The sequence below is a fragment of the Alnus glutinosa genome, chromosome 11 (genome assembly GCF_958979055.1).
Source record: "Alnus glutinosa chromosome 11, dhAlnGlut1.1, whole genome shotgun sequence".
Classification (NCBI taxonomy): domain Eukaryota; kingdom Viridiplantae; phylum Streptophyta; class Magnoliopsida; order Fagales; family Betulaceae; genus Alnus; species Alnus glutinosa.
In genome coordinates this window covers 6,686,876-6,831,054 of record NC_084896.1, presented here as the reverse complement: position 1 = coordinate 6,831,054, position 144,179 = coordinate 6,686,876, and the positions used below count along the sequence as shown (strand labels likewise).

At 33.8% G+C, this 144,179-nt stretch overlaps 12 protein-coding genes, 1 long non-coding RNA gene and 5 pseudogenes across 13 annotated transcripts in view; 4 read left to right on the top strand and 14 right to left on the bottom strand.

The window, feature by feature from the left end:
• Positions 1–319, top strand: part of LOC133882400 (germin-like protein subfamily 1 member 11) — a gene marked incomplete at its 3' end in the record, with an annotated part of 935 nt that extends 616 nt beyond the window's left edge. The window contains exon 2 of the mRNA XM_062321556.1: positions 1–319. This exon is cut by the window's left edge and continues 214 nt beyond it. Coding sequence (XP_062177540.1) covers positions 1–319 — 319 coding nt within the window.
• LOC133882401 (germin-like protein subfamily 1 member 7) overlaps positions 1–358 on the bottom strand; it is a 6,415-nt gene extending 6,057 nt beyond the window's left edge. Inside the window, exon 1 of the mRNA XM_062321557.1 lies at positions 328–358. Coding sequence (XP_062177541.1) covers positions 328–358 — 31 coding nt within the window. The remainder of the gene's footprint in view (positions 1–327) is intronic.
• A 19,769-nt stretch (positions 359–20,127) lies between these two features.
• On the bottom strand, positions 20,128–25,255 carry LOC133882658 (germin-like protein subfamily 1 member 7; annotated as a pseudogene).
• A 3,578-nt stretch (positions 25,256–28,833) lies between these two features.
• LOC133881053 (germin-like protein subfamily 1 member 7) lies at positions 28,834–29,810 on the top strand. Its single transcript, XM_062320016.1, has 3 exons — positions 28,834–29,084; positions 29,365–29,527; positions 29,631–29,810. Exons 1-3 carry the CDS (start codon positions 28,834–28,836, stop codon positions 29,808–29,810), a joined length of 594 nt encoding a protein of 197 aa, XP_062176000.1.
• A 5,909-nt stretch (positions 29,811–35,719) lies between these two features.
• Positions 35,720–36,806, top strand: LOC133882676 (germin-like protein subfamily 1 member 7; annotated as a pseudogene).
• A 2,146-nt stretch (positions 36,807–38,952) lies between these two features.
• Positions 38,953–40,287, bottom strand: LOC133881494 (clavaminate synthase-like protein At3g21360). Its single transcript, XM_062320432.1, has 3 exons — positions 40,231–40,287; positions 39,476–39,729; positions 38,953–39,298 (listed from the first exon to the last, which is right to left on the bottom strand). The coding sequence occupies exons 1-3, from the start codon at positions 40,285–40,287 to the stop codon at positions 38,953–38,955; spliced, it is 657 nt and encodes a 218-aa protein (XP_062176416.1).
• A 7,644-nt stretch (positions 40,288–47,931) lies between these two features.
• LOC133881051 (germin-like protein subfamily 1 member 11) lies at positions 47,932–51,024 on the bottom strand. The gene is made up of 3 exons (XM_062320015.1): positions 50,870–51,024; positions 48,713–48,732; positions 47,932–48,499 (listed from the first exon to the last, which is right to left on the bottom strand). Exons 1-3 carry the CDS (start codon positions 51,022–51,024, stop codon positions 47,958–47,960), a joined length of 717 nt encoding a protein of 238 aa, XP_062175999.1. The 3' UTR covers positions 47,932–47,957.
• Positions 51,025–52,780: 1,756 nt separating this feature from the next.
• LOC133882266 (germin-like protein subfamily 1 member 7) lies at positions 52,781–53,882 on the bottom strand. Its single transcript, XM_062321395.1, has 2 exons — positions 53,677–53,882; positions 52,781–53,463 (listed from the first exon to the last, which is right to left on the bottom strand). Exons 1-2 carry the CDS (start codon positions 53,801–53,803, stop codon positions 52,928–52,930), a joined length of 663 nt encoding a protein of 220 aa, XP_062177379.1. The 5' UTR covers positions 53,804–53,882; the 3' UTR covers positions 52,781–52,927.
• A 9,949-nt stretch (positions 53,883–63,831) lies between these two features.
• On the bottom strand, positions 63,832–64,597 carry LOC133882495 (germin-like protein subfamily 1 member 11; annotated as a pseudogene).
• A 5,242-nt stretch (positions 64,598–69,839) lies between these two features.
• Positions 69,840–70,935, bottom strand: LOC133882149 (germin-like protein subfamily 1 member 7). The gene is made up of 2 exons (XM_062321256.1): positions 70,736–70,935; positions 69,840–70,522 (listed from the first exon to the last, which is right to left on the bottom strand). The coding sequence occupies exons 1-2, from the start codon at positions 70,860–70,862 to the stop codon at positions 69,987–69,989; spliced, it is 663 nt and encodes a 220-aa protein (XP_062177240.1). The 5' UTR covers positions 70,863–70,935; the 3' UTR covers positions 69,840–69,986.
• A 13,324-nt stretch (positions 70,936–84,259) lies between these two features.
• LOC133881050 (germin-like protein subfamily 1 member 7) lies at positions 84,260–85,162 on the top strand. Its single transcript, XM_062320014.1, has 2 exons — positions 84,260–84,389; positions 84,618–85,162. Exons 1-2 carry the CDS (start codon positions 84,260–84,262, stop codon positions 85,160–85,162), a joined length of 675 nt encoding a protein of 224 aa, XP_062175998.1.
• A 5,750-nt stretch (positions 85,163–90,912) lies between these two features.
• Positions 90,913–91,990, bottom strand: LOC133882216 (germin-like protein subfamily 1 member 7). Its single transcript, XM_062321334.1, has 2 exons — positions 91,809–91,990; positions 90,913–91,595 (listed from the first exon to the last, which is right to left on the bottom strand). Exons 1-2 carry the CDS (start codon positions 91,933–91,935, stop codon positions 91,060–91,062), a joined length of 663 nt encoding a protein of 220 aa, XP_062177318.1. The 5' UTR covers positions 91,936–91,990; the 3' UTR covers positions 90,913–91,059.
• Positions 91,991–100,245: 8,255 nt separating this feature from the next.
• LOC133881459 (uncharacterized) lies at positions 100,246–101,184 on the bottom strand. Its single transcript, XR_009902522.1, has 2 exons — positions 101,153–101,184; positions 100,246–100,521 (listed from the first exon to the last, which is right to left on the bottom strand). It is a non-coding gene; the product is annotated as an uncharacterized LOC133881459 (long non-coding RNA).
• A 3,294-nt stretch (positions 101,185–104,478) lies between these two features.
• Positions 104,479–105,285, bottom strand: LOC133882306 (germin-like protein subfamily 1 member 11; annotated as a pseudogene).
• A 10,525-nt stretch (positions 105,286–115,810) lies between these two features.
• Positions 115,811–116,695, bottom strand: LOC133881049 (germin-like protein subfamily 1 member 16; the record flags this gene model as incomplete). Its single annotated transcript, XM_062320013.1, has 2 exons — positions 115,811–116,442; positions 116,656–116,695. Coding segments are annotated over 2 exons (576 nt in total), but the record flags the coding sequence as incomplete, so codon positions are not given.
• Positions 116,696–117,062: 367 nt separating this feature from the next.
• Positions 117,063–119,387, bottom strand: LOC133881048 (uncharacterized). Its single transcript, XM_062320012.1, has one exon. The coding sequence runs from the start codon at positions 119,385–119,387 to the stop codon at positions 117,063–117,065; it is 2,325 nt and encodes a 774-aa protein (XP_062175996.1).
• Positions 119,388–129,599: 10,212 nt separating this feature from the next.
• LOC133882265 (germin-like protein subfamily 1 member 11) lies at positions 129,600–130,406 on the bottom strand (annotated as a pseudogene).
• Positions 130,407–136,107: 5,701 nt separating this feature from the next.
• LOC133882285 (germin-like protein subfamily 1 member 7) lies at positions 136,108–137,203 on the bottom strand. The gene is made up of 2 exons (XM_062321416.1): positions 137,000–137,203; positions 136,108–136,786 (listed from the first exon to the last, which is right to left on the bottom strand). The coding sequence occupies exons 1-2, from the start codon at positions 137,124–137,126 to the stop codon at positions 136,251–136,253; spliced, it is 663 nt and encodes a 220-aa protein (XP_062177400.1). The 5' UTR covers positions 137,127–137,203; the 3' UTR covers positions 136,108–136,250.
• Between the last annotated feature and the right edge of the window lie 6,976 nt (positions 137,204–144,179).

Below are 144,179 nucleotides of genomic sequence, written 5' to 3'. Positions count from 1 at the left end.
CCCTCATGGCACTAAGATTTTTACAGTCAGAAAGGGTACCCTCTATGTTGGCTTTGTCACATCCAACCCAGATAACCGCCTCTTCACGAAGGCTTTAAATGCGGGAGACGTCTTTGTGTTCCCAATTGGTCTCATTCATTTCCAATTCAATGTAGGAAATACGGATGCCATTGGCTATTCGAGTCTCGACAGCCAAAATCCGGGGCGCATTACTCTTGCGGACACTGTATTTGGATCTAATCCTCTTATCAATCCTGACGTTCTGACCAAAGCCTTACAGTTGAACACGAATGTGGTCAACTATCTTCAGAAACAGTTTTCTTCAAAAAGCACTTAGATAAACAAATGTAATAGCCATGCACCATGAACCATTAGACGGTTCATAGCTGTAACATAATGTTAGTAATAATGAAATGAAGTGACTTCTTATGTACACTTTCTTTTCTTTTTCGTAGCATGTTTTGTTGTGGTTTACTAAAGTTTTGTTCAGCTTTATTCTAGACAGTTTATTGTTTAATTCGGGGTTTGTTTAGCCATGGCTGAAGTGTAATTCTGTTTTGAATTTTGCACGTTTGATATATACAAAGTTACTCATTATTCCAAAAAGAAAGGAAACGGAGGTATTGAAAGCACAGGATTGAATCGAAGTAGATTATTGAAGTAATTCCAAATACCACGACACTTTAAATATTCTTGATATTAAAAAAAAATTCACGAGCAATTGCATGCCCCTTGATTAAAAATCTTAAAAGAGTGGCTTAGCAGTTAGCATGATACGTAGTGATACGCACACATGCAGACAAGTTAGCTATTTCTAGCATAATAAAAAAAGATTAGCTTAGTCGTCACTAAAACCTGCAGTGGTCGCTATTGACAAAGTCGTCACAAATACTCCGTCGTTAAAGACAAAATAGTGATGATGTTCTAATTCATCGCTAATATTGACTGTGGATGATGATATATATTGACTGTGGATGAAGATATATACAAAGTTTGTGTAAATGAACTTATTGATGACGATACAATTAAAAAAGAAAGTTTATTTGATAGAAGAAATTTTTAAAGTTAAGAACCAAGTGGGAATACGAGCAAGAGTGACCGACAATGTTTGAAAAGTCTTCCTATTATTAAAAAAGAGAGGGAGAGAAACCCAAGGATGGCGTGGGTTCGAGGAGAACCACTCGGTCATGGAAGCTTTGCAACCATGATCGGCATGTGATTGTTGGCGAGGTATCGTCGGTTGGGGGGATCTATTCCGTCCAGGTTTGTCTATTCCAATTTGACTCTTTTCTGTTTGCTTGTGCTTTTCTGTTTGGGTTTGGAGGTTGGTTTGGGTATGGCAAGGAAGGCTAGTCGTGGGCGAGGTAAAGGTAGAGGTAGTGGTCGGGGGGGATTGAAGAGGTATTCGGGGGAGGCGTCTTCTTCGGTGATTCTTGATCCTGGTTCTGATGGGAAGAAAGATTCTACTGAAGATTTGGAGGGTTTTATGGATAAGGAGGAGTTTGGTCCTGAAGGGTATGTGGGGGTTGACCTAAATCCTGAGGTTCATATCCCTGAAGGATTTAATCTTGATGGGGTTTCGAATGGGGATTTTGGTGTCACTGATTTTCATGATGATCATAGTGAGGTTTCTGAGACAATTCTTCCTTTGTTTGAGAAGATGGATGATGTTCATAGTGTTGGGTCTGAGAGAAACCCTCCTCTGATTGAAGAGGGGGATGATGTTCGTGCCACTCAACCGGCTTGGCGTGATCTGTTCAAGCAAGAGAAGTTGTTGGGAAAACTTCAGTATTTTTCCCCCCAGAAGTCTGGAGGTCAAACCATTGTTTCCCCCTCTGAAGCTGATGTTGAGGAGGGTATTGCTTTATGGAATTCTTGCTTGGTGGGCCAATTCTTGGACAAAGCTCTACCATTTTTTCTTGTGAAAAAATCGGTTGAGGTTTTATGGAAGAATTTTGGGGAAGTTGAAGTTTTTTCTTTGGAAAATGGGATGTTCCTTTTTCGATTTTCCAATGAATTGGTTTGTGATGAAGTTCTGGAGTCAAAGCTTTGGTATGTGGCTAATAAGCCACTGATCCTGCGCAAATGGTTTCCTGGGATGCAAATCATGAAACTGTCTTTTTCTTCTATACCTATATGGGTTAAGCTGATGCATCTCCCTTTAGAGTGTTAGACTTCAACATGTCTCAGTAAGGTAGCAAGTGGGATTGGCATTCCCCTGTATGCAGATAGGAATACTGAGGAGAGGAAAAGACTTGGATACGCTAGAGTTCTTGTGGAAATTGACATTAATTCAGAATATCCAAAGGAGATTCTTATTCGAAAGCCTAGTGGTTCTACTATTTGCATTGGGGTGGAGTATTCTTGGGTCCCTCCTAAATGTACTAGTTGTGGTGGTTTTGGTCATGCTACCTTTGCATGTGCTTCAACAAAGAAGGAGAAACAGATCTGGGTTCTGAAAAAGGTCTATGCGGCTGCTATTAAAATTTCACAGAAATCTCAATCGCCTAAGAAGTTTGATAAAACTATTCGTAGGCTGGTTTCTTCTAAACATTCTGTGGAAAAATCTATTGAGAATGCGGTGCTTTTTCGGAGGTCTCGTAGTCCTTCTAAACACCCGGATAGATTGAAAGGGGTAAGGCTCTCCAATTCTTTTTCTGCTATAAGCTGTAATGGGATGGAGGAGAAGAAGGTTGCAGGGGTTGGGATGAGAACTCCTGTTAACTTTCTTGATGTTTTTGAACAAGCTCTTTCCTCTAGAGATAAGGGGAAAGGTATATTGGGAGTTCAAGGGGATGGGTTCATTGAGAGAGGGTTCTCCCCTACTGATCAATGAAGATACTTTTCTGGAATGTAAGGGGTCTTAATGATCCCTTCAAGCAAAGAGAAGTGAGAAAGATGTTGAGGGCCTTGAAAATTTCTATCTTTTGTCTCTTGGAGACCCGGATTAAGGAGGATAAAGGCCATAATATTAAGGAGTTTATTGCTCCTAATTGGGGTTGGATTCACAATTATAATAATCATTGGCTGGGTAGAATTTGGGTTTGTTGGAATCTGAATGATGTCTCTGTTCAACTTATCTCTTCTCATGAGCAAGTTCTTTCTTTTAGAGTTTCTCATGATAATAAAAGTTGGCTTATTTCTGCCATTTATGGGTCTACGAAAGGAGTTGAGAGGAGAATGTTATGGAATGAATTAATTGAAGTTAAAGGGCAGATTGGTGAGTGTCCTTGGCTTATTGGAGGTGATTTTACTGTTGTAAAGTCTCATCAGGAAAGGTGGGGCAATTCTGGATTTTCTGGCTATGAACAAGATTTTTTGGATTGTGTTAATCAGTTGGAGGTAGAGGATTTGCCTTTTTCGGGTTTCTTTTATACTTGGTCCAACAAACAGGCTGGAGACTCTTTTGTTTCTAAGAAACTGGATCGGGTTATGGCTAATTTGGGTTGGCTCCCTATATTTGGCAACACTTCAGTTGAATTTCTAGAAGGTGGGATTTCAGATCATTCCCCTGCTATGGTTTCAGTTGAGGAGTTTGTTAGTTTTGGTCCTAAGCCCTTCAAGTTTTTCAACTTTTGGGCTGATCATAAGGATTTCTTGGTCTGGATTAAGGAAGGATGGGATGTTAATTCAGTTGGCTATTCTATGTATCTGCTTTATTCCAAACTTAAGGCTGTTAAACAGATTCTCAAAGCTAAGAATAAGGAGGTTTTCTGTGGTTTGGGGCAGAAGGTTCTTAAAGCTAAACAGGAACTTGCTTTGGCTCAAGCAAGTTTCATTAATTCTCATGGTTCTTTGAGCTGCCAGATTAAAGAGAGAGAGTGTTTGCACTCTTTTCTTTCCATCTCTTCGGCTGAGGAGAATTTTCTGCGGCAAAAATCTAGGGTCCAATGGCTGAATTTGGGGGATAATAACATCAGCTACTTTCATAATATGGTTAAAGTCAGAAATTCTTTTAACTTGATAAAATCTATCAAGGATGATGTTGGGGTTGTTGTTACAGATATGCAGGGAATTAAGAGAGTTGTTACTGATTTCTATTTGAATCTCTTGGGTGAGTCTTCTCATGTTTTTTCTCCCGTCTTGGCTGATCGGGTGTCTAATCTCATTTGTAAAAAGTTCTCTTCTTCTTGTGTTGTTAAGATGGCTGAACCAGTTACCAAAGAAGAGGTTAGGAAAACCTTATTCTCCATGAATCCTAATAAAGCTCCCGGGCCCGATGGTTTTTCAGTGGGATTCTTTCATAAAGCTTGGAGTATTGTTGGAGAGGATGTTATTGAGGCAATTATGGAGTTTTTTATTTCTGGTCGGTTGCTCAAGGAAACTAATGCCACCATTATCACTTTGGTTCCTAAGAGGAAGAATCCTTCTTCAATGGGTGATTATAGACCCATTTCTTGCTGTAATGTAGTCTATAAGTGCATTACCAAGATTTTGGCTAATCGTTTGAGAGGTGGGCTTGATGATATTGTGAGTTCTAATCAGGGTGCTTTCATTCCAGGTCGTAGTATAGCTGAGAACATTATCCTTGCTCAGGAGATTGTTAGTGATTATCACAAGAATAATGGGAAACCGAGATGTGCACTCAAGATAGATCTTATGAAGGCCTATGATTCGGTGAGTTGGGATTTCATTGTTCATTGTTTGAAATGTTTTGGAGCCCCTCAACAGTTTGTCCATTGGATTCGAGTTTGCCTTACTAGTCCCCGGTTTTCCATTGCTCTCAATGGTTCCTTGGTGGGTTATTTTCCGGGCAAGAAGGGTCTAAGACAAAGAGATCCTATTTCTCCTTACCTTTTTCTGTTGGCTATGGAGGTGCTTTCCTTACTTTTGAATGAAGCGGTTAGCCGTTTTCCTCGGTTTGGTTTCCATCCTCGATGCCAAGCTTTAGGCCTTACCCATTTGTGTTTTGCAGACGATCTCCTCATATTTTCAGCTGCAAATTCTGATTCCGTCAAAGTTATCTTGGATGTTTTGAAGGAGTTTGAAGTGCTCTCTGGGTTGAAGGCTAATCCCCTTAAGAGTTCTTTTTTCTGTTCTAGTATCTCGGCTGATTCTAAGTTGGAGCTTCTGAATTTACTGCAGATGTCTGAAGGTAAGTTGCCTGTGAGATACTTGGGTGTCCCGCTAATTACTTCTAGACTTTCTGCTGCTGATTGTGAAAGTTTGGTAGCTAAATTCACATCTAGAATTGATTCTTGGTGCTCCAAACATTTGTCCTTTGCTGGCAGATTACAACTCATTTCTTCAATGTTGTTTAACATTCAAGTTTTTTGGTCTAGTGTTTTCATTCTTCCTAAAGCTGTTATCCTTCTTTTAGAACAGAAATTAAATCGATTTCTGTGGTGTGGTAAGGATGTTAAGGCTAAGGCTAAAGTTTCGTGGGCAAAAGTTTGTGTTCCAAGACGAGAGGGTGGTTTGGGTTTAAAAAGGATAGAAGTTTGGAATAAGGCAGCTATGCTTAGACATATTTGGAATCTTTTCTCTCGGGCCGGTTCTTTGTGGGTGGCATGGGTGAAGGAGAATTGGTTGAGGGGGAGGAGCTTTTGGCAAATCCGAATTCCTCAATCTTGTTCTTGGTGTTGGAAACAACTCCTTAAACTTAGGAATCTTGCTAAGAGGTTTTTAAGTTTTAAGGTGGGAGATGGAAGAAATATTTTTCTTTAGTTGGATGTGTGGCACCCGAATGGATGTCTTTTAGATAGCTATGGTCCTCGGGTCATTTTTTATGCTGGTAGCTCGTTGAATGCTAAGCTTTCTACTATTATCCGTAATGGTGATTGGTTTTGGCCTTTTGCACGATCGGATAAAATTGTTGAGTTGCAAAGTAAGCTTTCTGAGGTAGTTATTGGAGAGGTTGATCAGCCTATTTGGAATTGTAAGCAAGGGTCCTATGTTTGCTCAGCTACTTGGGAAGCAATTAGGCGAAAAGAGTGTGAAGTTCAACGGTGGCAGATTGTTTGGCATTCAGTAGCTATTCCTAAGCAAGCTTTTATGTTGTGGCTTGTTTTTAAAGATGCTATGATTACTAGAAGTAAATTGTGGAAATGGGGCTTTATGGCTGATTGTCTTTGCCCTTTTTGTCGAGGCTGTTTGGAATCTAGAGAGCACTTATTCTTTGAGTGTGGTTTCAGTTTTCGTATTTGGAGGAATCTTTTATCTCTTTGTTTGGTGACTGGGCCAAAAAGATTTTGGGAAGACATTGAAAAATGGTGTATAGTTGAGCTGAAAAATGATAGTTTGTGGAGTAGATTGTGCATTTTAAGTCTGGGTGCTGCTGTATATAATTTGTGGAAATATAGAAATGATATTCTACATGGTAATGCTCTTATCTCTGAAGAGAGAATTTTTACTAAGATCAAGTGGGAGATCCGGGTTCGTGTCATTGCCAAGGGTCCTTATAAACGTTCATCTTTGAATCTTCATCTTGCTGATTTGTGGAATCTTCATGGCATTTTTTTGTAGTTAGCTGCTTGTATTTGATTTCTGCAGGTTTGAGGTTGTATTTGTTGAGTGGTTTGTTTGAGGCCTGATGGTTTTGGGCGTGTTCTTTGTCTGTTGTGTAGTTTGTTAGATTGTGGTAGGGATTATGGGTTGTTTGATCCTTTTGCCCTGTGATTAGCTTGTACCTTTAGGTGTGATTCTTTGGTGTTTGGTTTTATAAAGTTTTTGGGGTAATTACCTTTTTCCCCCATGAACTACCAAAAAATGCGCAATGCCCCCATGAACTACCAACTCGACCGAAATAGAGCATTCAACTACCAAAGACAACCATTTTCCCCCCTTCCGTCAGTCAAAGGGGTTAAAACAAACGGTCAACGGGTCATGTGCCGTTTTATATGGGGGCATGTTGGAAGATGATGGTAGTTTATAGGGGAAAAAGAGGAAGATGGTGATAGTTCATAGGAGGAAAAGAGGAAGAAAATGAGGGTAAAACGGCGTGTGACTGACAGAAGGGGGGAAAATGGTTATCTTTGGTAGTTGAATGCTCTATTTTGGTCGAGTTGGTAGTTCATGGGGGGAAAAGGTAATTACCCATTTTTTTGATTCATCCAAAAAAAAAAAAAAAAAAAGAAATTTTTAAAGTTTATTTGTGGTTTGGCTATTAGTCCCACCAAGCAACAAGATCAATTGGTGTGAATTGGTACTCAGAATAGGAATTTTTTTGGCTAGAAGCGCTTGTAATCTTAAAAAAGAAAGAGATTTGCAAAAAAAAAAAAAGGAGAAAGCTCAAACATAAAAAATCATAGCAACTTGTGGAAAGGGATCTACTAGATCCATATATGGGCCAGGGGTGGTCAAGACGTGTTTAGGGGTTGTAACAATACTCTTACGACAAAAGAAAATGTGAACTAATTAACAAGAATTTATTAAATAGTGCACTAAAAATAATTATATGACCTGCACAATAACCAAAATTTAACATTTTAAATGGTTTTAAGATAGTCAAAATTATTAAATAAACCAAAAATTTCCTGCAGTTTAATACTTAGGTGCATATACGTTCAATATTTATGCAACAATTGCACTAACAATGCTTAATAAAAAGTAGGCTGAAAAAGAACTAAAATTTAATATATAAAATGGTTTTATGTTGGTCCAATCTGCGACAAGTAGCATTTTATGACTACTGTTTTTTAAAGTTTGATGTTGGTTTAATTCGATCCACTCAATTGTCACCATAAGTCAAAAACTATAGTTGTTTGAAGTTCAGCCAACCAATTTAGAGCCAATCTCAATATACTCATGTTCTAAATGATTTTTATTTATGTAGTTTTCCAATTAAATAAAAAATACAATTTAAATTTCTTTTACAAAAAACAAAAATTGCCACATGTATCTTCATACACATGTCTGACAGTCAGACACGTGTACAATAGTACACGTGGCAAGATGGCCACGAGTATTGGAATCACGTGTCTGACTGTTAGACACGTGTATTTAATACACATGGCTGACAGTCAGATACGTGTAATATGATACACGTGTCTAATCTGCCACATGTATTATGATACACGCGGCAAGATGTTCAGTTAGTCACATTTAGATCCAACACGAGTCGCACACGTGGCCATGCATACGTGGCGACCAGTTTGCCACATGTACTGTGTTCGTACACGTGGCAAACTATAAGTGGCAAAATGCAACTATTTTTGTAGTTTTCCAATTCCAAACTGGCCAGTTAGCGTTCATATATCCTGTGGAATTTGGTTGAGAAGTCTGTCAATTATGTTTACGTAATAACGTAACCCTTTCTGCCAGACAATGAAAATTGATTCTCATCCATGGTGAGAGGATCCAACGTATCGTCGTCTTTCATAACAACTTTTAGTCAGTATTCTCTACCTCATTAAGCTGAAACAAGATGTTGGTAGGCATTGTGATGCAGAAGAAAATCAGACACAAGATTTGAAAATTATTTCTTTAATAAGATCAGCCCGAGAATGGAAGGAACCGTACAAAATATTTGAAGAATACAAATATCTACCGAGTTGTCAACATCCATCAAGGGAATGAAGGAAAGAAGAGACTATCGACAAATCCCTTGATTCATCTTTTACAGAATTTTCATATTTATATTTACGCTGTCGTCAAGTAATATTATAGTTATTATATTTTCCCTAATATGGTAATTCTTTGGCACCAAGTATTTTCCATTAATTTGGAGATATTCTTTGGTACCAAGTATTTCCATAATATGCTTATTTGTATTTATTTCAAGTTTTAGGAGATTTTATTAGGGTTTTGCTATTTTTGGTAAAATCCTAAAGGTCGAATTTTCAGCTATATTAGCTCAGCTTGTGGACGTTTTTCCGACAGCTTTGTTGTTTATTGATAATTTTATCGAATTCAGAGTTTGTCTCTGTTTTTGGGGTGAATTTCTTGCTTTCTTCCTTGCAAACTACTTGTTGATTAGCCTGCAGAATAATCGCTATTCTGTTCCTGCGTCAATTGGTATCAGAGCTTCAGCACCTTCCTGAGACGCGTTCTTCATCAGTTTCGATGGCTGGTGGTCGTGGTCGTGGTCGTCGTGGGTAGGTTCTGAATGAGGAAGCTCCGCACCATGATCGTAACGTTCAGGATGTGATGATTGAGGATTTGCAGAGGCAAGTTGCAGAGTTAGCCCAGCGCCTAGCAGCGCAGGAAGTCGGCAATCGTGAGATGAACTCCGATTCCGATTCCACCTTCGACAACCCGTATCACAATCCTGCTCCATACTGGGAACAGCGTGTTCACATTGTTAATTGTCAACATATCCATATAAACTAGTGAAAGAGGTATCAACTTTAACACCTACTTAGTGGTTAGGTTGGTGCTGTGCGCATGTAAGGTACGTTGTTATCACACAATACAAAAGGTTAGTGAAAAACATACACCGCTTCATTCACTCCCGGCTATAACACAACAAAAAATTTTGTTTTTAGTTACTTACAATTAGCCACGTGCAGTTAGCCACGTGGGGCACGTGTAGTGAATTCGGTTGTTGCTAAATGTACATTTAGAGACGTATCCTTTTATATATGTGGCTATTTAGCCATGTGACATTTAGCCATGTGCCACTCACACGTGGCTAAATGCATTTTATTTTTGGAAAAAATAATAGGCATTTTTAGTCACATGGAACTAACACACGTTACTAACACCACATTTTTTAAAAAATAAAAAAAATAAAAACGGAAGAAGAACATAAATTCTTCTTCCTTTTTCTTTTTCTTTTTTTTTTTTTTTTTTTCTCCAGTGCCCTCGACAAAAACATTTTTTGCAATTTTTTTTTTCCCTCGCCGGAAATTTCTGCAAGGCCGGCGAAATCACTACAAAACTTTTTCATGAAATCCGATCTAGAAAATCCTCCAAAAATCCTCCGTCGACCACATTATCAAAAAATACCAACAAAACACCAAAAAAACCTTCAACAAAATACCAAAAAATCACCAACAATCACCTTCATTCCCTCATGAAATCCAATCCAAGAAATCCCCCAAAAATCACCAAAAATCCTCCGTTGACCCGCATTACCAAAAAATCACCAACAAAACACCAAAAATCACCAACAATCACCAAAAATCAACAACAAAAACAAAAAATTACAAACTTTCAGATCAGAGAACTCAAAGAAATAGAAGAAAAAAATAATAATAAATAAACCCCTCAAAAAACGCCGGAAAAACACCCCCTTGGCTTCACTGCCGTTGAGCCATGACCCTCCGGACTCCGGCGCCGTCGTCGACCACGGCTCTCTCTCTAACTCTCTCAGTCTCCCTTTCCACCTCCCTGTCTATGTTAAAAAAAAAATTAAAAATGAAAAAAAAAAAAAAAGAAGAGAAGAAGGAATGGCGTCTGTGCATGGGAAAAAGGGAAAGAAAGAAGATAAAAGAAAAGGAAAATGAAAAGAAAAGTCAAAGGGGGCGTGGGGAAATGAAAAAGAGAGAGGAGAAAATGAAAAGAAAAAGGGGCGGGGAAAATGGAAAAAAAAAAAAAAAAGATTGGGGGGGGATTAGAAATGGATTTGAGGAAATTACTTAGCCACGTGGTTTATGTGCCACGTAGCCAATTGGCCACATGGCACATAAACCACGTGGCTAAAATTTTAACCTCAAAAAAATTCAGGAAAAATTTCAATATTTGAAAAAAAATATGAATAGTTTAGCCACGTGTCTTATTATACACGTGGCTAATTGGCGATGTGGCAATAAACCATGTGGCCAATAAAACACGTGACTAAAATTTTTAATCTTTAACAAAAAGTTTGAAAAAATTTCAGTTCCTGAAAAAATTATAAAAAATATGAATATTTTAGCCATGTGTAATTTGTACACGTGGCCATGTGGCCACGCGTAATTAATACGAGTGACCACATGGCCACGTGGAATATTTGGGTCTTCATTATTGTGTTTTGCGTTTTGGGCAGATCCTTCGGACAAGACGAAGAAACACGTACACCGAAGACAATGACCACTACAGACGAAAGGAAATCGAATGAAAAGGAAGGGAAATTGGTTGACAACGAAGAGACAGTGATTTTCGGAGATGAACCCAGTGATTTTCAGTGCCAGATTTTGTTTGCAAATGAGGGAGATGACTGGACAAAAAAAAAATCATATTCAAACTCACGCATAGATTTTGTTTTTAAAAAAATAATTAATTATTCTGGACGGTTTTCGCCAAAACCATCCAGAATTTTTCTAGACGGTTTGTGTCAAACCGTCTTGAATTGCAGACGGTTTGGCCCAAACTGTCCATAATCCAGATTAGCGATACATTATTCTGGACGATTTGAAACCGCCTAGAAAAAACCGTCTTGAACGTTTTTCAGACGGTTTTTTTCAATTTCTAGAGAATTATTAATTTTTTTGTAGTGTAGGGTCGAATGTCACTCTTTTGAACGTAGACCAAATACTTGGCCTCAACACACTAGACATATCCTTAGCTCGCTTAGACTTTGCACCATATGGTGTAAATCCACCCCACACTCACCCTCGTGCCACCGAAATTAATTCTAGTAGTCGTAGATGGTACTCTGTATGTTGGCTTTGTCACATCCAACCCAGATAACCTTCTCTTCACTAAAACTCTATGTGCAGGAGACGTCTTCGTCTTTCCAATTGGTCTCATTTACTTCCAGTTTAATGTGGGAAAGACTAATGATGTTAATTTTGCCGGCCTTGGCAGTCAAAATCCTTGGCTCATCACCATAGCAAAGGCTGTCTTTGGATCCAATCCTCTCATCAGTCCAAATGTTCTCACCAAGGTCTTCCAAGTGGACAAGAAAGTGATCGACTATCTCGAGAAACGGTTCAATTAGACAACTATATGAAATAGCCATAATGAACTATTAGATAGTGTGAATAAAGTTTGGCATGTTTCCCTTGTTGTAATGTCATGGCAATATATAATTATAATGAAATTAAATGTCTGCTTATATACTCTCTCTTTTTTTTTCGACCTAGCTTGCATGGTAAGTAAGGTAGAGCGAGTGCATGATTAAATTTAATGAAATTTTTAATCCACCGACTGTTTGAGATATCACGTCTAACTTCTTCTTCTTTCTTTTTTTTTTTTTTTTTAATAAACGTCTAACTCCTTTTGATCATAGCCCTTCGTTCCCTCTTTTCTAAAATTGTAAATTAATAAACATTGAAATAAATAAAAGTAAAAATGGAGGGGCCGGATTCAAAAGGTTCCTAGTAGTAGATCACGACCAATCCCCACACTCTGACGATATATACCATGTCGGCACTCTAGTTTATAAAACAAAACAAAAAATAAAATAAAAGATATTGAATCTGTTGATACCTAGATGAGGGAAGCGCAGCCTGACGAGGGCAGAGGGAGGTAGTGCGGTGACGAGAGGCGACTGTAAATGCGACAGAAAGAGAGAGATGAGAGGTTAGAAACTTACGCTGGCGGCGTGCGTGAAAGGAAATGAGAGAATAGAGATGATAGTGTTTTTTCCTTTTATGTTTGTTTTTGCCTTTAGATATGGTTCTCTTTCGTTTTTGGTTTGAAAGAGTGAAGAGAGTGCATATATATTATTAAGGTTGTGACATAAGCAAGCACCGTCTCTAGCTAGCTATAGCTAGCTTTATTTTCTGAAACTGTACTTCAATTTTGGCTGCAATTTCTCCATGCCTTTGGGATGTTGTTGCATAATTAAGATGTTGCTGCAACATCAGGAAGATTAATGTTATAATATCACCTAAAATAATGTTACACCCATGGGCTTCAATCTAAGGGAGCAAGCACCTTCTTCCACCAACTACCTTCTCTTTATCTTTCTTGGAAAAACTCCATATGCTTCCCTCGTACTACCATTCTAATTGACAATTAATGTTCTCCCACACTTTTAATTGTCATAATGTTTCCCCAAACTACCTAAAACTTGTCTAGTCCCCCAAGGCATTATTGACATCTCACAATAAGAAGAGCAAATTAAACCCAAACACACTCCTAAAAAAAAACAACCAAATTGACAAAAAAAATCAAAATTAAAAGAAATATATATATATATATATATAACAATTTGAAATGAGAACTAGAAAAAAACAAAAATCAAAAGCAAAAAAGAAAAGGGAACTACACTTGATGCTCCTGAATGTCCACCACATTTGCAATTATCCCCTAAACTTTAAAACCTCTCTATTTAGTGTCCATCGTTTAAATTTTTTCAATTCTCCCTCAGTTAGGATTTAACAATAAATCCTAACGGAAAGGGAACTGCATTTAATGCTCCTAAATTTCTACCACATTTGCAATTTTCCCCTAAACTTTAAAAACTCTCTATTTAGTATCCATTTTTTAATTTTTCAATTCACCCTCAGTTAGATTTTAACAGTCAAAATTTTCAAAATATATACCTCTTTCTTTGTGGAAAAAACAAAGGAAAAAAATTGTAAGGATTTAGGCATTGGTGAGGACTTAATGAAATTTGCAAAAACAACGACACCTCAATCTTTTATTTTTTTTTTCTTTAAAAAAAAAAGGGGGTTATTTTCATAATTTTTGATTTAATTTAACAGAAAATCGTAACGGATTAGGGAAATTGAAATTAATTAAAAGATGGATTCTTTAAATTGAGAGTTTTTAAAGTTTAGGAGGGTAATTGTAATAGCCGTGACAATTGAGTGGGGGTTAAGTGAAATTAAAAATAAATAAATAAATAAATAAATAAATAAATAAAAAAGGAAGAGAAAGAGAGAAAAAAAAAAGATCACAAATTTTACTTTATAAATGTGATCTACTCGTGACGATTTACACTTTGACCAATCATTTTGAGGTAAATCCTTAAACCCATGTTTTAGAGATTTTCGGTTAAATATTGTAAAATATGAGTTTAATCTTAATTATTCTTTAGGTTTTGTGCTATTTAGAGTTTACAAAAATCTCTCAAACTTCGGGTATTGTTTGGGTGAATTTTTTGGTAAGTTTCTTCAAACCCTAATTTACGGGTATTTAGTTTAAATGGTATTTTGTGAATTTAATCCTAAGATTTTCTTATGGGTTAATGTTATTATGATTATGTTAGTGTTCTATGTTAATGGATTAATGTTTATTGTGATTAAGTTAGTAAATATAATTTATGAATTAGTGCTTATTATTATGGGTATTTGTTTAGGTTGTGATTTTTAATGTCTAACCCTGAGCAAATATTTTGGGTTAGTATTATTTGGGTTTAGTTAGTGTTTAAGGTTTATGGGTATGTGTTTGGAACCCTAGAAAATTCAATGGATTTTCCAATGGGTTAGTTCTTTGGTAATTTAAGAGCTAAAATATTAGTTAGTGTTAGAAAAATGTCTAATAATTGCAATGTGTTATTTTTACAGTGGCACATTGCGAGAAGTTGTCTAGGAAGTTTATTTGAGTTTGTTATCCGTGTAGCCACAGTGAGTATTCTATTCACTAAGAAAATGATATTATTTTTATGCTTTTTATAGAAATGCAAATAATATGTTATTTTCATACCAGACTGACATTATGTTTAATATGTGTTTTTGGATGTTTTGAATAGTTTCAATTATGATAAGATATATCAATGATCTTTATGAGGACTTAAGATTGATTGGGAAATATGATTTGAATATTGTTTTAATGCGTTCTATTGCCTGCTATTGTTGGGATTTAAATTATGCGAATTATGATTTAGCAAAATAACATATTGATTGGTTATTGCTTTATAAAAAAAAAAAAAAAAGCATGTATTAAAGACATAGTTCTTGAAAAGCAAAGGTATATGGTTTCGAGCATAAAACATTGGGTTGGAAAAGACCTTAGGGCCGGTATCCCCTTTGGCATAGTGTGTGAAAGACCAATGAGCTTATATCCTCTATGGCTAGGTTAAAGACCAAAGGGATTGTATCCTCTATGGCATAAGATTAAAGACCAATGGGCTTGTATCCCCTATGGCATAATATTAAAGACCAATGGGCTAGTACCCCTAATAGTTAAGTTAAAGACCAATGGGCTTGTATCCTCAATGACATAGGATTAAAGACCAATGGGTTTGTATCCTCAATGACATATGATTAAAGACCAATGGGCTTGCATCCCCTATGGCATAGGATTAAAGACTAACGGGCTAGCATCCCCTATGACACGAGATTAAAGACCAATGGTTTTGCATCCCCTATGGCACTAGATTAAAGAAGACTAATGGGTTTGCATCCCCTATGGCATAGGATTAAAGACTAATGGGCTTGTATCCCCTATGGCTAGGTTAAAGACTAATGGGCTTGCATTCCCTATAGCACAGCTTTAAAGACTAATGGGCTAGTATCCCCTACGGTTAGGTTAAAGACCAATGGGCTTGTATCCCCTATGGCATAGGATTAAAGACCAATGAGCTAGTATCCCCTATGGTTAGGTTAAAGACTAATGGGCTTATATCCTTTACGTCATAGAATTAAAGACCAATGGGCTTGCATCCCCTATGTCATAGGATTAAAGACCAATGGGCTAGCATCCCCTATGGCACGAGATTAAAGACCAATGGGCTTGCATCCCTTATGGCACCAGGTTAAAGAAGACAATGGGCTTGCATCCCCTATGGCATAGGATTAAAGACCAATGGGCTTGCATCCCCTATGGCATAGGATTAAAGACTAATGAGTATGTGTCCCCTATGGCTAGGTTAAAGATTAATGGGCTTGCATCCCCTATAGCACAGCTTTAAAGACTAATGGGCTTGTATCCTCTATGGCATAGGATTAAAGACCTTAGTGCCGGTATCCCCTTTGGAACTAAATTGTTTTGTTTTGGATTGGGTTGGTAATTGAGCATGCATAATGTTGTTTACGATATGTCGATATAGTATGAATTGTCAATTGAGATATAGTTAAGAATTGATGATTGAGATATAGTATGAATTTGTATATGAGGATGTTGGAATAAGAACAATATTGTTATGTTGTATTTGTGTTTACTCTATCTACTATAATGTCGTTTTAAGAGACAGGTTTTCATAACCAAAACAATAACTATTATTGTAAACAAGAGATTAAGTACAATGTCATTTTACGCGGAAACTTAGTGAATCTTATACCATTGAGACTTCAGTAATTTATTACTGAGGTAGTGAACTCAAACTTTCCCATTTACGGATGTGATTAACCCCACAACCCTGCAGATACTGATGTTTTGGCTGTAGGATCAGTGGATCTAGAGGATGACCTCGTAGTACTACTTGGGGTACTGCGACTGAGGCATATCGCTAGTTTTGAAGCTGTGTGGACTTGGGTGTCCCATTTTTAGTCTTTTGTTGTTGGTTTGTGTCCAACGTGACACTTGTATTTTGTAGAGCCAGTCTTTTGGTATGTAATTAATGTTAAGTTTAAGCCTTAAACATATAGACGTATATATGGCTCTTTATGATTAACAGTTATGTTATAAAAGTGTTTTTCCGCTATTTTGATTAGGTATAATTGAATGTTTCGCTACTTAGATGTAACTCTGAATATCTAGTATATATTATGGGATCGGATGTGTACCGTATGTTGGTTGAGCGACAAGTAGTCGTGTCATTGTGATTATCCATTTATGTATATTTTAAAAAAAAAAGAAAAAAAAAAAAGGTCGTCACATTACCGTTTTGTTATGGTTTTTTTGTTGCAATATTCTTGGCATCATAGAAATATTCATTTTAAAAGCTTGCACTCATAACCATTTTATTTCATTACATTTATATATTGTTATGACATTACAACATGTGAGCTAAATTAAACAGGGAGAACTTTATTCAAACCACATCTAACGATTCATTGTGGCAATTACATATAGTTCTCTAACTCGCGAATTTTTTCTGAAGAGAGTCAACCAGATTCTTGTCCAATTGGAAGGCCTTGGTGAGAACATCCGGATTGATAGGTGGATTGGCTCCAAAGATATTCTCTGCTATGTCGGTGCGCCCAGGATTCTAGCTACCAAGACTACCATGTTGCGTGCCATTTAAAATATTAAGCTGCGAAATAAGGATATTGTAGATGTTCAATCAACAATAATTACAACCGGTTGACCCTAACCTAACGAGCACTTATTTTTTATTTTTTTTAAATTTTTTTTATATATATTGGAGCGAAAATCGAACTAGTTATTTTTGCTTTATGAGGCGTGGTTTCCAGCCAATTGATTGAATTGAGCTACTCTCGGAAGACTTTGTAATTTTTTTTTAAAAAAAAAATAATAGAAAGAAATTGTGTACAAAATGTTTACAACAAGCATTACTCGTTATTAAAAATTTAAAGATGACTTGATCAACAAAAAGTCTCATATGGATTACGTGTGCAAATATAAATGATGTTTCGTGCTGTGAAATTGTTTAATGACTTGATGCATTCAAGGAAAATGCAGATGTTCAAACAGCGTGAAATGTGGAAATCAAATGATTTGATCCTATCTAATTAAGATTATCTTCTAAATGCATGCATTTAATATGGTATATTCTTGTCAACTCATTTAATTGGAATATTTGAAAGTTGCTCCACATCCAAACAAAAGCATAACGATTCTTCGTGTCAGTCTTCGATGGGTAAATTTGTTTGTTGGGTAGTTTTCGGTAGGTCAGCATGTGAACATCAATAGTGATGGACGGATCAGAAGGCTAGGGGTGACGACCGCTGACCTTGCAATTTGGAGTTTTTAACAGAAGATAATTAATTGCGGTAGATTTGGAAGAGAAGTCTCGAAAGATGGCGAAGAGGATGGCCTTGTAATATATATTTGCACACGTAATCCATATGAGACTTTTTGTTGAACAAGTCGTCTTCAAATTGTTAACGAGTAATGCTTGTTGGAAACATTTTGTACACAATTTCTTTCTATTATTATTTTAAAAAAAAAATTACAAATTCTTCCGAGAGTAGCTCAATTCAGTAAATTGGCTGGAGACCACGCCTCATAAAGCAAAAGTGACTAGTTCAAATTTCGCTCCCAATATATATATATATAAAAAAAAATAAATAAAAAAATTACTCAATTGTTAACTGTTCGGACTCATGATTAGTTTGAATCATTAAGATAAGTGGAAATCTAGTAATTGAAATACAGTAGGAGTAGTGACAATAATGCGGTGAGACAGGATAAATACAAGAGAAAAGAATTTATCAACCTTTTAATTGTTGCGAGTAATTTAATAAGAAGAATATATGATTAGACACTTCCCATTAAAGAGTTAAGAGTACTTACTTATATATGGTTTGTAGGTATTTGGGAGAAATAAATTCATGCAATTTAATGTTTCTGGTGCATTTCTTTTACAACAAAAGATCTAACTCCAATATGCTTCTGTTTTATAATTCATTAAAAGGAAAGCTGCAGCTAAGATATAAAGAATAGACTTGATCATGTAGAACATTTTAGAAGAAATTGCTCGTTCTCTCAAAGAGGGAAACTGCAAAGGAAGAAAATTAAGAGGTTATGGGGTTTCGTTGAGGCTGGATCCGCTGAGACTACTCCGATGCTCACATGAGTTGGTGTATATGAAGAGGGAATTTTAGCATAGTCTTGTTAAGGCAAAGTGCACATACCTGTGTCAATAGTACCCTTTCTTTCTTTATATCGGCCATTAGCTCTGCCCTTCCTTTTCAAGGTTCAAGGGATTCTTAGAAATAAGTTGTTACTCAATTTGAGATTCACTCCCTAAATCTTTTGGAAATGGGCACATGGTGTGGACAGGCAATTAGTTGAGCTCGTAGACTGAGGAATCAGTTGTTGGGTGTTGCATCTTGCTAGGGGTGCATTCAGATCCTTGATGGTTATTTGGGTTGTGGGGCAGTTGTAGTAGCCTGAGAAATTAATTAATTGGTAATTAATTTTACGGTTCACCTCCCAATCCCACTCCATAAGGAATAAGACTCAGGTATCGCTAGTACTCCTCAAAAACAAAATACTATGCAGCGAAAACATATAATATTCTAACAACAATAATTACAAATAGAGCATCTACTAAGAATAATCACATTAACAGAAATCATACTAAACATATCATTAGTATAAAAGATTCAAACTAAACCTTAATAGATAATTGAGCCTCAAATGCTAAACGTACGTACAACATCACCAAAAAGCACTAATTATCATGAGCGGTCTTCAATATCCTGCAATAAGTCTTCAACCATTAAACATATCGATATCACTAAGCTAATCAGCCGCATTTGCCTGGAGGTTCAACTCAAATCCGACATCTAAAGGTAGTCCCAACTATGAAACAACACATATTTCATAGGTGGAAAAGATACAAGTGTAAGTCTACGACTTAGTAAGTAATAATACACATGGTGCACAATGTTATAATTTGGTGAACTGAAATGTTTAAAATATAAATCACATGCACCAATGTAAATTTATAGTTCCTTATTTGATAAAAAGATCATGAATGCAATATAGATAAAGTATATGCAATAATAAAAGAATCATGTCATAGTTAAACTCCATATAGTCTACTCGAGATATTAACCCATTTCCGCAAAGTTGGCGCTATCCCAAGGGACCTGTAATACAATACTAGTTCCTCGTATATTGTACGCTAGCATCCATCAATTGTAGCTCGAAAGAGTCCGACCTCGGATGTCCCACGCCGCTAGTGACGTACGTCTAAAGTGACCACTAATTAAACACTGGGATGTACGTCAAGGCCAAACATTCAAAAAAAAAAAAAACCTTTGACCATAATGTTAACCTGTACAGTAAGCCCATGATTGTTATCCCGCACGTCTCAGTGTACCCTGTCATACGATGCAATCATTTTTCACTGTCTTTTGTATGCATGTATTTACAAAGTACATCATTTTCATTTTTCTATTAATTAATTATTAATTTTCACAAAGTAGAGTTCACAATTGTCTAAAAGGTATTTCATGTGAGTTGTAAACATGCAAAAGAGAATATATGAAGGGCATGTTTCGAGAGAAGTTAAAAGTGATGTCTCAAACATTGTGGATTCAAAATGTAATTAACTTTAATCGTGCACTTGTTCTACCTCAATTATCACTTCGTGACAAAAAAAGAAAAAGGAGAAACAGCATATAAGAAAGAATTTTGATTCATTAAAGTTATTGATATGGTGTTACAAGAAGGGAATAATGGCAAGCTCTATCTGAACCATCTAATGATTCATTATTGGCAATTACAAATGTCATTCTAATTATTTTCCCACTAGAACATTTTCTGAAGATAATTAATCATGTTTCTGTCTAGTTGGAAGGCCTTGGCGAGAACATCAAGATTGATTGGAGGATTAGATCCTAAGACTGCATTTGCTATGGTGATGATCCCAGGATTTTGGCTGCTGAGACCGGCAATGGCTACGGCATTGGTATGCCCAGTATAAAATTGGAAGTGAATGAGACCAATTGGGAAGACAAAGACGTCTCCAGCGTTAAGAACTTTGGTGAAGAGACGGTTATTTGTGTTGGATGTGACAAAGCCAACTAATAGAGCACCCTCTAGGACTACAAGGATCTCGGTTCCACGAGGGTGAATGTGGGGAGGATTTAGGCAGTTTGGTGCAAAGTTAATGTGAGCCAAGGATATGCCTAAAGTGTTGAGGCCTAGTATTTTGTCCATATTGAGGAGAGTGACCGTCGATCCAAGTGGATTTGACGTGTCTCTGGGAATGTTTAGTACGGAGAAGAAGAAATCATTGGCAGAGACAAGCTTGGAGTCCTTGCAGAACTTTCCATTCACAAATTCATGGAGAAGGAAAAGCAGGTTATATAAAAAGAATCGAGCAAAAATACAATATTATGGACAAATGCTTCAAATGACTTCATACCTCCAGAAGCAGAATCGTTGGTTGAAACTCAGAAATCTTTCAGAGGACTGGGGTCATATGCAGAGGCAAGAGAGCATGCCAAAGCCAAGACGAGCACGGTTATAGGTAGTTAGGAACGGCTTTCATCATTTTTGAGGTTATCTCCAGCTTTGAGTATGCTAGCTGTGTATTCTTGCTTATTGGGTGAAGGGTGAGAAATGTTGCATTGGAAGATGACTATTTATGGAGGCGAGTCACTGAACGGGTCTATGTTTTAACTTCCGTGGAGAAGATCATAAGGGTTGCTAAGTCTTCAAATATCGTTTTATTTAATGAGTGAACCATTCTTTAACAAGTAATAAATTAACATGCAACCAAATTTGACGAGTTTGTTTAATGGAACAGTGCAGTTCGATCTACTGTAGGTTTTTGCCAATTCCCGAATGAACGCGCGTACGGAACATTGATAGATATATGTTTGAAGCTGAAATGGCCGAAGCGTTCTGGCAGTACTCTTATATGTCTCTCATCAGACCAAATCAACATCGATCCCTTAATTCCGTGTGTTTTGAATATGTGTCTTTACACTGGCGAGCATGGCCTGCATGTATATACTTGTTTACTTTTTTGTTTATATTATATAGGAATGGATACGCGAGAAGATATTAATCCCCCCCTATCTACTATTCTTAATTATGTAAACGCAGATTACAATTTTAGGGTATGTGGATGCGATTAATACCCTTTATATATAATATTTATTTTATATGTTATATTTAATAAATTCACCAAACCGACGTCGTTTTGGTATTTAATACTAAAATGATGCAATGTTTTGGATTATGTATAAATTATCCAAACTGATGTTTTGGGAGGTAATATTATTATTTATGGTATATTATTTTATTTTTTATTTTTAAATCAATCTTAACTTTAAACTTTAAAATTTAAAATTTTTTAAAACTTTCAAATTCTTTTGAAATCAATCTTGACTCTCAACTTTTTTTTTAAATCTTCTAATTCTCACTCTTTTTTTCAATGACTACATTAGAATTCAATTTCAAAAATATTTTTGAGAAAATTTATTACTAAGTAATAATAATGTAAAAGAAAAAGAAAAGAAATGTTATTGTGGAAATCATTAAATTTAAATAATGGTTAATTTTTCTCGGCATAAACAGAAATGCCGAGAAACTTTTTATCATTCTCGTCTTTTTTTAAGAGCATTTCTTATAGACGCAAATTGCAGTTTTAGGGTATGTGGATGTGGTTATCAATTGTATCCGCATACCTTTTATATATAATATATATTTTATATATTATATTTAATAAATTCACCAACCTGACGTCGCTTTGCTGTTTAATACCAAAATGATGTTGTTTTGGATTAGGTATAAGTTATATTTACATTAATACAGTTGGTTGTATTACTTTCTCATGAAATACTTGAGCAAAAAGGAGAAAATGATTTGAAATCAATATATTTCAAAATAATAGTACTTATAATAAATTATAAAACAAGTCAGGACACTAAAAATTGACCGAAATTATTTTCAAATTATTCATTTTTTTTTTTTAAATATGCTTTAATATTAGAGACCCATAGAAGGCCCAAAAGACCAATTATGTAATATGCGAACAACGGATAATAAACGTAATAATCACACGGATGCGGTTTGTAAGAATATGGTACAGATGCAGTTATAATACTGAAATTATACAACATCTGCATCCGCATGTACACCCCTAGTTATATATCTAGAAAGAAATTTAGCTTAAATTATCATCTTTTTGAATGTTTAGCTTATAAATCCACGCATTACGGACAAAACACTAAGCTCTAACCCATTCTATGCACAGGTTTCTCATTGTATTTTAAATTTAGGTCTGAAGCTGTTGAGTTTGAAGCTAATATTGAAAGAAGAAGGGTTTATAGAAAAAGGTTCAACCTCGTGCAAAAGAAAAAAATTCTTAAGTCATTGGAATAAATTAATAAGTAAAGTCAAAATAGAAATGCTCTGTTTTGATTTTGTTGATAAGTTTTACATTGTTGAAAATATAGTAAAAACCAAAACTAAAGAAAAATGGGTAAAAGAAGATAATATTGTTGTCTCTTCAAGACTGTACGTCAACAGTTAAAGCCTCATAAAAGTTCTTCACTGTTATTGTTTTATTTTATTCATTCATGTGTTAAACTCTTACTTATGTACTCGCGATACCACCTGAACAGTAAATCCCAGGCCGAATGATAAGTCCCAGGAAGAAATGAGCCGTGAGTATGAAAGGGTATCTATATATGTCATAGGCAAAATAGGAGTGATACATAATAGATTTTAACGAAGGAAAGATTATCACCAAGGCCAGACCAATCCAAATTAGCCAAGAGACTATGGAATTCCGCTCAAAACGAAATAAATGATTTATTAATCAAATGCATAATTTGTAAAAGCAAGTCCTCTTGGTCATATTCAGCCTATATATATATATATATATATATATATATATATATATATATAGAGAGAGAGAGAGAGAGAGAGAGAGAGAGAGAGAGAGAGAGAGAGAGAGAGAGAGAGAGAGAGAGGGGAAAAACTTCACTTACCACCTTGATCTTTCATCACTTTTGTAATCATACTTATAAACTTTAAAAATTGTCAATTTAGTGTATCCATTTTACACTTTTTATTTTTTATTTTTTTAACTTCCCCCCTCTATTAGAATTTTCCATTAAATCATAACGTAAATGTGTCAAAATTTTTAAAATATCTATATTTTTTTTTAGGAAAAAGAAGAAACAAAAATTGCAAGGATTTAGCCGTTGGTCAAGATTTAACAGAATTTGCAAAAACACACACTCCTAAATAATTAATTTTTTATTTTTTATTTTATTAAAAAAAATGTATTTTGGTAATTTTAACAGGATTTAACGGAAAATCCTAACGGACGAGTAAAATTGAAAAAAATTAAAAGATATATATACTAAATTAATAATTTTAAAAATTTAAGGATATGATTGTACATAAAAGTGATGAAATATCAAGGATGGTCAGTGAAGCTTTCTCTATATATTAAGTACCTTGTTGCTCCAATTTTACTTTTCTAATGATTCAGTCTATCGTGAGGTTGGAGTTAGAAGGTATTTCCAACCGAGTAAAACTACGCTTGCCCCAAAGGATGGAACTTATCATTTTTATTGAGAGAGCATAAGCGTAAATAAAAAATATATTAAAATCAAAGTTTTGGCGATGATGCATCGTCCAGTATTGGCTTCTAAACTTTGTTCATTTTTTCTTTTGAAAAAGTTAATTGTTGTACTTAATTGGATTTTCTGCAATTTATAAATAAATTGAAATGGTCATATTAGGGTTTTCAGGTAGACAGATTCACGTACATGAGGAACAATAAAATATAATACAATTTTAGGATGATTATCAGGAAGATGCTGATCGAACGCGTTATTGATGCGGCATCAATTCTTAAGTTGGTCCTGAATATGTAGGTCAATTATATGTTTAAATAGAAATCATTTAACTATGAACTTTTAAATTTTAGGAACAAAATCTTACGTAATCGAAACATCGTGAATTGACTGATCGAGTATTGCGTGCATAGTAATATATTAACAAGCATCGGCCAGCAGGCAGCAAGAGTAATATACTTATAACAGAACACATTTATCTATAAAAATAAAAAATAAATAATAAATAATAACCAAACACATTGACAATATAAGAAAAATGACTATTTTGTTAAGAAAAATAAATAATTTTTATTATAAATAGAAGAAGGTGAAATATAATATTTTAGGTTACGTACGTTCGACACTTGGAATGACTATTCTATTAAGAAATAGAAGAATATAAAATGAAATAGTCATGCATTATCATGATCCATTAATTATATATCTAAGTGCCTTGTGATATTAACAAATTTTTCTTTGTGCAGTATTTGGGAATGGAAAGTTCTGCAAGGACCCAAAGCTTGCCAATGCCAACGATTTCTTCTTCCAGGGCCTAAACATTCCTAGAAGCACTGCAAATCAACTCGGGTCGATCAAACGTCACGCTTTTGAATGTGGACAAAATAATAGGCCTTAATACATTAGGTGTATCTTTGGCTCGCATTGACTTTGCACCATATGGCCTAAATCCTCCCCACATTCACCCTCATGCCACTGAGATTTTACAATCATAAAGGGTACCCTCTATGTTGGCTTTGTCACATCCAACCCAGATAACCGCCTATTCACGAAGGCTTTAAATGCGGAAGACGTCTTTGTGTTCCCAATTGGTCTCATTCATTTCCAATTCAATGTAGGAAGTACCGATGCCCTTGCCTTTTCGATCTCGGCAGCCAGAATCCGGGCGCATTACTATTGCAGACACTGTATTTGGATCTAATCCTCTTATCAATCCTGACGTTCTGACCAAAGCCTTCCAGTTGAACAAGAATGTGGTTAACTATCTTCAGAAACAGTTTTCTTCAAAAAGCACTTAGATAAACATATGTAATAGCCATGCACCATGAACCATTAGACGGTTCATAGCTGTAACATAATGTTAGTAATAATGAAATGAAGTGACTTCTTATGTACACTTTCTTTTCTTTTTCGTAGCATGTTTTGTTGTGGTTTACTAAAGTTTTGTTCAGCTTTATTCTAGACAATTTATTGTTTAATTCGGGGTTTGTTTAGCCATGGCTGAAGTGTAATTCTGTTTTGAATTTTGCTCGTTTGATATATACAAAGTTACTCATTATTCAAAAAAGAAAGGAAACGGAGGTATTGAAAGCACAGGATTGAATCGAAGTAGATTATTGAAGTAATTCCAAATACCACGACACTTTAAATATTCTTGATATTAAAAAAAAATTCACGAGCAATTGCATGCCCCTTGATTAAAAATCTTAAAAGAGTGGCTTAGCAGTTAGCATGATACGTAGTAATTAATACGCACACATGCAGACGAGTTAGCTATTTCTAGCATAATAAAAAAAGATTAGCTTAGTCGTTACTAAAACCTGCAGTGGTCGGTATTGACAAAGTCGTCACAAATACTCTGTCGTTAAAGACAAAATAGTGATGATGTTGTAATTCATCGCTAATATTGACTGTGGATGAAGATATATACAAAGTTTGTGTAAATGAACTTATTGATGACGATACAATTGACCATGGAAAGTTTATTTGATAGAAGAAATTTTTAAAGTTTATTTGTCGTTTGGCTATTAGTCCCACCAAGCAACAAGATCAATTGGTGTGAATTGGTACTCAGAATAGGAATTCTTTTGGTTAGAAGCGCTTGTAATCTTAAAAAAGAAAGAGATTTGAAAAAAAAAAAAAAAAAAAAAAGGAGAAAGCTCAAATATAAAAAAGCATAGCAACTTGTGGAAAGGGATCTACAAGATCCATATATGGGCCAGGGGTGGTCAAGACGTGTTTATGGAGGGGTTGTAACAATACTCTTACGACAAAAGAAAATGTGAACTAATTAACAAGAATTTATTAAATAGTGCACTAAAAATAGTTATATGACCTGCACAATAACCAAAATTTAACATTTTAAATGGTTTTAAGATGGTCAAAATTATTAAATAAACCAAAAATTTCCAACAGTTTCATACTTTAGTGCATATACGTTCAATATTTGTGTAACAATTGCACTAACAATGCTTAATAAAAAGTAGGCTGAAAAAGAACTAAAATTTAATATATAAAATGGTTTTATGTTGGTCCAATCTGCGACAAGTAGCATTTTATGACTAATGTTTTTTAAAGTTTGATGTTGATTTAATTCGATCCACTCAATTGTCACCATAAGTCAAAAACTAATAGTTGTTTGAAGTTCAGCCAACCTATTTAGAGCCAATCTCAATATACTGAAGTCCTAAATGATTTTTATTTATGTAGTTTTTCAATTAAATAAAAAATACAATTTAATTTTTTTTTACAAAAAACAAAAATTGCCACGTGTATCTTCATACACGTGTCTGACAGTCATAGTACACATGGCCAGATGGCCACGAGTATTGGAATACACGTGTATTTAATACACATGGCTGACAGTCAGACACGTGTAATATGATATATACAAGTGTCTAATCTGCCACGTGTATTATAATACACGCGGCAAGATGTTCAGTTAGTCACATTCAGATCCAGCATGAGTCGCACACGTGGCCATGCATACATGGCGACCAATTTGCCACGTGTATTGTGTCTGTACACGTGGCAAACTATAAGTGGCAAAATGCAACTATTTTTGTAGTTTTCCAATTCCAAACTGGCCAGTTAGCGTTCATATATCCTGTGGAATTTGGTTGAGAAGTCTGTCAATTATGTTTACGTAATAACGTAACCCTTTCTGCCAGACAATGAAAATTGATTCTCATCCATGGTGAGAGGATCCAACGTATCGTCGTCTTTCATAACAACTTTTAGTCAGTATTCTCCACCTCATTAAGCTGAAACAAAATGTTGGTAGGCATTGTTTATTGTCAACATATCCATATAAATTAGTGAAAGAGCTATCAACTTTAACACCTACTTAGTGGTTAGGTTGGTGCTGTGCGCATGTAAGGTACGTACGTTGTTATCACACAGTACAAAAGGTTAGTGAAAAACATACATCGCTTCATTCACTCCCGGCTATACACAACAAAAAACTTTGTTTTTAGTCACTTACAATTAGCCACGTGCAGTTAGCCACGTGGGGTACGTATAATGAATTCGATTGTTGCTAAATGTATATTTAGAAACGTGTCATTTTATATATGTGGCTATTTAGCCATGTGCCAATCACACGTGGCTAAATGCATTTTATTTTTGGAAAAAATAATAGGCACTTTTAGTCACGTGGAACTAACACACGTTACTAACACCATATTTTTTTTAAAAAAAAAAAAAGAAGAAGAAGAACAGAAATTCTTCTTCCTTTTTCTTTTTTATTTTTCATTTTTTTTTTCGCCAGTGCCCTCGCTAGAAACTTTTTTTGCGATTTTTTTTTTCCCTCGCCGGAAATTTCTGCAAGGCCGGCGAAATCACTACAAAACTTTCCCATGAAATCCGATCTAGAAAATCCCCCAAAAATCCTCCGTCGACCACATTACCAAAAAATACCAACAAAACACCAGAAAAATCTCCAACAAAATACCAAAAAATCACCAACAATCACCAAAAATCACCTTCATTCCCCATGAAATCCAATCCAGGAAATCCCCCAAAAAATCACCAAAAATCCTCCATGAAGTTGACCCGCATTACCAAAAAATCACCAACAATCACCAAAAATCAATAACAAAAACCAAAAATTACAAACTTTCAGATCAGAGAACTCAAAGAAACAGAAGAAAAGAAAAAAAAAACCCCTCAAAAAACGCCGGAAAAACACCCCCTTGGCTTCACTGCCGTCGAGCCATGACCCTCCGGACTCTGGCACCGTCGTCAACCAGGGCTCTCTCTCCAACTCTCTCAGTCTCCCTTTCCATCTCCCTGTTTGTGTGAAAAAAAAAAAAAAAAAAAAAAAAAAAAAAAAAAAGAGAGAGAGAAGAAGGAATGGTGTCTATGCAAGGGAAAAAGGGGAAGAAGGAAGAAAAAAGAAAAGGAAAATGAAAATAAAAGTCAAAGGGGGCGTGGGGAAATGAAAATGAGAGAGGAGAAAATGAAAAGAAAAATGGCCAGGGGAAATGAAAAAAAAAAAAAAAAAAAAAGAGCTGGGGGGGGGGGGGGGGGGGAAATGAAAAGTGGATTTGAGGAAATTGCTTACCCTCGTGGTTTATGTACCACGTGGCCAATTGGCCACATGGCACATAAACCATGTGGCTAAAATTTTAACCTCAAAAAAATTCAGAAAAAATTTCAATTTTTGAAAAAAATATGAATATTTTAGCCACGTGTCTTATTATGCACATGGCTAATTGGCGATGTGGCAATAAGCCACATGGCCAATAAAACACGTGACTAAAATTTTAAATCTTAAAAAAAAAAATTTTAAAAAATGCAATTCCTGAAAAAATTATAAAAAAAAAAGGAATATTTTAGCCACGTGTAATTTGTACACGTGGCCATGTGGCCACGCGTAATTAATACGCGTGACCACATGGCCACGTGGAATATTTGGGTCTTCATTGTTGCGTTTTGCATTTTGGGCAGATCCTTCGGACGAGACGAAGAAAAACGTGCACCAAAGACATTGACCGCTACAGACAAAAGGAAATCGAATGAAAAGGAAGGGAAATCGGTTGACAATGAAGAGACAGTGATTTTTGGAGATGAACCCAGTGATTTTTGGTGCCAGGTTTGTTTGCAAATGAGGGAGATATTTAGATCTGCAAATGAGGGAGATGAACGGTGAACCCAGTGATTTCCAGTGGATTTGCAAATGAGCAAGATGTCCGGACAAAAAAAAAAAAATTATATTCAAACTCACGCATAGATTTTGTTTTTAAAATAATAATTAATTATTCTGGACGGTTTTGGCCAAAACCGTCCAGAATTTTTCTAGACGGTTTGGCCCAAACTGTCCATAATCCAGATTAGCGATACATTATTCTGGACGGTTTGAAACCGTCTGGAACGTTTTTCATACCGTTTTTTCCAATTTCTAGAGAATTCTTAATTTTTTTTGTAGTGTAGGGTCGAATGTCACTCTTTTGAATGTAGACCAAATACTTGGCCTCAACACACTAGATATATCCTTAGCTCGCTTAGACTTTGCACCATATGGTGTAAATCCACCCCACACTCACCCTCGTGCCACCGAAATTAATTCTAGTAGTCGTAGATGGTACTCTGTATGTTGGCTTTGTCACATCTAACCCAGATAACCTTCTCTTCACTAAAACTCTATATGCAGGAGACGTCTTCGTCTTTCCAATTAGTCTCATTCACTTCCAGTTTAATGTGGGAAAGACTAATGATGTTAATTTTGCCAGCCTTGGCAGTCAAAATCCTTGGCTCATCACCATAGCAAAGGCTGTCTTTGGATCCAATCCTCTCATCAGTCCAAATGTTCTCACCAAGGTCTTCCAAGTGGACAACAAAGTGATCGACTATCTCGAGAAACGGTTCAATTAGACAACTATATGAAATAGCCATAATGAACTATTAGATAGTGTGAATAAAGTTTTGCATGTTTCCCTTGTTGTAATGTCATAGCAATATATAATTATAATGAAATAAAATGTTTGCTTATATACTCTCTTTTTTTTTTTACACAGCCTGCATGGTAAGGTAGAGCGAGTGCACGATTAAATTTAATGAAATTTTTAATCCACCGACTGTTTGAGATACCTAGATGAGGGATGTGCAGCCTGACGAGGGCTGAGGGAGGCAGTGCGGTGACGAGAGTCGACTGTAAATGCGACAGAAAGAGAGAGATGAGAGGTTAGAAACTTACGCTGGCGGCGTGCGTGAGAGGAAATGAGAGAATAGAGATGATAGTGTTTTTTCCTTTTACGTTTTGTTTTTGCCTTTAGATATGGTTCTCTTTCGTTTTTGGTTTGAAAGAGTGAAGAGAGTGCATATATATTATTGAGGTTGTAACATAAGCAAGCACCGTCTCTAGCTAGCTATAGCTAGCTTTATTTTCTGAAACTGTGCTTCAATTTTGGCTGCAATTGCTCCATGCCTTTGGGATGTAGCTGCATAATTAAGATGCTGCTGCAACTTCAGCAATATTGATGTTATAATATCACCTAAAATAATGTTACACCTTCTTCCACCAACTACCTTCTCTTTATCTTTCTTGGAAAAACTCCATATGCTTCCCTCGTACTACCATTCTAATTGACAATTAATGTTCTCCCACACTTTTAATTGTCATAATGTTTCCCCAAACTACCTAAAACTTGTCTAGTCCCCCAAGGCATGATTGACATCTCACAATAAGAAGAGCAAATTAAACCCAAACACACTCCTAAAAAAAACAACCAAATTGACAAAAAAAACAAAATTAAAAGAAATATCTATATATATATCTATATCTATATATATATATATATATATATATATATATATATATATATATATATATATATATATATATATATATATATATATATATATATATATACAATTTGAAATGAGAACTAGAAAAAAACAAAAAGCAAAAGCGAAAAAGAAAAGGGAACTACACTTGATGCTCCTGAAGTTCCACCACATTTGCAATTATTCCCTAAACTTTAAAACCTCTCTATTTAGTGCCCATCGTTTAATTTTTTCAATTCACCCTCAGTTAGGATTTAACAATAAATCCTAACGGAAAGGGAACTGCATTTAATGCTCCTGAATTTCTACCACATTTGCAATTATCCCCTAAACTTTAAAAACTCTCTATTTAGTATCCATCTTTTAATATTTTCAATTCACCCTCAGTTAGGATTTAATAGTAAATTCTAATGGAGGGGGAGTCAAAATTTTCAAAATATATACCTCTTTCTTTGTGGAAAAAACAAAGGAAAAAAATTGTAAGGATTTAGGCATTGGTGAGGATTTAATGAAATTTGCAAAAAAAACGACACCTCAATCTTTGATTTTTTTTTTTTTCTTTAAAAAAAAAAAGGGGGGTTATTTTCATAATTTTGATTTAATTTAACAGAAAATCGTAACGAATTAGGGAAATTGACATTAATTAAAAGATGGATTCTTTAAATTGAGAGCTTTTAAAGTTTAGGAGGGTAATTGTAATAGCCGTGACAATCGAGCGGGGGTTAGGAGGGTAATTGTAATATGTTATTTTCATGCCAAACTGACATTATGTTTAATATGTGTTTTTGGATGTTTTGAGTAGTTTCAATTATGATAAGATATATCAATGATCTTTATGTGGACTTTAGATTGATTGTGAAATATGATTTGAATATTGTTTTAATGTGTTCTATTGCTTGCTATTGTTGGGATTTCAATTATGCGAATTATGATTTAGCAAAATAACATGTTGATTGGTTATTGTTTTATAAAAAAAGCATGTATTAAAGACATAGTTCTTGAAAAGCAAAGGTATATGGTTTTGAGCATAAAGCAATGGGTTGGAAAAGACCTTAGGGCCGGTATCCCCTTTGGCATAGTGTGTGAAAGACCAATGGGCTAGTATCCCCAATAGTTAGGTTAAAGACCAATGGGCTTGTATCCTCAATGACATAGGATTAAAGACCAATAGGCTTGTATCCTCAATGACATAGGATTAAAGACCAATGGGCTTGCATCCCCTATGGCATAGGATTAATGACTAACGGGCTAGCATCCCCTATGGCACGAGATTAAAGACCAATGGTTTGCATCCCCTATGGCACCAGATTAAAGAAGAACAAAGGGCTTGCATCCCCTATGGCATAGGATTAAAGACTAATGGGCTTGTATCACCTATGGCTAGGTGAAAGACTAATGGTCTTGCATTCCCTATAGCACAGCTTTAAAGACTAATGTGCTAGTATCCCCTATGGTTAGGTTAAAGACCAATGGGCTTGTATCCCCTATGGCATAGGATTAAAAACCAATGAGCTAGTATCCCCTATGGTTAGGTTAAAGAGTAATGGGCTTGTATCCTTTACGTCATAGAATTAAAATCCAATGGGCTTGCATCCCCTATGGCATAGGATTAAAGACCAATGGGCTTGCATCCCTTATGGCACCGGATTAAAGAAGACAATGGACTTGCATTCCCTATGGCATAGGATTAAAGACCAATGGGCTTGCATCCCCTATGGCATAGGATTAAAGACTAATGAGCCTGTGTCCCCTATGGCTAGGTATAAGTTATATTTACATTAATACTGTTGGTTGTATTACTTTCTCATGAAATACTTGGGCAAAAAGGAGAAAATAATTTGAAATCAATATATTTCAAAATAATAGGACTTATAAAAAATTATAAAACAAGTCAGGACACTAAAAATTGACCGAAATTATTTTCAAATTATTTAATTTTTTTTAAAAAATATGCTTTAATATTAGAGACCCATAGAAGGCCCAAAAGACCAATTATGTAATATGCGAATAGCTGATAATAAACGTAATAATCACACAAATGCGGTTTGTAAGAATATGGTACAAATGCAGTTATAATTACTGCAAATAAACAAAATCTGCATCCGCATGTACGCCCCTAGTTATATATCTAGAAAGAAATTTAGCTTAAATTATCATCTTTTTTCATGTTTAGCTTATAAATCCACGCATTACGGACAAAACTTTAATCTCTAACCCATGCTATGCACAGGTTTCTCATTGTATTTTAAATTTAGGTCTGAAGCTATTGAGTCTGAAGCTAATATTGAAAGAAGAAGGGTTTATCGAAAAAGGTTCAACCTCGAACAAAAGAAAAAATTCTTAAGTCATTGGAATAAATTAATAAGTAAAGTCGAAATAGAAATGCTCTGTTTTGATTTTGTTGATAAGTTTTACCTTGTTGAAAATATAGTAAAAACCAAAACTAAAGAAAAATGGGTAAAAGAAGATAATATTGTTGTCTCTTCAAGACTGTACGTCAACAGTTAAAGCCTCCTATAAGTTCTTCACTGTTATTGTTTTATTTTATTCATTCATGTGTTAAACTCTTACTTCTGTACTCGCGATACCACCTGAACAGTAAATCCCAGTCCGAATGATAAGTCCCAGGAAGAAATGAGCCGTGAGTATGAAAGGGTATCTATATATGTCATAGGCAAAATAGGAGTGATACATAGTAGATTTTAACGAAGGAAAGACTATCACCAAGGCCAGATCAATCCAAATTAGCCAAGAGACTATGGAAATCTGCTCAAAACGAAAATAAATGATTTGTTAATCAAATGCATAATTTGTAAAAGTAAGTCCTCTTGGTCATGTTCAGCCTATAGATAGATAGATAGATAGATAGAGAGAGAGAGAGAGAGTGGGGAAAAACTTCACTTACCACCTTGATCTTTCATCACTTTTGTAATCATACTCAGAAACTTTAAAAATTGTCAATTTAGAGTATCCATTTTACACTCTTTTTTCTTTTTCTTTTTTAACTTCCCACCTCTATTAGAATTTTCCATTAAATCATAACGGAAATGTGTCAAAATTTTTAAAATATCCCTTTTTTTTTTTAGGAAAAAGAAGAAACGAAAATTGCAAGGATTTAGCCGTTGGTCAAGTTTTAATAGAATTTGCAAAAATACACATTCCTAAATAATTAATTTTTTGTTTTTTTTTTTTTTAAAAAAAAAAAAAGAAAGTATTTTGGTAATTTCAACAGGATTTAACGAAAAATCCTAACGGACGAGTAAAATTGAAAAAAAATTGAAAGATATATATACTAAATTAATACTTATAAAAATTTAAGGATATGATTGTACATAAAAGTGATGAAATATCAAGGATGGTCAGTGAAGCTTTCTCTATATATTAAGTACGTTGTTGCTCCAATTTTGCTTTTCTAATGATTCAGTCTATCGTGAGGTTGGAGTTAGAAGGTATTTCCAACCGAGTAAGACTAAGCCTGCCCCAAAGGATGGAACTGATCATTTTTATTGAGAGAGCAAAAGCGTAAATAAAAATATATTAAAATCAAAGTTTTGGCGATGATGCATCGTCCCGTATTGGCTTCTAAACTTTGTTCATTTTTCTTTTGAAAAAGTTAACTGTTGTACTTAATTGAATTTTCCGCAATTTATAAATAAATTGAAATGGTCATATTAGGGTTTTCAGGTAGACAGATTCACGTAAACGAGGAACAATAAAATATAATACAATTTTAGGATTATTATCAGGAAGATGCTGATCGAACGCGTCATTGATGCGGCATCAATTCTTAAGTTGGTCCTGAATAGGTCAATTGTATTTTTAAATAGAAATCATTTAACTATGAACTTTTAAATTTTAGGAACAAAATCTTACGTAATTGAAACATCGTGAATTGACTGATCGAGTATTGCGTGCATAGTAATATATTAACATGCACCGGCCAGCAGGCAGCAAGAGTAATATACTTATAACAGAACACATTTATCTATAAAAATAAAAAATAAAAAATAACCGAACACATTGACAATATAAGAAAAATGACTATTTTGTTAAGAAAAATAAATAACTTTTATTATAAATAGAAGAAGGTGAAATATAATATTTTAGGTTACGTACGTTCGACACTTGGAATGACTATTCTATTAAGAAATAAAAGAATATAAAATGAAATAGTCATTATCATGATTCATGAGGGAATTGTTATTCCTGAAATTGAGGAATAGCTATTCGACTCACATTTGAGAGGAAAAGTTATTCCTCAATTTAAGAAATAGTCATTTTCGATGGGTGATAAGAATCTTTATTCCAAATGTTAGATCATTATCATATATTTTATTTCCTAATAAAAGCAACTGCGTACCAAACATAATTTTAGTGTTAAAGTATATATGTGATAAGGGATAGAATGTTTATTATATACTTTAAAACTTAGAATGACTATTCTGATGAAAATGATGGGCCGTGAGAATGGCTACTTTTTTTCTTCACAGAACAGGCCAACAGGGTATATGCCTCCTCGTCATTCATCAAACAAAAATTCAACCTAAAGTCCAAAGGACATTCAGCGTATGAAACATCGTGGCAGAATATTGTAAATTATATTTCTGTCCCAAACATGGTGGTTGAAGGAGTACTTTATCAAATTGCATGTTATTAATTGGAAGATCGACTCCCTTGGAATTTACCAAAACGACAAGCATTCGTGGTTGTTATATTCTAGTTTAAGCCATGATTTTTTTTTATAATAGGAGAAAGCAGCATTAGAACTGCACTATTATATTCCATTAATTAATTGAAGTGGTCGGATTTGGCTGCATTTCTAATATCTGCAAACTAAATGCATATGGCTAAATAACAGCCGGTTCACCCGCTTAATAAAAATTCGATAGCTTTCCAAGTCTTAGAGGCTCCATCTAGTGAAAAACATAGACCGGTTCATTGACTCGCGGCTATAAATAGATATGCTCCCACCCAACATCTCTCACCCCTCACAAAACCAAGAACTCACCGTATACAGAAGCAAGAGATCATAACCACAAATAAGCATGAAAGGGGTTCTTAATTACCTTGTTATAGCTTTGGCACTCGTGGCTTTGGCATGCCCCGTTGCCTCTGCCTTTGATCCTGCTCCTCTGCAAGACTTTTGTGTTTTGTTAACACTTCCACTGATGCTGGTATGAACACATTCTTCTTCTTCTTCTTCTTCTTGTTATTATTATTATGTTCTTTTGAAGTCATTTGAAGAATCTGGATTTTTTTTTTCTCATCCATGGGATCTACATATCAATGTAGTTATGATAGCTAGGAGGGATTACTTAAATGGGCCTTTTTAATTTCTGCATTACACGTTATAAACCATTATTAATTATATATCTAAGTGCCTTGTGATATTAACAAATTTTTTTTGTGCAGTATTTGTGAATGGAAAGTTCTGCAAGGACCCAAAGCTTGCCAATGCCAACGATTTCTTCTTCCAGGGCCTAAACATTCCTCGAAGCACTGCAAATCAACTCGGGTCGATCGTCACGCTTTTGAATGTGGACAAAATAATAGGCCTTAATACATTAGGCGTATCTTTGGTTCGCGTTGACTTTGCACCATATGGCCTAAATCCTCCCCACATTCACCCTCATGGCATTGAGATTTTTACAGTCATAAAGGGTACCCTCTATGTTGGCTTTGTCACATCCAACCCAGATAACCGCCTCTTCACGAAGGCTTTAAATGCGGGAGACGTCTTTGTGTTCCCAATTGGTCTCATTCATTTCCAATTCAATGTAGGAAGTACCGATGCCCTTGCCTTTTCGATCTCGGCAGCCAGAATCCGGGGCGCATTACTATTGCAGACACTGTATTTGGATCTAATCCTCTTATCAATCCTGACGTTCTGACCAAAGCCTTCCAGTTGAACAAGAATGTGGTTAACTATCTTCAGAAACAGTTTTCTTCAAAAAGCACTTAGATAAACATATGTAATAGCCATGCACCATGAACCATTAGACGGTTCATAGCTGTAACATAATGTTAGTAATAATGAAATGAAGTGACTTCTTATGTACACTTTCTTTTCTTTTTCGTAGCATGTTTTGTTGTGGTTTACTAAAGTTTTGTTCAGCTTTATTCTAGACAATTTATTGTTTAATTCGGGGTTTGTTTAGCCATGGCTGAAGTGTAATTCTGTTTTGAATTTTGCTCGTTTGATATATACAAAGTTACTCATTATTCAAAAAAGAAAGGAAACGGAGGTATTGAAAGCACAGGATTGAATCGAAGTAGATTATTGAAGTAATTCCAAATACCACGACACTTTAAATATTCTTGATATTAAAAAAAAATTCACGAGCAATTGCATGCCCCTTGATTAAAAATCTTAAAAGAGTGGCTTAGCAGTTAGCATGATACGTAGTAATTAATACGCACACATGCAGACGAGTTAGCTATTTCTAGCATAATAAAAAAAGATTAGCTTAGTCGTTACTAAAACCTGCAGTGGTCGGTATTGACAAAGTCGTCACAAATACTCCGTCATTAAAGACAAAATAGTGATGATGTTGTAATTCATCGCTAATATTGACTGTGGATGAAGATATATACAAAGTTTGTGTAAATGAACTTATTGATGACAATACAATTAAAAAAGAAAGTTTATTTGATAGAAGAAATTTTTAAAGTTTATTTGTGGTTTGGCTATTAGTCCCATCAAGCAACAAGATCAATTGGTGTGAATTGGTACTCGGAATAGGAATTTTTTTTGGTTAGAAGCGCTTGTAATCTTAAAAAAGAAAGAGATTTGCAAAAAAAAAAAAAAGGAGAAAGCTCAAATATAAAAAATCATAAGTCAAAAACTAATAGTAGCTGTTTGAAGTTCAGCCAACCTATTTAGAGCCAATCTCAATATACCGAAGTTCTAAATGATTTTTATGTATGTAGTTTTTCAATTAAATAAAAAATACAATTTAAAATTTTTTTACAAAAAACAAAAATTGCCACGTGTATCTTCATACACGTGTCTAACAGTCAGACACGTGTACAATAGTACACGTGGCCAGATGGCCACGAGTATTCAAATACACGTGTGGAATTTGGTTGAGAAGTCTGTCAATTATGTTTACGTAATAACGTAACCCTTTCTGCCAGACAATGAAAATTGATTCTCATCCATGGTGAGAGGACCCAACGTATCGTCGTCTTTCATAACAACTTTTAGTCAGTATTCTCTACCTCATTAAGCTGAAACAAGATGTTGGTAGGCATTGTTTATTGTCAACATATCCATATAAATTAGTGAAAGAGCTATCAACTTTAACACCTACTTAGTGGTTAGGTTGGTGCTGTGCGCATGTAAGGTACGTTGTTATCACACAATACAAAAGGTTAGTGAAAAACATACACCGCTTCATTCACTCCTGGCTATAAAACAACAAAAAACTTTGTTTTTAGTCACTTGCAATTAGCCATGTGAGTTACGTGTAGTGAATTCGGTTATAGTAGCTAGGTAAAAATGAAGCCCGTGTGCTCCCAACAACAAACAGGTTCAGGGTTGTGCTTATTGAAATATGATATTCTGTCATCTCAAGACATACTTCTTGACCACTTTACCCATGTGATAAAGTAGTCATCTAACTACTTTAGGGTTTTTTTTTTTCAAAACAAAAAAAGAAAAGAAAAGAAAAAGAAAAATAAAAGTAAAAGTTGTTACGTTACAAAGGTGATTAAGAGTTGTGTCTTGGAGTGACAATGTATCATATTTTGTGCTTTTTATTATAGTTTTTTTTTTTTAATTGTCTAGCGAAAAAGAGAGAGTAGGATATGCATTTTGATTTCAAATTTAATCTGCTTCCACATTTAACTGTCCTTTATTGGAGGTAATGAAATAAACATTCTGTTTGTGCAAGAAATACTTGTGCCATTTAATGTTTGTCATTTTTTTGAACGTAATCCCATGCAAACATGATATTTTTCATATTTTGTTTAAAAAATGTGCATTTGGTGTGCGAAATCACGAGGCAAAATGCACTCTATATATTAGAGTACTATTTTGAGACTTTCTTGGATATGGCTTGTATTTGAAGAAACAATAAACACCAAAAGAACAAGGATGCGAAGACCACATGTTCAATCCTTAAAATCAAAACTAGTAGCAGTAACCAAGAAGTTCCATGCGTCTCACAAATGAAAGACACACATTATTGATTGATTGATTGATAGATAGATTGATCCAGAAATTAAACTACTTGCATGTGGCAACCAGGATTCTTCTTGGAGGAATGGCGGGCCTTCTTCCATGAAGCAAAGCCATGTTATCAAAGAAGAGAACATCACCCTTCCCCCACTTGAATTGGATGCTCTCTTCTTCAATGATTTCTTCACATCTTTTGACTACTTTTGTTGGGATTTCTGTCCCGTCTGCCATCGTGGCTGAGCTGTGCTCCTTCCCATGCATGCCCACTAATGTGTTAAACCACATTCTCCTTCCTTTTCTTCCATCAAACACCTTTGTTAGAGATCGCGGGCCTAATATGGTCTTCGCCGAGCCATTTGGCAGCCACTCCATGTCCATCCCTAGTGCTTTAGCCCTGGCATAAAACTTCCATATGAGATTTAAATTCTAAATTCTCTAGCACTAATCAGTAATCATAATATAAAGCTAATAAATATGGGTTATGTATGTTAGAATATGAATTAAATTCATTATTTTCTATTAGCCAAAAATTTTGGGACAACTGGATGTATTGTAAATGCATGGTTCATACCTTCTCTCAGCTTCTACGCAATCCGATGTCCCAAATGCATCCTCCCAACCTCTACCCCTCATGGATGATGTATCATTCCTGCTAAGAGCCGTGAATGTGTATTTTAACCCCTTTTCCTCCATATCTTCCACAGCTTCCGGCATCTCCTCTATCATCTTTTCTGTTACACGAAAACTTAGAACGGAAGGCATCTGTCCACCTTTAGGGGGTGGTATCTCACAAAAAAGAACTATTTTTTTTGGACTTTCCTTTAGCTGATCAATTAGACATGATAAAGCTTGTTAAAAGATTATCAACAGATGCATGTTGTTATTTGGTCAAAAAGTACTGCTAGAAACTTCGGGCTCGTTTTCTAATACTTTATAATGTTTTTTTTGTTTTGTTTTGTAGTTGTGATGTGACATAAAAGTAAAAGTAATTTTAAATGTTTTGTAAGTGTTTTCTTTGTTGATCTGTTTGTTAATGCTTTTTTATTTTTTTTTTGGCTAAAAGGTAAAAGGCAATTCTAAAATGCTAGCATTAGCAAACAAGCCCGTATATACATTTTTATCCCAAAGTATATTTGAAAAGTAATGTCATATACCATACCAATATCTCATAATTATTAGTTTCTCTTAATTATTTCACTACTTATAAATTGTCAGTTTGTAAATAACTTTGTAATAAAAGTTGTTATACCCCCAAACATTTTTCATTAATAAAATAATATCACTAGAAATAAAGTTTGAGAATTCTGGTAACGATATATAAATTACCAAAACCATTTCGTGGTGGTAGTATATGAACTCGGAGAGGGGTCCCTCGTTAGCCATCCATGTGACATTTAGCCATGTGCCACTCACACGTGGCTAAATGCATTTTATTTTTGGAAAAAATAATAGGCACTTTTAGTCACGTGGAACTAACACACGTTACTAACACCACATTTTTTTAAAAAGAAAAAAAAGAAAAAAAAAAAGAAGAAGAACAGAAATTCTTCTTCCTTTTTCTTTTTATTTTTTTATTTTCGCCAGTGCCCTCGCCAAAAACTTTTTTTGCAATTTTTTTTTTTTCCCTCGACAAAAATTTTTGCAAGGCCGGTGAAATCACTACAAAACTTTCCCATGAAATTCGATCTTGAAAATCCCCCAAAAATCCTCCGTCGACCACATTACCAAAAAATACCAACAAAACACCAAAAAAATCTCCATCAAAATACCAAAAAATCACCAACAATCACCAAAAATCACCTTCATTCCCCCATGAAATCCAATCCAAGAAATCCCCCAAAAATCCTCCGTCGACCCGCATTACCAAAAAATCACCAACAAAACACCAAAAATCACCAACAATCACCAAAAATCAACAACAAAAACGAAATTACAAACTTTCAGATCAGAGAACTCAAAGAAAAAGGAGAGAAAAAAAAAAAAAAAAAAAAAAACAAAAACAAAAAAAAACAAAAAAACAAAAAAACAAAAAAAAACCCTAAAAAAAGCCGGAAAAACACCCCCTTGGCTTCACTGCCGTCGAGCCATGACCCTCCGGACTCCGGCGCCGTCGTCGACCACGGCTCTCTCTCCAACTCTCTCAGTCTCCCTTTCCATCTCCCTGTCTGTGTGAAAAAAAAAAAAAAAAAAAAAAAAAAAAAAAAAAAAGAGAAGAAGGAATGGCGTCTGTGCAAGGGAAAAAGGGAAAGAAAGAAGATAAAAGAAAAGGAAAATGTGAAAGAAAAAGGGGCAGGGGAAATGGAAAAAAAAAATAAAAAAATAAAAAAAGGAGGGGGGGGGGGAATTAGAAATGAATTTGAGAAAATTACTTAGTCACGTGGTTTATGTGCCATGTGGCCAATTGGCCACATGGCACATAAACCACGTGGCTAAAATTTTAACCTCAAAAAAATTCAGGAAAAATTTCAATTTTTGAAAAAAATATGAATATTTTAACCACGTGTTTTATTATACACGTCGCTATTTGGCGATGTGGCAATAAGCCACGTGGCCAACAAAACACGTGACTAAAATTTTTAATCTTTAAAAAAAAATTTGAAAAAATTTCAATTCCTGAAAAAATTATAAAAAATATGAATATTTTAGCCACGTGTAATTTATACACGTGGCCATGTGGCCACACGTAATTAATACACGTGACCACATGGCCACGTGGAATATTTGGGTCTTCATTGTTGTGTTTTGCGTTTTGGGCAGATCCTTCGGACGAGTCGAAGAAAAACGTACACTGAAGACAATGACCGCTACAAACGAAAGGAAATAGAATGAAAAGGAAGGGAAATCGGTTGACAACGAAGAGACAGTGATTTTCGGAGATGAACCCTGTGATTTTCGGTGCCAGGTTTTGTTTGCAAATGAGGGAGATATTTAGATCTGCAAATGAGGGAGATGAACGGTGAACCCAGTGATTTCCGGTGGATTTGCAAATGAGGGAGATGACCAGACCAAAAAAAAAATCATATTGAAACTCACACATAGATTTTGTTTTTAAAAAAATAATTAATTATTCTGGACGGTTTTGGCCAAAACTGTCCAGAATTTTTCTAGACGGTTTGTGCCAAACCGTCTGGAATTGCAGACGGTTTAGACCAAACTGTCCGTAATCCAGATTAGCGATACATTATTCTGGACGGTTTGAAACCGTCTGGAACGTTTTTCAGGCGGTTTTTTTCCAATTTCTAGAGAATTCTTAATTTTTTTGTAGTGTAGGGTCGAATGTCACTCTTTTGAATGTAGACCAAATACTTGGCCTCAACACACTAGACATATCCTTAGCTCGCTTAGACTTTGCACCATATGGTGTAAATCCACCCCACACTCACCCTCGTGCCACCCAAATTAATTCTAGTAGTCGTAGATGGTACTCTGTATGTTGGCTTTGTCACATCCAACCCAGATAACCTTCTCTTCACTAAAATTCTATATGCAGGAGACGTCTTCGTCTTTCCAATTGGTCTCATTCACTTCCAGTTTAATGTGGGAAAGACTAACGATGTTAATTTTGCCGGCCTTGGTAGTCAAAATCCTTGGCTCATCACCATAGCAAAGACTATCTTTGGATCCAATCCTCTCATCAGTCCAAATGTTCTCACCAAGGTCTTCCAAGTGGACAACAAAGTGATCGACTATCTCGAGAAACGGTTCAATTAGACAACTATATGAAATAGCCATAATGAACTATTAGATAGTGTGAATAAAGTTTGGCATGTTTCCCTTGTTGTAATGTCATAGCAATATATAATTATAATGAAATAAAATGTCTGCTTATATACTCTCTCTTTTTTTTCGACCCAGCCTGCATGGTAAGTAAGGTAGAGCGAGTGCATGATTAAATTTAATGAAATTTTTAATCCACCGACTGTTTGAGATATCACGTCTAACTTTTTTTTTTCTTTTTTTCTTCTTTTTTTTTTCTTTTGAATAAACGTCTAACTTCTTTTGATCATAGCCCTTCGCTCCCTCTTTTCTAAAATTTTAAATTAATAAACATTGAAATAAATAAAAATAAAAATGGAGGGGCCGGATTCAAAAGGTTCCTAGTAGTAGATCATGACCAATTCCCACACTCTGACGATATATACCATATCGGCACTCTAGTTTATAAAACAAAACAGAAAATAAAATAAAAGATATTGAATCAGTTGATACATAGATGAGGGATGCGCAGCCTGACGAGGGCAGAGGGAGGCAGTGCGGTGATCCGAGGCGACTGTAAATGCGACAGAAAGAGAGAGATGAGAGGTTAGAAACTTACGCTGGCGGCGTGCGTGAGAGGAAATGAGAGAATAGAGATGATAGTGTTTTTTCCTTTTATGTTTTGTTTTTGCCTTTAGATATGGTTCTCTTTCGTTTTTGGTTTGAAAGAGTGAAGAGAGTGCATATATATTATTGAGGTTGTAACATAAGCAAGCACCGTCTCTAGCTAGCTATAGCTAGCTTTATTTTCTGAAACCGTACTTCAATTTTGGCTGCAATTTCTCCATGCCTTTGGGATGTTGTTGCATAATTAAGATGTTGCTGCAACGTCAGCAAGATTGATGTTATAATATCACCTAAAATAATGTTACACCCATGGGCTTCAATCTAAGGGAGCAAGCACCTTCTTCCACCAACTACCTTCTCTTTATCTTTTTTGGAAAAACTCCATATGCTTCCCTCGTCCTACCATTCTAATTGACAATGTTCTCCTACACTTTTAATTGTGATAATGTTTCCCCAAACTACCTAAAACTTGTCTAGTCCCCGAAGGCATTATTGACATCTCACAATAAGAAGAGCAAATTAAACCCAAACACACTCCTAAAAAAAACAACCAAATTGAAAAAAAAAACAAAATTAAAAGAAATATATATATATAACAATTTGAAATGAGAACTAGAAAAAAACAAAAACAAAAGCAAAAAAGAAAAGGGAACTGCACTTGATGCTCCTGAACTTCCACCACATTTGCAATTATCCCCTAAACTTTAAAACCTCTCTATTTAGTGTCCATCTTTTAATTTTTTCAATTTACCCTCAATTAGGATTTAACAATAAATCCTAACGGAAAGGAAACTGCATTTAATGCTCCTGAACTTCTACCACATTTGCAATTATCCCCTAAACTTTAAAAACTCTCTATTTAGTGTCCATCTTTTTATTTTTTCAATTCACCCTCAGTTAGGATTTAACAGTAAATCCTAATGGAGGGGAGTCAAAATTTTCAAAATATATACCTCTTTCTTTGTGGAAAAAACAAAGGAAAAAAATTGTAAGGATTTAAGCATTGGTAATGATTTAATGAAATTTGCAAAAACAACGACACCTAAATCTTTGATTTTTTTTTTTTCTTTAAAAAAAAAAAGGGGGGGCTATTTTCATAATTTTGATTTACTTTTAACAGAAAATCGTAACGGATTAGGGAAATTGAAATTAATTAAAAGATGGATTCTTTAAATTGAGAGCTTTTAAAGTTTAGGAGGGTAATTGTAATAGCCGTGACAATTGAGCAGGGGTTAAGTGAAATTAAAAAAATAAATAAATAAATAAAAAAAACGGAAGAGAGAGAGAGAGAGAAAAAAAAAAAAAAAAAAAAAAAAAAAAAAAAAAAAGATCACAATTTTTACTTTATAAACGTGATCTACTCGTGAGGATTTACATTTTGACCGATCATTTTTAGGTAAATCCTTAAACCAATGTTTTAGAGATTTTCTGTTAAATATTGTAAAATATGAGTTTAATCTTAATTATTCTTTAGGTTTTGTGCTATTTGGAGCTTACAAAAATCTCTCAAACTTCGGGTATTGTTTGGGTGAATTTTTTGGTAAGTTTCTTCAAACCCTAATTTACGGGTATTTAGTTTAAATGGTATTTTGTGAATTTAATCCTAAGATTTTCTTATGGGTTAATGTTATTATGATTATGTTAGTGTCCTATGTTAATGGATTAATGTTTATTGTGATTAAGTTAGTAAATATAATTTATAAATTAGTGCTTATTATTATGGGTATTTGTTTTGGTTGTAATTTTTAATGTCTAGCCCTAAGCAAATATTTTGGGTTAGTATTATTTGGGTTTAGTTAGTGTTTAAGGTTTATGGGTATGTGTTTGGAACCCTAGAAAATTCAATAGGTTTTCCAATGGGTTAGTTCTTTGGTAATTTAAGAGCTAAAATATTAGTTAGTGTTAGAAAAATGTCTAATAATTGCAATGTGTTATTTTTACAGTGGCACATTGCGAGAAGTTGTCTAGGAAGTTTATTTGAGTTTGTTATCCGTGTAGCCACAGTGAGTATTCTATTCACTGAGAAAATGATATTATTTTTATGCTTTTTATAGAAATGCAAATAATATGTTATTTTCATACCAAACTGACATTATGTTTAATATGTGTTTTTGGATGTTTTGAGTAGTTTCAATTATGATAAGATATATCAATGATCTTTATGAGGACTTAAGATTGATTGTGAAATATGATTTGAATATTGTTTTAATGTGTTCTATTGCCTGCTATTGTTGGGATTTAAATTATGGGAATTATGATTTAGCAAAATAACATGTTGATTGGTTATTGTTTTATAAAAAAAGCATGTATTAAAGACATAGTTCTTGAAAAGAAAAGGTATATGGTTTTGAGCATAAAGCATTAGGTTGGAAAAGACCTTAGGGCCGGTATCTCCTTTGGCATAGTGTGTGAAAGACCAATGGACTTATATCCTCTATGGCTAGGTTAAAGACCAATGGGATTGTATCCTCTATGGCATAAGATTAAAGACCAATGGGCTTGTATCCCCTATGGCATAGGATTAAAGACCAATGGGCTAGTATCCCCAATAGTTAGGTTAAAGACCAATGGACTTGTATCCTCAATGACATATGATTAAAGACCAATGGGCTTGCATCCCCTATGGCATAGGATTAAAGACTAACGGGCTAGCATCCCCTATGACACGAGATTAAAGACCAATGGGTTTGCGTCCCCTATGGCACCAGATTAAAGAAGACCAATGGGCTTGCATCCCCTATGGCATAGGATTAAAGACTAATGGGTTTGTATCCCCTATGGCTAGGTTAAAGACTAAAGGGCTTGCATTCCCTATAGCACAGATTTAAAGACTAATGGGCTAGTATTCCCTACGGTTTGGTTAAAGACCAATGAGCTTGTATCCCCTATGGCATAGGATTAAAGACCAATGAGCTAGTATCCCCTATGGTTAGGTTAAAGACTAATGGGCTTGTATCCTTTACGTCATAGAATTAAAGACCAATGGGCTTGCATCCCCTATGGCATAGGATTAAAGACTAACGGGCTAGCATCCCCTATGACACGAGATTAAAGACCAATGGGTTTGCGTCCCCTATGGCATCAGATTAAAGAAGACCAATGGGCTTGCATCCCCTATGGCATAGGATTAAAGACTAATGGGTTTGTATCCCCTATGGCTAGGTTAAAGACTAAAGGGCTTGCATTCCCTATAGCACAGATTTAAAGACTAATGGGCTAGTATCCCCTACGGTTTGGTTAAAGACCAATGGGCTTGTATCCCCTATGGCATAGGATTAAAGACCAATGAGCTAGTATCCCCTATGGTTAGGTTAAAGACTAATGGGCTTGTATCCTTTACGTCATAGAATTAAAGACCAATGGGCTTGCATCCCCTATGGCATAGGATTAAAAACCAATGGGCTAGCATCCCCTATGGCACGAGATTAAAGACCAATGGGCTTACATCCCTTATGGCACCGGATTAAAGAAGACAATGGACTTGCATCCCCTATGGCATAGGATTAAAGACCAATGGGCTTGCATTCCTTATGTCATAGGATTAAAGACTAATGAGCTTGTGTCCCCTATGGCTAGGTTAAAGACTAATGGGCTTGCATCCCCTATAGCACAGCTTTAAAGACTAATGGGCTTGTATCCTCTATGGCATAGGATTAAAGACCTTAGGGCCGGTATCCCCTTTGGAACTACATTGTTTTGTATTGGATTGGGTTGGTAATTGAGCATGCATAATGTTGTTTATGATATGTCGATATAGTATGAATTGTCAATTGAGATATATATAGTTAAGAATTGATGATTGAGATATAGTATGAATTTGTATATGAGCATGTTGGAATAAGAACAATATTGTTCTGTTGTGTTTGTGTTTACTCTATCTACTATAATGTGGTTTTAAGAGACAGGTTTTCATAACCAAAACAATAACTATTATTGTAAACAAGAGATTAAGTACAATGTCATTTTACGCGAAAACTTAGTGAGTTTTATACCATTGAAACTTCAATAATTTATTACTGAGGTGGTGAACTCATACTTTCCCATTTACGGATGTGATTAACCCCACAACCCTGCAGATACTGATGTTTTGGCTGTAGGATCAGCGGATCTAGAGGATGACCTCGTAGCACTACTTGGGGTACTACGACTGAAGCATATCGCTAGTTTCGAAGCTGTGTGGACTTGGGTGTCCCATTTTGGTAGTCTTTTGTTGTTGGTTTGTGTCCAACGTGACACTTGTATTTTGTAGAGCCAGTTTTTTGGTATGTAATTAATGTTAAGTTTAAGCCTTAAACATATAGACTTATATATGGCTCTTTATGATTAACAGTTATGTTATAAAAGTGTTTTTCCGCTATTTTGATTAGGTATAATTGAATGTTTCGCTACTTAGATGTAACTATGAATATCAGGTATATATTATGTGATCGGATGTGTACCGTATGTTGGTTGAGCGACAAGTAGTCGTGTCATTGTGATGATCCATTTATGTATGTTTAAAAAAAGAAAAAAGAAAAAAGAAGGGTTGTCACATTACCGTTTTGTTATGGTTTTTTTGTTGCAATATTCTTGGCATCATAGAAATATTCATTTTAAAAGTTTGCACTCATAACCATTTTATTTCATTACATTTATATATTGTTATGACATTACAACATGTGAGCTAAATTAAACGAGAACTTTATTCAAACCACATCTAACGATTCATTGTGGCTATTACATATAGTTCTCTAGCTCGCGAATTTTTTCAGAAGAGAGTCAACCACATTCTTGTCCAATTGGAAGGCCTTAGTGAGAACATCTGGATTGATAGGTGGATTGGCTCCAAAGATATTCTCTGCTATGTCGGTGCGCCCAGGATTCTGGCTACCAAGACTGGCAAAAGCAACAGCATGGGTGTTTCTTACATTAAACTGGAAGTGAAGGAGACCAATTGGGAAGACGAAGACGTCTCCCGCGTTTCGAGTCTTGGTGATGAGGCGGTTATCCGGGTTGGATGTGACAAAGCCAACGTACAAAGTACCCTGTAAGACTACTAAAATCTCTGAGGCACGAGGATGCAAATGGGGTTGATTTACGTCGTATGGTGCAAAGTCTAAGCGAGTTATGGATATACCTAGTGTATTGAGGCCAAATATGTTGTCCACAGTCAAAAGAGTGACATTCGACCCAAGTTGATTTGTAGTGTTTCTGGGAATGTTTAGTCCTTCAAAGAAGAAATCACTAGCACTGACAAGCTTTGGGTCCTTGCAAAACTTTCCATTCACAAATACTGCACAAAGAAAACTTTGTTAATGTCACGCAAGACATTGGTTTATAGCCTTTGATGCAAAAATTAAACAGGCCCAGTTAAGTAATCCCTCCTATCATATTTACATTGACATGTAGATCCCAATGATGAGAGAAAATTAAACAATCGAGATGCATCAAATGACTTCAAAAGAACATAATAATAATAACAAGAAGATGAAAAATGTGTACATACCAGCCTGAGTGGAACTGTCACTACAAAAATCACTGCATTTTGACACGTGTCTACAGTACCCGTTACTGTAGACACGCGTCAAATTTGACACGTGTCTCAAAAGACACGTGTCAAATTATACATGCGTCCAAAATAGACACGTGTATTAAAGACACGTGTCCATTTTGACACGTGTATTAAAGACACGTGTCCATTTTGACACGTGTATTTAATACGCGTGTCCATTTGGACACGAGTATAAAATACACGTGTCCATTTGGACACGTGTAATAAGACACGTGTCCATTTGGACACGAGTATAAAATACTCGTGTCTAACTGGACACGTGTAATAATACACGTGTCCAATTGGACACGAGTATTTTATACTCGTGTCCAAATGGACACGTGTCCACTTTGGACACGTGTATTATTACACGTGTCAGATTGTTTTTTTTTTGCCAAAATAAACATTAAAAAAAAAAATCAGTGTTGTATTAATTTTTTAAAATAAAAAAAAAATTAAACTCATTATCTTATTAATCATACAAATCTTTGAAAATACGTTGTACATAACTTATACACATAAAATTAAGTTTGAAAACTATATGCTATATGTAAATTTTATGGTTGAAATTTATACTTTTTAGGTTCTTTATTTTTATATATATAATATACTATATTGTACTATATGCATAATTAACCAAATTTGGTGCTATATATCTAATTAAACCAAATAGTTCAAATTAGGGTTCAGTTTTGTACACCATCTACGTTTAGAAACAAAAATTAAAACATAACAAAGTTAAAAAACCTATAATTAATACTATATATATAGATATGCATGCATGTAAATATATAGTAAATGCAATATATAGTAAATATATACAGTAACCTTTTTAGAGTTCTGCGCTACATAATGAATTAAATACTTATAGTTTAGTCCCTCATATAGTACATACATTTAGGGTTTATGGCTATATATAGTACATACCCTTAGGGTTAGGGTTTATAGCTATATATAGTATATATAGTATATACACTTAGGGTTAGGGTTTATACCTATATATAGTATATATACTTAGGATTATGGTTTATCGATATATATAGTATATACACTTAGGGTTTGGGTTTTAGGGTTTATAGGTATATATAATATATACACTTAGGGCTATGGGTTATAATTTAATTGATTTTACGTTTAATGAATAATAATGTCAATATATTTTTCACGTGTCATTATTGTACACTTTTAAATATATATATATATATTAAATCATGAGCAGTTCAAAATTAATTCATTATTGTACACTTTTAAATATATATATATATATATATTAAATCATAAGCAGTTCAAAATTAAATAAAACCGATATATATAGTATATACACTTAAACTTAGGATTTATAGCTATATATAGTATACATACTTAGGGTTAGGGTTTATCGCTATATATAGTATATACACTTAGAATGACTATTATATACTTTAAAACTTAGAATGACTATTCTCATGAAAATGATGGGCCGTGAGACTGCTACTTTTTTTCTTCACAGAACAGGCCAACAGGGTATATGCCTCCTCGTCATTCATCAAATAAAAATTCAACCTAAAGTCCAAAGGACATTCAGCGTATGAAACATCGTGGCAGAATATTGTAAATTATATATTTCTGTCCCAAACATGGTGGTTGAAGGAGTACTTTATCAAATTGCATGTTATTAATTGGAAGATCGACTCCCTTGGAATTTACCAAAACGACAAGCATTCGTGGTTGTTATATTCTAGTTTAAGCCATGATTTTTTTTTTATAATAAGAGAAAGCAGCATTAGAACTGCACTATTATATTCCATTAATTAATTGAAGTGGTCGGATTTGGCTGCATTTCTAATATCTGCAAACTAAATGCATATGGCTAAATAACAGCCGGTTCACCCGCTAAATAAAAATTCGATAGCTGTCCAAGTCTTAGAGGCTCCATCTAGTGAAAAACATATACCGGTTCATTGACTCACGGCTATAAATAGATATGTTCCCACCCAACATCTCTCACTCCTCACAAAACCAAGAACTCACCGTATACAGAAGCAAGAGATCATAACCACAAATAAGCATGAAAGGGGTTCTTAATTACCTTGTTATAGCTTTGGCACTCGTGGCTTTGGCATGCTCCGTTGCCTCTGCCTTTGATCCTGCTCCTCTGCAAGACTTTTGTGTTGTGTGAACACTTCCACTGATGCTGGAATGAACACATTCTTCTTCTTCTTGTTGTTATTATTATTATGTTCTTTTGAAGTCATTTGAAGAATCTGGATTGTTTTTTTCTCATCCATGGGATCTACATATCAATGTAGTTATGGTAGCTAGGAGGGATTACTTAAATGGGCCTTTTTAATTTCTGCATTACACGTTATAAACCATTATTAATTATCTAAGTGCCTTGTGATATTAACAAATTTTTCTTTGGCCAGTATTTATGAATGGAAAGTTCTGCAAGGACCCAAAGCTTGCCAATGCCAACGATTTCTTCTTCCAGGGCCTAAACATTCCTAGAAGCACTGCATATCAACTCGGGCTTAGCAGTTCGCATGATACGTAGTAATACGCACACAGACGAGTTAGTTATTTCTAGCATAGTAAAAAAAGATTAGCTTAGTCGTCACTAAAACCTGCAGTGGTCGCCATTGACAAAGTCGTCACAAATACTTCGTCGTTAAAGACAAAATAGTGATGATGTTGTAATTCATCGCTAATATTGACTGTGGATGAAGATATATACAAAGTTTGTGTAAATGAACTTATTGATGATGATACAATTAACTATGAAAAGTTTATTTGATAGAAGAAATTTTTAAATTTTATTTGTGGTTTGGCTATTAGTCCCACCAAGCAACAAGATCAATTGGTGTGAATTGGTACTCAGAATAGGAATTTTTTTGGTTAGAAGCGCTTGTAATCTTAAAAAAGAAAGAGATTTGCAAAAAAAAAAAAAAAAAAAAAAAAAAAAAAAAAGAAAAAGGAGAAAGCTCAAATATAAAAAAATCATAGCAACTTGTGGAAAGGGATCTACAAGATCCATATATGGGCCAGGGGAGGTCAAGACGTGTTTATGGAGGGGTTGTAACAATACTCTTACGACAAAAGAAAATGTGAACTAATTAACAAGAATTTATTAAAATTTTGCACTAAAAATAATTATATGACCTGCACAATAACCAAAATTTAACATTTTAAATGGTTTTAGGATGGTTAAATTTGTTAAATAGACCAAAAATTTCCAGCAGTTTCGTACTTAGGTGCATATACGTTCAATATTTGTGCAACAATTGCACTAACAATGGTTAATAAAAAGTAGGCTGAAAAATAACTAAAATTTAATATATACAATGGTTTTATGTTGGTCCAATCTGCGACAAGTAGCATTTTATGACTACTGTTTTTTAAAGTTTGATGTTGATTTAATTCGATCCACTCAATTGTACCATAAGTCAAAAATTAATAGTTGTTTGAAGTTCAGCCAACCTATTTAGAGCCAATCTCAATATACTGAAGTTCTAAATGATTTTTATTTATGTATTTTTCCAATTCCAAACTGGCCAGTTAGCGTTCATATATCCTGTGGAATTGGGTTGAGAAGTCTGTCAATTATGTTTACGTAATAACGTAACCCTTTCTGCCAGACAATGAAAATTGATTCTCATCCATGGTGAGAGGATCCAACGTATCGTCGTCTTTCATAACAACTTTTAGTCAGTATTCTCTACCTCATTAAGCTGAAACAAGATGTTGGTAGGCATTGTTTATTGTCAACATATCCATATAAATTAGTGAAAGAGCTATCAACTTTAACACCTACTTAGTGGTTAGGGTGGTATAATTGAATGTTTTGCTACTTAGATGTAACTCTGAATATGAGGTACATATTATGGGATCTGATGTGTACCGTATGTTGGTTGAGCGACAAGTAGTCGTGTCATTGTGATGATCCATTTATGTATGTTTAAAAAAAAAAAGAAAAAAAAGAAGGGTCGTCACATTACCGTTTTGTTATGGTTTTTTTGTTGCAATATTCTTGGCATCATAGAAATATTCATTTTAAAAGCTTGCACTCATAACCATTTTATTTCATTACATTTATATATTGTTATGACATTACAACATGTGAGCTAAATTAAACAGGGAAAACTTTATTCAAACCAAATCTAACGATTCATTGTGGCTACTACATATAGTTCTCTAACTCGCGAATTTTTTCTGAAGAGAGTCAACCACATTCTTGTCCAATTGGAAGGCCTTGGTGAGAACATCCGGATTGATAGGTGGATTGGCTCCAAAGACATTCTCTGCTATGTTGGTGCGCCCAGGATTCTGGCTACCAAGACTGGCAAAAGCAACAGCATTGGTCGCTCTTACATTAAGCTGGAAGTGAATGAGACCAATTGGGAAGACAAAGAGGTCTCCTGCGTTTAGAGTCTTGGTGATGAGGCGGTTATCCGATGTGACAAAGCCAACATACAAAGTACCCTGTAAGACTACTAAAATCTCTGAGGCACGAGGATGAATATGGGGTTGATTTAGGCCGTACGGTGCAAAGTCTAAGCGAGCTATGGACATGCCTAGTGTATTGAGGCCAAATATGTTGTCCACAGTCAAAAGAGTGACATTCGACCCAAGTTGATTTGTAGTGTTTCTGGGAATGTTTAGTCCTTCAAAGAAGAAATCACTAGCACTGACAAGCTTTGGGTCCTTGCAAAACTTTCCATTCACAAATACTGCACAAAGAAAACTTTGTTAATGTCACGCAAGACATTGGTTTATAGCCTTTGATGCAGAAATTAAACAGGCCCAGTTAAGTAATCCCTCCTATCATATTTACATTGACATGTAGATCCCAATGATGAGAGAAAATTAAACAATCGAGATGCATCAAATGACTTCAAAAGAACATAATAATAATAACAAGAAGATGAAGAATGTGTACATACCAGCCTGAGTGGAACTGTTAACAGCAACACAAAAGTCTTGCAGAGGAGCAGGATCATAGGCAGTGGCAACGGAGCATGCCAAGGCCATCAGTGACAAAGTTACAACGAAATTAGGAACCCCTTTCATCCTTATTTGTTGTTATGATCTCTGGCTTCTGTATTTGCCGAATTCTTGCTTTTGTTAGGAGTGAGATATGTTGTGTGGAAACATGTCTATTTATAGCCGGGAATCAAAGAACCGGTCCATGTTTTTCACGAGATGGAGCCTGTACTTGGTAAGTTATCGATTTTTTATTTAGTGGTTGAACCGGCCGCCACTACTTAATGACATGATTTGCACATATTGGAAATTGAAATGGCAGAAGCATCTCACTAACATGTTGCGTGCCATTTAAAATATTAAGCTGCGAAATAAGGATATTGTAGATGTTCAATCAACAATAATTACAACCGGTTGACCCTGACCTAACGAGCACTTAATTTTTTATTTTTAAGTTTTTTTATATATATATCGGGAGCGAAATTCAAACTATTGACTTTTGCTTTATGATGCGTGGTCTCCAGTCAATTGACTGAATTGAGCTACTCTCGGAAAACTTTGTAATTTTTCTTAAAAAAAAAAATAATAGAAAGAAATTGTGTACAAAATGTTTACAACAAGCATTACGTACTCGTTAACAATTTGAAGACGACTTGTTCAACAAAAAGTCTCATATGGATTACGTGCATGTGCAAATATAAATGATGTTTCGAGTTGTGAAATTGTTTAATGACTTGATGCATTCAAGGAAAATGCAGATGTTCAAACAGCGTGAAATGCTCCAAATCAAATGATTTGCTATGCTACAAAAAGCTTTCCTAGATAACGGCTACGTACCATGCTAAAAGCATGCATTTAATTGGTATATTCTTGTCAACTCATTTAATTGGAATATTTGAAAGTTGCTCCACATCCAAACAAAAGCATAGCGATTCTTCGTGTCAGTCTTCGATGGGTAATTTGTTTGTTGGGTAGTTTTTGGTAGGTCAGCATGTCAACATCAATAGTGATGGACGGATCAGAAGGTTAGGGGTGGCGACCGCTGACCTTGTAATTTGGAGTTTTTAACAGAAGATTTGGAAGAGAAGTCTCGAAAGATGGCGAAGAGGATGGCCTTGTCGTTTATATTCTTTAAAGTATCAAGTTGCAGATACTTTAAAGAATAAATAATATATATAAATATTTTTAATATAATTAACATAATAAAAACATGTAAACGTAAAAACTCAAATACTTTAAAGAATAAATAATATATGGAAGTGAAACAATGTCATCAACGACCTCAATTTGAATGAAAAATTTGTCCTTTTCCACTGTCCACCCTTTTAACAGGAGAAGCCCAAACAGATTTTCTCCGTTGTCTGCACATAAAAGCCCACGATGGCCTCACAAACAAACACATGTTTGACCGTTTGAGGACCTCAAAAGTCAAAAGAGTCAGCTCCTGGATCGCGTGGTTATTACAGACTTTGATCAATACATTGAACGTTTAGGAAAAAGCAAATGCAAGAGTAGTTATTGGGATTGTACTAATTTAGAATTAGCTCGGTATAAAAATTGACTAAAAATTGTTTTTGATAAGATAAAAAAAAGGCAATGAGGTTCTTATTTTCGACTTCCGTCCAACATCTTGACAAATGGAATTTGTTAAAATATCTCATGTCAGACTCAATTATATTATGACTCTTATTACTTATAATATAAAAATATAAATATGGAAAAAACAAAAGAGAAGGATGGTTAAATTACCCTTGAGCCAAACGATCATGATAATTTCAGCCACCTTTTTAACATATTTAGGTGGTGGCAGAACCACCTTCATTTGATCAAAAAGTTGGAGAGTAAAGTTGGCCAATTATAACTGGCCGGTAATCGATAATCAAGTTATAGGCCAATTGATTTAGTACTTGAATGAAAATAATTGGTAACCGGTTACCGATTTTAAAAAATATTGAAACCAATTATAACCGATAATTGTGTGTATATATATATATATACACACACACACACACAGATATATATATATATATAAAAAAAACTAAAAAAATAAAATTTAGTGTTTTACACTTTTATTTTCATTCAACTTAGATCAACATATTGGGTCAAAAAAGGTTGAAATGTTTTTTTTTTTAAATGGCTAAAAAAGTCTAAATTAAGCCCAAAGAGTAGGCCCTATACCCAAATTAGGCACTCAATTTTTTAAAATTTTAGTTACCGGTCCGAATAATCGGATACTAACCGCTAACCGCCGGTTATTAAATAACCGGTTAATCGGCTACCCGGTTGGCGATTTTGACGAATCGGCTACCCTAGTTACGGTTACCGATTTTAACCAATAACCAATAACCATTATTGAGTTTTCACCCAAATCAAAAGTGCCTCAATCACCCATTAAGATAAAGATTTTTTTTTTTTTTAAGATATATAATATTTGTGGGCCCATTTCTATTCTTTAAGAGCCCAGCCCAGTCCACACTTGAAGCTCTGCCCAGCCCACATTAATTTAGTCCTCTCTCACGTTTCAGCAGGTGGTTCCCCTTTAATTGATTTTTTTTACAACTCTCTTATCTTCTTGAAGCTCAAACGTGTTGCTCAAGATGTGTTTAAACCAAACTTGCTGCTCAAGGGTGATTCTCGGCCATGGATCTAAATGTGCTGCTCAAGTATAAAATCCACCCTTTGATTCTTCTTGCTGCCCACGCTTGGATTCACAGCCATTGATCAATTTTGAGGCAAGCAATCTCAACCACCAGTTTCAGTATAAAAGAAGCCCAAAAACTCTCTTCTTTCTCCGCAAGTTACTTCTCCTTCTCCTCTAATTTCCTCTCGGTCCGGTGGCTAGAATAGCAAGAAGAGAGCTATTAAACTCTCTCTTCTTCTTTAGGAAAACAGAAGGATGGTCAATGAAGTTTTCTCTATATATTAAGTACCTTGTTGCTCCAATTTTGCTTTTCTAATGATTCAGTCTATCGTGAGGTTGGAGTTAGAAGGTATTTCCAACCGAGTAAAACTACGCCCGACCCAAAGGATGGAACTGATCATTTTTATTGAGAGAGCAATAGCATAAATAAAAAAATATATTAAAATCAAAGTTTTGGCGATGATGCATCGTCCTGTATTGGCTTCTAAACTTTTTTCATTTTTTCTTTTGAAAAAGTTAACTGTTGTACTTAATTGGATTTTCCGCAATTTATAAATAAATTGAAATGGTCATATTAGGGTTTTCAGGTAGACAGATTCACGTACACGAGGAACAATAAAATATAATACAATTTTAGGATGATTACAGGTTATGATCATTATCAAAGTGGGATAGGTTTTCAAGATCTGTTTACCTAGGTGTTAAGTTGTACAATCTTTTCGAGGAGTAGCAAATGTTTTAGATTGCATCGGTTATAGACCAACTTGTTTTGGATGGATTGGTATCTAGGACCATGTTTTGAGGTATAATTAAGAAGGATATTAAATTGCAGATTGTTGATGCATATTACTTTTGCAGGCTTGTGGTCTATTAATAAGGAATATGGATGTAGGAAATAGAATTTGACTCTTTGTTATCACACTGTGGAAGCAAATTTTTTGAGGTGAATACTAAAGGTTTAATGCGCACTCGATAAATCTTGGGTATTTTGGAGACTTAGTGTATCAAGATTAATTAAATTATTGAAAGTTTCATAGTGCATCAAAATTTCAAAAGAATAATGTTGGGAGTTTAGGCATGTAATGGACCTGAATCTTCTTTCTTATGATGGATACCTATTTTGAGGGTAGATAGTTTCAGTAGTATACCAAAGGGATTGGTAATGACATGGAATGCTAGTTAACCACCAAAATTGAGGCAAATATGGAGATTTAATTAATTTACCCATCGACAATAGTGATATCAAGTGATAATGAGTTTATGTAGACTTTTGAGGACAGTAGGCTTAAAAATCTTAGCATGGATTTTGCTAGAACGATGTTGTAATGCAACTAGCTAGAAATTGTGATTTATTTGTATTGACTCTTATAGGGGGATATTGGAACGAACTTGGTATTTATATATGGTATTAAGAAAACCGATGGTAAAAAGTTATGTTTGGTTTGAGGTCATTCTGAGGATAGAATGGTTATGACACTTGGATGATTAACACTCTAGCTATATATATGGATTTGATGAATTCGGTGATTTTGTTGGAAGATCTTGAGGTAAATGCTATAAGAGTATGAAGGTTTGAGGAAACTAGGTTGATATGAGATGGTTTTAAATATATTACATCTTGCTTTTGCTATGAAGAATTGCGGATGGGTGATTAGTCCTTGATTTGGATGGATGTGTAGTATTTAAATTTTATTTATGATTCTGGAGGCTAATCAATTGGGGTGTGATTATTGACGTTTTGAATTGCTAACTAAGAGCTTGTAGGTATGTGCCTTTGGCTTGGTCTTGATGCTAGTGACTATTATATGTGGGAGTTTGATTTTGTTAAATCTTGGGTTATTAATATTGATTGTGGGGATTTGGAGTTTGATTTTTGTTTGTGTGGAAAGTTTAAAATTTTTAGGACCACTCGAGCATATCGGTAAATCACTCCATAATTGATTAGTTCTGAGTAACTATTGAATTGTATACTTGATGATGAGACTATAGTTGGCGAACATATTTTGTAAAGGTCTGATTCTTGGTATGATATTATATGTTGTATAGGATTTTGGTGGCGTGGGTGTATCTCATCAATGAGTTTTATTAAAGTATTAGCTTAGTTTTTTATTTATTTATTTATTTTTTTATGTCTCTTAATGTAAGATTATCATGGTTCTATGATATATGATGGAATTATCTGAAGAAATGGAATCTGTTTCTTGATGAGTTCTGCAAATACTGCATAAGTATTCATTTATCCTTAAAGAGTTTAAAGGTAGTATGAATGACTTGAGTTAATTAAGGATTATGATCGATTTGATCTACGTGCCTATGCTATAATACAAATTTGTGATCGAGGTAAAGTTTTGGGATACATGCCAATTTGAGGAAACAAAACTACTTAGTGTCATCATTGGAGAATCCTATGGATTAAAATTATATTTTGAGGTCTACATCTTAGCCTTTCGCTAAGTCAATTGAGGTTGATTGAGGTAGGTTCTATCTTGATTTTAAATACTTAATGGAATTATTATGAATGATATAATTTATGTTTTCGAGGTTTGAAGAATTAAAGACTGTCTTAATTGAGGATAGGAATAGTTGGACTCAGAAATAATGTTTAAGGATTTTCTAATAGACAGAAACTTCAACCTCTAAGGATTAATGAAGCATGGTCTTTTTATCGAGACGTTGGACTTTGAATAAGTTTTTTTTTTCCTAGAATTGAGCGTTGGAATTTTAATAACACGAGATGGAAGATTTTTCTTGGGAGGTATCGAATAGCAAGTCAGAGCTATGTATTCTAATGCAGAAGACTTAATCTAAATTAGGTGAGACTTTATCGGTTGAGTGTACTTAATAAGTATGTGACACCCGCTCAAACACGAATATACTCTCTAATTTTCGACGAGGTTAAGGAGGAAGCATACGTAGATTTGCCAGTCCATATTGAATAAATGTTAGTACCCCCGCCTTAGTTAGCAGATTGCCTCATAGAATAGATCATGGTACTATATAAAATATTATTTTCTTACACCCTTTTTGAAAGGATAAGAACAATCGCGTATCATGGTCGAAGTTTTTGTGTATAATAAGTTTCTGAAAAGAAGAAGCGCCCTCGTTTTGGGATATAAGGGGAACGCGAACTTGAACCTAAAAATACATTTACATAAAAAACACCTTTTCAAATATAGACCTTAATCATCTATTTTATTTATATGTACATAAGAGTAGCTCTTTACAAACTATAAATCTCAAAAGGGAAACATACTATACAGTACAAAAGTCATATCATGACACAAAGTCGCCACTAATAATGTCTCATTAGCGGTGACTATGTTTAGTCGCCACGAATATTATACTATTAGCAGCGACATTGTTGTCGTCACTAATAGTTAACGAAAAAAATAATAATTAATTTTAATTTTAATTGGCTTTGAAATATTCCCATATTATCCCTGCCAAATGTCATTTTTCAATTAAAAAAATAAATTTTAAAAAAAAGATTTAAAATAAATAAAAAACTAAAAAAAATGCTTAAATTTGATTTTTTTTTTTTTTAAAATTGAAAATAATCTCAGTTGATTTAAATTTTATTTTATTTTACTTTTTTTTAATCTTTTCTCAAAAATAAAAATATGAACTGATTTTAAAAAATAAATATTAGATTTAATCATTTTAGAAAATTACTCTTTTTGTAATTTTTTTTAAAAAAATTTATTAACAAAATTTTTGTCATATTGCAAAAAAAAAAAAAAAAATAGCTTTTAATTTTTTTAAATTTAATTTTTGTATTCAATTGGAGTCGTTTTGGGATGGTGCGCTGGACACGAAATTCCCCGTCCCGCTTTTTTTTTTTTTTTGTCAAAAACTTTCAGAGTTTTCCCCTTTTTGTTGATCTCTTTCTTTTTGTTTTTTCCTCATTTTCTTTTTCTTTCTTCTTTCCTGTTCCTTCTTTTTTTTTTCTGAGAGGCTGAGAGAGGGAGATTGAGAGATGGGGAGAGGAAGAGGGAGATCAGAGAAGGAGAGGGAGAAGTTTATGGTGGGTCAGCCACCGCTGGGCAGCACGCCGACACCGGCGGGTCACGGCCGATGCCGGCGATGCTAGAGAAGGATTTTTTCGGCATTTTCCCGGAGCCCAAACAGTGAGGATCCGATTTTTGGGTAAGTAACTTCTCAGATTTTGGTTTTGGGTTGATGGGTACCAAATTTTTGGGTAGAAAATCTCTTAGAAAGACGTATGGTATGGGAAAACAATCTGGGTTCTTGAGGGTTTTTGGGTAAAAAAATTTAATGGGGTTGGGTTGGTAGATATTATGAAATTCTCAGATTTTGATTTTTCACTTGATGGATTTGGTTTTCGGTGGAGAAACCGAGTGGGTTTTTGAAAAAATCTGGAGGATTTTTGTTAGCAAACCGAATGGGTTTTGTAAAATATTTTTGGGTCTTTATCTTGTTTATATTTGGGTTGATTGATTGTGAAAATTTATGGGTTTTGTGAAAGATTTTCTGTAGAAGAATAATGGGTGCTATGATTTTTGTCTATTGTTTTCATGGTGGTCAGGTTCCTAATTCATCACCGACAGCTGCTTCTGCAAGTTCTGATATGTATGGATATGCAGTTTTGGATGCATGTTAGCAGATAAAGGCACGTATGGAGCCCATTTCTTCACAAAATAAGTTCAGCTCGTTTGCTGAGGTACCTTCATTTTCATAATTTTGCATAAAAATTACTGCACCTTTATCCTTGGATGAATGGTTAAGTTCCTTTTATAGTGTAAGATCTGTTTCTTTTTATCCTTTTCTTCCAAGAGCAATAAATAAATGGTTAAGGAAATGGAGAACACAGTATTTGATGTGAATGATATCTTGATGTATGATATTCTTCTCCTGTGTTTTATTATAAATATTGAGGTTGAGAAAAAGTAAATTGGAGTTTGTTATGTATAAGAAAATGTTTGTTGGAATCCCTGATATATATATATATATATATATATATATATATATATATATATATATATATATATATATATATATATATATATATATATATATATATATATATATATAAGTAATTTCAATATCATTAAATAAGTAGTTTCAATTTCAATATATATATATATATTTCTCATTTTCATTGCTTATATTAGTTACAGGGTTTCTGGAATCTAATTGCCAAAAATAATGAATTCAGATATTCAATCATATGAATTCATTTTTTGTTGAATATATTCTTTAAAATTATCTTCTTCTTTTTTGCTGAATATATTTTTTAAAAAATAATATTAAAAAATAAAAAATAAATCCCAAAAAACTATAATTAGTTTTTTTTCGGATTTGTTTTTTATTTTATATATATATATATATATATATATATATATTTTAAAAAATTTTTTTTTTTTAATATCATTAGCGGTGACCCGTATGTCGCTGCTAATAATAGAGTATTAGCAGCGACCCCTATGTCGCCGCTAATGATAGAGCATTAGCGGTGACATACAGGTCAAGTTATAAAGTTTTTTAGCATCCACATAAATACTATTAGCGGCAACATTTATTGCCGCTATTTATCTATTATTACCGGCGACTCTTTGAGGTCGCCACTATTGATCATTAGCGTCCGACTTTTAGTGACTACCTCATTAGCGGCCACATGTCGCCGTTATTGATCAATAGCGGCGACAAAGTACTCATTAGCGGCGACAAAATGTCGCAGTTAATGAGCTTATTTTTTGTAGTGTGCAAAGGAAGAAAATTAAGAGGTTATGGGGATTCGTTGAGGCTGGATCCGATGAGACTACTCCGATGCTCACATGAGTTGGTGTATATGAAGAGGGAATTTTAGCATAGTCTTGTTAAGACAAAGTGCACATACTTGTGTGAATAGTACCCTTTCTTTCTTTATATAGGCCATTATCTCTGCCCTTCCTTTTCATGGTTCAAGGGATTCTTAGAAAATAAGTTGTTACTCAATTTGAGATTCCCTCCCTAAATCTTTTGGAAATGGGCACATGGTGTGGACAGGCAATTAGTTGAGCTCGTAGAGTGAGGAATCAGTTGTTGGGTGTTGCATCTTGCTAGGGGTGCATTCAGATCCTTGATGGTTATTTGGGTTGTGGGGCGGTTGTAGTAGCCTGAGAAATTAATTAATTGGTAATTAATTTTACGGTTCGCCTCCCAATCCCACTCCATAAGGAATAAGACTCAGGTATCTCTAGTACTCCTAAAAAACAGAATACTATGCAGCAGAAACATATAATATTCTAATAACAATAATTACAAATAGAGCATCTACTAAGAATAATCACATTAACAGAAATCATACTAAACATATCATCAGTATAAAAGATTCAAACTAAACCTTAATAGATAATTGAGCCTCAAATGCTAAACGTACGTACAACATCACCAAAAAGCACTAATTATCATGAGCGGTCTTCATTATCCTGCAATAAGTCCTCAAGCATTAAACAGATCGATATCACTAAGCTAATCAGCCGCATTTGCCTGGAGGTTCAACTCAAATCCGACATCTAAAGGTAGTCCCAACTACGAAACAACACATATTTCATAGGTGAAAAAGATACAAGTGTAAGTCTACGACTTAGTAAGTAATAATACACATGGTGCACATGTTTTAATTTGGTGAACTGAAATGTTTAAAATTTAAATCACATGCACCAATGTAAATTTATAGTTTCTTATTTGATAAAAAGATCATGAATGCAATATAGATAAAGTATATGCAGTAATAAAAGAATCATGTCATAATTAAACTTCATATAGTCTACTCGAGATATTAACCCCTTCCCGCAAAGTTGGCTCTATCCCAAGGGACCTGTAATACAATACTAGTTCCTTGTATATTGTACGCTAGCATCCATCAATTGTAGCTCGAAAGAGTCCGACCTCGGATGTCCCACGCTGCTAGTGACATACGTCTAAAGTGACCACTAATTAAACACTGGGATGTACGTCAAGGCCAAACATTAAAAAAAAAAAAAAAAAAACCCTTTGACCATAGCGTTAACCTATACAGTAAGCCCATGATCGTTATCCCGCACGTCCCAGTGTACCCTGTCATACGATGCAATCATTTTTCACTGTCTTTTAAATGCTTGTATTTACAAAGTACATCATTTTCATTTTCTTATTAATTAATCACTAATTTTCACAAAGTAGAGTTCACAATTGTCTAAAAGGTATTTCATGTGAGTTGTAAACATGTAAAAGAGAATATATGAAGGGCATGTATCGGGAGAAGTTAAAAGTGATGTCTCAAACATTGTGGATTCATAATGTAATTAACTTTAATTGTGCACTTGTTCTACCTCAATTATCATTTCGTGACAAAAAAAGAAAAAGGAGAAACAGCATATAAGAAAGAATTTTGATTCATTAAAGTTATTGATATGGTGTTACAAGAAGGGAATAATGGCAAGCTCTATCTGAACCATCTAATGATTCATTATTGGTAATTACAAATATCATTCTAGTTATTTTCCTACTAGAACTTTTTCTGAAGATAATTAATCACGTTTCTGTCTAGTTGGAAGGCCCTGGCGAGAACATCAGGATTGATTGGAGGATTAGATCCAAAGACTGCATTTGCTATGGTGATGACCCCAGGATTTTGGTTGCTGAGACCGGCAATGGCTACGACATTGGTATGCCCAGTATTAAACTGGAAGTGAATGAGACCAATTGGGAAGACAAAGACGTCTGCAGCGTTAAGAACTTTGGTGAAGAGACGGTTATCTGTGTTGGATGTGACAAAGCCAACTAATAGAGTACCCTCTAGGACTACAAGGATCTCGGTTCCACGAGGGTGAATGTGGGGAGGATTTAGGCCGTATGGTGCAAAGTCAATGCGAGCCAAGGATATGCCTAAAGTGTTGAGGCCTAGTATTTTGTCCATATTGAGGAGAGTGGCCGTCGATCCAAGTGGATTTGACGTGTCTCTGGGAATGTTTAGTCCGGAGAAGAAGAAATCATTGCCAGAGACAAGCTTGGAGTCCTTGCAGAACTTTCCATTCACAAATACTGCATGGAGACGGAAAAGCAGGTATATAAAAAGAATCGAGCAAAAATACAATATTATGGACAAATGCTTCAAATGACTTCATACCTCCAGAAGCAGAATCGTTGGTTGAAACGCAGAAATCTTGCAGAGGACTGGGGTCATATGCAGAGGCAAGAGAGCATGCCAAAGCCAAGACGAGCACGGTTACCAGGTAGTTAGGAACGCTTTTCATCATTTTTGAGGTTATCTCCAGCTTTGAGTATGCTAGCTTTGTATTCTTGCTTATTGGGTGAGGGGTGAGAAATGTTGCATTGGAAGACGACTATTTATGAAGGCGAGTCACTGAACGGGTCTATGTTTTAACTTCCGTGGAGAAGATCATAAGGCTTGCTAAGTCTTCAAATATGGTTTTATTTAATGAGTGAACCATTCTTTAACAAGTAATAAATTAACATGCAGCCAAATTTGACGAGTTTGTTTAATGGAACAGTGCAGTTCGATCTACTGTAGGTTTTTGCCAATTCCCGAATGAACGCGCGTACGGAACATTGATAGATATATGTTTGAAGCTGAAATGGCCGAAGCGTTCTGGCAGTACTCCTATATGTCTCTCATCGGACCAAATCAACAGAGATCCCTTAATTCCGTGTGTTTTGAATATGTGTCTTTACAATGGCGAGCATGGCCTGCATGTATATACTTGTTTACTTTTTTGTTTATGTTATATAGGAATGGATACGCGGGAAGATATTAATCGCCCATTTCTACTATTCTTAATTATGTAAACGCAGATTGAAGTTTTAGGGTATGTGGATGCGATTAATATCCTTTATATATAATATTTAATAAATTCACCAAACCGAAGTCGTTTTGGTATTTAATTCTAAAATGATGCAATGTTTTGAATTATGTATAAATTATCCAAACTAATGTTTTGGGAGGTAATATTATTATTTATGGTATTTTATTTTATTTTTTATTTTTAAATCAGTCTTAACTTTAAACTTTAAAATTTAAAATTTTTTAAAACTTTCAAATTCTTTTGAAATCAGTTTTGACACTCAACTTTTTTTTAAATCTTCTAATTCTCACTCTTTTTTTCAATGACTAGATTAGAATTCAATTTCAAAAATATTTTTGAGAAAATTTATTACTAAGTAATAATAATGTAAAAGAAAAAGAAAAGAAATGTTATAGTGGAAATCATTAAATTTAAATAATGGTTAATTTTTCTCGGCATAAATAGAAATGCCGAGAAACTTTTTATCATTCTCGGCTTTTTTTAGGAGCATTTCTTATAGACGCAAATTGCAGTTTTAGGGTATGTGGATGTGGTTATCAGTTGTATCTGCATACCTTTTATATATAATATATATTTTATATATTATATTTAATAAATTCACCAAACCGACGTCGTTTTGGTGTTTAATACCAAAATAATGTCGTTTTGGATTAGGTATAAGTTATATTTACATTAATACAGTTGATTGTATTACTTTCTCATGAAATACTTGGGCAAAAAGGAGAAAATGATTTGAAATCAATATATTTCAAAATAATAGGACTTATAAAAAATTATAAAACAAGTCAGGACACTAAAAATTGACCGAAATTATTTTCAAATTATTTAATTTTTTTTTTAAATATGCTTTAATATTAGAGACCCATAGAAGGCTCAAAAGACCAATTATGTAACATGCGAATAGCGGATAATAAACGTTATAATCACACGGATGCGGTTTGTAAGAATATGGTACAGATGCAGTTATAAATACTGCAAATAAACATCTGTATCCGCATGTACACCCCTAGTTATATATCTAGAAAGAAATTTAGCTTAAATTATCATCTTTCTGCATGTATAGCTTATAAATCCACGCATTACGGACAAAACACTAAGCTCTAACCCATGCTATGCACAGGTTTCTCATTGTATTTTAAATTTAGGTATGAAGCTATTGAGTCTGAAGCTAATATTGAAAAAAAAATGGGTTTATCGAAAAAGGTTCAACCTCGAGCAAAAGAAAAAATTCTTAAGTCATTGGAATAAATTAATAAGTAAAGTCGAAATAGAGATGCTCTGTTTTGATTTTGTTGATAAGTTTTACCTTGTTGAAAATATAGTAAAAACCAAAACTAAAGAAAAATGGGTAAAAGAAGATAATATTGTTGTCTCTTCAAGACTGTACGTCAACAGTTAAAGCCTCCTATAAGTTCTTCACTGTTATTGTTTTATTTTATTCATTCATGTGTTAAACTCTTACTTCTGTATTTGAGATACCACCTGAACTGTAAATCCCAGTCCGAATGATAAGTCCCAGGAAGAAATGAGCCGCGAGTATGAAAGGGTATCTATATATGTCATAGGCAAAATAGGAGTGATACATAGTAGATTTTAACGAAGGAAAGATTATCACCAAGGCCAGACCAATCCAAATTAGCCAAGAGACTATGAAATTCTACTCAAAACGAAATAAATGATTTATTAATCAAATGCATAATTTGTAAAAGCAAGTCCTCTTAGTCATGTTCAACCTATATATATATATATAGATAGATAGATAGATAGATAGATAGATAGATAGATAGATAGATAGATAGATAGAGAGAGAGAGGGGAAAAACTTCACTTACCACCTTGATCTTTCATCACTTTTGTAATCATACTCATAAACTTTAAAAATTGTCAATTTAGTGTATCCATTTTACACCTTTTTTTTTTTTTTTTGTTATAACTTCCCCCCTCTATTTGAATTTTCCATTAAATCATAACGGAAATGTGCCAAATTTTTTAAAATATCCCTATATTTTTTTAGGAAAAAGAAGAAACAAAAATTGCAAGGATTTAGCCGTTGGTCAAGATTTAACAGAATTTGCAAAAATACACACTCCTAAATAATTAATTTTTTTTAAAAAAAAAATAAAAATAAAATAAAAAATGTATTTTGGTAATTTTGACAGGATTTAACGGAAAATCCTAACGGACGAGTAAAATTGAAAAAAATTGAAAGATATATATACTAAATTAATACTCTTAAAAATTTAAGGATATAATTGTACATAAAAGTGATGAAATATCAGGGATGGTCAGTGAAGCTTTCTCTATATATTAAGTACCTTGTTGCTCCAATTTTGCTTTTCTAATGATTCATTCTATCGTGAGGTTGGAGTTAGAAGGTATTTCCAACCGAGTAAAACTACGCCTGCCCCAAAGGATGGAACTGATCATTTTTATTGAGAGAGCAAAAGCGTAAATACAAAATATATTAAAATCAAAGTTTTGGCGATGATGCATCGTCCCGTATTGGCTTCTAAACTTTGTTCATTTTTTCTTTTGAAAAAGTTAACTGTTGTCCTTAATTGGATTTTCCACAATTTATAAATAAATTGAAATGGTCATATTAGGGTTTTCAGGTAGACAGATTCACGTACACGAGGAACAATAAAATATAATACAATTTTAGGATGATTATCAGGAAGATGATGATTGAACGCGTCATTGATGCGGCATCAATTCTTAAGTTGGTCCTGAATAGGTCAATTGTATTTTTAAATAGAAATCATTTAACTATGAACTTTTAAATTTTAGGAACAAAATCTTACGTAATCAAAACATCGTGAATTGACCGAGTATTGCGTGCATAGTAATATATTAACATGCACCGGCCAGCAGGCAGCAATAGTAATATACTTATAATAGAACACATTTATCTATAAAAATAAAAAATAAAAAATAAAAAATAACCGAACACATTGACAATATAAGAAAAATGACTATTTTGTTAAGAAAAATAAATAATTTTTATTATAAATAGAAGAAGGTGAAATATAATATTTTAGGTTACGTACGTTCGACACTTAGAATGACTATTCTATTAAGAAATAGAAGAATATAAAATGAAATAGTCATTATCATGATTCATGAGAGAATTATTATTCCTGAAATTGAGGAATAGCTATTCGACTCACATTTGAGAGGAAAAGTTATTCCTCAATTTAAGAAATAGTCATTTTCGATGGGTGACAAGAATCCTTAATCCAAATGTTAGATCATTATCGTATATTTCATTTCCTAATAAAAGCAACTACGTACCAAACATAATTTTAGTGTTAAAGTATATATGTGATAAGGGATAGAATCTTTATTATATAATTTAAATCTTAGAATGACTATTCTCATGAAAATGATGGGCCGTGAGAATGGCTACTTTTTTTCTTCACAGAACAGGCCAACAGGGTATATGCCTCCTCGTCATTCATCAAACAAAAATTCAACCTAAAGTCCAAAGGACATTCAGCGTATGAAACATCGTGGCAGAATATTGTAAATTATATTTCTGTCCCAAACATGGTGGTTGAAGGAGTACTTTATCAAATTGCATGTTATTAATTGGAAGATCGACTCCCTTGGAATTTACCAAAACGACAAGCATTCGTGGTTGTTATATTCTAGTTTAAGCCATGATTTTTTTTTATAATAGGAGAAAGCAGCATTAGAACTGCACTATTATATTCCATTAATTAATTGAAGTGGTCGGATTTGGCTGCATTTCTAATATCTGCAAACTAAATGCATATGGCTAAATAACAGCCGGTTCACCCGCTAAATAAAAATTCGATAGCTTTCCAAGTCTTAGAGGCTCCATCTAGTGAAAAACATAGACCGGTTCATTGACTCGCGGCTATAAATAGATATGTTCCCTGATAGAAAACATAAACAAATGACAAATAAAGATTGTGGAATAATAAAATAGACAAAGGAATTTTACGTGGTTCGGTCTATGACCTACATCCACAGGGTAAAGCCCTAAGGCTACATTATGCTCTTATTGCTTGAATGATTTACAATACAAATCATCCCTATTTATAGGGATATAGAGAGAATACAAAATGGTATGTAAAGAGAACTCATACTTTCACATTTACGGATGTGATTAACCCCACAACCCTGCAAATACTGATGTTTTGGCTGTAGGATCAGCGGATCTAGAGGATGACCTCGTAGCACAGTACTTGGGGTACTGCGACTGAGGCATATCGCTAGTTTCGAAGCTGTGTGGACTTGGGTGTCCCATTTTGCTAGTCTTTTGTTGTTGGTTTGTGTCCAACGTGACACTTGTATTTGATAGAGCCAGTCTTTTGGTATGTAATTAATGTTAAGTTTAAGCCTTAAACATATAGACTTATGTATGGCTCTTTATGATTAACAGTTATGTTATAAAAGTGTTTTTCCGCTATTTTGATTAGGTATAATTGAATGTTTCACTACTTAGATGTAACTTTGAATATCAGGTACATATTATGGGATCTGATGTGTACCGTATGTTGATTGAGCGACAAGTAGTTGTGTCATTGTAATGATCAATTTCTGTTTGTTTTTTTTTTTATAAAAAAAAAAAGAAAAAAAAAAAGAAGGGTCGTCACATTACCTTTTTGTTATGGTTTTTTTGTTGCAATATTCTTGGCATCATAGAAATATTCATTTTAAAAGCTTGCACTCATAACCATTTTATTTCATTACATTTATATATTGTTATGACATTACAACATGTGAGCTAAATTAAACCGGGAGAACTTTATTCAAACCAAATCTAACGATTCATTGTGGCTACTACATATAGTTCTCTAACTCGCGAATTTTTTCTGAAGAGAGTCAACCACATTCTTGTCCAATTGGAAGGCCTTGGTGAGAACATCCGGATTGATAGGTGGATTGGCTCCAAAGACATTCTCTGCTATGTTGGTGCGCCCAGGATTCTGGCTACCAAGACTGGCAAAAGCAACAGCATTGGTCGCTCTTACATTAAGCTGGAAGTGAATGAGACCAATTGGGAAGACGAAGAGGTCTCCTGCGTTTAGAGTCTTGGTGATGAGGCGGTTATCCGATGTGACAAAGCCAACGTACAAAGTACCCTGTAAGACTACTAAAATCTCTGAGGCACGAGGATGAATATGGGGTTGATTTAGGCCGTACGGTGCAAAGTCTAAGCGAGCTATGGACATACCCAGTGTATTGAGGCCAAATATGTCATCCACAGTCAAAAGAGTGACATTCGACCCAAGTTGATTTGTAGTGTTTCTGGGAATGTTTAGTCCTTGAAAGAAGAAATCACTAGCATTGACAAGCTTTGGGTCCTTGCAAAATTTTCCATTCACAAATACTGCACAAATAAAACTTTGTTAATGTCACGCAAGACATTGGTTTATAGCCTTTGATGCAGAAATTAAACAGGCCCAGTTAAGTAATCCCTCCTATCATATTTACATTGACATGTAGATCCCAATGACGAGAGAAAATTAAACAATCGAGATGCATCAAATGACTTCAAAAGAACATGATAATAAGAACAAGAAGATGAAGAATGTGTACATACCAGCCTGAGTGGAACTGTTCACAGCAACACAAAAGTCTTGCAGAGGAGCCGGATCATAGGCAGTGGCAACGGAGCATGCCAAGGCCATCAGTGACAAAGTTACAACGAAATTAGGAACCCCTTTCATCCTTATTTGTTGTTATGATCTCTGGCTTCTGTATTTGCCGAATTCTTGCTTTTGTGAGGAGTGAGATATGTTGTGTGGAAACATGTCTATTTATAGCCGGGAATCAAAGAACCGGTCCACATTTTTCACGAGATGGAGCCAGTACTTGGTAAGTTATCGATTTTTTATTTAGTGGATGAACCGGCCGCCACTTAATGACACGATTTGCACATATTGGAAATTGAAATGGCAGAAGCATCTCACTAACATGTTGCGTGCCATTTAAAATATTAAGCTGCCAAATAAGGATATTGTAGATGTTCAATCAAGAATAATTACAACCGGTTGACCCTGACCTAACGAGCACTTAATTTTTTATTTTTAATTTTTTTTATATATATATCGGGAGCGAAATTCGAACTATTCACTTTTACTTTATGAACTAGCCACTGTCTCCAGTCAATTGACTGAATTGAGCTACTCTCGGAAAACTTTGTAATTTTTCTTAAAAAAAAAAATAATAGAAAGAAATTGTGTACAAAATGTTTACAACAAGCATTACGTACTCGTTAACAATTTGAAGACGACTTGTTCAACAAAAAGTCTCATATGGATTACGTGCATGTGCAAATATAAATGATGTTTCGAGTTGTGAAATTGTTTAATGACTTGATGCATTCAAGGAAAATGCAGATGTTCAAACAGCGTGAAATGCTCCAAATCAAATGATTTGCTATGCTACAAAAAGCTTTCCTAGATAACGGCTACGTACCATGCTAAAAGCATGCATTTAATTGGTATATTCTTGTCAACTCATTTAATTGGAATATTTGAAAGTTGCTCCACATCCAAACAAAAGCATAGCGATTCTTCGTGTCAGTCTTCGATTGGTAATTTGTTTGTTGGGTAGTTTTTGGTAGGTCAGCATGTCAACATCAATAGTGATGGACGGATCAGAAGGTTCGGGGTGGCGACCGCTGACCTTGTAATTTGGAGTTTTTAACAGAAGATTTGGAAGAGAAGTCTCGAAAGATGGCGAAGAGGATGGCCTTGTCGTTTATATTCTTTAAAGTATCAAGTTGCAGATACTTTAAAGAATAAATAATATATATAAATATTTTTAATATAATTAACATAATAAAAACATGTAAACGTAAAAAATCAAATACTTTAAAGAATAAATAATATATGGAAGTGAAACAATGTCATCAACGACCTCAATTTGAATGAAAAATTTGTCCTTTTCCACTGTCCACCCTTTTAACAGGAGAAGCCCAAACAGATTTTCTCCGTTGTCTGCACATAAAAGCCCACGATGGCCTCACAAACAAACACATGTTTGACCGTTTGAGGACCTCAAAAGTCAAAAGAGTCAGCTCCTGGATCGCGTGGTTATTACAGACTTTGATCAATACATTGAACGTTTAGGGAGAAACAAATGCAAGAGTATAGTTATTGGGATTGTACTAATTTAGAATTAGCTCGGTATAAAAATTGACTAAAAATTGTTTTTGATAAGATAAAAAAAAGGCAATGAGGTTCTTATTTTCGACTTCCGTCCAACATCTTGACAAATGGAATTTGTTAAAATATCTCATGTCAGATTCAATTATCTTATGACTTTTATTACTTATAATATAAAACTATAAATATGGAAAAAAACAAAGGATGGTTAAATTATCCTTGAGCCAAACGATCATGATAATTTCAGCCACCTTTTTAACATATTTAGGTGGTGGCAGAACCATCTTCATTTGGTCAAAAAGTTGGAGAGTAAAGTTGGCCAGTTATAACTGGCCGGTAATCGATAATCAAGTAATAGGCCAATTGATTTAGTACTTAATTGAAAATAATTGGTAACCGGTTACTGATTTTAAAAAATATTGAAACCAGTTATAACCGATAATTGTATATACACACACACACACACACACACACACACACACACACACACACACATATATATATATATATAAAACTAAAAAAATAAAATTTAGAGTTTTACACTTTTATTTTCATTCAACTTAGATCAACATATTGGGTCAAAAAAGGTTGAAATGTTTTTTTTTTTTTTAAATGGCTAAAAAAGTGTAAATTAAGCCCAAAGAGTAGGCCCAAAACCCAAATTAGGCACTCAATTTTTTTAAATTTTAGTTACCGGTCCGAATAATCGGATACTAACCGCTAACCGCCGGTTATTAAATAACCGGTTAATCGGCTACCCGGTTGGCGATTTTGACGAATCGGCTACCCTAGTTACGGTTACCGATTTTAACCAATAACCAATAACCGTTATCGAGTTTTCACCCAAATCCAAAGTGCCTCAATCACCCATTAAGATAAAGAATTTTTTTTTTTTTTTTTTTTTTAAGATATATAATATTTGTGGGCTCATTTCTATTCCTTAAGAGCCCAGCCCAGTCCACACGTGAAGCTCAGCCCAGCCCACATTAATTTAGTCCTCTCTCACGTTTCAGCAGGTGGTTCCCCTTTAAATGATTTTTTTTACAACTCTCTTATCTTCTTGAAGCTCAAACGTGTTGCCCAAGATGTGTTTAAACCAAACTTGCTGCTCAAGGGTGATTCTCGGCCTTGGATCTAAACGTGCTGCTCAAGTGTAAAATCCACCCTTTGATTCTTCTTGCTGCCCACGCCTAGATTCACAACCATTGATCAGTTTTGAGGCAAGCAATCTCAACCACCAGTTTCAGTATAAAAGAAGCCCAAAAAGTACTCTCTTCTTTCTCTGCAAGTTACTTCTCCTTCTCCTCTGATTTCCTCTCGGTCCGGTGGCCAGAATAGCAAGAAGAGAGCTATTAAACTCTCACTTAGTTTAAGAGTTAAGTTTCAAATCTCTAAATATTTCTCTAAACTTCTTCTTGCAATTTATTTAGGTAGAAGGTAGCTAAAATATTGCTCAGAAGATATCAGGTAAGGGAAACACTACCTCAAAACCCCGGCAAAGTTTTAATAAAACTTTTTCAAAAGAAAAAGTCGGGGATTTTCTAAACTCTTTCAACTCTTTAATATTACTTGTCTTTTTATATTATCAATATAATAATGCTTTTGTCATATGATGTGATTGAAATCTCATGTGATCATACTTGGTTTATATTTGATACATGTGCTCCATATGAATAAAGTTGGTGAAATCATAGTTCTCAAAGTATGTGCACCATATGAATAAAGTTGATAATATCATAATATATGTGTTACATGTGCAAAGATTGATGATATCATAGTATATGTGTTACATGTGCACCATATGAACAAAGATTGATAATATCATAGTATATATTTAATGTGCACACAGTTTTAACCCCGCGATACCATGTCTTAGACGATCCGTATCATATATGTGTTATGTGCTATGTAGTATGTGGGTAGCATGGCAACCATATGGAAGGACTAAAGTGTGCGCTACCGGCCGGGTGGCCTTCACCTAGGGAAGTTCCTAACCCGGTACTGCTCTCCCCTGTGGCGACAGGATGAGCCATAGTCGTTCTTTGGGACGAGCCAAACGTGCGCCTCTCATGGTTAAAAGTGGAATTGGGCCAAGGGAGGTTAAAACTTACACGCTGCATAAATGATTCATGCACCATTTATTCTACATTTGATCTAATTATATGTCATTTAACTATTTCTTTATTTGCTAAATTATTTGAACTCTACTTAAAATTTTCTGAAAAATATTATACTCTTGTTTGTTGTGCTTTCTTTACTGAGTTGTCAAACTCACCCCTTTCCCCCCAAATCTTTTCAGATGACACAGTAAGACGGAGTCATTTCTTTGTAATGGCGTAAACCTCGCTAAGAGCAATAAAATTGTTGGGGGACTGATATGGCTTTTGTATTGTATAGTATGTTTCCCTTTTGAGATTTATAGTTTGTAAAGAGCTACTCTTATGTACATATAAATAAAATAGATGATTAAGGTCTATATTTGAAGAGGTGTGTTTTATGTAAATGTATTTTTAGGCTCAAGTTCGCGTTCCCTTTGTATCCCAAAAAAGAAAAAACTCAATTGTTAACTGTTCGGACTCATGATTAGTTTGAATCATTAAGATAAGTGGAAATCTACTAATTGAAATACCGTAGGAGTAGTGACAATAAATGCGGTGAGACAGGATAAATACAAGAGAAAAGAATTTATCAACCTTTTAATTGTTGCGAGTAATTTAATAAGAAGAATATGATTAGACACTTAAAATTAAAGAGTTAGAGTACTTACTTATATATGGTTTGTAGGTATTTGGGAGAAATAAATTCATGCAATTTCATGTTTCTGGTGCATTTCGTTTACAACAAAAGATCTAACTCCAATATGCTTCTGTTTTATAATTCATTAAAAAGAAAGCTGCAGCTAAGATATAAAGAATAGACTTGATCATGTAGAACATTTTAGAAGAAATTGCTCGTTCCCTCAAAGAGGAAAACTGCCACTACAAGAATCTGCTTCATTAGCGTTCAACTTTTTAGCAGCGAAACCAAAGTGATCGCTAATAATTAATGGGTCATTAGCAGCGACCTTGAAACGTCGCCGCTAATAATCAACTATTGGTGTGGCCGCTAATAATTGACGCTAATAAAAAAAAAAAACATAAATTGTAGCGTCGACTTTTGAATCGACACTAATATGTCGCCGCTAATAACTTGCTGGGAATATTTTACCATGCGCGGGATATTGTGGGAAAATATTAGCGGCGACACAAAGTCACCGCTAATAATGTCTCATTAGCGGCGACTATGTTTAGTCGCTGCCAATAATGTACTATAAGCAGCGGCATTGTTGTCGTCTCTAATAGTTAACGAAAAAAATAATAATTAATTTCAATTTTAATTGGCTTTGAAATATTCTCATATTATCCCTGCCACATGTCATTTTCAATTAAAAAATTAAATTAAAACAAAATTAAAAAAACATTAAAAATAAGTAAAAAACTAAAAAAATAAAATAAAAAAAGAAACTTAAATTTGATTTTTTTTAAATTGAGAATAATCTCAGTTGATTTAAATTTTATTTTACTTTACTTTTTTTTTAATCTTTTCTCAAAAATAAAAATATGAACTCATTTTAAAAAATAAATATTAGATTTAATCATTTTAGAAAATTACTCTTTTTGTAATTTTTTTAAAAAAAAATTATTAACAAAATTTTTGTCATATAGCCAAAAAAAAAAAAAAAAAAAAAAAAAATTTTGTCAAAAATTTTCAGAGTTTTCTCCTTTTTGTTTATCTCTTTCTTTTTGTTTTTTCCTCATTTTCCTTTTCTTTCTTCTTTGTTCGGTCCTGTTCCTTCTTTTTTTTTCTGAGAGGCTGAGAGAGGGAGATTGAGAGATGGGGAGAGGAAGAGGGAGATCAGAGAAGGAGAGGGAGAAGTTTATGGTGGGTCAGCCACCGCTGGGCAGGACACCGACACCGGCGGGTCACGGCCGACGCCGGCGACGCTAGAGAGGGGTTTTTTGGGCATTTTCCCGGACCCCAAACATTGAGGATCCGATTTTTGGGTAAGTAACTTCTCAGATTTTGATTTTGGGTTGATGGGTACCAAATTTTTGGGTAGAAAATCTCTGAGAAAGACGTATGGGTATGGGAAAATAATCTGGGTTCTTAAGGGTTTTTGGGTAAAAAAATTTAATGGGGTTGGGTTGGTAGATATTATGAAATTTTCAGATTTTGATTTTTCACTTGATGGATTTGGTTTTCGGTGGAGAAACCGAGTGGGTTTTTGAAAAAATCTGGAGGATTTTTGTTGGCAAACCGAATGGGTTTTGTAAAATATTTTTGGGTCTTTATCTTGTTTTGATTTGGGTTGATTGATTGTGAAAATTTCTGGGTTTTGTGAAAGATTTTCTGTAGAAGAATAATGGGTGTTATGATTTTTGTCTATTGTTTTCATGGTGGTCAGGTTCCTAATTCATCACCGACAGCTGCTTCTGCAAGTTCTGATATGTATGGATATGCAGTTTTGGATGCATGTGAGCAGATAAAGGCACGTATGGAGCCCATTTCTTCACAAAATAAGTTCAGCTCGTTTGCTGAGGTACCTTCATTTTCATAATTTTGCATAAAAATTACTGCACCTTTATCCTTGGATGAATTGTTAAGTTCCTTTTATAGTATAAGATCTGTTTCTTTTTATCCTTTTCTTCCAAGAGCAATAAATAAATGGTTAAGGAAATGGAGAACACAGTATTTGATGTGAATGATATCTTGATGTATAATATTCTTCTCCTGTGTTTTATTATAAATATTGAGGTAAGAAAAAGTAAATTGGAGTTTGTTATGAATAAGAAAATGTTTGTTGGAATCCCTGATATATATATATAATTTCAATATCATTAAATAAGTAATTTCAATTTCAATATATATATGTATTTCTCATTTTCATTGCTTATATTAGTTCCAGGATTTCTGGAATCTAATTGCCAAAAATAATGAATTCAAATATTCAATCATATGAATTCATTTTTTGTTGAATATATTCTTTAAAATTATCTTCTTCTTTTTTGCTGAATATATTTTTTAAAAAATAATATTAAAAAATAAAAAATAAATCCCAAAAAACTATAATTAGTTTTTTTTCGGATTTGTTTTTTATTTTATATATATATATATATATTTTAATTTTTTTAATATCATTAGCGGCCACTTTGGTGTCGCCGCTAATAATGTTTTATTTTATTTTTTTTTAATATCATTAGCGGTGACCCGTATGTCGCTGCTAATAATAGAGTATTAGCAGCGACCAATATGTCGCCGCTAATGATAGAGCATTGGCGGCGACATACAGGTCAAGTTTTAAAGTTTTTTAGCATCCACATAAATACTATTAGCGGCAACATTTATTGCCGCTATTTATCTATTATTACCGGAGACTCTTTGAGGTCACCGCTATTGATCATTAGCGTCCCCGACTTTTAGTGACCACCTCATTAGCGGCCACATGTCGCCGCTATTGATCAATAGCGGCGACAAAGTACTCATTAGCGGCAACAAAATGTCGCCGCTAATGAGCTTATTTTTTGTAGTGTGCAAAGGAAGAAAATTAAGAGGTTATGGGGATTCGTTGAGGCTGGATCCGCTGAGACTACTCTGATGCTCACATGAGTTGGTGTATATGAAGAGGGAATTTTAGCATAGTCTTGTTAAGGCAAAGTGCACATACCTGTGTGAATAGTACCCTTTCTTTCTTTATATAGGCCATTATCTCTGCCCTTCCTTTTCAAGGTTCAAGGGATTCTTAGAAATAAGTTGTCACTCAATTTGAGATTCCCTCCCTAAATCTTTTGGAAATGGGCACATGGTGTGGACAGGCAATTAGTTGAGCTCGTAGAGTGAGGAATCAGTTGTTGGGTGTTGCATCTTACTAGGGGTGCATTCAGATCCTTGATGGTTATTTGGGTTGTGGGGCGGTTGTAGTAGCCTGAGAAATTAATTAATTGGTAATTAATTTTACGGTTCGCCTCCCAATCCCACTCCATAAGGAATAAGACTCTGGTATCTCTATTACTCCTCAAAAACAGAATACTATGCAGCGGAAACATATAATATTCTAACAACAATAATTACAAATAGAGCATCTACTGAGAATAATCACATTAACAGAAATCATACTAAACATATCATCAGTATAAAAGATTCAAACTAAACCTTAATAGATAATTGAGCCTCAAATGCTAAACGTACGTACAACATCACCAAAAAGCACTAATTATCATGAGCGGTCTTCAATATCTTGCAATAAGTCCTCAAGCATTAAACAGATCGATATCACTAAGCTAATCAGCCGCATTTGCCTGGAGGTTCAACTCAAATCCGACATCTAAAGGTAGTCCCAACTATGAAACAACACATATTTCACAGGTGGAAAAGATACAAGTGTAAGTCTACGACTTAGTAAGTAATAATACACATGGTGCACATGTTATAATTTGGTGAACTGAAATGTTTAAAATATAAATCACATGCACCAATGTAAATTTATAGTTCCTTATTTGATAAAAAGATCATGAATGCAATATAGATAAAGTATATGTAGTAATAAAAGAATCATGTCATAGTTAAACTCCATATAGTCTACTCGAGATATTAACCCCTTCCCGCAAAGTTGGCGCTATCCCAAGGGACCTGTAATACAATACTAGTTCCTCGTATATTGTACGCTAGCGTCCATCAATTGTAGCTCGAAAGAGTCCGACCTCGGATGTCCCACACTGCTAATGACGTACGTCTAAAGTGACCACTAATTAAACACTGGGATGTACGTCAAGGCCAAACATAAATAAATAAATAAATTAAAAAAAAAAAAAAAAAAAAAGCGCCTTTGACCATAGCGTTAACCTGTACAGTAAGTCCATGATCGTTATCCCGCACGTCCCAGTGTACCCTGTCATACGATGCAATCATTTTTCACTGTCTTTTAAATGCTTGTATTTACAAAGTACATCATTTTCATTTTCTTATTAATTAATCACTAATTTTCACAAAGTAGAGTTCACAATTGTCTAAAAGGTATTTCATGTGAGTTGTAAACATGTAAAAGAGAATATATGAAGGGCATGTATCGGGAGAAGTTAAAAGTGATGTCTCAAACATTGTGGATTCAAAATGTAATTAACTTTAATCGTGCACTTGTTCTACCTCAATTATCACTTCGTGACAAAAAAAGAAAAAGGAGAAACAGCATATAAGAAAGAATTTTGATTCATTAAAGTTATTTTCCTACTAGAACTTTTTCTGAAGAATTTTGATTCATAATATTGTAGCAAAAATACAATATTATGGACAAATGCTTCAAATGACTTCATACCTCCAGAAGCAGAATCATTGGTTGAAATGCAGAAATCTTGCAGAGGACTGGGGTCATATGCAAAGACAAGAGAGCATGCCAAAGCCAAGACGAGCACGGCTACCAGGTAGTTAGGAACGCCTTTCATCATTTTTGAGGTTATCTCCAGCTTTGAGTATGCTACCTATGTATTCTTGCTTATTGGGTGAGGGGTGAGAAATGTTGCATTGGAAGACGACTATTTATGGAGGTGAGTCACTGAACGGGTCTATGTTTTAACTTCCGTGGAGAAGATCATAAGGCTTGCTAAGTCTTCAAATATGGTTTTATTTAATGAGTGAACCATTCTTTAACAAGTAATAAATTAACATGCTGCCAAATTTGACGAGTTTGTTTAATGGAACAGTGCAGTTCGATCTACTGTAGGTTTTTGCCAATTCCCGAATGAACGCACGTACGGAACATTGATAGATATATGTTTGAAGCTGAAATGGCCGAAGCGTTCTGGTGGTACTCCTATATGTTTCTCATCGGACCAAATCAACATCGATCCCTTGATTCCGTGTGTTTTGAATATGTGTCTTTACACTAGCGAGCATGGCCTGCATGTATATACTTGTTTACTTTTTTGTTTATATTATATAGGAATGGATACGTGGGAAGATATTAATCGCTCCTATCTACTATTCTTAATTATGTAAACGCAGATTGCAGCTTTAGGGTATGTGGATGCGATTAATACCCTTTATATATAATATTTAATAAATTCACCAAACCGACGTCGTTTTAGTATTTAATACTAAAATGATGCAATGTTTTGGATTATGTATAAATTATCCAAACTGATGTTTTGGGAGGTAATATTATTATTTATGGTATATTATTTTATTTTTTATTTTTAAATCAGTCTTAACTTTAAACTTTAAACTTTAAAATTTTTTAAAACTTTAAAATTCTTTTGAAATCAGTCTTGACTTTCAACTTTTTTTTAAGTCTTCTAATTCTCACTCTTTTTTTCAATGACTACATTAGAATTCAATTTCAAAAATATTTTTGAGAAAATTTATTACTAAGTAATAATAATGTAAAAGAAAAAAAAAAAGAAATGTTATAGTGGAAATCATTAAATTTAAATAATGGTTAATTTTTCTCGGCATAAACAGAAATGCCGAGAAACTTTTTATCATTCTCGGCTTTTTTTTAGGAGCATTTCTTATGGACGCAAATTGCAGTTTTAGGGTATGTGGATGTGGTTATCAATTGTATCCGCAAACCTTTTATATATAATATATATTATGTATATTATATTTAATAAATTCACCAAACCGACGTCGTTTTGGTGTTTAATACCAAAATGATGTCGTTTTGGATTATGTATAAGTTATATTTACATTAATACAGTTGGTTGTATTACTTTCTCATGAAATACTTGGGCAAAAAGAAGAAAATGATTTGAAATCAATATATTTCAAAATAATAGGACTTATAAAAAATTATAAAACAAGTTAGGACACTAAAAATTGACCGAAATTATTTCCAAATTATTTAATTTTTTTTTTTTTTAAATATGCTTTAATATTACAGACCCTTAGAAGGCCCAAAAGACCAATTATGTAATATGCGAATAGCGGATAATAAACGTAATAATCACACGGATGCGGTTTGTAAGAATATGGTATAGATGCAGTTATAAATACTACAAATAAACAACATATGCATCCGCATGTACACCCTTAGTTATATATCTAGAAAGAAATTTAGCTTAAATTATCATCTTTCTGCATGTTTAGCTTATAAATCCATGTATTACGGACAAAACACTAAGCTCTAACCCATGCTATGCACAGGTTTCTCATTGTATTTTAAATTTAGGTCTGAAGCTATTGAGTCTGAAGCTAATATTGAAAGAAGAAGGGTTTATCGAAAATGGTTCAACCTCGAACAAAAGAAAAAATTCTTAAGTCATTGGAATAAATTAATAAGTAAAGTCGAAATGGAAATGCTCTATTTTGATTTTGTTGATAAGTTTTACCTTGTTGAAAATATAGTAAAAACCAAAACTAAAGAAAAATGGGTAAAAGAAGATAATATTGTTGCCTCTTCAAGACTGTACGTCAACAGTTAAAGCCTCCTATAAGTTCTTCACTGTTATTGTTTTATTTTATTCATTCATGTGTCAAACTCTTACTTCTGTACTCGCGATACCACCTGAACAGTAAATCCCAGTCCGAATGATAAGTCCCAAAAAGAAATGAGCCGTGAGAATGAAAGGGTATCTATATATGTCATAGGCAAAATAGGAGTGATACATAGTATATTTTAACGAAGGAAAGATTATCACCAAGGCCAAACCAATCCAAATTAGCCAAGAGACTATGGAATTCTGCTCAAAACGAAATAAATGATTTATTAATCAAATGCATAATTTGTAAAAGCAAGTCCTCTTGGTCATGTTCAACCTATATATATATATATATATAGATAGAGATAGAGATAGAGATAGAGAGAGAGAGAGAGAGAGAGAGATAGAGGGGAAAAACTTCACTTACCATCTTGATCTTTCATCACTTTTGTAATCATACTCATAAACTTTAAAAATTGTCAATTTAGTGTATCCATTTAACACACTTTTTTTTTTTTTCATAAACTTTTTTTTTTAACTTCCCCCCTCTATTTGAATTTTCCATTAAATCATAATGGAAATGTGTCAAATTTTTTAAAATATCCCTATTTTTTTTTAGAAAAAAAGAAGAAACAAAAATTGCAAGGATTTTGCCGTTGGTCAAGATTTAACAGAATTTGCAAAAATACACACTCCTAAATAATTAATTAATTAATTTTTTTTTTTAAAAAAAAATTGTATTTTGGTAGTTTTGACAGGATTTAACGGAAAATCTTAACGGACGAGTAAAATTGAAAAAAATTGAAAGATATATATACTAAATTAATACTTTTAAAAATTTAAGGATATGATTGTACATAAAAGTAATGAAATATCAAAGATGGTCAGAGAAGCTTTCTCTATATATTAAGTACCTTGTTGCTCCAATTTTGCTTTTCTAATGATTCAGTCTATCGTGAGGTTGTAGTTAGAAGGTATTTCCAACCGAGTAAAACTACGCCTGCCCCAAAGGATGGAACTGATCATTTTTATTGGGAGAGCAAAAGCGTAAATACAAAATATATTAAAATCAAAGTTTTGGCGATGATGCATCGTCCCGTATTGGCTTCTAAACTTTGTTCATTTTTTCTTTTGAAAAAGTTAACTGTTGTACTTAATTGGATTTTTCGCAATTTATAAATAAATTGAAATGGTCATATTAGGGTTTTAAGGTAGACAGATTCACGTACACGAGGAACAATAAAATATAATACAATTTTAGGATGATTATTAGGAAGATGCTGATCGAATGCGTCATTGATGCGGCATCAATTCTTAAGTTGGTCCTAAATAGGTCAATTGTATTTTTAAATAGAAATCATTTAACTATGAACTTTTAAATTTTAGGAACAAAATCTTACGTAATTGAAACATCGTGAATTGACCGAGTATTGTGTGCATAGTAATATATTAACATGCACTGGCCAGCAGGCAGCAAGAGTAATATACTTATAACAAAACACATTTATCTATAAAAATAAAAAATAAAAAATAACCGAACACATTGACAATATAAGAAAAATGACTATTTTGTTAAGAAAAATAAATAATTTTTATTATAAATAGAAGAAGGTGAAATATAATATTTTAGATTACGTACGTTCGACACTTAGAATGACTATTCTATTAAGAAATAGAAGAATATAAAATGAAATAGTCATTATCATGATTCATGAGGGAATTATTATTCCTGAAATTGAGGAATAGCTATTCGACTCACATTTGAGAGGAAAAGTTATTCCTCAATTTAAAAAATAGTCATTTTCGATGGCCGACAAGAATCCTTAATCCAAATGTTAGATCGTTAGATCATTATCGTATATTTCATTTCCTAATAAAAGCAACTACGTACCAAACATAATTTTAGTGTTAAAGTATATATGTGATAAGGGATAGAATCTTTATTATATACTTTAAAACTTAGAATGACTATTCTCATGAAAATAATGGGCCATGAGAATGGCTACTAAGCCATTCGTCAAATAAAAATTCAACCTAAAGTCCAAAGGACATTCAGCGTATGAAACATCGTGGCAGAATATTGTAAATTATATTTCTGTCCCAAACATGGTGTATTAATTGGAAGATCGACTCCCTTGGAATTTACCAAAACGACAAGCATTCGTGGTTGTTATATTCTAGTTTAAGCCATGATTTTTTTTATAATAGGAGAAAGCAGCATTAGAACTGCACTATTATATTCCATTAATTAATTGAAGTGGTCGGATTTGGCTGCATTTCTAATATCTGCAAACTAAGTGCATATGGCTAAATAACAGCCGGTTCACCCGCTAAATAAAAATTCGATTGCTTTCCAAGTCTTAGAGGCTCCATCTAGTGAAAAACATAGACCGGTTCATTGACTCGCGGATATAAATAGATATGTTCCCACCCAACATCTCTCACTCCTCACAAAACCAAGAACTCACCATATACAGAAGCAAGAGATCATAACCACAAATAAGCATGAAAGGGGTTCTTAATTACCTTGTTATAGCTTCGACACTCATGGCTTTGGCATGCTCCGTTGCCTCTGCCTTTGATCCTGCTCCTCTGCAAGACTTTTGTGTTGCTGTTAACACTTCCACTGATGCCGGTAGGAACACATTCTTCTTCTTCTTCTTCTTGTTATTATTATGTTCTTTTGAAGTCATTTGAAGAATCTGGATTGTTTTTTCTCATCCATGGGATCTACATATCAAGGTAGTTATGGTAGCTAGGAGGGATTACTTAAATGGGCCTTTTTAATTTCTGCATTACACGTTATAAACCATTATTAATTATCTAAGTGCCTTGTGATATTAACAAATTTTTCTTTGTGCAGTATTTGTGAATGGAAAGTTCTGCAAGGACCCAAAGCTTGCCAATGCCAACGATTTCTTCTTCCAGGGCCTAAACATTCCTAGAAGCACTGCAAATCGATCAACTCGGGTCGAACGTCACGCTTTTGAATGTGGACAAAATAATACATTAAGCGTATCTTTGGCTCGCATTGACTTTGCACCATATGGCCTAAATCCTCCCCACATTCACCCTCATGCCACTGAGATTTTTACAGTCATAAAGGGTACCCTCTATGTTGGCTTTGTCACATCCAACCCAGATAACCGCCTCTTCACGACGGCTTTAAATGCGGGAGACGTCTTTGTGTTCCCAATTAGTCTCATTAATTTCCAATTCAATGTAGGAAATACCGATGCCCTTGCCTTTTCAAGTCTCAGTAGCCAGAATCCGGAGCGCATTACTATTGCAGACACTGTATTTGGATCTAATCCTCTTATCAATCCTGACGTTCTGACCAAAGCTTTACAGTTGAACAAGAATGTGGTTAACTATCTTCAGAAACAGTTTTCTTCAAAAAGCACTTAGATAAACATATGTAATGTCCATGCACCATGAACCATTAGACGGTTCATAGCTGTAACATAATGTTAGTAATAATGAAATGAAGTGACTTCTTAGGTACACTTTCTTTTGTTTTTCGTAGCATGTTTTGTTGTTGTTTACTAAAGTTTTGTTCAGCTTTATTCTAGACAGTTTATTGTTTAATTAGGGGTTTGTTTAGCCATGGCTGAAGTGTAATTCTGTTTTGAATTTTGCTCGTTTGATATATACAAAGTTACTCATTATTCCAAAAAGAAAGGAAATGGAGGTATTGAAAGCACAGGATTGAATCGAAGTAGATTATTGAAGTAATTCCAAATACCATGACACTTTAAATATTCTTGATATTAAAAAAAAAAATCACGAGCAATTGCATGCCCCTTGATTAAAAATCTTAAAAGAGTGGCTTCGCAGTTAGCATGATACGTAGTAATACGCACACAGACGAGTTAGCTATTTCTAGCATAATAAAAAAATATTAGCTTAGTCGTCACTAAAACCTGCAGTGGTCGCTATTGACAAAGTCGTCCCAAATACTCCGTCGTTAAAGACTAAATAGTGATGATGTTGTAATTCATCGCTAATATTGACTGTGGATGAAGATAAATACAAAGTTTGTGTAAATGAACTTATTGATGACGATACAATTAACTATGGAAAGTTTATTTGATAGAAGAAATTTTTAAAGTTTATTTGTGGTTTGGCTATTAGTCCCACCAAGCAACAAGATCAATTGGTGTGAATTGGTACTCAGAATAGGAATTTTTTTTGTTAGAAGCGCTTGTAATCTTAAAAAAGAAAGAGATTTGCAAAAAAAAAAAAAAAAAAAGGAGAAAGCTCAAATATAAAAAAATCATACCAACTTGTGGAAAGGGACCTACAAGATCCATATATGGGCCAGGGGAGGTCAAGACGTGTTTATGGAGGGGTTGTAACAATACTCTTACGACAAAAGAAAATGTGAACTAATTAACAAGAATTTATTAAATAGTGCACTAAAAATAATTATATGACCTGCACAATAACCAAAATTTAACATTTTAAATGGTTTTAGGTTGGTTAAAATTGTTAAATAGACCAAAAATTTTCAACAGTTTCATACTTAGGTGCATATACGTTCAATATTTGTGCAACAATTGCACTAACAATGGTTAATAAAAAGTAGGCTGAAAAATAACTAAAATTTAATATATAAAATAGTTTTCCAATTCCAAACTGGCCAGTTAGCGTTCATATATCCTGTGGAATTTGGTTGAGAAGTCTGTCAATTATGTTTACGTAATAACGTAACCCTTTCTGCCAGACAATGAAAATTGATTCTCATCCATGGTGAGAGGATCCAACGTATCGTCGTCTTTCATAACAACTTTTAGTCAGTATTCTCTACCTCATTAAGCTGAAACAAGATGTTGGTAGGCATTGTTTATTGTCAACATATCCATATAAATTAGTGAAAGAGCTATCAACTTTAACACCTACTTAGTGGTTAGGGTGGTGCTGTGCGCATGTAAGTTACGTTGTTATCACACAATACAAAAGGTTAGTGAGAAACATACACCGCTTCATTCACTCCCGGCTATAGCACAACAAAAAACTTTGTTTTTAGTCACTTCCAATTAGCCACGTGCAGTTAGCCACGTGGGTTACGTGTAATGAATTCGGTTGTTGCTAAATGTACATTTAGAGACGTATCCTTTTATATATGTGGCTATTTAGCCATGTGACATTTAGCCATGTGCTACTCACACGTGGCTAAATGCATTTTATTTTTGAAAAAATAAAAATAAAAATAGACACTTTTAGTCACGTGAAATTACCATACGTTACTAACACCACATTTTTTTTTTTAAAAAAAAAAAAAGAAGAAGAATAGAAATTAATTTCTGTTCTTCTTCGTTTTTCTTTTTCTTTATTCTTTTTTTTTTTTTTTTTTTTTTTTTTTTCGCCAGTGCCCTCGCCATAAACTTTTTTTGCAATTTTTTTTTCCCTCGCAGGAAATTTCTGCAAGGCCGGCGAAATCACTACAAAACTTTCCCATGAAATCCGATCTAGAAAATCTCCCAAAAATCCTCCGTCGACCACATTACCAAAAAATACCAACAAAACACCAAAAAAATCTCCAACAAAATACCAAAAAATCACCTTCATTCCCCCATGAAATCCAATCCAGGAAATCCCCCAAAAATCACCAGAAATCCTTCGTCGACCCACATTACCAAAAAATCACCAACAAAACACCAAAAATCACCAAAAATCACCAAAAATCAACAACAAAACCAAAAATTACGAACTTTCAGATCAGAGAACTCAAAGAAACAGAAGAGAGAAAAAAAAACCCTAAAAAAACCCTAAAAAAACGCCGGAAAAACACCCCCTTGGCTTCACAGCCGTCGAGCCATGACCCTACGGACTCCGGCGCCGTCGTCGACCACGGCTCTCTCTCCAACTCTCTCAGTCTCCCTTTCCATCTCCCTGTCTATGTAAAAAAAAAAAAAAAAAAAAAAAAAAAAAAAAAAAAAAAAAAGAAAAAAAAGAAAGAGAGAGAAGAAGGAATGGCGTCTGTGCAAGGGAAAAAGGGGAAGAAAGAAGAAAAAAGAACAGGAAAATGAAAAGAAAAGTCAAAGGGGCGTGGGGAAATGAAAAAGAGAGGAGAAAATGAAAAGAAAAAGGGGCGGAGGAAATGAAAAAAAAAAAAAAAAAAAAAAGGAATGGAGGGGTGGGGGGGAGAATGAAAAGTTAAACGGGGAGGGGGGAAATTAGAAATGGATTTGAGGAAATTACTTAGCCACGTGGTTTACGTGCTGCTTAAGTATAAAATCCACCCTTTGATTCTTCTTGCTGCCCACGCTTGGATTTATAGCCATTGATCAGTTTTGAGGCAAGCAATCTCAACCACCAGTTCCAATATAAAAGAAGCCCAAAAACTCTCTTCTTTCTCTGCAAGTTACTTCTCCTTCTCCTCTGATTTCCTCTCGGTCCGGTGGCTAGAATAGCAAGAAGAGAGCTATTAAACTCTCTCTTCTTCTTTAGGAAAACAGAAAATCCAGCCCTTTTTCATCTTTGTTTCGGTTCAGCAAGAAGAGAAAGAAAATAGAATCTCTCCCTCTGTTACGGGTAGACAGCAATTGAAAGAGAGAAGAAACAAAGGTATAAGAAACTCTCTCTCTAACTCCTCTCTCATTCTCTGTTTTTTCTTTTCGTTAATTAGTGTGTGTGTGTCCGGCCAAAGAAGAAGAATAAGAGAACATAGAAAAGTAAAGAAAAGGGACAAACAAAAAGAAAGGACTAGAAGCCTTTTCTCTGGGACCACACGTATGAAAAGGAAAAGAACAAATTAAAGAAACAAGAAAAGAGATAAGGAAGAAAAGAAGAGGTTCTAGAACTATGTGGGGGGAGGTGTGTTCGGTGGGCTAGAATGAAGAGGAAGAAAACAAAAATAAGAATAGTCTATAGAAAATGACAAAGGAATGTAGAAAAAGAAAAGAAAAGATGAATAAAGAAAAAGAATATTTAGTGTCAATTAACGTTTTGTTTTAAAGCTTGTGATTTTATGAGTTTTAATAAGTACTAATATTTTAAGTTGTGTTTTAAAACAGGCTTTTCAAGTGGCGTAAAAGATTTATAAAACACGTCGTTATAATGCTTAAGTAAAAAGCTACTATTTTACAAAAGCGCTATTACGCCGCCCTAATATTTTAAATTATTTTAGATGTTATTGACACTAATGCCGATATTCTGCCCGAATTTTATAAGAATAAAATAAAGTTATTATTCTATTAATTTGTTTTGATACATAAAACTCATTATTTATATTTGGTAAGCTATTACGTTTATCTGTTATAAAAATAATATATATGTGTGTAATTAATTGATGAAAGAAAAGAAATAATAAGGAGAGGATACCTTAGTTTAAGAGTTAGGTTTCAAATCTCTAAATATTTCTCTAAACTTCTTCTTGTAATTTATTTAGGTAGAAGGTAGCTAAAATATTGCTCAGAAGATATCAGGTAAGGGAAACACTACCTCAAAACTTCGGCAAAGTTTTAATAAATCTTTTTCAAAAGAAAAAGTCGGGGATTTTCTAAACTCTTTCAACTCTTTAATATTACTTGTCTTTTTATATTATCAATATAATAATGTTTTTGCCATATGATGTGATTGAAATCTCATGTGATCATACTTGGTTTATATTTGATACATGTGCTCCATATGAATAAAGTTGGTGAAATCATAGTTCTCAAAGTATGTGCACCATATGAATAAAGTTAATGATATCATAATATATGTGTTACATGTGCAAAGATTGATGATATCATAGTATATGTGTTACATGTGCACCAAATGAGCAAAGGTTGATAATATCATAGTATATATTTAATGTGCACACAGTTTTACCCCCGCGGTACCATGTCATAAACGATCCGGATCATATATGTGTTATGTGCTATGTGGTATGTGGGTAGCATGGCAACCACATGGAAGGACTAAAGTGTGGGCTACCGGCCGGCTGGCCTTCATCTAGGGAAGTTCTTAACCCGGTACTGCTCTCCCGGCCCTGTGACGACAGGATGAGCTATAGTCGTTCTTTGGGACGAGCCAAACGTGCGCCCCTCATGGTTAAAAGTGGAATTGGGCCAAGGGAGGTTAAAACTTACACGCTGCATAAATGATTCATGCACCATTTATTCTACATTTGATCTAATTATATGTCATTTAACTGTTTCTTTATTTGCTAAATTATTTGAACTCTACTTAAAATTCCTGAAAAATATTATACTCTTGTTTGTTGTGCTTTCCTTACTGAGTTGTCAAACTCACCCCTTTTCCCCTCAAATCTTTTCAAGATGACACTGTAAGACGAAGTCATTTCTTTGTAATGGCGTAAACCTCGCTAAGAACAATTAAATTGTTGGGGGACTGATATGACTTTTGTATTGTATAGTATGTTTCCCTTTTGAGATTTATAGTTTGTAAAGAGCTACTCTTATGTACATATTAATAAAATAGATGATTAAGGTCTATATTTGAAGAGGTGTGTTTTATGTAACTGTATTTTTTGGTTCAAGTTCGCGTTCCCCTTATATCCCAAAACGGGGGCGTGACAAGTGTCATTTTACGCGAAAACGTAGTGAATCTTATACCATTGAGACTTCAGTAATTTATTACTGAGGTGGTGAACTCATACTTTCACATTTACGGATGTGATTAACCCAACAACCCTGCAAATACTGATGTTTTTGGCTGTAGCGGATCTAGAGGATGACCACGTAGCACAGTACTTGGGGTACTGCGACTGAGGCATATCGCTAGTTTTGAAGCTATATGGACTTGGGTGTCCCATTTTGGTAGTCTTTTGTTGTTGGTTTGTGTCCAACATGCATGACACTTGTATTTTATAGAGCCAGTCTTTTGGTATGTAATTAATGTTAAATTTAAGACTTAAACATATAGACTTATGTATGGCTCTTTATGATTAACAGTTATGTTATAAAAGTGTTTTTCCGCTATTTTGATTAGGTATAATTGAATGTTTTGCTACTTAGATGTAACTCTGAATATGAGGTACATATTATGGGATCTGATGTGTACCGTATGTTGGTTGAGCGACAAGTAGTCGTGTCATTGTGATGATCCATTTATGTATGTTTAAAAAAAAAAAGAAAAAAAAGAAGGGTCGTCACATTACCGTTTTGTTATGGTTTTTTTGTTGCAATATTCTTGGCATCATAGAAATATTCATTTTAAAAGCTTGCACTCATAACCATTTTATTTCATTACATTTATATATTGTTATGACATTACAACATGTGAGCTAAATTAAACAGGGAGAACTTTATTCAAACCAAATCTAACGATTCATTGTGGCTACTACATATAGTTCTCTAACTCGCGAATTTTTTCTGAAGAGAGTCAACCACATTCTTGTCCAATTGGAAGGCCTTGGTGAGAACATCCGGATTGATAGGTGGATTGGCTCCAAAGACATTCTCTGCTATGTTGGTGCGCCCAGGATTCTGGCTACCAAGACTGGCAAAAGCAACAGCATTGGTCGCTCTTACATTAAGCTGGAAGTGAATGAGACCAATTGGGAAGACGAAGAGGTCTCCTGCGTTTAGAGTCTTGGTGATGAGGCGGTTATCCGATGTGACAAAGCCAACATACAAAGTACCCTGTAAGACTACTAAAATCTCTGAGGCACGAGGATGAATATGGGGTTGATTTAGGCCGTACGGTGCAAAGTCTAAGCGAGCTATGGACATGCCTAGTGTATTGAGGCCAAATATGTTGTCCACAGTCAAAAGAGTGACATTCGACCCAAGTTGATTTGTAGTGTTTCTGGGAATGTTTAGTCCTTGAAAGAAGAAATCACTAGCACTGACAAGCTTTGGGTCCTTGCAAAACTTTCCATTCACAAATACTGCACAAAGAAAACTTTGTTAATGTCACGCAAGACATTGGTTTATAGCCTTTGATGCAAAAATTAAACAGGCCCAGTTAAGTAATCCCTCCTATCATATTTACATTGACATGTAGATCCCAATGATGAGAGAAAATTAAACAATCGAGATGCATCAAATGACTTCAAAAGAACATAATAATAATAACAAGAAGATGAAGAATGTGTACATACCAGCCTGAGTGGAACTGTTAACAGCAACACAAAAGTCTTGCAGAGGAGCAGGATCATAGGCAGTGGCAACGGAGCATGCCAAGGCCATCAGTGACAAAGTTACAACGAAATTAGGAACCCCTTTCATCCTTATTTGTTGTTATGATCTCTGGCTTCTGTATTTGCCGAATTCTTGCTTTTGTGAGGAGTGAGATATGTTGTGTGGAAACATGTCTATTTATAGCCGGGAATCAAAGAACCGGTCCATGTTTTTCACGAGATGGAGCCTGTACTTGGTAAGTTATCGATTTTTTATTTAGTGGTTGAACCGGCCGCCACTACTTAATGACATGATTTGCACATATTGGAAATTGAAATGGCAGAAGCATCTCACTAACATGTTGCGTGCCATTTAAAATATTAAGCTGCGAAATAAGGATATTGTAGATGTTCAATCAACAATAATTACAACCGGTTGACCCTGACCTAACGAGCACTTAATTTTTTATTTTTAAGTTTTTTTATATATATATCGGGAGCGAAATTCAAACTATTGACTTTTGCTTTATGAGGCGTGATCTCCAGTCAATTGACTGAATTGAGCTACTCTCGAAAAACTTTGTAATTTTTCTTAAAAAAAAAAATAATAGAAAGAAATTGTGTACAAAATGTTTACAACAAGCATTACGTACTCGTTAACAATTTGAAGACGACTTGTTCAACAAAAAGTCTCATATGGATTACGTGCATGTGCAAATATAAATGATGTTTCGAGTTGTGAAATTGTTTAATGACTTGATGCATTCAAGGAAAATGCAGATGTTCAAACAGCGTGAAATGCTCCAAATCAAATGATTTGCTATGCTACAAAAAGCTTTCCTAGATAACGGCTACGTACCATGCTAAAAGCATGCATTTAATTGGTATATTCTTGTCAACTCATTTAATTGGAATATTTGAAAGTTGCTCCACATCCAAACAAAAGCATAGCGATTCTTCGTGTCAGTCTTCGATGGGTAATTTGTTTGTTGGGTAGTTTTTGGTAGGTCAGCATGTCAACATCAATAGTGATGGACGGATCAGAAGGTTAGGGGTGGCGACCGCTGACCTTGTAATTTGGAGTTTTTAACAGAAGATTTGGAAGAGAAGTCTCGAAAGATGGCGAAGAGGATGGCCTTGTCGTTTATATTCTTTAAAGTATCAAGTTGCAGATACTTTAAAGAATAAATAATATATATAAATATTTTTAATATAATTAACATAATAAAAACATGTAAACGTAAAAACTCAAATACTTTAAAGAATAAATAATATATGGAAGTGAAACAATGTCATCAACGACCTCAATTTGAATGAAAAATTTGTCCTTTTCCACTGTCCACCCTTTTAACAGGAGAAGCCCAAACATATTTTCTCCGTTGTCTGCACATAAAAGCCCACGATGGCCTCACAAACAAACACATGTTTGACCGTTTGAGGACCTCAAAAGTCAAAAGAGTCAGCTCCTGGATCGCGTGGTTATTACAGACTTTGATCAATACATTGAACGTTTAGGGAAAAACAAATGCAAGAGTATAGTTATTGGGATTGTACTAATTTAGAATTAGCTCGGTATAAAAATTGACTAAAAATTGTTTTTGATAAGATAAAAAAAAGGCAATGAGGTTCTTATTTTCGACTTCCGTCCAACATCTTGAAAAATGGAATTTGTTAAAATATCTCAGCCACCTTTTTAACATATTTAGGTGGTGGCAGAACCACCTTCATTTGATCAAAAAGTTGGAGAGTAAAGTTGGCCAATTATAACTGGCCGGTAATCGATAATCAAGTTATAGGCCAATTGATTTAGTACTTGAATGAAAATAATTGGTAACCGGTTACCGATTTTAAAAAATATTGAAACCAATTATAACCGATAATTGTGTGTGTATATATATATATACACACACACACACACACACACAGATATATATATATATATATATATATATATATATATATATATATATATAAAACTAAAAAAGTAAAATTTAGTGTTTTACACTTTTATTTTCATTCAACTTAGATCAACATATTGGGTCAAAAAAGGTTGAAATGTTTTTTTTTTTAAATGGCTAAAAAAGTCTAAATTAAGCCCAAAGAGTAGGCCCTATACCCAAATTAGGCACTCAATTTTTTAAAATTTTAGTTACCGGTCCGAATAATCGGATACTAACCGCTAACTGCCGGTTATTAAATAACCGGTTAATCGGCTACCCGGTTGGCGATTTTGACGAATCGGCTACCCTAGTTACGGTTACCGATTTTAACCAATAACCAATAACCATTATTGAGTTTTCACCCAAATCAAAAGTGCCTCAATCACCCATTAAGATAAAGAATTTTTTTTTTTTAAGATATATAATATTTGTGGGCCCATTTCTATTCCTTAAGAGCCCAGCCCAGTCCACACTTGAAGCTCTGCCCAGCCCACATTAATTTAGTCCTCTCTCACGTTTCAGCAGGTGGTTCCCCTTTAATTGATTTTTTTTACAACTCTCTTATCTTCTTGAAGCTCAAACGTGTTGCTCAAGATATGTTTAAACCAAACTTGCTGCTCAAGGGTGATTCTCGGCCATGGATCTAAATGTGCTGCTCAAGTATAAAATCCACCCTTTGATTCTTCTTGCTGCCCACGCCTGGATTCACAGCCATTGATCAATTTTGAGGCAAGCAATCTCAACCACCAGTTTCAGTATAAAAGAAGACCAAAAACTCTCTTCTTTCTCTGCAAGTTACTTCTCCTTCTCCTCTAATTTCCTCTCGGTCCGGTGGCTAGAATAGCAAGAAGAGAGCTATTAAACTCTCTCTTCTTCTTTAGGAAAACAGAAGGATGGTCAGTGAAGTTTTCTCTATATATTAAGTACCTTGTTGCTCCAATTTTGCTTTTCTAATGATTCAGTCTATCGTGAGGTTGGAGTTAGAAGGTATTTCCAACCGAGTAAAACTACGCCTGATCCAAAGGATGGAACTGATCATTTTTATTGAGAGAGCAATAGCATAAATAAAAAATATATTAAAATCAAAGTTTTGGCGATGATGCATCGTCCCGTATTGGCTTCTAAACTTTTTTCATTTTTTCTTTTGAAAAAGTTAACTGTTGTACTTAATTGGATTTTCCGCAATTTATAAATAAATTGAAATGGTCATATTAGGGTTTTCAGGTAGACAGATTCACGTACACGAGGAACAATAAAATATAATACAATTTTAGGATGATTACAGGTTATGATCATTATCAAAGTGGGATAGGTTTTCAAGATCTGTTTACCTAGGTGTTAAGTTGTACAATCTTTTCGAGGAGTAGCAAATGTTTTAGATTGCATCGGTTATAGACCAACTTGTTTTGGATGGATTGGTATCTAGGACCATGTTTTGAGGTATAATTAAGAAGGATATTAAATTGCAGATTGTTGATGCATATTACTTTTGCAGGCTTGTGGTCTATTAATAAGGAATATGGATGTAGGAAATAGAATTTGACTCTTTGTTATCACACTGTGGAAGCAAATTTTTGAGGTGAATACTAAAGGTTTAATGCGCACTCGATAAATCTTGGGTATTTTGGAGACTTAGTGTATCAAGATTAATTAAATTATTGAAAGTTTCATAGTGCATCAAAATTTCAAAAGAATAATGTTGGGAGTTTAGGGATGTAATGGACCTGAATCTTCTTTCTTATGATGGATACCTATTTTGAGGGTAGATAGTTTCAAGTAGTATACCAAAGGGATTGGTAATGACATGGAATGCTAGTTAACCACCAAAATTGAGGCAAATATGGAGATTTAATTAATTTACCCATCGACAATAGTGATATCAAGTGATAATGAGTTTATGTAGACTTTTGAGGACAGTAGGCTTAAAAATCTAAGCGTGGATTTTGCTAGAACGATGTTGTAATGCAACTAGCTAGAAATTGTGATTTATTTGTATCGACTCTTATAGGGGGATATTGGAACGAACTTGGTATTTATATATGGTATTAAGAAAACCGATGGTAAAAAGTTATGTTTGGTTTGAGGTCATTCTGAGGATAGAATGGTTATGACACTTGGATGATTAACACTCTAGCTATATATATGGATTTGATGAATTCGGTGATTTTGTTGGAAGATCTTGAGGTAAATGCTATAAGAGTATGAAGGTTTGAGGAAACTGGGTTGATATGAGATGGTTTTAAATATATTACATCTTGCTTTTGCTATGAAGAATTGCGGATGGGTGATTAGTCCTTGATTTGGATGGATGTGTAGTATTAAAATTTTATTTATGATTCTGGAGGCTAATCAATTGGGGTGTGATTATTGACGTTTTGAATTGCTAACTAAGAGCTTGTAGGTATGTTAATTTAGCCTTTGGCTTGGTCTTGATGCTAGTGACTATTATATGTGGGAGTTTGATTTTGTTAAATCTTGGGTTATTAATATTGATTGTGGGGATTTGGAGTTTGATTTTTGTTTGTGTGGAAAGTTTAAAATTTTTAGGACCACTCGAGCATATCGGTAAATCACTCCATAATTGATTAGTTCTGAGTAACTATTGAATTGTATACTTGATGATGAGACTATAGTTGGCGAACATATTTTATAAAGGTCTGATTCTTGGTATGATATTATATGTTGTATAGGATTTTGGTGGCGTGGGTGTATCTCATCAATGAGTTTTATTAAAGTATTAGCTTAGTTTTTTTTTTTTTTTTTTTTTTTTTTTTTTTTTTTTTTTTTGTTATGTCTCTTAATGTAAGATTATCATGGTTCTATGATATATGATGGAATTATCTGAAGAAATGGAATCTGTTTCTTGATGAGTTCTGCAAATACTGCATAAGTATTCATTTATCCTTAAAGAGTTTAAAGGTAGTATGAATGACTTGAGTTAATTAAGGATTATGATCGATTTGATCTACGTGCCTATGCTATAATACAAATTTGTGATCAAGGTAAAGTTTTGGGATACATGCCAATTTGAGGAAACGAAACTACTTAGTGTCATCATTGGAGAATCCTATGGATTAAAATTATATTTTGAAGTCTACATCTTAGCCTTTCGCTAAGTCAATTGAGGTTGATTGAGGTAGGTTCTATCTTGATTTTAAATTCTTAATGGAATTATTATGAATGATATAATTTATGTTTTCGAGGTCTGAAGAATTAAAGACTGTCTTAATTGAGGATAGGAATAGTTGGACTCAGAAATAATGTTTAAGGATTTTCTAATAGACAGAAACTTCAACCTCTAAGGATTAATTAAGCATGGTCTTTTTATCGAGACGTTGGACTTTGAATAAGTTTTTTTTTTCCTAGAATTGGGCGTTGGAATTTTAATAACACGAGATGGAAGATTTTTCTTGGGAGGTATTGAATAGCAAGTCAGAGCTATGTATTCTAATGCAGAAGACCTAATCTAAATTAGGTGAGACTTTATCGGTTGAGTGTACTTAATAAGTATGTGACACCCGCTCAAACACGAATATACTCTCTAATTTTCGACGAGGTTAATGAGGAAGCATACGTAGATTTGCCAGTCCATATTGAATAAATGTTAGTACCCCCGCCTTAGTTAGCAGATTGCCTCATAGAATAGATCATGGTACTATATAAAATATTATTTTCTTACACCCTTTTTGAAAGGATAAGAACAATCGCGAATCATGGTCGAAGTTTTTGTGTATAATAAGTTTCTGAAAAGAAGAAGCGCCCTCGTTTTGGGATATAAGGGGACGCGAACTTGAGCCTAAAAATACATTTACATAAAACACACCTTTTCAAATATAGACCTTAATCATCTATTTTATTTATATGTACATAAGAGTAGCTCTTTACAAACTATAAATCTCAAAAGGGAAACATACTATACAGTACAAAAGTCATATCATGACACAAAGTAGCCACTAATAATGTCTCATTAGCGGTGACTATGTTTAGTCGCAACGAATAATATACTATTAGCAGCGACATTGCTGTCGTCACTAATAGTTAACGAAAAAAATAATAATTAATTTTAATTTTAATTGGCTTTGAAATATTCCCATATTATCCCTGCCACATGTCATTTTTCAATTAAAAAAAATAAATTTAAAAAAAAGATTTAAAATAAATAAAAAACTAAAAAAAATGCTTAAATTTGATTTTTTTTTTAATTGAAAATAATCTCATTTGATTTAAATTTTATTTTATTTTACTTTTTTTTTAATCTTTTCTCAAAAATAAAAATATGAACTGATTTTAAAAAATAAATATTAGATTTAATCATTTTAGAAAATTACTCTTTTTGTAATTTTTTTAAAAAAAATTTATTAACAAAATTTTTGTCATATAGCAAAAAAAAAAAAAAAAAAAATAGCTTTTAATTTTTTTAAATTTAATTTTTGTATTCAATTGGAGTCGTTTTGGGATGGTGCGCCGGACACGAAATTCCCCCTCCCGCTTTTTTTTTTTTTTTTGTCAAAAACTTTCAGAGTTTTCTCCTTTTTGTTGATCTCTTTCTTTTTGTTTTTTCCTCATTTTCTTTTTCTTTCTTCTTTGTTCGTTCCTGTTCCTTCTTTTTTTTTTTTTTTTTGAGAGGCTGAGAGAGGGAGATTGAGAGATGGGGAGAGGAAGAGGGAGATCAGAGAAGGAGAGGGTGAAGTTTATGGTGGGTCAGCCACCGCTGGGCAGGACGCCGACACCGGCGGGTCACGGCCGATGCCGGCGACGCTAGAGAGGGATTTTTTCGGCATTTTCCCGGAGCCCAAACAGTGAGGATCCGATTTTTGGGTAAGTAACTTCTCAGATTTTGGTTTTGGGTTGATGGGTACCAAATTTTTGGGTAGAAAATCTCTGAGAAAGACGTATGGGTATGGGAAAATAATCTGGGTTCTTGAGGGTTTTTGGGTAAAAAAATTTAATGGGGTTGGGTTGGTAGATATTATGAAATTCTCAGATTTTGATTTTTCACTTGATGGATTTGGTTTTCGGTGGAGAAACCGAGTGGGTTTTTGAAAAAATCTGGAGGATTTTTGTTGGCAAACCGAATGGGTTTTGTAAAATATTTTTGGGTCTTTATCTTGTTTTGATTTGGGTTGATTGATTGTGAAAATTTCTGGGTTTTGTGAAAGATTTTCTGTAGAAGAATAATGGGTGCTATGATTTTTGTCTATTGTTTTCATGGTGGTCAGGTTCCTAATTCATCACCGATAGCTGCTTCTGCAAGTTCTGATATGTATGGATATGCAGTTTTGGATGCATGTGAGCAGATAAAGGCACGTATGGAGCCCATTTCTTCACAAAATAAGTTCAGCTCGTTTGCTGAGGTACGGTACCTTCATTTTCATAATTTTGCATAAAAATTACTGCACCTTTATCCTTGGATGAATGGTTAAGTTCCTTTTATAGTGTAAGATCTGTTTCTTTTTATCCTTTTCTTCCAAGAGCAATAAATAAATGGTTAAGGAAATGGAGAACACAGTATTTGATGTGAATGATATCTTGATGTATGATATTCTTCTCCTGTGTTTTATTATAAATATTGAGGTTAAGAAAAAGTAAATTGGAGTTTGTTATGTATAAGAAAATGTTTGTTGGAATCCCTGATATATATATATATATATATATATATATATAATTTCAATATCATTAAATAAGTAGTTTCAATTTCAATATATATATATATATATATTTCTCATTTTCATTGCTTATATTAGTTACAGGGTTTTTGGAATCTAATTGCCAAAAATAATGAATTCAGATATTCAATCATATGAATTCATTTTTTGTTGAATATATTCTTTAAAATTATCTTATTCTTTTTTGCTGAATATATTTTTTAAAAAATAATATTAAAAAATAAAAAATAAATCCCAAAAAACTATAATTAGTTTTTTTTTTCGGATTTGTTTTTTATTATATATATATATATTTAATTTTTTTAATATCATTAGCGGTGACCCGTATGTCGCTGCTAATAATAGAGTATTAGCAGCGACCCCTATGTCGCCGCTAATGATAGAGCATTAGCGGCGACATACAGGTCAAGTTATAAAGTTTTTTAGCATCCACATAAATACTATTAGCGGCAACATTTATCGCCGCTATTTATCTATTATTACCGGCGACTCTTTGAGGTCGCCGCTATTGATCATTAGCGTCCGACTTTTAGTGACCACCTCATTAGCGGCCACATGTTGCCGTTATTGATCAATAGCGGCGACAAAGTACTCATTAGCGGCGACAAAATGTCGCAGTTAATGAGCTTATTTTTTGTAGTGTGCAAAGGAAGAAAATTAAGAGGTTATGTGTAACGCCCCGCTTTTACAAAAAGCGTAAGTGAAATTTTTTTGAATTTTCACGTGACATTACTAACTTATCAGAGTTAAATATTGGCAACGGAATATATATAAATATAATACAAACTTAGGAATTAAGTAACACTTCAGAGCTTCTACTGAAATACCTCAAGATAGATATAATAAGTAAGTCAGCATAATTATACAAAGTAGTAGTAGTCATGCCTCACAGGGCATAAATAGTCATACAAGCCAAAATATCTAAGGTTTAATGACTACATAACAGCAGAATTATAAATATTGTCTTTAAACTAAGTTATTGAACTACAACATGGTAGTTCCCAAAAAGGGAGGCGGTCTCGCCTCAAAAACTAGTATCAGGAACCATCTAAGAGTCTGGATAGTCCTGATATTCTTCTTCTTCATATCCTGTATTATCACACAATACGGAGAGGAAAACAACAACACAAAATACTAAAGTGAGTCCGCTGTTTTCAATATTGATATGATTACTGATTTATTTAAGTAAATGCAACACAATGCAATAATATAAAGTAATGACAGTTTTATATGCACAGTTTTATTATAAAATGAATCATGAGCTTCTTGCATTCGATCTTATAGAGACGTAACTCTAACGCATAGATTCAAGGAAACGTAATTCCATTTAATAAAGTCTAGGAAACGTAATTCCTGTCTAACGTGCTATAGGAGACGTAACTCCCGCTTATCGAGTTATAGGAGACGTAACTCCCGTTTAGCGAGTTCTAAGGAGACGTTACTCCTCTAACAATTTATTATCTTTTTGGCACAGGCAGACGTCACTCCCTGTTCCGTAGGCAGACGTAACTCCCTACTCTGTTGTTTATTAATATTTTTGGCTCAGGCAGACGTCACTCCCTGATCCGTTGGCAGACGTCACTCCCAACTTTGTTATAATTAAATCCATTAATTAAAATAACAAAATATGCAAAATCCACATGCGCAAACAATTAAATAAAATAGAAACCACAACATTATGGAAATTCAGCTTCACCCTCAGTAAGTAATAAATACTTACAGTTCTTTCTTTGCCTCAGAAAAGTGTTCACATAAATATTAGCTGCAGTATAATTTAATACCAATAATAGTGAATTAGTACAATTCACTTATAAACTCATATTAACACTATTTTTATTTTTAACCTTTTAAACCTTAACATAATTGCTAAAATCATTTAAACATAATAACAACATATTAAAAATGGTTTAATTATAATGCCACATATTCCATATGGGCATTATAACAACATTTATAAATAATGACCAAAATACCCTTTTGCATTTTTAAAATACTTATGAACATAAGAATCGTTTTACCAACACTTTTAATCATAAAAGCTATATATTTATATAACATAACCAATTCCAATTGAGCTGAGTAACAACATTAGTATTAGTAATGTCTAAAAATACTTTTAGAATATTGGGCGGCATAACGGCATAATTATGAATAATTCCCTTTATAAAATTTGGCAGAACAACGACGCTTTTATAACTAATGCTTAAAAATACCTTTCAAAACTTTTGACAGCATAACGGCACATTTAAGGAATACCCAATTGAATTTGGGCATCATAATGGCATATTTGGTAAATAAGTGATCAACTTTGAACATAAACACATAATGAACATAATCAAGCCTAAACTAATGAAATCAAAACTTAAAGCATAAAATCAATGAAATTGATGATTGAAAGCTTACCAAAAAACTTCCTAGAACACACTCCAAGCCTTGGACTACACAAAAGCACACAAAAGCACACTTTTCTCTCTCTTTGCCAAGAGTGTGTGTGTGTGAAGCTTGATGGGTTTTTGAATCCTTCTTTAGTTATATTTATAAGGGAATGAATGGCTAGGATCAAGTAGACACTTTTTGATCTAATGGATGAGAGTTAGCCTTATCCTCCAAGGCACATGGGTGTCATTATTACTAAGATAAATATCTACATGCATTTGCATTTCATATGAATTTGCATTTCATGTGAATTTTGGCACATGGGTTTCATCAATACTTAAATCAAATAAAATCAAATAATATCTAATCTAATAAATTCTATTATAACTAAACTTGACACCCCACAAAATATCTTAAAATCTCAATCATCACAAATCAAATAAAATCAAATCCAATTATAGCAAATATTTCTATCCTAACTAGATTTGGCACATGGGTTTACTAAGAATGAAACTAAGTTATAAATAGGACTAATTGGTTACAAAATATCACAAAATCAATAGGGTGACGTGGCGATGACGTGGCAGAATCTACACATGCATGCTGCCCAGTCCAGGGGCAGTAGAGTCTCGGTCACTTTCGGCAAATCTAGAAAACTCTGATTTTTATGAAATTTTATATGTAGATAGAGGACTCCGATACGAGCGTTCTGGATTTTGAATCGACCAAAACGGAGTTCGTTTGACCCTGTTTCCGTTATTCCAAAGCTTAAGGTCTGTTTGAGTTTTTATTAAACTAAAACTAAAACTATAAACACTTCTTAATAAATGAATATTTAACTTCATAGATATTCATATTTATTCTTTTACCTTATTAATAGGTCATAAATCATATTTTAAGATATTTTATTTAATATCTTAAAATATGGGGTGTTACATTATGGGGATTCGTTGAGGCTGGATCCGATGAGACTATTCCGATGCTCACATGAGTTGGTGTATATGAAGAGGGAATTTTAGCATAATCTTGTTAAGACAAAGTGCACATACCTGTGTGAATAGTACCCTTTCTTTCTTTATATAGGCCATTATCTCTGCCCTTCCTTTTCATGGTTCAAGGGATTCTTAGAAAATAAGTTGTTACTCAATTTGAGATTCCCTCCCTAAATCTTTTGGAAATGGGCACATGGTGTGGACAGGCAATTAGTTGAGCTCGTAGAGTGAGGAATCAGTTGTTGGGTGTTGCATCTTGCTAGGGGTGCATTCAGATCCTTGATGGTTATTTGGGTTGTGGGGCGGTTGTAGTAGCCTGAGAAATTAATTAATTGGTAATTAATTTTACGGTTCGCCTCCCAATCCCACTCCATAAGGAATAAGACTCAGGTATCTCTAGTACTCCTAAAAAACAGAATACTATGCAGCAGAAACATATAATATTCTAACAACAATAATTACAAATAGAGCATCTATTAAGAATAATCACATTAACAGAAATCATACTAAACATATCATCAGTATAAAAGATTCAAACTAAACCTTAATAGATAATTGAGCCTCAAATGCTAAACGTACGTACAACATCACCAAAAAGCACTAATTATCATGAGCGGTCTTTATTATCCTGCAATAAGTCCTCAAGCATTAAACAGATCGATATCACTAAGCTAATCAACCGCATTTGCCTGGAGGTTCAACTCAAATCCGACATCTAAAGGTAGTCCCAACTATGAAACAACACATATTTCATAGGTGGAAAAGATACAAGTGTAAGTCTAAGACTTAGCAAGTAATAATACACATGGTGCACATGTTTTAATTTGGTGAACTGAAATGTTTAAAATTTAAATCACATGCACCAATGTAAATTTATAGTTCCTTATTTGATAAAAAGATCATGAATGCAATATAGATAAAGTATATGCAGTAATAAAAGAATCATGTCATAATTAAACTCCATATAGTCTACTCGAGATATTAACCCCTTCCTGCAAAGTTGGCTCTATCCCAAGGGACCTGTAATACAATACTAGTTCCTTGTATATTGTACGCTAGCATCCATCAATTGTAGCTCGAAAGAGTCCGACCTCGGATGTCTCACGCTGCTAGTGACATACGTCTAAAGTGACCACTAATTAAACACTGGGATGTACGTCAAGGCCAAACATTAAAAAAAAAAAAAAAAAAAAAAAAACCTTTGACCTTAGCGTTAACCTGTATAGTAAGCCCATGATCGTTATCCCGCACGTCCCAGTGTACCCTATCCAACGATGCAATCATTTTTCACTGTCTTTTATATGCATGTATTTACAAAGTACATCATTTTCATTTTCCTATTAATTAATCACTAATTTTCACAAAGTAGAGTTCACAATTGTCTAAAAGGTATTTCATGTGAGTTGTAAACATGCAAAAGAGAATATATGAAGGGCATGTATCGAGAGAAGTTAAAAGTGATGTCTCAAACATTTGGATTCATAATGTAATTAACTTTAATTGTGCACTTGTTCTACCTCAATTATCATTTCGTGACAAAAAAAGAAAAAGGAGAAACAACATATAAGAAAGAATTTTGATTCATTAAAGTTATTGATATGGTGTTACAAGAAGGGAATAATGGCAAGCTCTATCTGAACCATCTAATGATTCATTATTGGCAATTACAAATATTATTCTAATTATTTTCCCACTAGAACTTTCTCTGAAGATAATTAATCATGTTTCTGTCTAGTTGGAAGGCCTTGGCAAGAACATCAGGATTGATTGGAGGATTAGATCCAAAGACTGCATTTGCTATGGTGATGACCCCAGGATTTTGGCTGCTGAGACCGGCAATGGCTACGGCATTGGTATGCCCAGTATTAAACTGGAAGTGAATGAGACCAATTGGGAAGACAAAGACGTCTCCAGCGTTAAGAACTTTGGTGAAGAGACGGTTATCTGTGTTGGATGTGACAAAGCCAACTAATAGAGTACCCTCTAGGACTACAAGGATCTCGGTTCCACGAGGGTGAATGTGGGGAGGATTTAGGCCGTATGGTGCAAAGTCAATGCGAGCCAAGGATATGCCTAAAGTGTTGAGGCCTAGTATTTTGTCCATATTGAGGAGAGTGACCGTCGATCCAAGTGGATTTGACGTGTCTCTGGGAATGTTTAGTCCGGAGAAGAAGAAATCATTGCCAGAGACAAGCTTGGAGTCCTTGCAGAACTTTCCATTCACAAATACTGCATGGAGAAGGAAAAGCAGGTATATAAAAAGAATCGAGCAAAAATACAATATTATGGACAAATGCTTCAAATGACTTCATACCTCCAGAAGCAGAATCATTGGTTGAAACGCAGAAATCTTGCAGAGGACTGGGGTCATATGCAGAGGCAAGAGAGCATGCCAAAGCCAAGACGAGCACGGTTACCAGGTAGATAGGAACGCTTTCCATCATTTTTGAGGTTATCTCCAGCTTTGAGTATGCTAGCTTTGTATTCTTGCTTATTGGGTGAGGGGTGAGAAATGTTGCATTGGAAGACGACTATTTATGAAGGCGAGTCACTGAACAGGTCTATGTTTTAACTTCCGTGGAGAAGATCATAAGGCTTGCTAAGTCTTCAAATATGGTTTTATTTAATAAGTGAACCATTCTTTAACAAGTAATAAATTAACATGCAGCCAAATTTGATGAGTTTGTTTAATGGAACAGTGCAGTTCGATCTACTGTAGGTTTTTGCCAATTCCCGAATGAACGCGCGTACGGAACATTGATAGATATATGTTTGAAGCTGAAATGGCCGAAGCGTTCTGGCAGTACTCCTATATGTCTCTCATCGGACCAAATCAACAGAGATCCCTTAATTCCGTGTGTTTTGAATATGTCTTTACAATAGCAAGCATGGCCTGCATGTATATACTTGTTTACTTTTTTGTTTATATTATATAGGAATGGATACGCGGGAAGATATTAATCGCCCCTATCTACTATTCTTAATTATGTAAACGCAGATTGCAGCTTTAGGGTATGTGGATGCGATTAATACCCTTTATATATAATATTTAATAAATTCACCAAACCGACGTCGTTTTGGTATTTAATTATAAAATGATGCAATGTTTTGAATTATGTATAAATTATCCAAACTAATGTTTTGGGAGGTAATATTATTATTTATGGTATATTATTTTATTTTTTATTTTTAAATCAGTCTTAACTTTAAACTTTAAAATTTAAAATTTTTTAAAACTTTCAAATTCTTTTGAAATCAGTTTTGACACTCAACTTTTTTTTAAATCTTCTAATTCTCACTCTTTTTTTCAATGACTACATTAGAATTCAATTTCAAAAATATTTTTGAGAAAATTTATTACTAAGTAATAATAATGTAAAAGAAAAAGAAAAGAAATGTTATAGTGGAAATCATTAAATTTAAATAATGGTTAATTTTTCTCGGCATAAATAGAAATGCCGAGAAACTTTTTATCATTCTCGGCTTTTTTTAGGAGCATTTCTTATAGACGCAAATTGCAGTTTTAGGGTATGTGGATGTGGTTATCAATTGTATCTGCATACCTTTTATATATAATATACCTTTTATATATTATATTTAATAAATTCACCAAACCGACGTCGTTTTGGTGTTTAATACCAAAATAATATCGTTTTGGATTAGGTATAAGTTATATTTACATTAATACAGTTGATTGTATTACTTTCTCATGAAATACTTGGGCAAAAAAGAGAAAATGATTTGAAATCAATATATTTCAAAATAATAGGACTTATAAAAAATTATAAAACAAGTCAGGACACTAAAAATTGACCGAAATTATTTTCAAATTATTTAATTTTTTTTTAAATATGCTTTAATATTAGAGACCCATAGAAGGCTCAAAAGACCAATTATGTAACATGCGAATAGCGGATAATAAACGTTATAATCACACGGATGCGGTTTGTAAGAATATGGTACAGATGCAGTTATAAATACTGCAAATAAACATCTGCATCCGCATGTACACCCCTAGTTATATATCTAGAAAGAAATTTAGCTTAAATTATCATCTTTCTGCATGTATAGCTTATAAATCCACGCATTACGGACAAAACACTAAGCTCTAACCCATGCTATGCACAGGTTTCTCATTGTATTTTAAATTTAGGTCTGAAGCTATTGAGTCTGAAGCTAATATTGAAAAAAAATGGGTTTATCGAAAAAGGTTCAACCTCGAGCAAAAGAAAAAATTCTTAAGTCATTGGAATAAATTAATAAGTAAAGTCGAAATAGAGACTCTCTGTTTTGATTTTGTTGATAAGTTTTACCTTGTTGAAAATATAGTAAAAACCAAAACTAAAGAAAAATGGGTAAAAGAAGATAATATTGTTGTCTCTTCAAGACTGTACGTCAACAGTTAAAGCCTCCTATAAGTTCTTCACTGTTATTGTTTTATTTTATTCATTCATGTGTTAAACTCTTACTTCTGTACTCGAGATACCACCTGAACTGTAAATCCCAGTCCGAATGATAAGTCCCAGGAAGAAATGAGCCGTGAGTATGAAAGGGTATCTATATATGTCATAGGCAAAATAGGAGTGATACATAGTAGATTTTAACGAAGGAAAGATTATCACCAAGGCCAGACCAATCCAAATTAGCCAAGAGACTATGAAATTCTGCTCAAAACGAAATAAATGATTTATTAATCAAATGCATAATTTGTAAAAGCAAGTCCTCTTAGTCATGTTCAACCTATATATATATATATATATATATAGATAGATAGATAGATAGATAGAGAGAGGGGAAAAACTTCACTTACCAACTTGATCTTTCATCACTTTTGTAATCATACTCATAAACTTTAAAAATTGTCAATTTAGTGTATCCATTTTACACTTTTTTTTTTTTGTTATAACTTCCCCCCTCTATTTGAATTTTCCACTAAATCATAACGGAAATGTGTCAAATTTTTTAAAATATCCCTATTTTTTTTTAGGAAAAAGAAGAAACAAAAATTGCAAGGATTTAGCCGTTGGTCAAGATTTAAAAGATTTGCAAAAATACACACTCCTAAATAATTATTTTTATTTTTATTTTTTTAAAAAAAATGTATTTTGGTAATTTTGACAGGATTTAACGGAAAATCCTAACGGACGAGTAAAATTGAAAAAAATTGAAAGATATATATACTAAATTAATACTCCTAAAAATTTAAGGATATAATTGTACATAAAAGTGATGAAATATCAGGGATGGTCAGTGAAGCTTTCTCTATATATTAAGTACCTTGTTGCTCCAATTTTGCTTTTCTAATGATTCAGTCTATCGTGAGGTTGGAGTTAGAAGGTATTTCCAACTGAGTAAAACTACGCCTGCCCCAAAGGATGGAACTGATCATTTTTATTGAGAGAGCAAAAGCGTAAATACAAAATATATTAAAATCAAAGTTTTGGCGATGATGCATCGTCCCGTATTGGCTTCTAAACTTTGTTCATTTTTTCTTTTGAAAAAGTTAACTGTTGTCCTTAATTGGATTTTCCGCAATTTATAAATAAATTGAAATGGTCATATTAGGGTTTTCAGGTAGACAGATTCACGTACACGAGGAACAATAAAATATAATACAATTTTAGGATGATTATCAGGAAGATGATGATCAAACGCGTCATTAATGCGGCATCAATTCTTAAGTTGGTCCTGAATAGGTCAATTGTATTTTTAAATAGAAATCATTTAACTATGAACTTTTAAATTTTAGGAACAAAATCTTACGTAATCAAAACATCGTGAATTGACCGAGTATTGCGTGCATAGTAATATATTAACATGCACCGGCCAGCAGGCAGCAATAGTAATATACTTATAACAGAACACATTTATCTATAAAAATAAAAAATAACCGAACACATTGACAATATAAGAAAAATGACTATTTTGTAAAGAAAAATAAATAATTTTTATTATAAATAGAAGAAGGTGAAAGATAATATTTTAGGTTACTTACGTTCGACACTTAGAATGACTATTCTATTAAGAAATAGAAGAATATAAAATGAAATAGTCATTATCATGATTCATGAGAGAATTATTATTCCTGAAATTGAGGAATAGCTATTCGACTCACATTTGAGAGGAAAAGTTATTCCTCAATTTAAGAAATAGTCATTTTCGATGGGTGATAAGAATCTTTATTCCAAATGTTAGATCATTATCATATATTTTATTTCCTAATAAAAGCAACTGCGTACCAAACATAATTTTAGTGTTAAAGTATATATGTGATAAGGGATAGAATCTTTATTATATACTTTAAAACTTAGAATGACTATTCTCATGAAAATGATGGGCCGTGAGAGTGGCTACTTTTTTTCTTCACAGAACAGGCCAACAGGGTATATGCCTCCTCTTCATTCATCAAATAAAAATTCAACCTAAAGTCCAAATTAAGGACATTCAGGGTATGAAACATTGTGGCAGAATATTGTAAATTATATTTCTGTCCCAAACATGGTGGTTGAAGGAGTACTTTATCAAATTGCATGTTATTAATTGGAAGATCGACTCCCTTGGAATTTACCAAAACGACAAGCATTCGTGTTTGTTATATTCTAGTTTAAGCCATGATTTTTTTTTATAATAGGAGAAAGCAGCATTAGAACTGCACTATTATATTCCATTAATTAATTGAAGTGGTCGGATTTGGCTGCATTTCTAATATCTGCAAACTAAATGCATATGGCTAAATAACAGCCGGTTCACCCGCTAAATAAAAATTCGATAGCTTTCCAAGTCTTAGAGGCTCCATCTAGTGAAAAACATAGACCGGTTCATTGACTCGCGGCTATAAATAGATATGTTCCCACCCAACATCTCTCACTCCTCACAAAACCAAGAACTCACCGTATACAGAAGCAAGAGATCATAACCACAAATAAGCATGAAAGGGGTTCTTAATTACCTTGTTATAGCTTCGGCACTCGTGGCTTTGGCATGGTCCGTTGCCTCTGCCTTTGATCCTGCTCCTCTGCAAGACTTTTGTGTTGTGTTAACACTTCCACTGATGCTGGAATGAACACATTCTTCTTCTTCTTGTTGTTATTATTATTATGTTCTTTTGAAGTCATTTGAAGAATCTGGATTGTTTTTTTCTCATCCATGGGATCTACATATCAATGTAGTTATGGTAGCTAGGAGGGATTACTTAAATGGGCCTTTTTAATTTCTGCATTACACGTTATAAACCATTATTAATTATCTAAGTGCCTTGTGATATTAACAAATTTTTCTTTGGCCAGTATTTATGAATGGAAAGTTCTGCAAGGACCCAAAGCTTGCCAATGCCAACGATTTCTTCTTCCAGGGCCTAAACATTCCTAGAAGCACTGCATATCAACTCGGGCTTAGCAGTTCGCATGATACGTAGTAATACGCACACAGACGAGTTAGTTATTTCTAGCATAATAAAAAAAGATTAGCTTAGTCGTCACTAAAACCTGCAGTGGTCGCCATTGACAAAGTCGTCACAAATACTTCGTCGTTAAAGACAAAATAGTGATGATGTTGTAATTCGTCGCTAATATTGACTGTGGATGAAGATATATACAAAGTTTGTGTAAATGAACTTATTGATGATGATACAATTAACTATGAAAAGTTTATTTGATAGAAGAAATTTTTAAATTTTATTTGTGGTTTGGCTATTAGTCCCACCAAGCAACAAGATCAATTGGTGTGAATTGGTACTCAGAATAGGAATTTTTTTGGTTAGAAGCGCTTGTAATCTTAAAAAAGAAAGAGATTTGCCAAAAAAAAAAAAAAAAAAAAAAAGAAAAAAGGAGAAAGCTCGAATATAAAAAAATCATAGCAACTTGTGGAAAGGGATCTACAAGATCCATATATGGGCCAGGGGAGGTCAAGACGTGTTTATGGAGGCCAGGGGTTGTAACAATACTCTTACGACAAAAGAAAATGTGAACTAATTAACAAGAATTTATTAAAATTTTGCACTAAAAATAATTATATGACCTGCACAATAACCAAAATTTAACATTTTAAATGGTTTTAGGAGGGTTAAAATTGTTAAATAGGCCAAAAATTTCCAGCAGTTTCGTACTTAGGTGCATATACGTTCAATATTTGTGCAACAATTGCACTAACAATGGTTAATAAAAAGTAGGCTGAAAAATAACTAAAATTTAATATATACAATGGTTTTATGTTGGTCCAATCTGCGACAAGTAGCATTTTATGACTACTGTTTTTTAAAGTTTGATGTTGATTTAATTCGATCCACTCATTTTTTTTTTTTTTTTTATTTTAAAAAAAAAAATATATATATATATATATATATATATATATATATATCGGAGTGGCTGCGGAGGCACCGTCCTCGACTTAGGGTGGCTACACTGCTGGACAGCCAAAATTAATAGTTGTTTGAAGTTCAGCCAACCTATTTAGAGCCAATCTCAATATACTGAAGTTCTAAATGATTTTTATTTATGTAGTTTTCCAATTCCAAACTGGCCAGTTAGCGTTCATATATCCTGTGGAATTTGGTTGAGAAGTCTGTCAATTATGTTTACGTAATAACGTAACCCTTTCTGCCAGACAATGAAAATTGATTCTCATCCATGGTGTGAGGATCCAACGTATCGTCGTCTTTCATAACAACTTTTAGTCAGTATTCTCTACCTCATTAAGCTGAAGCATGATGTTGGTAGGCATTGTTTATTGTCAACATATCCATATAAATTAGTGAAAGAGCTATCAACTTTAACACCTACTTCGTGGTTAGGGTGGTGCTCTGCGCATGTAAGGTACGTTGTTATCACACAATACAAAAGGTTAGTGAGAAACATACACCGCTTCATTCACTCCCGGCTATAACACAACAAAAAACTTGTTTTTAGTCACTTCCAATTAGCCACGTGCAGTTAGCCACGTGGGTTACGCGTAATGAATTCGGTTGTTGCTAAATGTACATTTAGAGACGTATCCTTTTATATATGTGGCTATTTAGCCATGTGACATTTAGCCATGTGCCACTCACACGTGGCTAAATGCATTTTATTTTTGAAAAAAAAAATAAAAAAAATAGACACTTTTAGTCACGTGAAATTACCACACGTTACTAACACCACATTTTTTTTAAAAAAAAAAAAAAAAAAAAGAAGAAGAATAGAAATTAATTTCTGTTCTTCTTCCTTTTTCTTTTTCTTTATTCTTTTATTTTTTATTTCGCCAGTGCCCTTGCCATAAACTTTTTTTGCAATTTTTTTTTCCCTCGCAGGAAATTTCTGCAAGGCCGGCGAAATCACTACAAAACTTTCCCATGAAATCCGATCTACAAAATCCCCCAAAAATCCTCAGTCGACCACATTACCAAAAAATACCAACAAAACACCAAAAAAATCTCCAACAAAATACCAAAAAATCACCTTCATTTCCCCATGAAATCCAATCCAGGAAATCCCCCAAAAATCACCAGAAATCCTCCATCGACCCACATTACCAAAAAATCACCAACAAAACACCAAAAATCACCAACAATCACCAAAAATCAACAACAAAACCAAAAATTACGAACTTTCAGATCAGAGAACTCAAAGAAACAGAAGAGAAAAAAAAAAAAAAAAAACAAAAAAAAAAAAACAAAAACCCTAAAAAAACCCTAAAAAAAGGCCGGAAAAACACCCCCTTGGCTTCACAGCCGTCGAGCGATGACCCTCCGGACTCCGGCGCCGTCGTCGACCACGGCTCTCTCTCCAAATCTCTCAGTCTCCCTTTCCATCTCCCTGTCTGTGTGAAAAAAAAAAAAGAAAAAAAAAAAGAAAAAAAAAAGAAAAAGAGAAGAAGGAATGGCATCTGTGCAAGGGAAAAAGGGAAAAAGGGGAAGAAAGAAGAAAAATGAAAAGAAAAGTCAAAGGGGCGTGGGGAAAGGGCGGAGGAAATGAAAAAAAAAAAAAAAAAGGAATGGAGGGGGTGGGGGGGGAGAATGAAAAGTTAAACGGGGAGGGGGGAAATTAGAAATGGATTTGAGGAAATTACTTAGCCACGTGGTTTACGTGCTGCTCAAGTATATAATCCACCCTTTGATTCTTCTTGCTGCCCACGCTAGGATTCATAGCCATTGATCAGTTTTGAGGCAAGCAATCTCAACCACCAGTTTCAGTATAAAAGAAGCCCAAAAACTCTCTTCTTTCTCTGCAACTTACTTCTCCTTCTCCTCTGATTTCCTCTCGGTCCGGTGGTTAGAATAGCAAGAAGAGAGCTATTAAACTCTCTCTTCTTCTTTAGGAAAACAGAAAATCCAGCCCTTTTTCATCTTTGTTTCGGTTCAGCAAGGAGAGAAAGAAAATAGAATCTCTCCCTCTGTTACGGGTAGACAGCAACTGAAAGGGAGAAGAAACAAAGGTATAAGAAACTCTCTCTCTAACTCCTCTCTCATTCTCTGTTTTTTCTTTTCGTTAATGTGTGTGTGTGTGTCCGGCCAAAGAAGAAGAATAAGAGAACATAGAAAAGTAAAGAAAAGGGACAAACAAAAAGAAAGGACTAGAAGCCTTTTCTCTTGGACCACACGTATGAAAAGGAAAAGAACAAATTAAAGAAACAAGAAAAGAGATAAGGAAGAAAAGAAGAGGTTCTAGAACTATGTGGGGGGAGGTGTGTTCGGTGGGCTAGAATGAAGAGGAAGAAAACAAAAATAAGAATAGTCTATAGAAAATGACAAAGGAATGTAGAAAAAGAAAAGAAAAGATGAATAAAGAAAAAGAATATTTAGTGTCAATTAAAGTTTTGTTTTAAAGCTTGTGATTTTATGAGTTTTAATAAGTACTAATATTTTAAGTTGTGTTTTAAAACAGGCTTTTCAAGTGGCGTAAAAGATTTATAAAATACGTCGTTATAATGCTTAAGTAAAAAGCTACTATTTTACAAAAGCGCTATTACGCCGCCCTAATATTTTAAGGTATTTTAGATGTTATTGATACTAATGCCATTATTCTGCCCGAATTTTATAAGAATAAAATAAAGTTATTATTCTATTAATTTGTTTTGATACATAAAACTCATTATTTATATTTGGTAAGCTATTACGTTTATCTGTTATAAAAATAATATATATGTGTGTAATTAATTGATGAAAGAAAAGAAATAATAAGGAGAGGATACCTTAGTTTAAGAGTTAGGTTTCAAATCTCTAAATATTTCTCTAAACTTCTTCTTGCAATTTATTTAGGTAGAAGGTAGCTAAAATATTACTCAAAAGATATCAGGTAAGGAAAACACTACCTCAAAACCTCAGCAAAGTTTTAATAAAACTTTTTCAAAAGAAAAAGTCGGGGATTTTCTAAACTCTTTCAACTCTTTAATATTACTTTTCTTTTTATATTATCAATATAATAATGTTTTTGCCATATGATGTGATTGAAATCTCATGTGATCATACTTGGTTTATATTTGATACATGTGCTCCATATGAATAAAGTTGATGATATCATAATATATGTGTTACATGTGCAAAGATTGATGATATCATAGTATATGTGTTACATGTGCACCATATGAGCAAAGGTTGATAATATCATAGTATATATTTAATGTGCACACAGTTTTACCCCCGCGGTACCATGTCCTAAACGATCCGGATCATATATGTGTTATGTGCTATGTGGTATGTGGGTAGCATGGCAACCACATGGAAGGACTAAAGTGTGGGCTACCGGCCGGGTGGCCTTCATCTAGGGAAGTTCCCAACCCGGTACTGCTCTCCCCTGTGACGACAGGATGAGCTATAGTAGTTCTTTGGGACGAGCCAAACGTGCGCCCCTCATGGTTAAAAGTGGAATTGGGCCAAGGGAGGTTAAAACTTACACGCTACATAAATGATTCATGCACCATTTATTCTACATTTGATCTAATTATATGTCATTTAACTGTTTCTTTATTTGCTAAATTATTTGAACTCTACTTAAAATTCCTGAAAAATATTATACTCTTGTTTGTTGTGCTTTCCTTACTGAGTTGTCAAACTCACCCCTTTTCCCCTCAAATCATTTCAGATGTCACTGTAAGACGGAGTCATTTCTTTATAATGGCGTAAACCTCGCTAAGAGCAATAAAATTGTTGGGGGACTGATATGACTTTTGTATTGTATAGTATGTTTCCCTTTTGAAATTTATAGTTTGTAAAGAGCTACTCTTATGTACATATAAATAAAATAGATGATTAAGGTCTATATTTGAAGAGGTGTGTTTTATGTAAATGTATTTTTTTGCTCAAGTTCGCGTTCCCCTTATATCCCAAAACGGGGGCGTGACAAGTGTCATTTTACGCGAAAACGTAGTGAATCTTATACCATTGAGACTTCAGTAATTTATTACTGAGGTGGTGAACTCATACTTTCACATTTACGGATGTGATTAACCCCACAACCCTGCAAATACTGATGTTTTTGGCTGTAGCGGATCTAGAGGATGACCTCGTAGCACAGTACTTGGGGTACTGCGACTGAGGCATATCGCTAGTTTCGAAGCTGCGTGGACTTGGGTGTCCCATTTTGGTAGTCTTTTGTTGTTGGTTTGTGTCCAACATGCATGACACTTGTATTTTATAGAGCCAGTCTTTTGGTATGTAATTAATGTTAAGTTTAAGCCTTAAACATATAGACTTAAGTATGGCTCTTTATGATTAACAGTTATGTTATAAAAGTGTTTTTCCGCTATTTTGATTAGGTATAATTGAATGTTTCGCTACTTAGATGTAACTCTGAATATTAGGTACATATTATGGGATCTGATGTGTACCGTATGTTGGTTAAGCGACAAGTAGTCGTGTCATTGTGATGATTCATTTATGTATATTTAAAAAAAAAAAAAAAAAAAAAAAAAAAAAAAAAAAGAAGGGTCGTCACATTACCGTTTTGTTATGGTTTTTTTGTTGCAATATTCTTGGCATCATAGAAATATTCATTTTAAAAGCTTGCACTCATAACCATTTTATTTCATTACATTTATATATTGTTATGACATTACAACATGTGAGCTAAATTAAACAGGGAGAACTCTATTCAAACCAAATCTAACGATTCATTGTGGCTACTACATATAGTTCTCTAACTCGCGAATTTTTTCTGAAGAGAGTCAACCACATTCTTGTCCAATTGGAAGGCCTTGGTGAGAACATCCGGATTGATAGGTGGATTGGCTCCAAAGACATTCTCTGCTATGTTGGTGCGCCCAGGATTTTGGCTACCAAGACTGGCAAAAGCAACAGCATTGGTCGCTCTTACATTAAGCTGGAAGTGAATGAGACCAATTGGGAAGACGAAGAGGTCTCCTGCGTTTAGAGTCTTGGTGATGAGGCGGTTATCCGATGTGACAAAGCCAACGTACAAAGTACCCTGTAAGACTACTAAAATCTCTGAGGCACGAGGATGAATATGGGGTTGATTTAGGCCGTACGGTGCAAAGTCTAAGCGAGCTATGGACATACCCAGTGTATTGAGGCCAAATATGTCGTCCACAGTCAAAAGAGTGACATTCGACCCAAGTTGATTTGTAGTGTTTCTGGGAATGTTTAGTCCTTGAAAGAAGAAATCACTAGCATTGACAAGCTTTGGGTCCTTGCAAAACTTTCCATTCACAAATACTGCACAAATAAAACTTTGTTAATGTCACGCAAGACATTGGTTTATAGCCTTTGATGCAGAAATTAAACAGGCCCAGTTAAGTAATCCCTCCTATCATATTTACATTGACATGTAGATCCCAATGACGAGAGAAAATTAAACAATCGAGATGCATCAAATGACTTCAAAAGAACATAATAATAAGAACAAGAAGATGAAGAATGTGTACATACCAGCCTGAGTGGAACTGTTAACAGCAACACAAAAGTCTTGCTTAATTTTTTATTTTTAAATTTTTTTATATATATATCGGGAGCGAAATTCAAACTATTGACTTTTGCTTTATGAGGCGTGATCTCCAGTCAGTGGCGGAGCCAGGAATCTATCTTAGTAGGGGCGGAATTAAAATAATAATTTTTTTTATATATATATACTAGATTTTTATTATAATACATAAAAGTATGGTAATAACAATTCAAAATATAAATTATAACATAATATATGTATCACAAAAAATGTAGCTATCAAACTTCATAAATATATGCCAAATTGATGTATCAGTTAACATGTAGGCACTAATACAAAAAAAAAAAATACAAAATACAAAATAAAAAACACAAAATACAAAAGTACCAAGTGTCTAAAATTGCATCCTACGCGCCCTTAGAGAAACAAAATCATCAAGTATCAAATCTGAATTGAAACTTTCAGAAATTTCCTTTTCAATGTAGACAACTAAATTATCTGCAAGAAACTCATCCTCCATTTTGTTACGAAGTCTTGTTTTAACAATCTTCATAGCTGAAAACGCCCGTTCAGTAGTCACTGTAGACACTGGAAGAGTCAAAATAAGACGAATCAATCTATTAATAAGATAGTATATCTCTGATTTTCCTGTCTCTATCAATCCTCGACATAATTCCGCAGTGGAAGACAAGTTTTTTAATTTTGGATGATTAAGCACATCAAGTTCAAAATGCTTCAACTGATATCTCAAATGAATTTTCTCTTGCTCAGAAAAATCAAGAGAGTAGTACTTCTCCACAAGACTACAAATATCATCAATGTTAAAGGATTTATAAGCATCATTTGGATTCAAAGATGAACTAAGTGTCAAAAGATCTATTGCTCCTTCATCAAATTGACTGTTGAGCTCTTGCAATTGAAAGTCTATAGTAGCATTGAATATGTCAAAATGATAATGATGCTCGACCGTGATGTGATCCCGTTGATGACGACCTCGACCTTCAACATAACGAGCACTCAAATCTGGAATGTCAATTTCAAATTTCTTGGAGAAAGATACTACTTCCTCAAGCAAATTATCCCAATCTTCATCTCTCAATTTTTTGAGTAGTGTTTTTGTACTAGAAACTAGCTTCATAGCATTCAAGATGTCTTGAGATTTTTGCTGTAAATGTTGACAAAGACAATCGGTAGTACCCATGATTTTCATCATCAAATGTAAAATGAATATGAATTTGAAGGATGTAATCATTTTATAAGCAGCATTAGCATCCCCACGTTGAGAGTAAGTAGATCCTCCTTTGATAATATTTTCAAGCACTAAACAAGTAGGACCAAACACCCTTATTAGGCTACAAATAGAATGATAATGAGAACCCCATCGAGAATCACCAGCTCGTTTCAAAGTGCCAATTTGGTTAGCTCCTTTTCCAGTTTCTAGTTCATCAATAGCTATCAAATGTGCGATTTCTGCTGCTTGAGCTGCTTGTAGTTTATCATGACGTTTACATGAAGCACCAACCACATTGATAATGAAATTCAAATTTGAAAAGAACTCATGAACATAAACTACCTCTCGAGATGCAGCAACTAATGCTAATTGCAATCGATGAGTAAAACAATGAACATAGTATGCACAAGGACAATCACTAAGAAATAATGCTTCCAATCCTTTCCATTCACCACGCATATTGTTAGCACCATCATACCCTTGTCCACGAATACTTTGAATATCAAGACAATATCGAGAAAGAACATCAGATATATTATTTTTTAAGGTCAACGCCGATGTATCTTTAACATGAATAATATCAAAGAAGCGTTCTTGTATAAATCCATCTTTGTCAACAAATCTCAAAACAATAGCCATTTGTTCTCTCTTAGACTCATCTCGTGCCTCATCAACAATAATGCAAAATTTTGATTTACCAATTTCTTCACGAATTGCATCTCGTACCCTCTTTGCCAAGACATGTAAAATCTCTTTTTGGACATGATGTGAAGTATATTTAGCATTTTGTGAAGCATTTTCTAAAACAATCTTAGCAACATCCTCGTTGTAAATGGAGATAAGTTTTATCAACTCAAGAAAATTGCCACGATTTAATGAATCGGGACTTTCATCATGACCTCTAAGAGCACATCCCTGAGATATTAAATACCGAATAGAATCAATTGAAGTCTTCAATCGCAATCGATTGTTCATTTTTTCTTCTGAAGTTTGCTTATCTATCACCTTATCAATATGTTGAGATTGATTCATCAAAGTGTCACAATACTTAACAGCATTATTATGAGGTGAATATGGCCCATTTCCCATATGGACCAAAAAAGCACAATTCATACCATCATTAACCTTCTTCCAATTACGAAATCCGTCAATAGTAAATGCATTAGCTCCAAACCGTCCCGTTGGCTTTTTACAAAATAGATAACAGGGTAAACAATAAGCAGCATCTTTTGTAGGAGAGTATTCTAACCAAGGAAACATTTTATACCAAGATGATTGAAATCTCCGACGATTTTTTCCTTTTCCTGAAAACGGATATCCAGGACTATCAGGAGGAATGAATCTATATGGACCGTCTTTAAGATAAGCATGTCTAATTTCATCCTGTTGATTAACAAGATATTCCCACATTTGAGGACGTAACCCTGGATCATGTTGTAGAGTAGAAATGTCAACTAACTCAACTTCTTGAAATTCAATTCTTGGCATCTTAGAAGCAACTTGCTCAGGAGCTAAAGTTTGATGATTAGATGTTGAGGAAGACGTTTAGAATTTGAATCAGCATCTTTTTTCTTAAAAAATGCATCAATTGTTTTTGACTTGCTCATGTTGTAATTTAAGAGTTTTTGGAAACCTGAAAATTTATTTATCTATTAGTATTAAGACTTTTCACACTAAACAACTAATGGCCTAATGACACATACTCTAATGATATTCTAATAAAATTATTAGCATATTCTGATAGCTATTAATCTAACAAATTAACAAACAATAGCAAATAACATACCTGAGAGTGGCAAAAATTCTACTGAAACTTGTCACTTGGCCAGTTGAACCAATCCCAAAGTATAAAGAAAACCTTATAAAAATAAAAATAAAAAATGACAATGTTGTTCTCATCAAAATAATAAATAAAAAACTATAATAAAAAAGATGAGTCAATAAAATTATATATGCTTCAAATTGCAATTTGCAATGACCGTAAGTAATAAAGAAAAGCAAAACAAAGAAAATTAACTTAATAAAAAAAAGAAAAAGAAAAAAAATGCGGTTGTGGGCTTGGCAAGTCACATGACTCACATTGCAACAATTCAAAAAAAAAAAAACCTGAAAAGAAGTCAACAAAACAAAAAGGCAAAAAAAATAAATCTGAAAAGTCAATAAATTAACAAAACAAAACAAAAATAAAAAATAAAAAATAAAAATTGAAAAGTTAGAGAAGTCAACAAAATAAAAAGAAAAAAAAAATATGAAAAGTTAGATAAGTCAACAAAAAGAAAAAAAAAAAAAAAAATCCTGAAATGGCAACGTTGAAAAGTCAAGATAAGTTGGAAAAAAAAAAAAAGAAAAAAAGGAAAGAAAGAAAATCAACAAAACAGAAAGAAAGAAAGAAAGAAAAAAAGAAAAAAAAAAACCTGGTAACGTTGAAAAGTCGTGAACCACTCAACCACATATTTCACCCCTTATCTAGTTATCTTGAAAGAAAAAAGCAAATGAAAGAAAATCTGCAGTCTATTATTCGTCTCATCCACTATGCCCATTGCCCAGTACTAGAAAAGAAAAGAAAAAAAGGTAGATGGCTTGCTTAGTGCTTACCATGCGAGATATTGCCGACTGCAGTTTGCCGAGGAGCGAGGAGGTGGTGCAGATGCCGGAGGTTAGAGAAGAAGATTTGTATTATTGGCTTAATGGCTTCTTATGGTTGGCTTTTGCAGATTTGTATTTTTTTTTCCACAAAATTGTTCGTTCGACCGTTCCTCTTCCTGAGCAAGTGAGAATTTAATGATTGTTGTTGTTTTTTTTTTTTTTTTTTTGATAAAATTTTCTTTGACAGTTGGCTTTTCCATGTAAATGTAATTTTTTTTTTTTTTCCTTTTGTTATCAGCAGGACGGGCGGGCTAGCATCAACATTTTTTTTTTCTTCTTTTTAATGTAATTTTTTTTTTAAAATATCTGTAAAAAAAAAATTTCTCAGCCATTTAGGGGGGGCGGGCGCCCATGCCCGCCCCCCTTTGTCTCCGCCACTGTCTCCAGTCAATTGACTGAATTGAGCTACTCTCGGAAAACTTTGTAATTTTTCTTTAAAAAAAAAATAATAGAAAGAAATTGTGTACAAAATGTTTACAACAAGCATTACGTACTCGTTAACAATTTGAAGACGACTTGTTCAACAAAAAGTCTCATATGGATTACGTGCATGTGCAAATATAAATGATGTTTCGAGTTGTGAAATTGTTTAATGACTTGATGCATTCAAGGAAAATGCAGATGTTCAAACAGCGTGAAATGCTCCAAATCAAATGATTTGCTATGCTACAAAAAGCTTTCCTAGATAACGGCTACGTACCATGCTAAAAGCATGCATTTAATTGGTATATTCTTGTCAACTCATTTAATTGGAATATTTGAAAGTTGCTCCACATCCAAACAAAAGCATAGCGATTCTTCGTGTCAGTCTTCGATGGGTAATTTGTTTGTTGGGTAGTTTTTGGTAGGTCAGCATGTCAACATCAATAGTGATGGACGGATCAGAAGGTTAGGGGTGCAGTGGCGACCGCTGACCTTGTAATTTGGAGCTTTTAACAGAAGATTTGGAAGAGAAGTCTCGAAAGATGGCGAAGAGGATGGCCTTGTCGTTTATATTCTTTAAAGTATCAAGTTGCAGATACTTTAAAGAATAAATAATATATATAAATATTTTTAATATAATTAACATAATAAAAACATGTAAACGTAAAAAATCAAATACTTTAAAGAATAAATAATATATGGAAGTGAAACAATGTCATCAACGACCTCAATCTGAATGAAAAATTTGTCCTTTTCCACTGTCCACCCTTTTAACAGGAGAAGCCCAAACAGATTTTCTCCGTTGTCTCCACATAAAAGCCCACGGTGGCCTCACCCTTTTAATCGGCTACCCGGTTGGCGATTTTGACGAATCGGCTACCCTAGTTACGGTTACCGATTTTAACCAATAACCAATAACCATTATTGAGTTTTCACCCAAATCAAAAGTGCCTCAATCACCCATTAAGATAAAGAATTTTTTTTTTTTTAAGATATATAATATTTGTGGGCCCATTTCTATTCCTTAAGAGCCCAGCCCAGTCCACACTTGAAGCTCTGCCCAGCCCACATTAATTTAGTCCTCTCTCACGTTTCAGCAGGTGGTTCCCCTTTAATTGATATTTTTTACAACTCTCTTATCTTCTTGAAGCTCAAACGTGTTGCTCAAGATATGTTTAAACCAAACTTGCTGCTCAAGGGTGATTCTCGGCCATGGATCTAAATGTGCTGCTCAAGTATAAAATCCACCCTTTGATTCTTCTTGCTGCCCACTCCTGGATTCACAGCCATTGATCAATTTTGAGGCAAGCAATCTCAACCACCAGTTTCAGTATAAAAGAAGCCCAAAAACTCTCTTCTTTCTCTGCAAGTTACTTCTCCTTCTCCTCTAATTTCCTCTCGGTCCGGTGGCTAGAATAGCAAGAAGAGAGCTATTAAACTCTCTCTTCTTCTTTAGGAAAACAGAAGGATGGTCAGTGAAGTTTTCTCTATATATTAAGTACCTTGTTGCTCCAATTTTGCTTTTCTAATGATTCAGTCTATCGTGACGTTGGAGTTAGAAGGTATTTCCAACCGAGTAAAACTACGCCTGACCCAAAGGATGGAACTGATCATTTTTATTGAGAGAGCAATAGCATAAATAAAAAATATATTAAAATCAAAGTTTTGGCGATGATGCATCGTCCCGTATTGGCTTCTAAACTTTTTTCATTTTTTCTTTTGAAAAAGTTAACTGTTGTACTTAATTGGATTTTCCGCAATTTATAAATAAATTGAAATGGTCATATTAGGGTTTTCAGGTAGACAGATTCACGTACACGAGGAACAATAAAATATAATACAATTTTAGGATGATTACAGGTTATGATCATTATCAAAGTGGGATAGGTTTTTAAGATCTGTTTACCTAGGTGTTAAGTTGTACAATCTTTTCGAGGAGTAGCAAATGTTTTAGATTGCATCGGTTATAGACCAACTTGTTTTGGATGGATTGGTATCTAGGACCATGTTTTGAGGTATAATTAAGAAGGATATTAAATTGCAGATTGTTGATGCATATTACTTTTGCAGGCTTGTGGTCTATTAATAAGGAATATGGATGTAGGAAATAGAATTTGACTCTTTGTTATCACACTGTGGAAGCAAATTTTTGAGGTGAATACTAAAGGTTTAATGCACACTCGATAAATCTTGGGTATTTTGGAGACTTAGTGTATCAAGATTAATTAAATTATTGAAAGTTTCATAGTGCATCAAAATTTCAAAAGAATAATGTTGGGAGTTTAGGGATGTAATGGACCTGAATCTTCTTTCTTATGATGGATACCTATTTTGAGGGTAGATAGTTTCAGTAGTATACCAAAGGGATTGGTAATGACATGGAATGCTAGTTAACCACCAAAATTGAGGCAAATATGGAGATTTAATTAATTTACCCATCGACAATAGTGATATCAAGTGATAATGAGTTTATGTAGACTTTTGAGGACAGTAGGCTTAAAAATCTAAGCGTGGATTTTGCTAGAACGATGTTGTAATGCAACTAGCTAGAAATTGTGATTTATTTGTATCGACTCTTATAGGGGGATATTGGAACGAACTTGGTATTTATATATGGTATTTATATATGGTATTAAGAAAACCGATGGTAAAAAGTTATGTTTGGTTTGAGGTCATTCTGAGGATAGAATGGTTATGACACTTGGATGATTAACACTCTAGCTATATATATGGATTTGATGAATTCGGTGATTTTGTTGGAAGATCTTGAGGTAAATGCTATAAGAGTATGAAGGTTTGAGGAAACTGGGTTGATATGAGATGGTTTTAAATATATTACATCTTGCTTTTGCTATGAAGAATTGCGGATGGGTGATTAGTCCTTGATTTGGATGGATGTGTAGTATTAAAATTTTATTTATGATTCTGGAGGCTAATCAATTGGGGTGTGATTATTGACGTTTTGAATTGCTAACTAAGAGCTTGTAGGTATGTTAATTTAGCCTTTGGCTTGGTCTTGATGCTAGTGACTATTATATGTGGGAGTTTGATTTTGTTAAATCTTGGGTTATTAATATTGATTGTGGGGATTTGGAGTTTGATTTTTGTTTGTGTGGAAAGTTTAAAATTTTTAGGACCACTCGAGCATATCGGTAAATCACTCCATAATTGATTAGTTCTGAGTAACTATTGAATTGTATACTTGATGATGAGACTATAGTTGGCGAACATATTTTGTAAAGGTCTGATTCTTGGTATGATATTATATGTTGTATAGGATTTTGGTGGCATGGGTGTATCTCATCAATGAGTTTTATTAAAGTATTAGCTTAGTTTTTTTTTTTTTTTTTTTTTTTTTTTTTTTTTTTTTTATGTCTCTTAATGTAAGATTATCATGGTTTTATGATATATGATGGAATTATCTGAAGAAATGGAATCTGTTTCTTGATGAGTTATGCAAATACTGCATAAGTATTCATTTATCCTTAAAGAGTTTAAAGGTAGTATGAATGACTTGAGTTAATTAAGGATTATGATCGATTTGATCTACGTGCCTATGCTATAATACAAATTTGTGATCAAGGTAAAGTTTTGGGATACATGCCAATTTGAGGAAACGAAACTACTTAGTGTCATCATTGGAGAATCCTATGGATTAAAATTATATTTTGAAGTCTACATCTTAGCCTTTCGCTAAGTCAATTGAGGTTCATTGAGGAAGGTTCTATCTTGATTTTAAATTCTTAATGGAATTATTATGAATGATATAATTTATGTTTTCGAGGTCTGAAGAATTAAAGACTGTCTTAATTGAGGATAGGAATAGTTGGACTCAGAAATAATGTTTAAGGATTTTCTAATAGACAGAAACTTCAACCTCTAAGGATTAATTAAGCATGGTCTTTTTATCAAGACGTTGGACTTTGAATAAGTTTTTTTTTTCCTAGAATTGGGCGTTGGAATTTTAATAACACGAGATGGAAGATTTTTCTTGGGAGGTATCGAATAGCAAGTCAGAGCTATGTATTCTAATGCAGAAGACCTAATCTAAATTAGGTGAGACTTTATCGGTTGAGTGTACTTAATAAGTATGTGACACCCGCTCAAACACGAATATACTCTCTAGTTTTCGACGAGGTTAATGAGGAAGCATACGTAGATTTGCCAGTCCATATTGAATAAATGTTAGTACCCCCGCCTTAGTTAGCAGATTGCCTCATAGAATAGATCATGGTACTATATAAAATATTATTTTCTTACACCCTTTTTGAAAGGATAAGAACAATCGCGTATCATGGTCGAAGTTTTTGTGTATAATAAGTTTCTGAAAAGAAGAAGCGCCCTCGTTTTGGGATATAAGGGGAACGCGAACTTGAGCCTAAAAATACATTTACATAAAACACACCTTTTCAAATATAGACCTTAATCATCTATTTTATTTATATGTACATAAGAGTAGCTCTTTACAAGCTATAAATCTCAAAAGGGAAACATACTATACAGTACAAAAGTCATATCATGACACAAAGTCGCCACTAATAATGTCTCATTAGCGGTGACTATGTTTAGTCCCCACGAATAATATACTATTAGCAGCGACATTGTTGTCGTCACTAATAGTTAACGAAAAAAATAATAATTAATTTTAATTTTAATTGGCTTTGAAATATTCCCATATTATCCCTGCCACATGTCATTTTTCAATTAAAAAAATAAATTTTAAAAAAAAGATTTAAAATAAATAAAAAACTAAAAAAAAAATGCTTAAATTTGATTTTTTTTTTAAATTGAAAATAATCTCAGTTGATTTAAATTTTATTTTATTTTACTTTTTTTTTAATCTTTTCTCAAAAATAAAAATATGAACTGATTTTAAAAAATAAATATTAGATTTAATCATTTTAGAAAATTACTCTTTTTGTAATTTTTTTTAAAAAAATTTATTAACAAAATTTTTGTCATATAGCAAAAAAAAAAAAAAAAAAAATAGCTTTTAATTTTTTTAAATTTAATTTTTGTATTCAATTGGAGTCGTTTTGGGATGGTGCGCCGGACACGAAATTCCCCCTCCCGCTTTTTTTTTTTTTGTCAAAAACTTTCAGAGTTTTCTCCTTTTTGTTGATCTCTTTCTTTTTCTTTTTTCCTCATTTTCTTTTTCTTTCTTCTTTGTTCGTTCCTGTTCCTTCTTTTTTTTTTTTCTGAGAGGCTGAGAGAGGGAGATTGAGAGATGGGGAGAGGAAGAGGGAGATCAGAGAAGGAGAGGGTGAAGTTTATGGTGGGTCAGCCACCGCTGGGCAGGACGCCGACACCGGCGGGTCACGGCCGATGCCGGCGACGCTAGAGAGGGATTTTTTCGGCATTTTCCCGGAGCCCAAACAGTGAGGATCCGATTTTTGGGTAAGTAACTTCTCAGATTTTGGTTTTGGGTTGATGGGTACCAAATTTTTGGGTAGAAAATCTCTGAGAAAGACGTATGAGTATGGGAAAATAATCTGGGTTCTTGAGGGTTTTTGGGTTAAAAAATTTAATGGGGTTGGGTTGGTAGATATTATGAAATTCTCAGATTTTGATTTTTCACTTGATGGATTTGGTTTTCGGTGGAGAAACCGAGTGGGTTTTTGAAAAAATCTGGAGGATTTTTGTTGGCAAACCGAATGGGTTTTGTAAAATATTTTTGGGTCTTTATCTTGTTTTGATTTGGGTTGATTGATTGTGAAAATTTCTGGGTTTTGTGAAAGATTTTCTGTAGAAGAATAATGGGTGCTATGATTTTTGTATATTGTTTTCATGGTGGTCAGGTTCCTAATTCATCACCGACAGCTGCTTCTGCAAGTTCTGATATGTATGGATATGCAGTTTTGGATGCATGTGAGCAGATAAAGGCACGTATGGAGCCCATTTCTTCACAAAATAAGTTCAGCTCGTTTGCTGAGGTACCTTCATTTTCATAATTTTGCATAAAAATTACTGCACCTTTATCCTTGGATGAATGGTTAAGTTCCTTTTATAGTGTAAGATCTGTTTCTTTTTATCCTTTTCTTCCAAGAGCAATAAATAAATGGTTAAGGAAATGGAGAACACAGTATTTGATGTGAATGATATCTTGATGTATGATATTCTTCTCCTGTGTTTTATTATAAATAATGAGGCTAAGAAAAAGTAAATTGGAGTTTGTTATGTATAAGAAAATGTTTGTTGGAATCCCTGATATATATATATATATATCATTAAATAAGTAGTTTCAATTCCAATATATATATATATATTTCTCATTTTCATTGCTTATATTAGTTACAGGGTTTCTGGAATCTAATTGCCAAAAATAATGAATTCAGATATTCAATCATATGAATTCATTTTTTGTTGAATATATTCTTTAAAATTATCTTCTTCATTTTTGCTGAATATATTTTTTTAAAAAATAATATTAAAAAATAAAAAATAAATCCCAAAAAACTATAATTAGTTTTTTTTCGGATTTGTTTTTTATTTTATATATATATATATATATTTTAATTTTTTTAATATCATTAGCGGTGACCCGTTTGTCGCTGCTAATAATAGAGTATTAGCAGCGACCCCTATGTCGCCGCTAATGATAGAGCATTAGCGGCGACATACAGGTCAAGTTATAAAGTTTTTTAGCATCCACATAAATACTATTAGCGGCAACATTTATCACCGCTATTTATCTATTATTACCGGCGACTCTTTGAGGTCGCCGCTATTGATCATTAGCGTCCGACTTTTACTGACCACCTCATTAGCGGCCACATGTCGCCGTTATTGATCAATAGCGGCGACAAAGTATTCATTAGCAGCGACAAAATGTCGCAGTTAATGAGCTTATTTTTTGTAGTGTGCAAAGGAAGAAAATTAAGAGGTTATGGGGATTCGTTGAGGCTGGATCCGATGAGACTACTCCGATGCTCACATGAGTTGGTGTATATGAAGAGGGGATTTTAGCATAGTCTTGTTAAGACAAAGTGCACATACCTGTGTGAATAGTACCCTTTCTTCCTTTATATAGGCCATTATCTCTGCCCTTCCTTTTCATGGTTCAAGGGATTCTTAGAAAATAAGTTGTTACTCAATTTGAGATTCCCTCCCTAAATCTTTTGGAAATGGGCACATGGTGTGGACAGGCAATTAGTTGAGCTCGTAGAGTGAGGAATCAGTTGTTGGGTGTTGCATCTTGCTAGGGGTGCATTCAGATCCTTGATGGTTATTTGGGTTGTGGGGCGGTTGTAGTAGCCTGAGAAATTAATTAATTGGTAATTAATTTTACGGTTCGCCTCCCAATCCCACTCCATAAGGAATAAGACTCAGGTATCTCTAGTACTCCTAAAAAACAGAATACTATGCAGCAGAAACATATAATATTCTAACAACAATAATTACAAATAGAGCATCTACTAAGAATAATCACATTAACAGAAATCATACTAAACATATCATCAGTATAAAAGGTTCAAACTAAACCTTAATAGATAATTGAGCCTCAAATGCTAAACGTACGTACAACATCACCAAAAAGCACTAATTATCATGAGCGGTCTTCATTATCCTGCAATAAGTCCTCAAGCATTAAACAGATCGATATCACTAAGCTAATCAGCCGCATTTGCCTGGAGGTTCAACTTAAATCCGACATCTAAAGGTAGTCCCAACTATGAAACAACACATATTTCATAGGTGGAAAAGATACAAGTGTAAGTCTACGACTTAGTAAGTAATAATACACATGGTGCACATGTTTTAATTTGGTGAACTGAAATGTTTAAAATTTAAATCACATGCACCAATGTAAATTTATAGTTCCTTATTTGATAAAAAGATCATGAATGCAATATAGATAAAGTATATGCAGTAATAAAAGAATCATGTCATAATTAAACTCCATATAGTCTACTCGAGATATTAACCCCTTCCCGCAAAGTTGGCTCTATCCCAAGGGACCTGTAATACAATACTAGTTCCTTGTATATTGTACGCTAGCATCCATCAATTGTAGCTCGAAAGAGTCCGACCTCGGATGTCCCACGCTGCTAGTGACATACGCCTAAAGTGACCACTAATTAAACACTGGGATGTACGTCAAGGCCAAACATTAAAAAAAAAAAAAAAAAAAAAAAAAAAAAAAAAAAAAAAAAAAAAAAAAAAAACCCTTTGACCATAGCGTTAACCTGTACAGTAAGCCCATGATCGTTATCCCGCACGTCCCAGTGTACCCTGTCCAACGATGCAATCATTTTTCACTGTCTTTTATATGCATGTATTTACAAAGTACATCATTTTCATTTTCCTATTAATTAATCCCTAATTTTCACAAAGTAGAGTTCACAATTGTCTAAAAGGTATTTCATGTGAGTTGTAATATATGAAGGGCATGTATCGAGAGAAGTTAAAAGTGATGTCTCAAACATTTGGATTCATAATGTAATTAACTTTAATTGTGCACTTGTTCTACCTCAATTATCATTTCGTGACAAAAAAAGAAAAAGGAGAAACAGCATATAAGAAAGAATTTTGATTCATTAAAGTTATTGATATGGTGTTACAAGAAGGGAATAATGGCAAGCTCTATCTGAACCATCTAATGATTCATTATTGGCAATTACAAATATTATTCTAATTATTTTCCCACTAGAACTTTCTCTGAAGATAATTAATCATGTTTCTGTCTAGTTGGAAGGCCTTGGCAAGAACATCAGGATTGATTGGAGGATTAGATCCAAAGACTGCATTTGCTATGGTGATGACCCCAGGATTTTGGCTGCTGAGACCGGCAATGGCTACGGCATTGGTATGCCCAGTATTAAACTGGAAGTGAATGAGACCAATTGGGAAGACAAAGACGTCTCCAGCGTTAAGAACTTTGGTGAAGAGACGGTTATCTGTGTTGGATGTGACAAAGCCAACTAATAGAGTACCCTCTAGGACTACAAGGATCTCGGTTCCACGAGGGTGAATGTGGGGAGGATTTAGGCCGTATGGTGCAAAGTCAATGCGAGCCAAGGATATGCCTAAAGTGTTGAGGCCTAGTATTTTGTCCATATTGAGGAGAGTGACCGTCGATCCAAGTGGATTTGACGTGTCTCTGGGAATGTTTAGTCCGGAGAAGAAAAAATCATTGCCAGAGACAAGCTTGGAGTCCTTGCAGAACTTTCCATTCACAAATACTGCATGGAGATGGAAAAGCAGGTATATAAAAAGAATCGAGCAAAAATACAATATTATGGACAAATGCTTCAAATGACTTCATACCTCCAGAAGCAGAATCATTGGTTGAAACGCAGAAATCTTGCAGAGGACTGGGGTCATATGCAGAGGCAAGAGAGCATGCCAAAGCCAAGACGAGCACGGTTACCAGGTAGTTAGGAACGCTTTTCATCATTTTTGAGGTTATCTCCAGCTTTGAGTATGCTAGCTTTGTATTCTTGCTTATTGGGTGAGGGGTGAGAAATGTTGCATTGGAAGACGACTATTTATGAAGGCGAGTCACTGAACGGGTCTATGTTTTAACTTCTGTGGAGAAGATCATAAGGCTTGCTAAGTCTTCAAATATGGTTTTATTTAATGAGTGAACCATTCTTTAACAAGTAATAAATTAACATGCAGCCAAATTTGATGAGTTTGTTTAATGGAACAGTGCAGTTCGATCTACTGTAGGTTTTTGCCAATTCCCGAATGAACGCGCGTACGGAACATTGATAGATATATGTTTGAAGCTGAAATGGCCGAAGCGTTCTGGCAGTACTCCTATATGTCTCTCATCGGACCAAATCAACAGAGATCCCTTAATTCCGTGTGTTTTGAATATGTCTTTACAATGGCGAGCATGGCCTGCATGTATATACTTGTTTACTTTTTTGTTTATGTTATATAGGAATGGATACGCGGGAAGATATTAATCGCCCATTTCTACTATTCTTAATTATGTAAACGCAGATTGAAGTTTTAGGGTATGTGGATGCGATTAATACCCTTTATATATAATATTTAATAAATTCAACAAACCGACGTCGTTTTGGTATTTAATTCTAAAATGATGCAATGTTTTGAATTATGTATAAATTATCCAAACTAATGTTTTGGGAGGTAATATTATTATTTATGGTATATTATTTTATTTTTTATTTTTAAATCAGTCTTAACTTTAAACTTTAAAATTTAAAATTTTTTAAAACTTTCAAATTCTTTTGAAATCAGTTTTGACACTCAACTTTTTTTTAAATCTTCTAATTCTCACTCTTTTTTTCAATGACTACATTAGAATTCAATTTCAAAAATATTTTTGAGAAAATTTATTACTAAGTAATAATAATGTAAAAGAAAAAGAAAAGAAATGTTATAGTGGAAATCATTAAATTTAAATAATGGTTAATTTTTCTCGGCATAAATAGAAATGCCGAGAAACTTTTTATCATTCTCGGCTTTTTTTCGGAGCATTTCTTATAGACGCAAATTGCAGTTTTAGGGTATGTGGATGTGGTTATCAGTTGTATCTGCATACCTTTTATATATAATATATATTTTATATATTATATTTAATAAATTCACCAAACCGACGTCGTTTTGGTGTTTAATACCAAAATAATGTCGTTTTGGATTAGGTATAAGTTATATTTACATTAATACAGTTGATTGTATTACTTTCTCATGAAATACTTGGGCAAAAAGGAGAAAATGATTTGAAATCAATATATTTCAAAATAATAGGACTTATAAAAAATTATAAAACAAGTCAGGACACTAAAAATTGACCGAAATTATTTTCAAATTATTTAATTTTTTTTTTAAATATGCTTTAATATTAGAGACCCATAGAAGGCTCAGAAGACCAATTATGTAACATGCGAATAGCGGATAATAAACGTTATAATCACACGGATGCGGTTTGTAAGAATATGGTACAGATGAAGTTATAAATACTGCAAATAAACATCTGCATCCGCATGTACACCCCTAGTTATATATCTAGAAAGAAATTTAGCTTAAATTATCATCTTTCTGCATGTATAGCTTATAAATCCACGCATTACGGACAAAACACTAAGCTCTAACCCATGCTATGCACAGGTTTCTCATTGTATTTTAAATTTAGGTCTGAAGTTATTGAGTCTGAAGCTAATATTGAAAAAAAATGGGTTTATCGAAAAAGGTTCAACCTCGAGCAAAAGAAAAAATTCTTAAGTCATTGGAATAAATTAATAAGTAAAGTCGAAATAGAGATGCTCTGTTTTGATTTTGTTGATAAGTTTTACCTTGTTGAAAATATAGTAAAAACCAAAACTAAAGAAAAATGGGTAAAAGAAGATAATATTGTTGTCTCTTCAAGACTGTATGTCAACAGTTAAAGCCTCCTATAAGTTCTTCACTGTTATTGTTTTATTTTATTCATTCATGTGTTAAACTCTTACTTCTGTACTCGAGATACCACCTGAACTGTAAATCCCAGTCCGAATGATAAGTCCCAGGAAGAAATGAGCCGTGAGTATGAAAGGGTATCTATATATGTCATAGGCAAAATAGGAGTGATACATAGTAGATTTTAAGGAAAGATTATCACCAAGGCCAGACCAATCCAAATTAGCCAAGAGACTATGAAATTCTGCTCAAAACGAAATAAATGATTTATTAATCAAATGCATAATTTGTAAAAGCAAGTCCTCTTAGTCATGTTCAACCTATATATATATATAGATAGATAGATAGATAGATAGATAGAGAGAGGGGAAAAACTTCACTTACCACCTTGATCTTTCATCACTTTTGTAATCATACTCATAAACTTTAAAAATTGTCAATTTAGTGTATCCATTTTACACTTTTTTTTTTTTTTGTTATAACTTCCCCCCTCTATTTGAATTTTCCATTAAATCATAACGGAAATGTGTCAAATTTTTTAAAATATCCCTATTTTTTTTTAGGAAAAAGAAGGAACAAAAATTGCAAGGATTTAGCCGTTGGTCAAGATTTAACAGAATTTGCAATTTGGGAAGAGGGATGGTAGCACCGGTTTTCCAGAGAGACAAAAGAGAATTCTAGAAGAAAAAAAATCCACCTCTTTTGTTTCTAGGAATATTTGTTGCCTTTTATAGAAGAAAAGACAAAAAGTCTCACTTATCTCTTTATTGATTTCTTTTGGTCAACAGGTTGTTTCTTTTGGTTTTGACCTCTACTAGACTACTTCAATTGGTGGAGGACAAAAATCCTCTAGGAGCTTCTAACCTTTACGGTAAAACAAAAGTAGAAGAAGAAAAAAAATTGATTCATATTCTGTATTCTTAAATCATTAAAGTTAAAATATGTGCACAAAAGGTATAATTAGGAACAGATATATATATATATATATATATATATATATATATATGTTGTTTGATAAGTAATCTGTACTTATAAACTGATACGTGTATGTGTGTGATGCAAACGGGTGTGGGTGTGTGTTAAAGACATGGGTTAAATGCTATATGCATGTGTGAATGAAATGAGAACATGTGTGTGTGTGCTGTGACATGAGAGAGTGTGTGTTGGATAGTGGATCTGTGAGTGTTACACATATATATATATATAAAAATTTCAAGAATAAGTGTTATATATATATATATATATATATATATATATATATATATATATATATGTAGTCCGGTTAATTTGTAATAAAGTGAAAATATTTTCAAAACGCCGTTATGCTGCCCAACTATTTTTATTAGGCATTTGATATAATAATGCTGTTACCCTGTTCATTTGTTTATATAACTTAATGTTTGAAATAAAAGTAAAATACTCTAGTAAATTAAAGGATTAAAATGGAGATATCCGTAGTTTATATGTTGATCATTATGTAAATATGACTATGCAGTTACCTTCTTGTGGAGTCTCTTTTTGGAAGCAAAAGTAGGAAGTATCTCTATACTTATTGAGGACGAAGCTGGTGGACTTTTCCATAATATTGTGTTTACTGCCTTATTTATTTGTTTGCGCATGTGATTTTACATATTCTTTATTTTTAATTAAATTGGTTAATAACAAATCTGGTATGTAGCGGGGGGGTTGATGGCTGCCAGTGGAACCTTTGGCTTCCGTGACACTTAATGAATAAACGGGTTATGACCTTTGGCTCATAGTCTGCTGGGACCTTTGGATTCCAGTAACAAACAAATAAGTTTTAAGTGAGAGTTGGCTAATACACCGGGGGGGTGATGGTATTGCCAGTTGGGACCGTTGGCTCCCACAACACGCTAATCCGGACCGTTGGTTCCATCACGAGAGGAGTGCAAAAACAATGATAATTAAACTTTGCATTTAAGTTTATCATATTACTGCTTCATAATTATGTTTATATTCAATCTATGTCTATGATTCGCGACCGTAGACTATATATTGCGTATACATGTGATTATGAAATTATATTTCATTATGTTGCATTTCATAAATAAATCAGCATTCATATTATATTATGGGAAACAGTGGACTCACTTAGGTATTTTGTATTGTTGTTTTCTCTCTGTGTTATTTATTAATACAGGTTATGAAGAGGAAGAATATCAGGATTATCCAGACCCTTAGATGGATCCTGATATTAGTAGCTGAGGCTAGACTACCTCCTTTTGTGAACTATTACAACATAGTTCATTAACTTAGTTTCAGAGACAGTATTTATATTTCTGCTACTATGAGATAACTAAACTCTAGATATTTTGACCTGTATAATTATACGTTCCCTGTGCGGCGCAACTACTATCTTATGTATAATTATGATGACCTACTTTATATATATATTTTGAGGTATTTCAGTTAGAAGCTCTGCTGTGTTATTTAAATTCAAGTCTGCTGGATAATTATATTTTCCGCTACTAATTTATAACTCTGATGTTGTAGTAATGTCACGTGAATAAAAAAAAAAAAAAAATTCACTTACGCCTTTTTGTAAAAGGCGGGGCGTTACAGTTTGCTATATAACTGTGCAATCATTTTTCCTGTGGATCTTTCTTTGTAGCAGAGAACTGTGAGTATTTCTTACTCACTGAGGGTGATGCTGAATTTCCATAATGTTGTGGTTTCTGTTTTATTTAATTGTTTGCGCATGTGGATTTTGCATATTTTGTTATTTTAATTAATGAATTTAATTATAACAAAGTTGGGAGTGACGTCTGCCAACGGATCAGGAAGTGACATCTGCCTGAGACAAAAATATTTAATAAACAACAGAGTAGGGAGTTACGTCTGCCTACGGAACAGGGAGTGACGTCTGCCTGTGCCAAAAAGATAATAATTATTAGAGGAGTGACGTCTCCTTAGACAAATTGTTAGAGGAGTGACGTTTCCTTAGAACGCGCTAAACGGGAGTTACATCTCCTATCATTCGCTAAACGGGAGTAACGTCTCCTATAACACGCTTGACAGGAATTACGTTTCCTAGACTTTATTAAATGGAATTACGTTTCCTTGAATCTATGTGTTAGAGTTACGTCTCTAAAGATTGAATGCAAGAAACTCATGATTTATTTTATAATAAGACTGTGCATATAAAACTGCCATTTTATTATGTCATTGCATTATGATATTTATTTCTAATAAATCAGCAATTATAATATTATTGAAAACATTGGACTCATTAGGTATTTTTGTATTATTGTTTCTCTGTATTATATATTAATACAGGTTATGAAGAAGAAGAGTATCAGGATTGTCCAGACCTTTAGGTGATCTTGGTAGCAGTATCTGAGGATGGAATGCCTCCCATTTTTGTGGACTACTATATTTAGTCTATTATTATTATATTCGCAAAACAATATTTATATTTATTGTGAGTTTTGGTTGTAAATTATTTGTGCTATATGTGGCACAAATACTATTTTAATGTGTAATTATTTAATTACACTATTTATATATATTTTGAAGTATTTTTATTAGAAGCTCTGATGTGTTATCATTGAAAAAAAATATATATATACCGCTGCTAACATTTAACTCTGGTGAGTTAGTAACGTTAAGTGGAAAAATTCAAAAAAAATTTCACTTACGTTTTTTTGTAAAAGGCGGGGCGTTACAGTTTGGTATCGAAGGGTCGTCACATTACCATTTTATTATGGTTTTTTTTGTTGCAATATTCTTGGCATCATAGAAATATTCATTTTAAAAGCTTGCACTCATAACCATTTTATTTCATTACATTTATATATTGTTATGACATTACAACATGTGAGCTAAATTAAACCGGGAGAACCTTATTCAAACCAAATCTAACGATTCATTGTGGCTACTACATATAGTTCTCTAACTCGCAAATTTTTTCTGAAGAGAGTCAACCACATTCTTGTCCAATTGGAAGGCCTTGGTGAGAACATCCGGATTGATAGGTGGATTGGCTCCAAAGACATTCTCTGCTATGTTGGTGCGCCCAGGATTCTGGCTACCAAGACTGGCAAAAGCAACAGCATTGGTCGCTCTTACATTAAGCTGGAAGTGAATGAGACCAATTGGGAAGACGAAGAGGTCTCCTGCGTTTAGAGTCTTGGTGATGAGGCGGTTATCCGATGTGACAAAGCCAACGTACAAAGTACCCTGTAAGACTACTAAAATCTCTGAGGCACGAGGATGAATATGGGGTTGATTTAGGCCGTACGGTGCAAAGTCTAAGCGAGCTATGGACATACCCAGTGTATTGAGGCCAAATATGTCGTCCACAGTCAAAAGAGTGACATTCGACCCAAGTTGATTTGTAGTGTTTCTGGGAATGTTTAGTCCTTGAAAGAAGAAATCACTAGCATTGACAAGCTTTGGGTCCTTGCAAAACTTTCCATTCACAAATACTGCACAAATAAAACTTTGTTAATGTCACGCAAGACATTGGTTTATAGCCTTTGATGCAGAAATTAAACAGGCCCAGTTAAGTAATCCCTCCTATCATATTTACATTGACATGTAGATCCCAATGACGAGAGAAAATTAAACAATCGAGATGCATCAAATGACTTCAAAAGAACATAATAATAAGAACAAGAAGATGAAGAATGTGTACATACCAGCCTGAGTGGAACTGTTAACAGCAACACAAAAGTCTTGCAGAGGAGCAGGATCATAGGCAGTGGCAACGGAGCATGCCAAGGCCATCAGTGACAAAGTTACAACGAAATTAGGAACCCCTTTCATCCTTATTTGTTGTTATGATCTCTGGCTTCTGTATTTGCTGAATTCTTGCTTTTGTGAGGAGTGAGATATGTTGTGTGGAAACATGTCTATTTATAGCCGGGAATCAAAGAACCGGTCCATGTTTTTCACGAGATGGAGCCTGTACTTGGTAAGTTATCGATTTTTTATTTAGTGGGTGAACCGGCCGCCACTTAATGACATGATTTGCACATATTGGAAATTGAAATGGCAGAAGCATCTCACTAACATGTTGCGTGCCATTTAAAATATTAAGCTGCCAAATAAGGATATTGTAGATGTTCAATCAACAATAATTACAACCGGTTGACCTTGACCTAACGAGCACTTAATTTTTTATTTTTAAATTTTTTTATACATATATCGGGAGCGAAATTCGAACTATTCATTTTTACTTTATGAGGCGTGATCTCCAGTCAATTGACTGAATTGAGCTACTCTCGGAAAACTTTGTAATTTTTCTTAAAAAAAAAATAATAGAAAGAAATTGTGTACAAAATGTTTACAACAAGCATTACACGTTAACAATTTGAAGACGACTTGTTCAACAAAAAGTCTCATATGGATTACGTGCATGTGCAAATATAAATGATGTTTCGAGTTGTGAAATTGTTTAATGACTTGATGCATTCATGGAAAATGCAGATGTTCAAACAGCGTGAAATGCTCCAAATCAAATGATTTGCTATGCTACAAAAAGCTTTCCTAGATAACGGCTACGTACCATGCTAAAAGCATGCATTTAATTGGTATATTCTTGTCAACTCATTTAATTGGAATATTTGAAAGTTGCTCCACATCCAAACAAAAGCATAGCGATTCTTCGTGTCAGTCTTCGATGGGTAATTTGTTTGTTGGGTAGTTTTTGGTAGGTCAGCATGTCAACATCAATAGTGATGGACGGATCAGAAGGTTAGGGGTGGCGACCGCTGACCTTGTAATTTGGAGTTTTTAACAGAAGATTTGGAAGAGAAGTCTCGAAAGATGGCGAAGAGGATGGCCTTGTCGTTTATATTCTTTAAAGTATCAAGTTGCAGATACTTTAAAGAATAAATAATATATATATATATATATATATTTTTAATATACTTAACATAATAAAAACATGTAAACGTAAAAAATCAAATACTTTAAAGAATAAATAATATATGGAAGTGAAACAATGTCATCAACCTCAATTTGAATGAAAAATTTGTCATATTCCACTGTCCACCCTTTTAACAGGAGAAGCCCAAACAGATTTTCTCCATTGTCTCCACATAAAAGACCACGTTGGCCTCACAAACAAACACATTTTTGACCGTTTGAGGAACTCAAAAGTCAAAAGAGTCAGCTCCTGGATCGCATGGTTATTACAGACTTTGATCAATACATTGAACGTTTAGGAAAAAGCAAATGCAAGAGTAGTTATTGGGATTGTACTAATTTAGAATTAGCTCGGTATAAAAATTGACTAAAAATTGTTTTTGATAAGATAAAAAAAAGGCAATGAGGTTCTTATTTTCGACTTCCGTCCAACATCTTGACAAATGGAATTTGTTAAAATATCTCATGTCAGATTCAATAATATTATGACTTTTATTACTTATAATATAAAACTATAAATATGGAAAAAACAAAGGTTGGTTAAATTACCCTTGAGCCAAACGATCATGATAATTTCAGCCATGCACCTTTTTAACATTTAGGTGGTGGCAGAACCATCTTCATTTGGTCAAAAAGTTGGAGAGTAAAGTTGGCCAGTTATAACTGGCCGGTAATCGATAATCAAGTAATAGGCCAATTGATTTAGTACTTGATTGAAAATAATTGGTAACCAGTTACCGATTTTAAAAAATATTGAAACCAATTATAACCGATAATTGTGTATATACACACACACACTCACACACACATATATATAAAACTAAAAAAATAAAATTTAGAGTTTTACACTTTTATTTTCATTCAACTTAGATCAACATATTGGGTCAAAAAAGGTTGAAATGTTTTTTTTTTTTTTTAAATGGCTAAAAAAGTCTAAATTAAGCCCAAAGAGTAGGCCCAATACCCAAATTAGGCACTCAATTTTTTTAAATTTTAGTTACCGGTCCGAATAATCGGATACTAACCGCTAACCGCCGGTTATTAAATAACCGGTTAATCAACTACCCGGTTGGCGATTTTGACGAATCGGCTACCCTAGTTACGGTTACCGATTTTAACCAATAACCAATAACCATTATCGAGTTTTCACCCAAATCCAAAGTGCCTCAATCACCCATTAAGATAAAGAATTTTTTTTTTTTTTTTTTTTTAAGATATATAATATTTGTGGGCTCATTTCTATTCTTTAAGAGCCCAGCCCAGTCCACACGTGAAGCTCAGCCCAGCCCACATTAATTTAGTCCTCTCTCACGTTTCAGCAGGTGGTTCCCCTTTAAATGATTTTTTTTACAACTCTCTTATCTTCTTTAAGCTCAAACGTGTTGCCCAAGATGTGTTTAAACCAAACTTGCTGTTCAAGGGTGATTCTCGGCCCTGGATCTAAACGTGCTGCTCAAGTATAAAATCCACCCTTTGATTCTTCTTGCTGCCCACGCCTGGATTCACAACCATTGATCAGTTTTGAGGCAAGCAATCTCAACCACCAGTTTCAGTATAAAAGAAGCCCAAAAAGTACTCTCTTCTTTCTCTGCAAGTTACTTATCCTTCTCCTCTGATTTCCTCTCGGTCCGGTGGCTAGAATAGCAAGAAGAGAGTTATTAAACTCTCACTTAGTTTAAGAGTTAGGTTTCAAATCTCTAAATATTTCTCTAAACTTCTTCTTGCAATTTATTTAGGTAGAAGGTAGCTAAAATATTGCTCAGAAGATATCAGGTAAGGGAAACACTACCTCAAAACCCCGGCAAAGTTTTAATAAAACTTTTTCAAAAGAAAAAGTCGGGGATTTTCTAAACTCTTTCAACTCTTTAATATTACTTGTCTTTTTATATTATCAATATAATAATGCTTTTGTCATATGATGTGATTGAAATCTCATGTGATCATACTTGGTTTATATTTGATACATGTGCTCCATATGAATAAAGTTGGTGAAATCATAGTTCTCAAAGTATGTGCACCATATGAATAAAGTTGATAATATCATAATATATGTGTTACATGTGCAAAGATTGATGATATCATAGTTTATGTGTTACATGTGCACCATATGAACAAAGATTGATAATATCATAGTATATATTTAATGTGCACACAGTTTTACCCCCACGATACCATGTCTTAGACGATCCGTATCATATATGTGTTATGTGCTATGTGGTATGTGGGTAGCATGGCAACCACATGGAAGGACTAAAGTGTGCGCTACTGGCCGGGTGGCCTTCACCTAGGGAAGTTCCTAACCCGGTACTGCTCTCCCCTGTGGCGACAAGATGAGCCATAGTCGTTCTTTGGGACGAGCCAAACGTGTGCCGCTCATGGTTAAAAGTGGAATTGGGCCAAGGGAGGTTAAAACTTACACTCTGCATAAATGATTCATGCACCATTTATTCTACATTTGATCTAATTATATGTCATTTAACTGTTTCTTTATTTGCTAAATTATTTGAACTCTACTTAAAAATTTCTGAAAAATATTATACTCTTGTTTGTTGTGCTTTCTTTACTGAGTTGTCAAACTCACCCCTTTTCCCCCCAAATCTTTTCAGATGACACAGTAAGACGGAGTCATTTCTTTGTAATGGCGTAAACCTTGCTAAGAGCAATAAAATTGTTGGGGGACTGATATGGCTTTTGTATTGTATAGTATGTTTCCCTTTTGAGATTTATAGTTTGTAAAGAGCTACTCTTATGTACATATAAATAAAATAGATGATTAAGGTCTATATTTGAAGAGGTGTGTTTTATGTAAATGTATTTTTAGGCTCAAGTTCGCGTTCCCTTTGTATCCCAAAAAAGAAAAAACTCAATTGTTAACTGTTCGGACTCATGATTAGTTTGAATCATTAAGATAAGTGGAAATCTACTAATTGAAATACCGTAGGAGTAGTGACAATAAATGCGGTGAGACAGGATAAATACAAGAGAAAAGAATTTATCAACCTTTTAATTGTTGCGAGTAATTTAATAAGAAGAATATGATTAGACACTTAAAATTAAAGAGTTAGAGTACTTACTTATATATGGTTTGTAGGTATTTGGGAGAAATAAATTCATGCAATTTAATGTTTCTGGTGCATTTCGTTTACAACAAAAGATCTAACTCCAATATGCTTCTGTTTTATAATTCATTAAAAGGAAAGCTGCAGCTAAGATATAAAGAATAGACTTGATCATTTAGAACATTTTAGAAGAAATTGCTCGTTCTCTCACAGAGGGAAACTGCCACTACAAGAATCTGCTTTATTAACGTCCAACCTTTTAGCAGCGACATCAAAGTGGTCGCTAATAATGGGTCATTAGCAGCGACTTTGAAACGTCGCCGCTAATAATCAACTATTGGTGTCGCCGCTAATAATTGACGCTAATAAAAAAAAAAAACATAAATTGTAGCGTCGACTTTTGAATCGACACTAATATGTCGCCGCTAATAACTTGCCGGGAATATTTTACCATGCGCGGGATATTGTGAGAAAATATTAGCGGCGACTATGTTTAGTCACCGCCAATAATTTACTATTAGCAGCGGCATTGTTGTCGTCTCTAATAGTTAACGAAAAAAATAATAATTAATTTCAATTTTAATTGGCTTTGAAATATTCTCATATTATCCCTGCCACATGTCATTTTTCAATTAAAAAATTAAATTTAAAAAAAAAAATAAAAAAACATTAAAAATAAGTAAAAAACTAAAAAAAAAAAAAAAAAAAAGGAACTTAAATTTGATTTTTTTTAAATTGAGAATAATCTCAGTTGATTTAAATTTTATTTTACTTTACTTTTTTTTTAATCTTTTCTCAAAAATAAAAATATGAACTCATTTTAAAAAATAAATATTAGATTTAATCATTTTAGAAAATTACTCTTTTTGTAATTTTTTTTTAAAAAAATTATTAACAAAATTTTTGTCATATAGCGAAAAAAAAAAAAAAAAAATTTGTCAAAAATTTTCAGAGTTTTCTCCTTCTTTTTGTTTATCTCTTTCTTTTTGTTTTTTCCTCATTTTCTTTTTCTTTCTTCGTTTTTGGGTGCTGTTCCGTCTTTTTTTTTTTGTTTTTTTTTTCTTTTTTTTTTTTCTTTTTTTTTTTTTTTTTTTCTGAGAGGCTGTGAGAGGGAGATTGAGAGATTGGGAGAGGAAGAGGGAGATCAGAGAAGGAGAGGGAGAAGTTTATGGTGGGTCAGCCACCTCTGGGCAGGACGCCGACACCGGCGGGTCACGGCCGACGCCGGCGACGCTAGAGAGGGGTTTTTTGGGCATTTTCCCAGACCCCAAACAATGAGGATCCGATTTTTGGGTAAGTAACTTCTCAGATTTTGATTTTGGGTTGATGGGTACCAAATTTTTGGGTAGAAAATCTCTGAGAAAGACGTATGGGTATGGGAAAATAATCTGGGTTCTTGAGGGTTTTTGGGTAAAAATATTTAATGGGGTTGGGTTGGTAGATATTATGAAATTTTCAGATTTTGATTTTTCACTTGATGGATTTGGTTTTCGGTGGAGAAACCGAGTGGGTTTTTGAAAAAATCTGGAGGATTTTTGTTGGCAAACCGAATGGGTTTTGTAAAATATTTTTGGGCCTTTATCTTGTTTTGATTTGGGTTGATTGATTGTGAAAATTTTTGGGTTTTGTGAAAGATTTTCTGTAGAAGAATAATGGGTGTTATGATTTTTGTCTATTGTTTTCATGGTGGTCAGGTTCCTAATTCATCACCAACAGCTGCTTCTGCAAGTTCTGATATGTATGGATATGCAGTTTTGGATGCATGTGAGCAGATAAAGGCACGTATGGAGCCCATTTCTTCACAAAATAAGTTCAGCTCGTTTGCTGAGGTACCTTCATTTTCATAATTTTGCATAAAAATTACTGCACCTTTATCCTTGGATGAATGGTTAAGTTCCTTTTATAGTGTAAGATCTGTTTCTTTTTATCCTTTTCTTCTAAGAGCAATAAATAAATGGTTAAGGAAATGGAGAACACAGTATTTGATGTGAATGATATCTTAATGTATAATATTCTTCTCCTGTGTTTTATTATAAATATTGAGGTTAAGAAAAAGTAAATTGGAGTTTGTTATGAATAAGAAAATGTTTGTTGGAATCCCTGATATATATACATATATGTATATATATATATATATATATATATATATATATATATATATATATATATATATATATATATATATATATATATATATATATATATATATATATATATATATATATATATATATATATATATATATATATATATATATATATACATATATATATATATACATGTATGTATATATATATATACATGTATATATATATATATATACATGTATATATATATATACATATATGTATATATATATATATATATATATATATATATATATATATATATATATATATATATATATGTATGTATATATATATATATAATTTCAATATCATTAAATAAGTAATTTCAATTTCAATATATATATGTATTTCTCATTTTCATTGCTTATATTAGTTCCAGGGTTTCTGGAATCTAATTGCCAAAAATAATGAATTCAAATATTCAATCATATGAATTCATTTTTTGTTGAATATATTCTTTAAAATTATCTTCTTCTTTTTTGCTGAATATATTTTAAAAAAAATAATATTAAAAAATAAAAAATAAATCCCAAAAAACTATAATTAGTTTTTTTTCGGATTTGTTTTTTATTATATATATATATATATATATATATATATATATATAATTTTTTTTTTAATTTTTTTAATATCATTAGCGGCCACTTTGGTGTCGCCGCTAATAATGTTTTATTTTATTTTTTATTTTTTTTTAATATCATTAGCGGTGACCCGTATGTCGCTGCTAATAATAGAGTATTAGCAGCGACCAATATGTTGCC

Coding starts and splice junctions, on each gene's coding strand:
- LOC133882149 (XM_062321256.1), bottom strand. CDS start 70,862: ATGAAAGGGGTTCCTAATTTCGTTGTAACTTTGTCACTGATGGCCTTG. Junction 70,523..70,735: donor GAACAGTTCCACTCAGGCTG/GTATGTACACAT, acceptor TTATTTGTGCAG/TATTTGTGAATGGAAAATTT.
- LOC133882285 (XM_062321416.1), bottom strand. CDS start 137,126: ATGAAAGGGGTTCCTAATTTCGTTGTAACTTTGTCACTGATGGCCTTG. Junction 136,787..136,999: donor TAACAGTTCCACTCAGGCTG/GTATGTACACAT, acceptor TTATTTGTGCAG/TATTTGTGAATGGAAAGTTT.
- LOC133882216 (XM_062321334.1), bottom strand. CDS start 91,935: ATGAAAGGGGTTCCTAATTTCGTTGTAACTTTGTCACTGATGGCCTTG. Junction 91,596..91,808: donor TAACAGTTCCACTCAGGCTG/GTATGTACACAT, acceptor TTCTTTGTGCAG/TATTTGTGAATGGAAAGTTT.
- LOC133881048 (XM_062320012.1), bottom strand. CDS start 119,387: ATGCCAAGAATTGAATTTCAAGAAGTTGAGTTAGTTGACATTTCTACT.
- LOC133881053 (XM_062320016.1), top strand. CDS start 28,834: ATGGCCACGTGGAATATTTGGGTCTTCATTGTTGCGTTTTGCATTTTG. Junction 29,085..29,364: donor GCAAATGAGGGAGATGAACG/GTGAACCCAGTG, acceptor TTTTTTTTGTAG/TGTAGGGTCGAATGTCACTC. Junction 29,528..29,630: donor GTAGTCGTAGATGGTACTCT/GTATGTTGGCTT, acceptor ATTCACTTCCAG/TTTAATGTGGGAAAGACTAA.
- LOC133881494 (XM_062320432.1), bottom strand. CDS start 40,287: ATGGCTAACGAGGGACCCCTCTCCGAGTTCATATACTACCACCACGAA. Junction 39,730..40,230: donor ACCACCACGAAATGGTTTTG/GTAATTTATATA, acceptor CTAATTGATCAG/CTAAAGGAAAGTCCAAAAAA. Junction 39,299..39,475: donor TGCGTAGAAGCTGAGAGAAG/GTATGAACCATG, acceptor GTTTTATGCCAG/GGCTAAAGCACTAGGGATGG.
- LOC133881050 (XM_062320014.1), top strand. CDS start 84,260: ATGAAAGGGGTTCTTAATTACCTTGTTATAGCTTCGACACTCATGGCT. Junction 84,390..84,617: donor TAACACTTCCACTGATGCCG/GTAGGAACACAT, acceptor TTCTTTGTGCAG/TATTTGTGAATGGAAAGTTC.
- LOC133881051 (XM_062320015.1), bottom strand. CDS start 51,024: ATGGATGAGAAAAAAACAATCCAGATTCTTCAAATGACTTCAAAAGAA. Junction 48,733..50,869: donor GAGCAGGATCAAAGGCAGAG/GCAACGGAGCAT, acceptor TGATTTTTGTAG/TGACAGTTCCACTCAGGCTG. Junction 48,500..48,712: donor TGACAGTTCCACTCAGGCTG/GTATGTACACAT, acceptor TTCTTTGTGCAG/TATTTGTGAATGGAAAGTTT.
- LOC133882266 (XM_062321395.1), bottom strand. CDS start 53,803: ATGAAAGGGGTTCCTAATTTCGTTGTAACTTTGTCACTGATGGCCTTG. Junction 53,464..53,676: donor TAACAGTTCCACTCAGGCTG/GTATGTACACAT, acceptor TTCTTTGTGCAG/TATTTGTGAATGGAAAGTTT.